Source organism: Photinus pyralis, unplaced genomic scaffold, assembly GCF_008802855.1.
Source record: "Photinus pyralis isolate 1611_PpyrPB1 unplaced genomic scaffold, Ppyr1.3 Ppyr1.4_LG10, whole genome shotgun sequence".
Taxonomy (NCBI): domain Eukaryota; kingdom Metazoa; phylum Arthropoda; class Insecta; order Coleoptera; family Lampyridae; genus Photinus; species Photinus pyralis.
In genome coordinates this window covers 11,234,213-11,345,770 of record NW_022170250.1, presented here as the reverse complement: position 1 = coordinate 11,345,770, position 111,558 = coordinate 11,234,213, and the positions used below count along the sequence as shown (strand labels likewise).

Sequence of the window (111,558 nt, the reverse complement as noted above, 5' to 3'; positions counted from 1 at the left end):
AAGAGAAACACCAGGTTCGCGTTGAGACTAATTGTGCCATGGGGGATCGTAGCACCGGGGTTTTTTGTGTACTGGGGGGTATTCCATATCCCCCAGGCCCCCCGGTTCTACGTTCTTCCCCAAATCATAAAGTCCACATAAAATATAAAACATAATTGTTGAAAAGGAACCATAAGAGAAACACCAGGTTCGCGTTGAGACTAATTGTGCCATGGGGGATCGTAGCACCGGGGTTTTTTTGTGTACTGGAGGGTATTCCATATCCCCCAGGCCCCCCGGTTCTACATTCTTCCCCAAATCATAAAGTCCACATAAAATATAAAACATAATTGTTGAAAAGGAACCATAAGAGAAACACCAGGTTCGCGTTGAGACTAATTGTGCCATGGGGGATCGTAGCACCGGGGTTTTTTGTGGACTGGGGGGTATTCCATACCCCCCAGACCCCCCGGTTCTACATTCCTCCCCAAATCATAAAGTCCACATACCATATAAAACATAATTGTTGAAAAGGAACCGTAAGAGAAACACCAGGTTCGCGTTGAGACTAATTGTACCATGGGGGATCGTAGCACCGGGGTTTGTTTGTCTATTGGGGGGGATTTCATATCCCCCAAACCCCCCGGTTCTACGTTCTTCTCCAAATCATAAAGTCCACATAAAATATAAAACATAATTGTTGAAAAGGAACCATAAGAGAAACACCAGGTTCGCGTTGAGACTAATTGTGCCATGGGGGATCGTAGCACCGGGGTTTTTTGTGTACTGGGGGGTATTCCATATCCCCCAGGCCCCCCGGTTCTACGTTCTTCCCCAAATCATAAAGTCCACATAAAATATAAAACATAATTGTTGAAAAGGAACCATAAGAGAAACACCAGGTTCGCGTTGAGACTAATTGTGCCATGGGGGATCGTAGCACCGGGGTTTTTTTGTGTACTGGAGGGTATTCCATATCCCCCAGGCCCCCCGGTTCTACATTCTTCCCCAAATCATAAAGTCCACATAAAATATAAAACATAATTGTTGAAAAGGAACCATAAGAGAAACACCAGGTTCGCGTTGAGACTAATTGTGCCATGGGGGATCGTAGCACCGGGGTTTTTTTGTGTACTGGAGGGTATTCCATATCCCCCAGGCCCCCCGGTTCTACATTCTTCCCCAAATCATAAAGTCCACATAAAATATAAAACATAATTGTTGAAAAGGAACCATAAGAGAAACACCAGGTTCGCGATGAGACTAATTGTGCCATGGGGGATCGTAGCACCGGGGTTTTTTTGTGTACTGGAGGGTATTCCATATCCCCCAGGCCCCCCGGTTCTACATTCTTCCCCAAATCATAAAGTCCACATAAAATATAAAACATAATTGTTGAAAAGGAACCATAAGAGAAACACCAGGTTCGCGTTGAGACTAATTGTGCCATGGGGGATCGTAGCACCGGGGTTTTTTGTGGACTGGGGGGTATTCCATACCCCCCAGACCCCCCGGTTCTACATTCCTCCCCAAATCATAAAGTCCACATACCATATAAAACATAATTGTTGAAAAGGAACCGTAAGAGAAACACCAGGTTCGCGTTGAGACTAATTGTACCATGGGGGATCGTAGCCCCGGGGTTTGTTTGTCTATTGGGGGGTATTTCATATCCCCCAAACCCCCCGGTTCTACGTTCTTCTCCAAATCATAAAGTCCACATAAAATATAAGACATAATTGTTGAAAAGGAACCATAAGAGAAACACCAGGTTCGCGTTGAGACTAATTGTGCCATGGGGGATCGTAGCACCGGGGTTTTTTTGTGTACTGGAGGGTATTCCATATCCCCCAGGCCCCCCGGTTCTACATTCTTCCCCAAATCATAAAGTCCACATAAAATATAAAACATAATTGTTGAAAAGGAACCATAAGAGAAACACCAGGTTCGCGTTGAGACTAATTGTGCCATGGGGGATCGTAGCACCGGGGTTTTTTGTGTACTGGGGGGTATTCCATATCCCCCAGCCCCCCCGGTTCTACGTTCTTCCCCAAATCATAAAGTCCACATAAAATATAAAACATAATTGTTGAAAAGGAACCATAAGAGAAACACCAGGTTCGCGTTGAGACTAATTGTGCCATGGGGGATCGTAGCACCGGGGTTTTTTTGTGTACTGGAGGGTATTCCATATCCCCCAGACCCCCCGGTTCTACATTCTTCCCCAAATCATAAAGTCCACATAAAATATAAAAATCCTTTCCGAAAAGGAAGCAGAAAATCGTCATGGGCACTTCATACGATAATCAGGACCTTTGAAAAATCTCCAGTTACCAGATTTGTCCGAGAAGGAGACATAAGGTCTACATGACCACTGCGATGTAGTTCCCAAAATGTTTACGGAACCCTTCTCAAGATCTTTGCAATTCTTTAATTCTTTAAAAGGTCGATAAACCTTTATGCAAGGTAACAGGAAACACTTTTAACCGTATTATAAAATGGCTCAAATTCTCTTCCACCCTCCATAGCGTTTGATAGGTTTTTCCTTAAAATGCACACAGAGGTCCCAACAGAGAAACGAAACCTTGATAGTCTTTCGAAAAAATCTTTGAAGACTCTTTAAAAGATGTTCAGGGTTCTTAGACGACTTCTTTCTTTAAAGGAAGAACAATATGATCTAAAATAATGTTAAAACTATCTTCAAGGTGAGTTTTTGGGGAGTAACTCTCAACATGTGTGTTCAAGGGTTTTCCGAAAGTCTTCAATAGGCCTTGAAAGGTCTTCTGAGTGTGAACAAGACAAATACAGCCTTAATAGAAGTGTCTACAGTTTTTTAATGATCTTCAAAAATAGAGAACTCTTTAAAATAGTTTTCAAAAGTGTTCTCAGGGAGAGTAACCTTAAACCTAGTCTGAATGTCTTCCCAAAAATGTCTTCAGCAAGTCTTGAAAAGGGCTTTTGTTGGCAGAACGTTATTAAGATGTTGGAATACTTCTGTGACGCTCTTAGGAGCATTTTGAAGAAATCTTCAAATCCTCTGTAGAAAATCTTCAGGGTCTTGCCTTCAGACATTTTTTTTGAAGCCTTTAATGGGCCCTAAAATATTACGTAGCGTAAACAGAACAACATGTAGCCTTATTCATGGAAGAACGTGAACGTTTGGAGGTTTCTGGCATTTTATAAAGGGTTGAGGAGTCCTTCAAATGCGCACTTCGGAACATCTCTAAAGCGTCTTCAGGAAAGCCTTGTTCAGAGTGTTTTCAAAAAGGCTCCATAAGGTAACAGTGATACCTCTTTGCCATCCTTCGGATTCTTTCCGAAGGGAATTTTGAAGGCACGCGAAAGCGAAAAGTTTATTTGCCAGGAAGCTAAGCGCAATTTTTGGAGACCGCACAAGAGCGTTTCTACGTTCCGATATCGTTCGCGGTTTTCGCGATTCGATTGTTACACAATACAAAAAGCTCGGCAATTTCCTCGCTTCGCATCGCTGCAGGCCAAAATCCATTCGCTTATCGACTAATTTTTTTTCCAATTTATAACGGGAAACTCCGACCGCAACCTGATTTACAGCGAATAGTTTTATTATGCACGACTCGTTTTTCAATGCAAGTCAATGCGAAGGCCGCTACGAACTTTGCTTTCCCGATTATAACTTCCTTCCATTATTGAATGAGAAACTGTAAGGCACGCGATAGGATTTTGTTTTGTTTATAGATTCTCGAAAACAATAACAAAACCTTCAAAAAAATGAACAAAGGGCACTCCTCATTTCCAAAAAAAAAGGGTAAGAATCTCCAAGCCCTTGTCAAGTTTTTGAAGAAGACTTGTCAGACATGAAACAATTTACACTGAACTCAGAACTACACACAGTCTCCAAATTCCAAATTTTCAAAGTGGTATATGCTCCTGGTCCAAAATCTCTTGTATCAGGGGAACATAAAACGAAAGATAAGGTCTTCGTAATCAATAGCTCACCCTTGCATCCTCTGAGATCCTGAAAAATTGATATCGTATTGATTTTATGCAACTGAAATGCAATCTATGCAAGATTGGGTTCTTGGTTTTCTGTGATCCTGATAACTTAATTATTGATGGGCGAATTTGTATCAATGTAACATGTCTTATTTACGTCTTTCCGCGATCCAGTGATACCTTTGCAACAATTTCCGGCCAAAAAAGGATACGTTAGCAGGTGCATTCATGTGATCCTGATACAACATAGCTCAAACGAGAACTGTCAGGTCTATTAAAATGTAACATGTTTGCACATTCTCCCTTTTCCTTAATACCGATAAGTACTATAATTTCGAAAAAAATGTTGTACCAGGAGAATATAATAAACCAGAATGTATATGTGAATAAATTCTTCTATATTGACACTTTATTGCCATTTTGCACTCCATTCCCCATAAGAATGCGATGCGGTTGAGTAAGCTTTATTTTAGCAGGAGTAGAAGCTTTATTATGGTAGGATTGTGAGTCCTATGTTCTCCTAGTACTTGACAGGCAGATAATTCTGACAAAAATGGAGAATGAAAGTGTTTCGCGCAAGTGTAACATTGGGGTTACCAATAGACTCACCTCATATTTTCCTGATACTTTGCATTATGTCAAATTAGAGTTAATTGTACGATTTAGATGCCGACGGGGAATAAAAAAAATATGGTGTTAGCACGGAGCGAGTTATAGTTACGGTAAGACTGTTGGTATCTTGGCCTCATCTTCTCCTGATACCTAGTAAACCAGTTTGTTATTTCAAGTGTTTAGGGCGCAGTAAATTGGAGCTGATTCTAGGATTTTGATGCACGTGAGGCTCGATAAGAATTATTTTAGCAAGTGAGCATTTAATGTAATAGGAGTGCAAAAAGTTGTATCTAACATATTGCGTGTTTCTGCGACATGTTCTCCTGATAACGATTCTGTCGCATATTACTGCAAATACTGCAAAGAACGTAGCACGGGGGGGGGGTATATGGAATTCCCCCCAGGAAAAGGAAGGTTTAAAACCATCCAGCAAAGATAGACCCCAGCCACAAGCCTCAAGACGGTTTTTTGGAGATGGTAATAAAACTCTCGCCTAGTGGGGGGTATTTTATAACTCCCTTCCCCCCAAGATCTAATGACGAACGTACCCCCGGGGAGTCTAGGGGGTATAACATACCACGCCATTATATTCTCCTGATACCATAACCCCCAGACCCCTCACTTTGGTATTGTTCAAAGTTAACTCCTTGATTACTGGAAAAAATACTGGGGGCTGAATGTTTCGAGGCAGAACGTATGAAATATATTATGACTTTACGTGAGAAATCTTGTATCCGGAGAATATAAGGTGCGAGGAGGTGATTGAAGGTTAGGTTAAAGTATTAGTGAGGTTAGGTTAGAATGCTAGTTAGGTTATGTGAAAAATCTTGTATCAGAAGCACATAATGTGCGAGGAGGTGATTGAAGTTTAGATTAAAGTATTTGTGGGGTTAGGTTAGGGGGCTAGTTAGGTTAGGTGAGAAATCTTGTATCAGGAAAATATTATGTGCGAGGAGGTGATTGAAAGTTATGTTAAATTATTAGTGAGGTTAGTTTAGAGTGTTAGTTCGGTTAGGTGAGAAATCTTATATCAAGAGAATATAATGTGCGAGGAGGTGATTGATGATTATGTTAAAGCATTAGTGAGGTTAGGTTAGGTGAAAAGTCTTGCATCAGGAGAATATAATGTGCAAGAAGATTGAAGGTTAGGTTAAAGTATTAGTGAGGTTAGGTTAGCGTGCTAATCAACCTAAGTAGCACTCTAACCTAACCTCACTAATACTTTGACTTAACCTTAAATCCCCTCGCACATTATATTCTCCCGATACAAGATTTCTCATCTAACCTAACTAGCACAATAACCTAACCTCACTAATACTTTAACCTAACCTTCAATCTCCTCGCACATTATATTCTCCTGATACAAGGTTTCTCGCCTAACCTAACTAGCACTCTAACCTAACCTCACATAACCTTCACTTTTGTGAAAGGATTATCAGATTCCCTTGGAAGCACTACAAAAATCGTACCACTCGTGGGTCTGGGGGGTATGGAATAACCCCCAGTAAAAGGAAGAGTTAAACCACGGTGAAGGTTTAAAACCACCTAAAAAAGGGAAGCTCCACAACCCTTTTCATATAGGCCTCAGTACTCTCACGGTGGTTTTTTGGAGATTGCAGTAAAACGGATACAGATACTTGAAAAGCGCTTAAGTGCAAATCTGTAAATTGTGGTAGTAATGATTTAGTTTCCTAGGATAACTCTGTCTTCCTCATGTTCTCCTGATACTGATGCATCTCGATAAGATTTAATATCTTTAAGAGTAACGACTTAGCTATGTTAGGTAGACTTGTATCATATGGCCCTGATATTTGTCAACCTGTTTGTGTTATCAGGACCGCAGGTAGATTTAACTATCTTGGTACAGTCATATTTCTTAAACCAGTCCTTTTTGCAACGTATTCTGAAGAGACTCTCCTCATATTCTCTCGATTCTTGGAGAGTTGATTGTATTAGGAGTGCAGATGTCTGTATAACGACCTAATTCCCTAGAATAATCCTTTTGCCAATTATTCTCCTGATACAGATGCTGCTAGATAATACCTACTTGATGTTTTTACGAGAAGGAACATTGTAGTTAGACTCATGACATATTCTCCTCATACTTGGGAAGTAATTAATTGTCTCATGACTACAGAAAGCTCATTTGGGCGGGAGGACATGGTAAAGTTCTGCGTTCTGCGCTCAGAAGCGAACCATGATTTGAGTTGTTTTGTGGTCAACTGCTGTATTAGGAGAACATAGTGTGTAATCAGTGATTTCCTGGTCTCTCCTTATCGCTACAGTGATTTTGGGATCAAGTTTACGATTAGGAGGACGTAACAGTTGTCCGTCAATAAGTTATATTCCACCTTTTTTTTGCCCTTTATGCGATCCCGGTACAATTTTTTTAGAAAATGGGTTAGATAAGGGTACGTGGGTGGTTAAGACTAATCTCATATTTTCCTGATACTGGGTTCATTGTATCAGGACTGCAAATAACTCGATTCCCAGATTTCCTTCGCACTGAACCCTTTCTTAGAACTAATGCTTTCTGGCCTATATTGTTCTGACACCGAGGCCAATCGATAAGAGGTACTTTTATCAGGAGTTACGGTTTAATTGTTTGGATTGTAGCTTTGAGTTGATTGTGCGATTCAAATTCCGATAACGCTTGATAAGAATTATTTTTATTGCGAGTAAAGCTTTAATTATTTTAGTTTCAAATTCTACTTGTTATTGCACAAACAATTAATTATATCAGGAGTCCAGAAAGATTTTTTCTGCTTATATTCTCCTAATACATTGCAAAAGACACTCGTTAAAGGACATTAAAAGACTGCTTGACACCTAAAACGTACTTGTTTTCATCTGCCGCACCTTTTGACAACTTTTCACAAATTCTGCCCTCCTAATACAAAATTTGCTACCAAGATTAATACCAATACCAGTATCTCAAGCGGAAATATGCCCTTTATCATTAAATAGTTTTTGGTTTTCTTTTGATGCACAATTTTCCATTAAAAATTGCCGTATCAGGATCGCAGTACCTCAAGTGAGTGTAGCCCTCGAAAATCTTTGGAGGACTGCACAGAACTACTGTAGAAGATTTCCTTTTATGTACTCCTGGTTGTTCTCCAATGCTTAATAATTTTAGGCTAACACTCTGAAGAGGAAGCTTTTCAAGTTAGCAGCACGTAACCGCGGCAGGAACATGCGGAAAGAGGTAAGTTACTGGTGAATGCTTAATTTCTTTCTGCTATATATGTTTCAGATCAACGCTTTTGGACTTCAATTGTTGCACTACGAATTGAAAGTGTCAGCGGCCGGATTTTTCACCATCGATTGGTCACTGCTCTATACCGTAATCGATTTGCACATTTCTTCGTGTGGATAATACAAGAGGATGTTGTAGATGGCATGTGCGGGGTGCACGTACCTTATCATCTTCATACAGTTTGATTTGGCAGCAGTCTAACCGAAAAAGTTCCAATGTTTCATTACCACCCTCATGCCAAAGCGCGTTGAACCGTAAGCGAAGTTAGGTTATCCACCTGTAATTTACTGCAGGGTGTTTTTATATATTGATCTGGCACTCTATTAATCTAGACCTAGGATTACTTTTGACGCGCAGGGAAATTGAGTACGAGTAAAAATTTAAATGTGACATAAAGATTGGCGACCTTCCTTCCAAATTAGAAACTATCACGGTGAATACGAACAAACGCGTAAAGTTTTAAACCCGCGAATTAAAATTCTGACCGTGCTGTTAGTGGCGCGGCTGTCACTCCACGCCAAACCCGCACTATGCTGCGTGCTCCGAGAAAATCCGGCTCGAAGGACCAAATGTTCAAACAATTTTTTTTATGAATTGGTACAAAGAGATGGAACGATGGAATAAATGAATAAGTAGGAGTAGATCGTTTACTTTCTTTAACACATTTCTACACTAAACCTAAAGGTTGATACAAGCTTTCCAACTATTGAACCTTGAGCAGCCTCCAATGTCTACTACTTAAATAAAGTAAGACTCCAACCCGTAGCTTCTTACGTATTTCACGATTCCGAGCACAATCAAGAATACGTTCAGCACCGATAGGTATATCAGGAGCACGAAGCATATGTAGTAGAAGTCGGCGGGTGGCCTGTAAATGCGCGACTCTTGCCTTTCCATAGGAACTGGGAAGGGAAACTCGCTCAATTGACGAATAAACCGCAATTACAGCCGCCTTCCTGTCGTATTTTTAATCGAACTGAGGTTTTGGCTCAACATAGAATTGTAAACGTTTCGTCGAAAGAGGGCGTTCTGGCATGGTTTACCTATTATGTTCAGGAGGCTGAAGATACTCACGGCATTCTAGACAGAATATCCAAAGTACTCAGGATCCTCGAGGATATATGAGCGGTTTCGAAAAAGTTTGTTCAAAATTTTGAAAATTCTGAATCTGGCAAATTCTTTGGAAGGATTTCAATATTTTTTGGAAACATGCGTACCAAGACATTCACAAAATGTGTTAGTGGCAGGTAAATGTGAAGTGTGGCGCCATCTATATAAATCCATCCTACTTTCGATCCAAACCCTGACTTACCGGACCAAAACACTTTATCTATTACAATGTGGTTTACTCTAATCAATCACTAATCAAGCATCTTACCTTCGACGATGTGTGCTTTTGGTTCGTGCGAAATAGAATTTGAAAAAAAAACGTATCGGCCCGGAGATCCTGTGAGTGGAAAGGTTTGTTGCACTTTCCCACTAGAGTGCATAGTTAGAGGTAAGTACATACGTACAGGATGTAGTACCTCAGACCTACTTTCAGATATAATAATAACATTCTCCGGAAGGGCAAAGGTGTGTTGGAGCGATGGAGACGGGCGAACGTACGCCAAGATTGAGCCACTCTTTAAAATGAAATCCAGCCTATTGCAATGTAAGGGTAGCCTCAAAAATTTGCCTAACGCCCATCGTTTCAGCTCAAACGAAATTCGGGCCGGGGCGTTACGTTTACCCCTTCACGTTGAACTTGCCCGAAAACTTACCATCTTCAGTGGAGGCGACGTGCGGAATGTCGCGGGGGAGGATAAAGTACAAGGCCCGAGTGAAGATCAACAGGAAGTGGAGCCTAGATTGCACTTGCGAGAAAATCTTTGAAGTGTACACATGCAATGACCTAAACGCAATGAGTAGTGCTGTAAGTAGATTCGTCCAACAACCCTGAGGATATTCTGAAACAATTTAAACCTCAATTGAACCCTTTGGTGGGTCGCAAGAAAAAGTCTTCTAGGGTTCCTGCAAATCAATTCCCTGAAAGATCCTTCAAAGCTCGTTACAATTTTTAAAAGTGAAATAAAACCCTCCACGAGGGTTCACAACCCCCCCCCCCCCGGCCCTAGGATCCTTACATAATTTTGTAATTCTGGGCTGCAAGGTAATTCCTTAGCACCAAAGCGCTAATTTTTTAGACCCTTCGAGGCCCGGTACAACCTTTCACGGTCAATTAAAACCCTCCAGGAAGGTTTACGGTTCCTTCACACCCCCAAGATTTTGTAATAGTTTTGTAAACCTATGCTGCAAGCTAATTTTTCAACACTAAAGCGATGCCGTAGACTGGGGTAAGTTTCAAGATTTTTCGAGGCCCGCTATAACCCTCCACGGTCATTTAAAACCCTCCAAAAAGGTTTGTGATTCCCTCACACCCCCCAGGATTTTAAATATATTTTGTATTCCTGGTCTGCAAGTTCATCTGTACCACTAAAGCAATTCAGTAGACTTCGAAAACCTTCAAAATCTTTCGAGGTCCGATACCACCCCTTACGATCAATTCAAACCTTCCAAGAAGGTTTATGATTCCTTCACACCCCCCAGGATTTTAAAAATATTTTGTATTCCTGGGCTGCAAGTTCATTCTGTAACACTAAAGCAATTCAGTATACTTGGAAAACCTTCAAAATTTTTCGAGGTCCGATACCACCCCTTACGGTCAATTCAAACCTTCCAAGAAGGTTTATGATTCCTTCACACCCCCCAGGATTTAAAGAATATTTTGTATTCCTGGGCTGCAACCTCATTCTGTAGCACTAAAGCAATTCAGTAGACTTGACAAACTTTCAAGATCTTTTGAGGATCGCTACCTAACTCGCTACAACCCCCCACGGTCAATTAAAACCCTCCAAGAAGGTTTATGATTCCTTCTCACCTCTTAGAATCTTTCAATGATTTTGTAATCCTGAGATGCAATCTCATTCTTCAACAGTAAAGCGATTCTGTACACTTCTCAAATTTGCAAAATTATTTTAGGCCCGCTACAACCCCTCAGGTTCCACTAAAACCCTCCAAGGAGGTTTATGATCCCTTCACACTCCCCAGGATTTTTTTAGGAATGTTGTATTCCTGGGCTGCAAGTTCATTCTGTAACACTAAAGCAATTCAGTAGACTTAGCAAATTTTCAAGATCTTTCGAGGCCCGCTACAACCCCTCACGGTCATTTAAAACCCTCTAAGAAGGTTTATGGTTCCTTTACACCCCCCAAGATTCTTAAAAGTTGTGTATTCCTAGGCTGCTAGCTCATTCTGTAACATTAAAGCAATTCAGTAGACTTGGCAAACTTTTAAGATCTTTCGAAGTCTTCTACAACCCCTCACGGTGATTTAAAACCCTCCAAGGAGGTTTATGATCCCTTCACACTCCCCAGGATTTTTTTAGGAATGTTGTATTCCTGGGCTGCAAGCTCATTCTGTAACACTAAAGCAATTCAGTAGACTTGACAAACTTTCAAGATCTTTCGAGGATCGCTACCTAACTCGCTACAACTCCCCACGGTCAATTAAAACCCTCCAAGAAGGTTTATGATTCCTTCTCACCTCTTAGAATCTTTCAATGATTTTGTAATCCTGAGGTGCAAGCTCATTCCTCAACAGTAAAGCGATTCTGTACACATCTCAAATTTGCAAAATTATTTTAGGCCCGCTACAACCCCTCAGGTTCAACTAAAACCCTCCAAGGAGGATTATGATCCCTTCACACTCCCCAGGATTTTTTTAGAGTGTTGTATTCCTGGGCTGCAAGTTCATTTTGTAACACTAAAGCAATTCAGTAGACTTAGCAAACTTTCAAGATCTTTCGAGGCCCGCTACAACCCCTCACGGTCATTTAAAACCCTCTAAGAAGGTTTATGGTTCCTTTACACCCCCCAAGATTCTTAAAAGTTGTGTATTCCTAGGCTGCTAGCTCATTCTGTAACATTAAAGCAATTCAGTAGACTTGGCAAACTTTTAAGATCTTTCGAAGTCTTCTACAACCCCTCACGGTGATTTAAAACCCTCCAAGGAGGTTTATGATCCCTTCACACTCCCCAGGATTTTTTTAGGAATGTTGTATTCCTGGGCTGCAAGCTCATTCTGTAACACTAAAGCAATTCAGTAGACTTGACAAACTTTCAAGATCTTTCGAGGATCGCTACCTAACTCGCTACAACCCCTCACGGTCAATTAAAACCCGCCAAAAAGGTTTATGATTCCTTCTCACCTCTTAGAATCTTTCAATGATTTTGTAATCCTGAGGTGCAAGCCCATTCCTCAACAGTAAAGCGATTCTGTACACATCTCAAATTTGCAAAATTATTTTAGGCCCGCTACAACCCCTCAGGTTCAACTAAAACCCTCCAAGGAGGTTTATGATCCCTTCACACTCCCCAGGATTTTTTTAGGAATGTTGTATTCCTGGGCTGCAAGTTCATTCTGTAACACTAAAGCAATTCAGTAGACTTGACAAACTTTCTAGATCTTTCGAAGATCGCTACCTAACTCGCTACAACCCCCCACGGTCAATTAAAACCCTCGAAGAAGGTTTATGATTCCTTCTCACCTCTTAGAATTTTTCAATGATTTTGTAATCCTGAGGTGCAAGCTCATTCCTCAACAGTAAAGCGATTCTGTACACATCTCAAATTTGCAAAATTATTTTAGGCCCGCTACAACCCCTCAGGTTCCACTAAAACCCTCCAAGGAGGTTTATGATCCCTTCACACTCCCCAGGATTTTTTAGGAATGTTGTATTCCTGGGCTGCAAGTTCATTTTGTAACACTAAAGCAATTCGGTAGACTTGACAAACTTTCAAGATCTTTCGAGGATCGCTACTTAACTCGCTACAACCCCCCACACTCAATTAAAACCCGCCAAGAAGGTTTATGATTCCTTCTCACCTCTTAGAATCTTTCAATGATTTTGTAATCCTAAGGTGCAAGCTCATTCTTCAACAGTAAAGCGATTCTGTACACTTCTCAAATTTGCAAAATTATTTTAGGACCGCTACAACCCCTCAGGTTCCACTTAAACCCTCCAAGGAGGTTTATGATCCCTTCACACTCCCCAGGATTTTTTAGGAATGTTGTATTCCTGGGCTGCAAGTTCATTCTGTAACACTAAAGCAATTCAGTAGACTTGACAAACTTTCAAGATCTTTCGAGGATCGCTACCTAACTCGCTACAACCCCCCACGGTCAATTAAAACCCTCCAAGAAGGTTTATGATCCCTTCACACTGCCCAGGATTTTTTAGGAATGTTGAATTCCTGAGCTGCAAGTTCATTCTGTAACACTAAAGCAATTCAGTAGACTTGACAAACTTTCAAGATCTTTCGAGGATCGCTACCTAACTCGCTACAACCCCCCACGCTTAATTAAAACCCTCCAAGAAGGTTTGTGATTCCTTCTCACCTCTTAGAATCTTTCAATGATTTTGTAATCCTGAGGTGCAAGCTCATTCTTCAACAGTAAAGCGATTCTGTACACTTCTCAAATTTGCAAAATTATTTTAGGACCGCTACAACCCCTCAGGTTCCACTTAAATCCTCCAAGGAGGTTTATGATCCCTTCACACTCCCCAGGATTTTTTAGGAATGTTGTATTCCTGGGCTGCAAGTTCATTTTGTAACACTAAAGCAATTCGGTAGACTTAGCAAACTTTCAAGATCTTTTGAGGTTCGCTACAACCCCTCACGGTCAATTAAAACCCTCCAAGGAGGTTTATGATTCCTCCACCCCCTCCAAGATTTTTCAATCATTTAGTAATGCTGAGTGGCACGCTAATTCCTTAACACTGAAGCGATTCAGCAAACTTGGCAAACTTTCAAGATCCTTCGAGGCCTGCTACAACCCCTCACGGCCAATTAAAACCCTCTAAGCGGGTTTATGATTCCTTCACACCCCCCACGATTTTTCAATAATTTGGTAATCCTAAGCCGGATTCACCAGATCAGTTATACAAAGCTCCAATCAAGAATTATCGATTAAATTGGGTAGGTGCTTCATCTTAACACAAGTTTACGCAAAGAAATTGGTTGGAACACAAATATACGCACGTATAGGTCAAGTACAAGCAAAACATAAAAAGGAAACGCTTACCCTGATTTAATAAGATGTTATCCAGAGCAGTGAGCTCAATTCCCGGATAAAATGGAGACTTCTTATTAGCAGTGTGGAAAAATACGTTCATAAGCGTTGGCACTCGCAGGTAAATGGTAAATTTAAGCCAAGGTTATCCCAAATTCGTATGTAAAACGTATCGGAACTGGTTGTTTACAAACGAGATTTTGAAACTCGAAATTAAAACCTGAATCCAAAATTAGAACTAAAACCCTAAAAAAAATCAAAGGTAACCATCTTCGGTGATAACCTTAAAATGTACATACCTCTTTAAGAGGACTAATTATAGATGAACGTGCAACAATCGTCGCTGGAAAATATCAATTTATATGGGTGGCGGCAATTAAAATCCCATACGTTTTGCTGTTCAATAAAAATCAAGTGCACTCGATCACAGTTCGCAGTCGAAAGAGGAAAATGAAAGTTAACCGTCGGGAATGACAAATCGCAACGCCGAAAAATTTCGCGCCAAAAGTTGCGTGAACAAATTCCAAGGTTACAGCTGTTACGAGGATCATTCAAAGAAAATATACCGGGAAAAATAATAATGCTTCTAATGGAGAAAATAAATTGTTACAGAACATTTCTTGCATCTTTGAAACTTTGGATATCTCTTAAAGTGCTCAAGCTTCGGAGATGACTTTCCGATGTTCTTTTTACAGTATCATTTTATTTTTCTTGAGGTACGCACATTTAAGAATAATTAAAGATCCATAGAGTGAAAAATGGCTCTTGGTTTTTTAGTCGTAGGCGTGAATAATAACACTTTTTTAGCCGAAGACCGAATCTCTTCAAACACATTCTCCAGATTTAACCCTACCTATCTTTTGTTTGTTTGAACCATCTTTTTTAAGAGAAAATATACCCCCCCCCCCTTTACAATTAAAAATTGTTAAAAGTTTTTTAAAAATTCTCTTGAAATACGCATGATGTTGAAGAATTTTCGTTTAAAAATGGATGTTCGAAATAACACTTGGTACCGGACCAAATTTTGTTGTACTTTGTTACCTCTTGGAATTTCTTATGATTCGGCTCTAAGGGCCAAAAACAAAGGCTACTCCCGACGACTGGCGTGGATAGCTCTTTGTTAGCCGAAGACCGAATCTCTTCTAAAACTTCCTCCCGATTAATCCCTACCTATCTTTTTTTAATTAATTAACGCTATTTCGTTAATTAAGTGCTCCAACTTTGTTTCGAATTTTGATACAACTAACGGTATTTCAGTCTCCCGTTGAACGCTCGATTGAGAAAATTCCGACTTCGCTCGGCGTCAGCGGACCGATTCAATTTACGGTCAGCCTATCGGACGACCGATGCGTGCCCAATCAGGTGGTTCGATTTGTAGCGAGGGTGAAAAACGATTCCTGCACGACGGTGAACGAGTTGCGCTTCAGGATCGTGCAGGGTTTCACCTTCCATGTCAAGTCGAAAAGGGAAGAGATTACAGTATCCGCTACGGACCTGTTCGCGGTGGTCAACAGTGTCGTGGAGCCTGGCGTGGAGAAATTCTGGAAGCTTCAACTCAAAATTCCCGCAAACATGTCTGTCGCCTCATTGCCCAATTGCAATGTGATCAAGGTATTCTGGGAGTTAAGGGTGAGTATACACTAGAAGGTTTTGGAACGACTGTTTCGTGCCGCATCCATTTTGTTTTTAGGGCGAAGTTCGTCTGTCTTTTCCACATAGGAATATGCGCATTGAGGTACCACTACGTCTTGGACCTGTTTCCCCACCTGAAAATCCTGAGCTGTATGGAAATTCGCACTGAAACCAGCACCATTCGTCATTTTCCACAACTTGCAACATGAAAATGGACGTCGCCTACCTCTCCATTCAACTCCATCCGTGAATCGGTTAAAGGAGTAACAGAATTAATTCAATCTCGTTGTTACGTTGATGGTATAGCAAAGACATTTCTATTCGGCTGTTGAAGCAGTTCTCTTGGCTTCCATCGTTCAAATTTAATGAAAAAAACCTTTATAATGTCCGTAGATTGAGAAAAGCATACGAAATACAGTAATTTTTAAATAAAGTACATGACTTTCTGGTGTATTTCTTCGAGAGCCCCGCGAACCTGCCAAGGCTGGGAAATTTTCTTGAAAGATCTGCAAGTGACAGATGGCTCTGGAAAAATGGAAAACACAGAACGACATAATATGAGACCTTCAGTTGGTTTGAAATGCTTGAACTGAAGAGGATTTATTACATTCTGGAATCTTGGGAGGCCTTGTTGGTGTATAAGTTCTGAGAAGGTTCCTGAAAACTATAAAAATTATCTAGTGGAACTCTTTCACTTACTAGAGCTCAAGAGTTCTGATTAAACACTCTGGAAAGACCCTATAGAGCTTTAAAAAGCGCTCTGGAAAGCTTTCGAATGCTCTATAAAACACTGAGAACGATTAGAGTCTTATAGGTACTTTGTTGAAATTCATTATGCCTTTTTAGATGAGTCTAAAAACCTCCAAAGAACCTAGAAAGCTAAAATGCACTTGACAGCAGAGGCGGATTTAGAGGGGGGCACTAAGGGCACGGGCCCAGGGCGGCAAATTTGGGGGGGGGGGCGGAAAATTGTTTTGATTAATCCAATAAATTGTTGAATAATCAAATAAAAATACTTATTACTTATAAGCATTTGTTCTGTAGTCGAATAACCAATAAACTCCCTTAGATTGCCATTTTATTTTTTAGCCATAGGAGTTATGAAGTTGTGGGCTATTTTTGTGGTAAGAATGATCTAGGGGCGGCAAAGTTTCCCAAAGCCCCTGGGCGGCAAAAGTATAAATCCGCCACTGCTTGACAGACTCCAGTGCCTAATATCACTCGAAGGAATCTTGGAGGGAAGAGTATAGGTAGTACAAAAGAGCATAGAACATGCTGGTTTCCGATGAAAAAAGCATACAAAAGGCTAGTCGATACTAGAAAGCACTAGCTAGTGGCGAAGAAGCATAAAAAAACTTTGGTAAAGGCTTAAAGTGCTCGTGATATTTGTGGAAAAGCTCCAAACAATTCAACAGGCTTAGAAGTGTACTTATGAGACTGTAAAAAACGCTTTTCAGAGTTTCTTACGCTTTTGGTGCTTTCCACAGCTAAACGAGTCTCGAAGGCGCTCAACAGGGCCGAAAGATCACTGTATAGTGCATAAAGGGCACCTAAAATCCCAGGAAGTTGTCACTAAGAGGCTCTAGGAATGGCCCAGAAAGCATAGAAAAAGCTGATTCGGGTTCAGAGTCTGGAAGATTCACCTTTCCTTACAATTTCGCTTTGGAAAGCACCCAAGAGTTAATCCAAGGTGTGCTTTTTTTTTAATTCTACTTAGGAAACTCTGCAAGGCGCTCTTAAGGCCTTTCAAAGCCTACTATACTGCTTTCCAAATCCTCTTTTGTCCCTTAGAGAGCTGTCGGAGGCTTTCAAGGCGGTCACAGATCCCTGGAAACTGTATGGAGAACATTTAAAACCACTGGAAGGAATCTAGGGGGTTTTAGGACGGCTTAGAAAACGATGGCATGAGCTCAAAATCCTCTAGAAAGGCTCAAAATGGCTTTCAAAGCCTTCGAAAGCGTTCTTGGTCCTTTAGAGGCTCTCAGTCGGGATTAGAAAGCTTGGAACGGCATAAAAGCTATGGGATAGACTGCAAGTGCTTACGAAATTTGTAAAACAGTTATGTAAAGCTCCAGTGCTTTAGAACTACATCTATAAGACCCTGGAAAGCGTCCAGAAGAGCTTCCAAAGTCTTGTAGTGACTGTGGGAAATATGTCAGATGCCTTTTGTGCCCTTTCAAAAGCTAGGAGCGCCTAGAAAGTGAGCAAACAGAGCTAAAAACGAATAGAATACGCCCAAAAGTCTGGAAAGGATCATAAGAGGCCCTGCAAGGCGCCTATAAGGCTTTTAAAGCCTACTACTGCTTTCCAAATTCACTTATGTCCCTTAGAGAGCTGTGGGGGGCTTTTAAGGCCCTGGAAACTGTATGGAGAGCATTTAAAACTACCGGAAATAATCTAGGAGGCCTTAGGATGGGTTAGAAAACGATGGTATGGGCTCAAAATGCTCTAGAAAGGCCTTAAAACATTTCTACTGTTGTTTCGAAAGCTTTTTTGGGCCTTTTGCGCCCTTTTAAAGTCTAGGCGGGCATAGAAAGCACTTGGTAGTGCTAAACGTCACTGAAAAATGAAGAGAGAGAGCCTAAAATGTTAGGACCAGCTATCCGAGGTTCTGAGAAGGAATTAGAAAGCATGGAACTGCATAAAAGCTATGGGATAGACTGAAAGTGCTCGCGAAAGTTGTAGAAAAGTTATGTAAAGCCCCACTGTTTTCGAACTACGTTTATAAGACCCTGGAAATCATCCAGAATGGCTTCTAAAGTCTTCTAGTGGCTTTGTGAAAGCTTTCGGATTCTTTTTGTGCCCTTACAAAAGCTAGGAGAGCCTAGAAAGTGAGCAAACAGAACTGAAAAACGAATAGAATACGCCTAAAAGTTTGGAAAGGATCTAAGAGGCCCTGCAAGGCGCCTATAAGGCTACTGCCTTCCAGATTCACTTATGTCCCTTAGAGAGCTGTCGGAGTCTTTTAAGGCGATTGCAGAACCCTGGAAACTGTATGGAGAACATTTAAAACCACTGGAAATAATCTAGGGGCTTGGTTAGAAAGCGACGGTGTGGGATCAAAATGCTCTAGAGATGCCTTAGAAAGTTTTCCTTTTTTAGAATACTGTCTTAAGGACCCTGGAAAGCACCCAAAATAGCTTTTATAGCCTTTTATTGTTGTTCCGAAAGCGGTCTTCGGCCTGTTGTGCCCTTTTAGAGACTAGGAGAGCGAGATAGTGCCACACGTCACTGAAAAATGAAGAGAGAGCGCTTAAAATGTTAGGATCGTTTCTAAAAGGCTCTGAGAAGGTATTAGAAAGCTTGAAACGCCATAAAAGCTATGGAATAGACTGAAAGCGCTCAAGTTGTAGAAAAGTTATAGCCGCACGGCTTTCGAACTACCCTGGAAAGCGCCCAGAAGAGCTTCTAAAGCCTTTGTGCCCTTTCAAAAACTAAGAGAGCCTAGAAAGTGCGAAATCAAAACTGAAAAGCGAATAGAATACGCCTAAAAGTCTGGAAAGGATCTAAGAGGTCCTGCAAGGCGCCCATAAGGCTTTTAAAGCCTACTACTGCTTTCCAGATTCACTTATGCCCCTTAGAGAGATGTCGGAGTCTTTTAAGGCGATTGCAGAACCCTGGCAACTGTATGGAGAAAATTTGAAACCACTGGAAATAATCTAGGAGGCTTTAGGATGGGTTAGAAAGCGATTATATAGGCTCAAAATGCTCTAGAAAGGCTTCAGAACATTTTTCTTTTTTAGAATGCTGCCTATAGGACCTTGGAAAGCACCCAAAATGACTTCCAAAGCCTTCTAGTGTTATTTCGAAAGCACTGCTTTCAAACCACCCTGGAATAAGTGTTCAGAAGAGCCCTTTCAAAAGCTAGGAGAGCCTAGAAAGTGGGTAAACGGAACTGAAAAACGAATAGAGACGCCTAAAAGCCTGGAAATGATCTAAGAGGCCCTGGGCGAGGATTAGAAAGTTCAAAAAGCCATAATAGCCATAAGTTGGATTGAGAGGGTGCAGAAAAGCTTTACGAAACTCCGCCGTTTCTGAATTTCGCTTATAAGACTTTGGAGAGCGTTGAAGGGGGCCTCCAAAGTCTTCCAGTGTTTACCAGAGGTTTTCTGCGTTTTTTCAAGGGTAGACGAGACTAAAAATCACTTGATTGTAGGTAGAGTCCTGAGTAGTAAGCGCTTAATATCCCTGGAAGAAGTCTGGCGGCTTAGGGAAGGTTGTAGAAAACTCGAAAGAATCCAAAAGTCCAGAAGTTCTGGTTTCCAGAATTTTTATGCGCTTTCGGAGACTTTCCGTGCCATTTGAAAATATGGATGAGCGCAGCAACCGCTTGATACCGCCTAGAGAATCCAGGAAAGCTCATAGAGAAGCCCCAACGCAGGAAGGGACTTTAGAACCGGAAAATGAATACAAAAACTGTAGAAAAACACATTTTTGGTGACAGTTTAGTAGCGAGGGGGGGGGGGCTTATGGAACACCCCCCAGGTGCTCGATGCTGGGGGGCGTTCCATACCCCCTAGACCCCCAGGTGTTACTTTCTACCTTCAACCTACCCTTTAAAAACCAGAATTCCCTACAAGGTATCTAAAGCATGCTCTAAAGCAACATTTTGGGGAACAGTTTAGTACCGAGGGGCCCGGGGGGAATGGAAGTCCCCTATGAAAGGAGGAACTTGATGATCCTGTCGAAACACAGACCCCCCTCCCCGGTATTACATTCTGTGTCCAAAAACATTCAGCCCATAGAATTTTCGTGTGTCAAATATCTTCCAGATATCATTCCTACAACATTTTCAAGAAAATTCTCTTAAAAGCAATTTGGGGGACAGGTTAGTACCTTTTTTTTTCCCCCCCCCCCCCCCCAAGAAAGGAGAGATTTGATGGTCCTCTTTCGAAACTTAATTGTCATGATAGTTTGCAAGAAGAGGAGGTAATCGAATCCTCCTGCGCGCTGATCCCCCCCTCCCCACCCCCGCCCCAAACGTTCAGACTATAACTGACTTTTTAGACGCGCCTTCAAACTTGTCTTTAGGACCCTCCTCTTTAGTAGCTCCTGGTTTCAAATCTAAGAAGATATACTGGGTGTTACTGTAAACCAGATACGCCAAATGACACCGGACGTCATTCCACTGAGTTCAGGAGTGGGGGATCGAGTTTCAATAACTCCGTTACTTTATTGTCATTATTATTTACATCATGATATGTACAACTGCAACGGAGCGAGTCTACACTAAGACTTATTTTAACGTATACTGGAACCTCTTACAAAGAGCAATGGTGTCATCCAAGAAATTGAATGTTGGTCTACCGGTAAACAACTAAATATACTCCGAGATGAAAATCTTCTTGAAATCGGGTACGCTGAAGCTGTAAGCGGCGGGTTTCGATTGCTTCTCCTCCAGGTCATTCTGGTTGTAGACGTCCTGTAGATATTTAATGTTCTGAGTGCACACCTTCGGTGTTGTTCGGCGAGTACCGCCATAACGTCCGTTGCGATCGTGCTCGCCGACCGTCATGAACGAGTTGGAGCGCTGAATCTTCTGGACCACGTTCTCCCCTTCGACGTACGCCTGAAAGCTCTCCAGTGACCTTTTGGAATTCGACCTCGTTATCCTGAGGTCAGCTCGGGCGTACGTTCTATAATTCGCCGGATCTCCTTTCGAGTAACCGTCCGACTCGCGACCCTTACCGAGCAGCATTCCGTCGACTGCCTTGCTCTGGTAGAAGTCGAAGTCGCAATTCGCCTCGGTGGTTATAGAGTAGCTGCTCTGGGAGGATTCGTCGTACTCGCCGCTCGCGTCGTTGACGGTCACGCTGTCGGTGAAGTACTCCTCGTCCGAGCTCACGCACTCCGACCGGCGGGAGTCCTGCCGCTTCTGGAAGGCTTCGGGATTCTGCCTGAATTTGTGCAGGTCGACCTGCAGATCGTTCAGGCAGTCTTGACTCTTCGTCATGCGTCCGGCGAGCTTGTTGCGCTTGACGAGCCTCGGTCGGTTAATGTCGGACTTGGAGAGTACCGGAGACCTGCTGTCCAGAACCGTGAGCTGGTAAAGACTGTCCTCGCTGACACTGATGCGCTTGCGCAGTTCGATGGTGCGCTGCTTGCTGAAGCTAACGTCTCGGCGCACATTCGGTTGAGTCACGAAGGCGGAGAGGGCCGCCTGGCAGGGCTGAGGGCCTCCTTGCATCTCGCACTTGTCGCACGAGGCTCGCGGTGGCTCTTGCATTACGGGTTGAATTCGGCGAGGCCGGACGTACTCCTGCCGCCGCAGATGGGACGAGTGCAAGTTGACGTTGAGCGAATTCGCTGGCATGGTCTTGATGCACCCTGCGAAACGGCGGTCAATGTACTCAACCCAACAAGGCGTAGGTACTTTACCGTTTCTGTCTTTGGTACGGCGATAGTTGTGGATGATCGGCAACCTACCATCGATGCTCGTATACAGCGAGCCATTGGTGATGGGAAACTTCGGCTCGGGTCGGATGCGCTCCGGAAAGGACTGCGCGATTTCCAGGCTTTGCGGTTGGCTACCGAAAGGGCGAAATTTACCGTCGAGGCCGACTGAAAGCGGGGAGTACGTCAATCGTTGTCGGAAACCGCCTCACTTACCACCTGGAGGTATTTTCTCACTGTGTTTGCATCTCTCGGCGCACTTGTAGACCTTCGAGACCCATTTGCAGAAGCGGGTGTCGACCAAACCCAAACCGACCGGTATGAGGACGTCTTGAAGTTGACCCATCCATAGAGTTACCCCGGACACCGGCCACGGGGAGATTATCCTTGGGAAGATGCAGATCAGCTGCAACAATTAATAACGTTAGATACTGCTTTGAGTTGTCTTCTAACCTAGAATATGTAAAAATTAAGATTTTAGAAGTTAGTCTTCCAGCCTACAACAGTTTTCTAGAAAGGAAAGCTTAAAGTTTCCGGAGCTTCCAGACTGCACAAGGAAGAGTGCACAAGGAAAATTCCCCTCGTGTTCTGCTTTTCTTAATTTCCTATTCAGTAGTTTAGATTTCCTAAGTTTCCAACAAAATTAAGGGCCATACCTTCCCTTTTTCCTTTGCAAGTACCCTTTTCGATCTTTCGTTCTCAAGATAATCTCATTTTAAAGGTTTTAAGTACAGTTTTTCGCCACGTATTCTTTTCCAGTATTTTTATATACCTTTGGGGGCATTTGAAAGCCCTTAAAAACAACCTTTCATAATTTTCTGCGTCTTTGGCAGACATTTTTAGGTCGTTTCCAGAGTTTGATGCGTATGGGCAGAGCCTATAAATAATGAGACGGGTCTGAAGAAGTATTGGGAAGTGTTTACAAAGGGAAGTACTTAAAAACCTCTGTAATATACCTAAAAAACCTTAGGAAAACCTGGCTTAGACTTCAGGCTATGGCAAGAAAAGACACTATAAAAACCTGAGAAGTGCCTGATTACCATCGAACTTATTTCTTAGGCTATTCAAAGCATTATACCGCTTTCCAAAGCATTTTCCATTGTTTTCCAAAGACCCAGTGGTAATTTCAGGAACTCTGAACTGGTTTCTTTCAGGATTTGCGTGAGTCTAAAAAGCACTCTAAACGCAATAGAAAACACAAGCTTGGAAAAACTTCGGAAACTTCTGAAAATCCAACACGATTAAGGGAAACGCGAGAGAGGTGTGGAGAGACACTGAAATACTGAAATTGGAAAGCCATAAGATGACCACAGGTGCTCGGACCAGCCTGACAATGAAATAAAAAGGCTTCCTAAGGGCCTGCTTTTGAACCTTCTAAAGTAAATCGACTTAAAGAGCGGTCTATAAAACCTCGTAGCATACTAGGGGGTTTTCTTCGGAAATACGCTAAGCTCCGAAGCTGGAATACCTCCCAATAAACAAGAATCTGATTACCCTTTCCATACAATCATGCAAGCCCCGAAGCTGGAATACCCCCCAATAAACAAGAATCTGATTACCCTTTCCATACAATCATGAAAGTATACGCACGAAAATGTCGTAGTATACTAGGAGGTATTCTATACCCCCCAAACCCCCAAATGGTAAGTTTTTTTCGGAAATACGCTCAGCCCCGAAGCTGGAATACCCCCCAATAAACATGAATCTGATTACCCTTTCCATACAATCATGAAAGCATACGCACGAAAAGGTCGTAGTATACTAGGAGGTATTCTATACCCCCCAAACCCCCAAATGGTAAGTTTTTTTCGGAAATACGCTCAGCCCCGAAGCTGGAATACCCCCCAATAAACATGAATCTGATTACCCTTTCCATACAATCATCAAGCCCCGAAGCTGGAATACCCCCCTATAAACAAGAATCTGATTACCCTTTCCATACAATCATGAAAGCATACGCACGAAAATGTCGTAGTATACTAGGGGGTATTCTATACCCCCCAAATCCCCAAATGGTAAGTTTTTTTCGGAAATACGCTAAGCCTCGAAGCTGGAATACCCCCCAATAAACAAGAATCTGATTACCCTTTCCATACAATCATGAAAGCATACGCACGAAAATGTCGTAGTATACTAGGGGGTATTCTATACCCCCCAAATCCCCAAATGGTAAGTTTTTTTCGGAAATACGCTCAGCCCCGAAGCTGGAATACCCCCCAATAAACAAGAATCTGATTACCCTTTCCATACAATCATGAAAGCATACGCACGAAAATGTCGTAGTATACTAGGGGGTATTCTATACCCCCCAAATCCCCAAAGGGTAAGTTTTTTTCGGAAATACGCTAAGCCTCGAAGCTGGAATACCCCCCAATAAACAAGAATCTGATTACCCTTTCCATACAATCATGAAAGCATATGCACGAAAAGCTCGTAGTATACTAGGGGATATTCTATACCCCCCAACCCCCAAATGGTAAGTTTTTTTCGGAAATACGCTAAGCCCCGAAGCTGGAATACCCCCCAGTAAACAAGAATCTGATTACCCTTTCCATACAATCATGAAAGCATACGCACTAAAATCTCGTAGTATACTAGGGGGTATTCTATACCCTCCAAACCCCCAAATGGTAAGTTTTTTTCGGAAATACGATAAGGCCCGAAGCTGGAATACCCCCCAGTAAACAAGAATCTGATTACCCTTTCCATACAATCATGAAAGTATACGCACGAAAATGTCGTAGTATACTAGGGGGTATTCTATACCGCCCAAACCCCCAAAGGTAAGTTTTTTTCGGAAATACGCTAAGCCCCGAAGCTGGAATACCCCCCAGTAAACTAAAATCTGATTACCCTTTCATACAATCATGAAAGCATACGCACGAAAATCTCGTAGTATACTAGGGGTATTCCATACCCCCCCGACCTCCCGGTGGTAAGCTTTTTCCGAAGTACGCTAAGCCCCGATGCTGGAATACCCCCCAATAAACAAGAATCTGATTACCCTTTCCATACAATCATGAAAGCATACTCACGAAAATGTCGTAGTATACTAGGGGGGGTATTCTATACCCCCCAAACCCCCAAATGGTAAGTTTTTTTCGGAAATACACTAAGCCCCGAAGCTGGAATACCCCCCAGTAAACAAGAATCTGATTACCCTTTCCATACAATCATGAAAGCATACGCACGAAAAGATCGTAGTATACTAGGGGGTATTCTATACCCCCCAAACCCCCAAATGGTAAGTTTTTTCCGTAAATACGCTAAGCCCCGAAGCTGGAATACCCCCCAATAAACAAGAATCTGATTACCCTTTCCATACAATCATGAAAGCATACGCACTAAAATCTCGTAGTATACTAGGGGGTATTCTATACCCTCCAAACCCCCAAATGGTAAGTTTTTTTCGGAAATACGCTAAGGCCCGAAGCTGGAATACCCCCCAGTAAACAATAATCTGATTATCCTTTCCATACAATCATGAAAGCATACGAACGAAAATCTCGTAGTATACTAGGGGGTATTCTATACCCCCCAAACCCCCAAATGGTAAGTTTTTTTCGGAAATACGCTAAGCCCCGAAGCTGGAATACCCCCCAATAAACAAGAATCTGATTACCCTTTCCATACAATCATGAAAGCATACGCACGAAAATCTCGTAGTATACTAGGGGGTATTCTATACCCCCAAACCCCCAAATGGTAAGTTTTTTTCGGAAATACGCTAAGCCCCGAAGCTGGAATACCCCCGAGTAAACAAGAATCTGATTATCCTTTCCATACAATCGTGAAAGAATACGCACGAAAATCTCGTATTGTACTAGGGGGTATTCCATACCCCACGGGGTAAGCTTTTTCCGAAGTACGCTAAGCCCCGAAGCTGGAATACCCCCAATAAACAAGAATCTGATTACCCTTTGCATACAATCATGAAAGCATACGAACGAAAATCTCGTAGTATACTAGGGGGTATTCTATACCCCCCAAACCCCCAAATGGTAAGTTTTTTTCGGAAATACGCTAAGCCCCGAAGCTGGAATACCCCCCAATAAACAAGAATCTGATTACCCTTTCCATACAATCATGAAAGCATACGCACGAAAATCTCGTAGTATACTAGGGGGTATTCTATACCCCCAAACCCCCAAATGGTAAGTTTTTTTCGGAAATACGCTAAGCCCCGAAGCTGGAATACCCCCCCAGTAAACTAAAATCTGATTACCCTTTCATACAATCATGAAAGCATACGCACGAAAATCTCGTAGTATACTAGGGGTATTCCATACCCCCCCGACCTCCCGGTGGTAAACTTTTTCCGAAGTACGCTAAGCCCCGAAGCTGGAATACCCCGAGTAAACAAGAATCTGATTATCCTTTTTACAAAGGCTATGACAGTGCTAGGGGTAATACCTATAAACAAAATTATCAACTTCACCTTTACTGAGAACATTGAGACCCCCCGGTGCTATGTGTTTCCACAACATATCTAGTGTTTAGCACTCTTACGGTAATTTGCGAGAAAACACCATCAAACTTACTCTACTCTTTACTGAGAACATTGCTGGGGGGTATTCCATACCCCCCAGGCCCCCCGGTGCTATGTATTTCCATAACATATCTAATGTTTAGCACTCTTACGATAATTTGCGAGAAAACGCCATCAAACTTACTCTACTCTTGTGGAAGAACTCAGTGCCGGGGGACCTGGGGATATGGAATACCCCCCAGCATACGCTCCCATCAATTGGCAGCACCTTTTAGTGTACTGTCGTATGTGCATGCGGTACGGTCGCCACAGTCACCTCTGCTTTGCTGGAGATCTTTGGTAAGTACTAAAGATTCCAAAATCTCTAAAACTTTCAAAGATTCCCAAGCCACCACGGATTCAGAGATCCTTCAGGGATTTCTGAGACGGCCGAGCCGTCGCCGTATTTAAATGCTCCAAAGTCTTTAAAGTGCCAAAAAATTCGTAAGCCTAGCTAAGGGATCGAAAGTCCCAAATAGTCTCCAGTTCTACAGATTCTGAGGTTTTCAGTTTCTACAGTTCACAAACGGCGACTGAGGTAATTGAGGAACATCTGCAGTCTTAGTCGACTCTAATCCACCAGGCTCATTTAGACGAGCCAATAGCTCTAGGTCGTTTGACAGTATCTCCAGAAAGACCCCTCGACTATAACCATACCAGCATGGAACGGCGATCGATCTACGACCTGTCCCATGGCAATGACCTGGTGATTGTTTCCGATTGCTTACCAGGCCGACGATAAACCTTTTAGCTAGCCTTCTAGTCTCCAAGAACGTCATTTACAATGATTTTCAGAGCGTTTTATGGCTTTTCCAGAATTAAGCTCTATAAAGGCATAGAAAGCTCAGATTAGGGGCTATACGGATTTGGAAGTGTTCCATAGTGCTCCAAAAAGCAAATGCTTCCTAGGAGATTCAATGGACCTTACTCTTAATTCTGTAAGGATTTTATAGAGCTTTCAAAACTCCTTTTCAGATGCTTCTGGAACCTTTCCAAAGGTAGACAGCCTTTGGGAATTGTTTAAAAGTCTTTGGAACGTGCTTAAAAAGGTCTTTAAAATCCAGTTTCGGTACAGGCTTCTTGAAAACTCTTGAATTCCAACAAAATGCGCTGAAGTGCCGCTATAAGACTATTTTGAGTGCCTCTCCAAGGGCTCCAAGGGTTTCCCAAAGCGTTTTAAACTTTTTCAGATCTGGGAAAATCCAGCATTGTATGCATGGACCTAGGAAGCTCCACAAATTGCCGAGAAAGATTCGGAAAAAGTTTGCCAGACGGCCGAAAAGGCATTAAGAGCTTAAAAGCCAGGACGTCTCTATAATTGCTAGTCATCAATAGGAATTAAAACTTCTTCTACGTGAAACTCTAAATTTAAGTTATAGCCTTCAAAAAAATAAGTTCAACGTTCGCTAATGAATGTTTTATCAATGATTGGTAGGTACCATGCCGTCACAATCGCGTATTGTTCTAGTCCCGAACAAAAGCTTGCTTAACTACATATCCAACGTTTCTATACGACTAATAATGTTGATTAACTGTCAATTTTGCAACAATGGCAACAATAATACTCCTCGTCGGTCGGCGCCAGTTTCTAATGCCCATCGCACGAGGAAACTTCCGCAATTTCATTGTCACGATAGGAAAAAAAAAATCGGATTTCATGTCATGCTCGAAACGTTGGGGGATCTCTATTGGAATAATTTAACGTAGCGGTAGGTTTATAGGTCAGGCGGAGCAATTGAAAAATTAGCGCAATGGATATTGTTTTAAGTAGCTAATTTGCTTTCATGACGGTTAATTGGGTGTCAAGTGCGAATTTGTGTACACCGTTTTCCTAAAAATAAACACCGTTTTATCACATTTGCGAGGTTGTAGAGGCTTTCAAAAGTGTCCATGATGATGTTACTATTTGATTCTGTAAGGGTCCACAAAGATCTTTTTTAAGAGCTTCCAAGCCTCCAAGGGTATATAAAAGATACTGAGAGAAAATAAAGGTACTTCATAAGGGAAAATAATCGGTCTGGACTGCACACAACAGATTATCATGAGACCGGAAGATCGAGAAAGGGTACTTACAAAGGAAAATGGAAGGTATGGACGAAGCACTTCTCTGATCCTCTGTCTGTCTATCTCAGCTAACCTCACAAAAATGAGCCTTCAGCTCCAAAATCAAAACTAATACTTCATTTTTCTCAAGATTCATACCAAAAAGGCACTTATCCGACCTTCCGTCTGTCCATCTGTCTACTATCTCAGCTAATCTCACAAAAATGAGCCTTCAACTCCAAAATCAAAACTAATACTTCATTTTTCTCAAGATTCACACCAAAAAGGCACTTATCCGACCTTCCGTCTGTCCATCTGTCTACTATCTCAGCTAATCTCACAAAAATGAGCCTTCAACTCCAAAATCAAAACTAATACTTCATTTTTCTCAAGATTCACACCAAAAAGGCACTTTTCCGACCCTCGGTCTGTCCATCTGTCTACTGTCTCAGCTAATCTCACAAAAATGAGCCTTCAGCTCCAAAATCAAAACAAATCCTTCATTTTTCTCAAGAGCAGCACACCAAAAAGGCACTTATCCGACCCTCCGTCTGTCCATCTGTCTACTATCTCAGCTAATCTCACAAAAATGAGCCTTCAGCTCCAATATCAAAACAAATCCTTCATTTTTCTCAAGAGCACCACACCAAAAAGGCACTTATCCAACCCTCCGTCTGTCCATCTGCCTACTATCGCAGCTAATCTCACAAAAATGGGCCTTCAGCTCCAATATCAAAACAAATCCTTCATTTTTCTCAGAAGTAGCACACCAAAAAGGCACTTATCCGACCCTCCGTCTGTCCATCTGTCTACTATCTCAGCTAATCTTACAAAAATGAGCTTTCAGCTCCAAAATCAAAACAAATCCTTCATTTTTCTCAAGAGCAGCACACCAAAAAGGCACTTATCCAACCCTCCGTCTGTCCATCTGTCTACTATCTCAGCTAATCTCACAAAAATGAGCCTTCAGCTCCAAAATCAAAACAAATCCTTCATTTTTCTCAAGAGTAGCACACCAAAAAGGCACTTATCCAACCCTCCGTCTGTCCATCTGTCTACTATCTCAGCTAATCTCACAACAATGAGCTTTCAGCTCCAAAATCAAAACGAATCCTTCATTTGCTCAAGAGTAGCACACCAAAAAGCACTTATCCGACCCTCCGTCTGTCCATCAGTCTACTGTCTCAGCTAATCTCACAAAAATGAGCCTCCAGCTTCAAATTCAAAACAAATCCTTAATTTTCCACACGAGTATCACAAGAAAGAGACATTTCCGTCCCTCCGTCTTCTCACTCTCTTAGCTAATCTCCATTTCTTCAAAGCGCTTTTACATTGGGCTCGATATACTTCTAGTCTTCAAACTGAAGAAAATCCTGGTTTGTACCGAACAAGCCTTCGGCTCGCTCCACAAGTACATTTTGGTGCCGTGATGTATATAAAGTGCTGCAACGGCCATATTAGTCAGTGCCAGGGACTTCTCCGATCTTTAAAGAATTATAAATTTCGATAATTCTTCAGACGATCACTAGCAAAATAAATAATAGAGCGTATATGAAAGTGCCTATCGTCAACAATATCCATTGTTCTTAGAAACCATGACAAACTTCCAATAGTTTCGTCCACGCAAGTATCGCGTAAATACATATAATTATTGTTAATTGCAGAAATTTCGGCTGAAACTATCATTTAAACTCTCTCTTCTACCTACCACTTTTCCGCTCGCCTGCTTATTACTTTCTGACCCGCGCCTGCTATTTTTCGATTTCTATACGTAAAAAAATCGAAATAATTGTTACACAACACTGCAAACCATCTGTTTCAAGTATAGCAATAAATAAATTAAGTTACAACACGAAATCACGTACTTGCAGGAAGAAAAACTGGCGCAATCGATATACTTAGCGCGTAATCGCTTCCTATTATTGACGCTTGCAATTAATAGAGAAAGTACCGAGATCGGAAAAATGGTTTTCATTGTTGCCCACCTCGCAGTGGCCTCGATCTAATCGACAACAAATTTTTCACCCGCAATTACTCGACCAATTAACAATGAAACAATTGCAATAACGGTACGTGTTTTATGCACTTATATACGCTCGCGATTATTTAGTGCAGGGCTTTTTTCTAACCCGAATGGCATTAAGCATCTATGATCGGTGAAAGGCTGCGCGTGAGATTATAAATTATTTATTGTTCGTACGAGATACGTGTCGTCATCCTAAATACCTTCCTCTTGAGTCGTTTTAATGACTTATAATTGGTATAATTATAAATAATCATAAATGCGCGCAATGTATATGGGCGAGGCGCGCTAACGTACAAGGAACTGAAGTGGGGTGTCTCAGATCGGCCCGGAAAAAATTTTTTCTTATAGAATGTGGCCTGTAGAATCCATAATTTCAAACAGTTCCAAGATTGGGCTACGAGTTCAAAAGTTACAGCCCTTTGAATTTTCTTTCGAAATTGGTTTCTAGTCCATAACTTTTGATTGAGAAGTCCGATTGAAAAAGTACGAATTGTTTTGGATTCTACGCACCAAAACTAATAAGAAAAAAGTGTTTTCCCGAGAAATTTTGGTGCAGTCGATTTTTGGGAAAAAAGGAAGGTTATACACTGCCTTTTTTGAGCCCCGAAAAAAAATTGTCTCAGATCGACCGGAAAAATTTTTTTCTTATAGAATGTGGCCTGTAGAATCCATAATTTCAAACAGTTCCGAGATTGGGCTACTAGTTCAAAAGTTACAGCCCTTTCAATTTTCTTTCGAAATTGGTTTCTAATCCATAACTTTTGATTGAGAAGTCCGATCGAAAAAGTACGAATTGTTTTGGATTCTACGCACCAAAATTAATAAGAAAAAGTGTTTTCTCGAGAAATTTTGGTGCAGTCGATTTTTGGTAAAAAAGGAAGGTTATACACTGCCTTTTTTTGAACCTCGAAGAAGAAATTGTCTCAGTTCGACCCGGAAAAAAATTTTCTTATAGAATGTGGCCTGTAGAATCCATAATTTCAAACAGTTCCAAGATTGGGCTACTAGTTCAAAAGTTACAGCCTTTTGAATTTCTTTTCGAAATTGGTTTCTAGTCTATAACTTTTGATTGAGNTCTCCCAAAATGTTTTTTTAGAGGCATGCTTTTCAATACCTTGAGGGAATGTCTACCATTATTCTTTTTCTGGGTGATATTCCATACACACAAGTTCTGAGAACTGAACGTTTTGGGGGTGAGTGTAATACCGGGGGGTCTGGGGGGTATGGAATACCCCCCGGCACACAGGAGGAATAGATGACCTTTTCCTGAGAATAGACTTGCTATAGTCTCTGATCATGACAGTTAAGTTTCGTAAGAGGACTATCAAATATGTTTTTTCTTGAGGGTATTCCATACCCCCCAGACCCCCCGGTATTAAACTGTCTCTCAAAATGTTTTTCAGAGCATGCTTTTCAATACCTTGTAGGGAATGTCTACCATTATACTTTTTCTGGGTGATATTCCATACACAAAAGTTCTGAGAACTGATCGTTTTGGAGGTGAGTGTAATACCGGGGGGTCTGGGGGGTATGGAATACCCCCCAGCACACAGGAGGAATAGATTACCTTTTCTTGAGAAGAGACTTGCTATAGTTTCTGATCTTGACAGTTAAGTTTCGTAAGAGGACTATCACATATCTTTTTTCCCGGGGGTATTCTATACCCCCCAGACCCCCTGATACTGAACCGTCTCCCAAAATGTTTTTTAGAGCATGCTTTTCAATACCTTGTAGGGAATGTCTACCATTATTCTTTTTCTGGGTGATATTCCATACACAAAAGTTCTGAGAACTGAACGTTTCGGTGGTGGTCTAATACCGGGGGCTCTGGGGGTATGGAATCCCCCCCAGCACACAGGAGGAATAGATTACCTTTTCCTGAGAAGAGACTTGCTATAGTCTCTGATCATGACAGTTAAGTTTCGTAAGAGGACTATCAAATATCTTTTTTCCTTGGGGTATTACATACCCCCCCAAACCCCCCGATACTGAACTGTCTCCCAAACTGTTTTTTAGAGCATGCTTTTCAATACCTTGTAGGGAATGTCTACCATTATTCTTTTTCTGGGTGATATTCCATACACAAAAGTTCTGAGAACTGAACGTTTTGGGGGTGAGTGTAATACCGGGGGGTCTGGGGGGTATGGAATACCCCCCAGCACACAGGAGGAATAGATTACCTTTTCCTGAGAAGAGTCTTGCTATAGTCTCTGCTCATGACAGTTAAGTTTCGTAAGAGGACTATCAAATATCTTTTTTCCTAGTGGTATTCCACACCCCCAGACCCCCGATAGCGTGGTGAACTGTCTCCCAAAAATGCTTTTAGAGCATTTACTTCAATACCTTGTGTGGGAATGTCACATTATTCTTTCTGGGTGATATTCCATACACAAAAGTTTCTAGAACTGAACTTTTGGTGTGAGTGAATACGGGGGGTCTGGGGTAGTGGAATACCCTCCACACACAGGAGAATAGATACCTTTTTCTGAGAAGAGATGCTATAGTTCTGATCTTGACCCAGTTAAGTTTCGTAAGAGACTATCACATATCTTTTTTCCCGGGGGTATTCTATACCCCCCAGACCCCCCTGATACTGAACCGTCTCCCCAAAATGTTTTAGAGCATGCTTTTCAATACCTTGTAGGGAATGTCTACCATTATTCTTTTTCTGGGTGATATTCCATACACACCAGTTCTGAGAACTGAACGTTTTGGGGGTGAGTGTAATACCGGGGGGTCTGGGGGGTATGGAATACCCCCCAGCACACAGGAGGAATAGATTACCTTTTCCTGAGAAGAGTCTTGCTATAGTCTCTGCTCATGACAGTTAAGTTTCGTAAGAGGACTATCAAATATCTTTTTTCCTAGTGGTATTCCACACCCCCCCCCAGACACCCCGATACTGAACTGTCTCCCAAAATGGTTTTTTAGAGCATACTTTTCAATACCTTGTAGGGAATGTCTACCATTATTCTTTTTCTGGGTGATATTCCATACACACCAGTTCTGAGAACTGAACGTTTTGGAGGCGAGTGTAATACCGGGGTATGACAATCCCCCCCAGACCCCCCGATACTGAACTGTCTCCCAAAATGTTTTTTAGAACATGCTTTTCAATACCTTGTAGGGAAAGTTTACCATTATTCTTTTTCTGGGCGATATTCCAATCACACAAGTTCTGAGAACTGAACGTTTTGGGGGCGAGTGTATTACCGGGGGGTCTAGGGGGTATGGAATACCCCAGCACACAGGAGGAATAGATTACTTTTTCCTGAGAAGAGACTTGCTATAGTCACTGATCTTGGCATTTAAGTTTCGTAAGAGGACCATCAAATATATTTTTTTCTGGGGGTGTTCCATACCCCAGACCCCCCGCTACTGAACTGTCTCCCAAAATGTTTTTAGAGCTTTTTAATACCTTGTAGGGAGTGTCTATCACTATTCCTTTTTTGGGAGATATTCCATACACTGAAGTGCTAAGAACTGAACGTTTTTGGGGAGAGTGTTACACCGTTGGGTCTGCGGACAGAAGGGAAATAGATTACCTTTTCCTGAGAAGTACCACTAGAGTTAAGTTTCGAAGGAGGTCCATCAAATCTCTCTTTTCCTGGGGGGTATTCCGTACCCCCAGACCCACCGGTTCTAAACTGTCCCTCAAAATGTTAAAAGAATTAAAGAGCTTTGCCTAGTGTACTGCTGGGGGGTAGTCGTTATCCCCAGATCGCGCGATGTTACATTCTCCCCCCAAAATGTCCAGCCCTTAAACTTTTCGTGCATGAAATATCGCCCAGAAAAAGAAAAATTGTTGACGAAGTAATCAAAAACAGATTTTTGAAAACGTTCAAGATTCTTCAAGAATTTTTGGAACATTCTTGCTTTTCATGGAATTGTTTCAACAATTTTTGGAGTATGCAAGATTCTTAGATGACTCTTCAAGGATAAAACAGAGGAAGTCCATGAATAAGTGCTCTAAAGAATTCTACGAAAACTTCTCCATGAAATTCTTTAGAGGGAAACCAGATTTTCTAGAAAATCTTCCAAAGATATTTCAAGCAAATCCTTAAGATTCTTTAATCAATGCACAACATGCAATATCCCCCGTGTTTAGGGAGCCACGGGTTTAAGATATCTCTGAAAGCATTGTCTTGTCTTGCTTCATACCTCGAAATTATAGTGCACCCCCTTTGAGCCCAACCTAATGTGTCAAAATGTTGGTGCAAATAGACAGTGAAGTAGCCAAGGGTAGGGGGTGGTCTGGGGTGTTTGTGAGGGACTGTTCGAGAGTCGCTTGCAGTCGCGTTACCTTTAAACTTGGCGATCTCGATCAATAGTTGGGACACCGCAAGGATCTCGATTAGGCCCCTTACTGTTTCACAATTTAATTTGTGAAACAATAAAATTATGCAAAATCGTAAGGAAGACACGTGCTCGATTTAGACGACCAATTAAGGTTAAAGCTGTAAACTTTCTCATCAAAACAATTGACGTGTCGTACGCTCGCATGTAATTATGAATGAAAGTACCGGTTAATGAAAAAATTACTTACAATTAGCGGAATGTGGTTGAATAAGTAGCAGACGGTTAGGATCGGATACATCGTATACAATCCGGTTCCACTTTCCTCTTCATCCTGTAAAGGCTTTTTCAGACACGGTCGTTTACTGTTTGTTGAACTCACGGTCATCGAAATGTTCGAAAGATCACTGTTCCACATCGGTTCGCGATTTTGCACTTGACTATCGTAACTAACGTCGAAATTGTGCGGAAGTCGCTGTATTGTGTACGTGTCGTAATAGTTCTTGGTCAAATTTTCGTTGACCGATGCGGTCAGGGAGAGGCTCAGCTCGCTTAGGTCGGACGTCGACTTTTTCAGATAGTCGAAGCCCTGGTGGCGCATTTTGAGGTGATTGAAGCAGATGAAGATGAAAGCGGTTAGTGAGACCATGGCGAGGAAGATGTGAAGCACGATGATGAAGATGTTAAATTTGACGTCGAGGTCGAACGGCATGAATTTGCACGCGACGTCGCTGACGCTGGGCTGAAGGTTGAAGCTGATGTTCTTCTTGTCCTCTTGGGCCAAGATGGAGGCGACGCCGACGCACGCGCACAGTGTCGTGAGGCAGAAAAGGTGATAAATGACGTGCGTCGCTGTCAGATACATCTGCAAGCTCTGCTGCTTCCTGTAAAGCCTTACGGTGAAAAGCGCAATGACTGCCAGGGTTGTCAGCGAGCTGGCCTGGAAGGTGTGGATCGAGTTGAAGATCCACACCACCGCCTTGCAGTAGTCCGCCGGAATGCTACTATTCTTCACGATTATCAAGGCGGTGTACGCCAAAATCGCGAGGTTCCTCAAAATGCTCTGCACCAAAACGGCCACGATGGCAATGTCGTACGAGCTCCACTTCTTCCGATTCTTGTGGAAGATCGCGACGGTCCATATCAGCAAGATCGTCACGATCGGCACGCCGATTATCGTCGCCAGCTGCTCGTTCGAGTACTGAAGCATCATAACCTGCAACAAGCGCATGGAATATTAACGGGTCCCGATTCAGATCCCTGCGGGTCACGGTTGCAAAAACAATAACACGTAATTCATCCAATTATTTTAAACCAGTTTGCGTTCGGCTTATGTTACTTTTACTTTTTTTTTATTAAAGAGAGAATTCACTTTCACAACCGCACGCCCCGTGAAAATATTGCCAAACGTGTATATGTAGAAAATTGTTGTTGTTGAAATTAAATCGAATCTTGTTGTATAATCCAACACTTGTGGTAATTAGAAAACTCGCTCGTCGTTCAAATTTTCATTTCTGTGATTATCATACAGTTGTTTTCGGCAGAAAAGACATTTTCACATGGAGATTGGAACCGGAAATTGAGGCCTGAACACCGAAACCCCCTAGCATGTAAGCCCATAGTACAGTGTATCTATTTTATTGCAATTTCAGAGCCCTCTGGTCGTATATTCCAAAGCTTCCCTAGACAACGTTTGCAGACTCCTCTAGAACCTACCCATCTAGGAGTTTCTGAAAAGCTCCTAAGGTTCAAGAACCTGTCTGAGACTACTTCTAGATCCCTTGGAAGGTTTTTGGATTCACTAGCTTTCAAAAGATTAAGATGGTAATCAGTTTATAGAGACTCGCCTTTTTAGGATCATTCCAGAGTGCTATATGCACTTTCCAGGGCTCTGTAACTAATTTCAAGAGTTGCCTAACCCGAGAAAGGACCCAGAAAGCATTGGAAAGGGTCTCAAAAAGCCTAACGAGCGAGAGTCTTGCGCACCACTAGACCCAGGAAAGATTTAAAAGCATTTAGAAAACTCCTGGGAACTCTTCTTGACTGTCGGTGATACCTATGGACCTTTTCAAATGAGAGACCACGCCCCCAGATCCCCCTGGCTACATTCTTCTCCAAAGCTTTTAGTGTCCTTAGCACTTACAGCACCTTCATTGTTGTTCACTGCTCTGATGAGCTCTGATGTTACTTATCAAGATCATCTTCTCTCCTTTTTCTGGTGTTTATGACACTAAATGCATTGGGGATGAGTATGGAATACACTACATGAAAAAACGGTCTATCTTTTCCTACAACTAGCATAAGATAGTCGTGTACGGGGGGGGGGGGGTCTATTCCAGATTCCAGATTCGATGGTAATTTATGTAAAATTGTCACGGCAGTCCTTGGGGCTGAATGTTTTGAATGAAAAAATAGTACTGGGGGATCTGGGGGTTATGGAATACCCTTTAATCTTTCCCTCTAGCGCACGAAAATGGAAAACTATCAATTCCATGCCCCTAGACCGCCCACTCCCCCCGGATTTGCTTACTTCCTCAAAATCTTTAGTGCTTACATCATAACTTTTAAAAATGGGCCATTGAACGTAACACCACAAGGCTGTGGGGTAGGAAATCCTCCTCAGGAAAAGAAGATTTGATGGTACGTTATGGAAAACTATCATATAGCCATACGATAGTTGAAAGAAATGGAATACCGTACCTTTTTTTCTTGTGGGGTATTCCATACTCCCCAGACCCCCCAGTTCTACATGTCTTCCAAATTGTTCCATACCCTCAGCACTTACCCTGTCTCCCGAATGCAACAGTACGAGTCTGCAGGGCATGAAATACTCGTCAGGAAAAGAAGATTCGATGGTCCCTTATGGAAAACTATCACTGAATCTTTTTTTTCATGGAAGGGGAGGGGGGTTCACGCCCTCCAGACCCCACGATTCTACAGTTCTTCCAAATGTTTAATTCCCTCAGCACTTCCACCATAATTTTGAACAAGGGGCTACCCCACAGTCCCCCACAATCTGCTTACTTCTTCAGAATGGTTCTAGAAGGTTCTCAAAAAGCTAAACGAGCAAGGAGTCTTATAGGCACTTCCTCTCAAAAACCCATAAAAGCCCTAAAACGCTCAACTTTTAAGGATTCTTGAGCAGTCTAGCCCTCGTAATGATTTTAAAGCATTTAGAAAACCCTTGGAGAATCTTATTGACTGTCGGCGATGCCTAAGGGTCTTCTCAAATGGGAGACCACACCCCAGATCCCCGGGACTACATTCTTCTCCAAAGCTTTTAGTGTCCTTAGCACTTACACATGGAAAACTATCACGAGAATCCTTATGGCTGAATGTTTTGAGAGTGGATATAGTCCAGGGGATCTGGGGGGTATTGAATACCCCCGCAATTTCTTTTAGCGTACGATAATCTTATGATAGTCGCAACAAAAGGAACAAGGAGGAGACCTTTTATAAATACTCATCAGGAAAAGGAGATTCGAAGGTCCTTAATGAAAAACTATCGCGGGAATCCTTAGGGGTGAACGTTTTGAAAGAGAAAGTAGCGCCGGGGGTCCCTCTAGCGCGCGAAAATCTTATGCCAGTGGCAAGAAAAGGAAGGCCGAATCTTCTTTTTTTCCTAGTGGGTATTCCGTACCTTCCAGACTCCCCGGTTCTATATTTCTTCCAAAATCCTTAATTCCCCCTCGCTAATCTTTTGGACAAGGAACAACGGAACGTAACAGTGGGTTCCTGTAGGGTATAAAATACTTGTCAGGAAAAGAAGATCTGGTTGTCCCGTTCTTCCATAACCCCCAATCCCCCCGGATCTGCTTACTTCCCCAAAATATTTTGAGCTTAAATCATAACTTTTGGGAAAGGACTATTGAACATAATACCACAAGCGTGTGGGGTAGGGAATACTCCTTGGGAAAAGAAGATCTGGTGGTCTTCTAGAGAAAACTTGAGTCCTTAGGGCTGAATGTAGCACTGAGGGATCTGAGGGCTATTGAATACCCCCAGCCATTCCACCTAGGGCACGAAAATCTTATGATAGGTGGTTGTTAGAAAAGGAACACCAAAATTTTTTTTCCTGGGGGCTACTCGATACCCCCCCCCCCCAAAGCTCCCCGGTTCGGCATTTCTTCCAAAACGTGTAATTCCCTCAACATTTGCACTAAGTTTTGGGCAAGGAACTACTGAACTAACAGTAGAAGCCTGAAGGGTACAAAAATACTTGTCAGGAGAAGAAAATTCAATGGTTCTGGTCTTCCATAGCCCCAGTCCCCCGGATCAGCTTGCTTCGCCAAAATGTTTAGTGCTTACATCATACTTTACAGGAGAGAGGCACTGGCCACAGGCCTGTGGGGTAGAAAATACCCTTTGGCAAAAGAATCAATGGGTCTTTTTTGAAAGACTATCACGAGTCATTAGGGTTAAATGTTTTAAGAAAGAACGTGGCACCGGGGGGTCTGGGGGGTATTCCCCAGCCTCTCCCTCTACCGTACGAGAATCTTTATGAAAGTTGTAAGCGAAGGAACACCAAAACCTTTTATTTCCTAGGGGTATTCCATACCCCCGGCAGTGGCGGATTAAGGGTGTATGAGGCCTGGGGCGATTTTCAGAGTGGGGCCCCACCTGCCCTACTTTTCTAACCCATGAATCACAACAAACGAATAGAAAAATGCTATGAATGTGAATAAGGTTTTATTGATACATAACAAATGATGAAATCTTAAAATTTATGTTTCCGCGCTTTTATTCTGCTGAATACCGACCCGACGCCGTCGCCGACCGCCGCTCGCCTCCCCACCGGCCACCCCGGCCAGCCAATACTAGGTCTTTTTTTTTCTCTCTTTGCAGTTGCAACGCATCGGGGGCCTACTCTAGTGACGGGGCTCGGGGCGGACCGCCCCTGCCGCCCCCCCCCTTAGTCCGCCACTGATTTCACCCCCAAGGCACGCCGCTAACGGTACTTTAGGTAGAATAACATCAGTACACACGGCGACACCGTATAGGCACACTTTCGTATTCATATTAGGGGCCTAAATGCCATAATTCCGCTTAAAAACGTATCTAAAATCGGGTCTGGCAACAAGGCGCATCGTTTTCAGCGGGGTCGAATTAATCTAGACCCCCCCCCCCCCTGTTGCCTGTTTGTAAAGCACAAAACGCCGTTAGACATGATTTAGAGAGCCTTTTTCAGAAATGTCTCCCTGACCAGTAATTTGTTGCCTACAGTCCCGAACTTATACTTAATTTATAAGTTCGTGGCTACAGTAGTGGTCCCAAAATTGCATCGATTAGAGAAAAAGAAAGTTTGATATTAAAATTTATAATTAAGAAGTTTATGTGGCATACGACTCTTCCAAATACCTATACCTATATGGAACATGTGCGTGAGAAAAAAATACCATACCTAGTTATATTTAAGAAGTTTGATATATTGGTCCAACTGGCCACTGGAATTTAAAAATTGACAAGTATAAGAATCGGACAAACAGTTATTTTGTAGACCTACGATAAATAAGGCTGTTTGCAAGATATCCGGCACGTTTCGACACCCAGGCTAATAGCCTACTTAACTTACCCACATTGAGAAAAAAAACTTAGAGAAACTTAGATTTAAACAAAAATCGTATAGGTATGTAAATAGAGTAGACCCGCAAGTAATTTTTTTCTAGAATAAATAAATACACAGAGTAAGACGTGCACACCGTTCTCGATGTGACCTAATCGGAGATAAAATGGCTGCTGCATCAATATTGATCCAACGCACCTGTCCGCCAGCACTTACCTGATAACTGCTCTCGGCTACCGTCCGCACTACATTCCACGGTTGTTTAATATCTTTAGAAGACGAAGTATTCAAATATGCGTAGGCGAAATCAAACACTACTTTTCCAATTCAATATTTATGAGCGACTTCGTTAGTAAAGTTTATTTAGTGACCAAAATGAGCGGCCGATTTACCGCGTAAATATTTCCAAATCGTGTATTCTATTCGACGAGCTTGTATAAAGCGAAAGTTTATCATTTCTAGTTTTACTCCTACGAGCATATAAAAATCCCCGATTTTGATACCTGATTGAGGAAAAATTGAAATTAAATACTTATAAGTAACTAGTAAGTAAATAAATATGCATGTAAAGTTTACTCTGTTGCTTGTACAGTTATACCAGCACATGCATAATGTTCCTATTCTGCCTCATATGGTTCAAAATATATTGAAAACCACAGTATACGTTCAGGAAACTACAACACAAATATTATTCTGTCATCAAACTCAAAAAACTGGGATTTATATGGCGTAACTGTGTAGATCTTTTGTGAATACACGTGCATTATACAAGTTATACATGTGTATGATACGCACTAAACTGAAATACTACTCACTAATTTGGTACCCCCACTACGCAAAAATAAAGAAAAATTGAAATTATTAAAATTTAAAGACACTGGTGTTTATCCGCAAAGAAGAATTTCCCAAGAAAGTTTGTTAACGGAGTTTGGCTTCCAGTCCTTAGAAGAAAGGAGATTTACGAGTACAATCAGCCTCGTCTTTCTGTTCAAGATTCTTCATCATCACATAGACTGTCCGAACCCTTCTATCACAACTATATTTCAACATTCCGAGTTATTCATCACGAAATCTTTTAACTTTTACGTATCCAACACCTAGAATAATCACCCAATACATACCATTTGCCGAAACTACAATTCTATTTCACACAGATGCGACATCTTTCATGGTCCTTTATCGTTTATTTCAAAACTTTCTAATCAGCAACATTAACCTTATTGTTACACTACCTACACTAACGTTATCATTTTATTTACAATTTAAACATTCACTTTCTTTGCAACAATGTGTCTATATTATTCAATATTTATAATTATCTTTTAAACTAGCTTTCTATAGAACATTTATTTAGGTTTTTTGTGAGCACGATGAACATGATCTTTCTTTGTCCTATTATTGGATTTTTTTTTCTGTTAGATAAATTAATACATTATTATTATATTATTATTATTACGAATCTCTAAACTTTCATAACAATCTAATTCATTTTTACTATTTACCTGCTTGACAAACATCGTCAACTATATGACTATTTTCAAGCATATGAGCGGAAGCGCTAGATTTATCCCAACGATTTTTTTTTTAAATGAGCCATTTTTAAGGATCTTTCTGTTTGCCCAATCAATATATACTTGATACAATCTTTACCACTTATTTTGTATATTCTCGATTTATCCTTCACACCTACGCTGTCCTTAGGATTGCCTAAAAGTTTTTGTATACTATCTACCATCTGAAGTTGTAACAATTTGTAAATTATTTTAAATAATAATAATCACAAAGAATGAAAGTCTTTGGTACAACCGAAAACCAAGAGGAGCACGGTTCAAAAAAAGGGCCCGATTCTACCAAACGGCCAAGGGACCGCGGCGAAATGGCCAAAAGCGAACGGCAAAAGGGCAGACGGTACTCCTCTTCTATTTAAAACATTTCCCTCTCTTGTTCTAATTTCGTTTTCATTTCCTTAATCTTTAGGTAAAATAAACAAAATTCTCTTATCTAGATGCGCACCTGCGACAATATCTGTTTACAATATTAATTAACTTTTAGCAATAAGCGCAACTCTCAAAATACTACACAAGAAGTCGTTGATCGTGTTCTTTACAGTTAAATGTTGCACATCCTCTTTCCTGTTCCACTCTATTGTATGTTATTGTCTATAAAACATCAAGTTAAGTAGCAACAAATTCTTCCACTACTGATGTAAGCTCCAGCCCAGAAGTAGCATATTTTTAATACCTACATTTTTAACCGTTAGCGCGTTGGCTTCACACGATTTCGGTAGAAATCTTTTTTATAACTCAGCCGGACCAAGCTTTGACAGTTTTAATTAATCTGGTTTTCAAATTATCAGATAAAATTAAATAGAGCGTAGACATAGGTTACAGTATTGCTATATGGAACTTCATGCTAACTTATAAAGCATTCCTGCCCTGTGTATTCTGAAACAAAATGAAATTCGGAAAAAAACCTCTATACATAAGGCGTCTTCAAATGAGCTACAAAGCATATGTTAATCGTACCTTAATCTCAGCAATTAATTGACGTTAACTGGACGCATAATTTCGCAAAGTACAAATTTTAATTAAGAATAATAAATCGCATAATTGCGTCAACCTCAACTTTAATTAAATCAAGTCCCTAAATTATGCCCCCAATACCTGCATGAATGCATTTATTTCGAGGCAATCAGACCACACGCAAGTTTCATAAAGGCTACGCGCAAATTATTATGTATGTAAGAAATTACTGCAGTACTGTGAGATTCGAACTTCCTTAACAATGTCAAACAATATTGCTCGTCTTTACTCACCGAGTTTCATTGACTTCTTACTAAGTAGCTACCAACCTTTTAATTAAATAATAGTAATATTATTTTTCTTCATTGTATCGCTACAGTTAACATTTATTTGAAATATCTTAACAAATAAGAAACCTCTTAGAAGAAACGTAATCGGTCATTCGTGCTTGGTGCCTCACAAATGACCACTCGTGCAAGGGTCTTTCTTTAAACGCCTCCTATGCTTATTCGCATAAACGTACGACTTAACAAAACCCCACAAGCAAAAGTCTACCTGAATCAGATCGCACGATCTTCGTGGTCAGTTCCCATTACCCCAACGTGAGATTGTCCTTCGACACGTAGCGTCGTCCTGCTGTAACATGTCCTTGGTGGCCATTTCATCTAATTCAGGCCAAAAGCAGGTGGTAATCATCGACCTATAGCGTTGACGGTGATGGCCTGGACAATATCGTTCTCAAAGAAATATGAGCCACTTTTATTTGTTGGTAGAGAGATGGTCATCGTCGTTGAAGATGATTTCTATGAAAATTAGTGTCTGTTCCCAACTGCCCCAGAGCCCATTCAGCGAACCCATTCGTTGTCTATGGATCAGATGAAATTTGTACGGGTGCAGGGCCAAACCACGACAAAAAATTTGCGAGAGGACGAGTTCTTGCGAGCAAAGCGAAATCGACTACCTCGGATTTTCCGGCACACTCTGACGGACAGCGGCGATGTTTTCGGCAGATTTTGCGTTTCATCGAGACGTACCGGTATCAGTTGATTTACTGAACCGATGGATTCAAATTTATCGGCCACACTGCGGAAAGACGATTATGGAGACCGTACAATGGGCGAAGTGAAGCGCGCGAAGGGTTGCCGGAAAAGAGCGTCCATTTTGATAAAACAATTTTATAATTTGCACGTAATTTGCACCTCTAAAAATCATTATGCGAGCCTCTCTGTAATTGAGCGAAAGGCTAGCTGAGGGCCCAGAACAAGAGGGACAATAAATAAATAAATAGACCTATCTCCGAGGACGATTCCGTTTCTTTATTTTTAAAATTGCAGATCCGGTTGGACTGCCGGTACAAAATTAGCGTCACAGACATTTTCGCTCTCTTTCAAAATGCCCCAGGCAGCCTAATTTACTCTTCATTCTTCCTATTTAAGCAAAAACCACTGTCTCTAACAAACCCTACGACACTTGAAATTCCTCTACGTGACCATGACTGTCAAAACACCTGCATCGATTATCTCGTACGTGACCTTGTTTGTCGAAAAACTAATTAATTCTTCTCCGATAACAACTTTTTATCAACATCTGACCAGATAAAACTTTAAACTCGCGTAACAATTTCGATTAAATGTTCCCTAAGTTACCCGTTTTAAATTTATCATACAAACTAAATACAACAAGTAGAATAAAATGAATTCCACACCAAATTTACAATAAGACACTAACATTAAAATGATAAATCGACAAATTTTTCCAGTTCTGTGTCTATATGAAATTTTGCTGACAGTCTGCTTGGGGTATTGAAATACTTTCGGAAATTATTCATTTCGAGTATTTAAAAATTGTTGTACAAGTATACATTTTAGACAGCGAACAAAGCTTAATTAGTTATGTTAGTTTTGTAAGTGTGGGTTAGGTTGAATTGACTCAACCCTTATTTAATTACTACTTGAATAAGATAAAGCCATCACATTAAAGAATCGAAATTCAACGTGACATTAAATGTTTGCATTTGTTACAGTCCTCAAGTTCGCCGAGAAGGGTAGCAGTTCCGGTCCTAGTGAAAGATGGTAAGCCATGTGCGGGTGGTTCCGGAAATCAAACATCAACCGCAACGTCCTCAGATGCTAGTCGCGCCCAACAATCCCCCGCAACCTGTCCGCCCCAACAGCAGTCGCAGTGTATGGCAAATGGAGGCTTAGCAATGGCTTATCGACAGCAAGGAAATTACCAGCAACAGTGCGGGACTTACTTACCTCTACAAGCGAGGGCATGGTAGTGAGATAGTGATAATTTGGACGATTTTCTAGAAAATTTTTATATTTAAATTTCTATAAACATTTGTGATTAAATCAAAGGGCACAAAACGCAATCGTTGAGAGAGAAGTTCGTGCAATTCGAAAAGAGCAAATTTCGACCGAATTTATAACAAATTAGGCAATGGTTCTTAAGATTAATGTTGATTTTCTTATTGTTAAAGTGAATAATGCAAAAGTGCAAGAGGAAACGGAAAAAGAGTCGATCTAGAAAGTGTTACCTAAAATTTTCATTGTAAAATTTTATTTGTCTCCTTATGAAATATTTTTCAAAATTCCCCACCCAATAATTGCTCTCTGCCGCTGATGCTTTTATTATGTACGCGTACTACTTGTGTAGATAAGTCAACCTGAATGCAGATGGTAGATCCCCCCCCCCCCCTCCCCCAGTGTAAATATTAGCAGTAGTTGTAAATTAGTATTATATTTAAAGATTTTCATAACTGTACAGTAGTCCTTGTAATTACGATAGCGATTACCTATGCACCCAGGTGTCATGTAAAACTGTGTTTCTAAAATTATCTACTCAATAAAATATTAAGAATTTATCTGATAAATACGTTTTGTTTTATTACAGGTTCAGTTGATACCACTGGAATGAAAAACTCAAAAAGTTTTGTTTCCATTGGTTGGCGTATCAGCTGTTTGTTAGTCATAATTGTTATCATACCGGTGTTGGGAATGACTGAAATTGACGACACGAAAGCATTTTGTGTGTTTATTGTTTATACTATTGCCTCCTTCCCTCCGTGGATCCCCGGTGCAACTTTCTCTACCAAAATCTTTACATCCCTCAACACTCTCCTGGCAGTTTTTGAGTAAGGCCATGGAATCTTCCTTTTTTGCACTTCTTTTCAGAACGCGCAACGCGATGCTCTCACGGTCCAACGCGTAGTCTCCCACGTCTTCGCAACACCCTGACACCTGGCGAACCTGGCTCAGCAGGATAGCCACGTAATTCTAGTTAATTTCGTCTTAAGTCGCGACTAAATTGTGAACAAATCTGCCCTATAATGAGCTATATTTTGTATCACCCAATTCTAACAAATTGATAAAATGTGAATTAAACCGCACTAGCGGATGTAACGGTTAGTTGCCAAATTTGACTGATTACCGTTAAATTTATCGAAATATGGTACCCCTTGTTACTTTTACTGATATAAAAAAATAGACTACATTGCATCCGTAATTATGAGTTATTTATATTCCTCCACACATCAAGATACTATACCCCTTTTCATAATTTGGGATCATGTAATATTCAAATAAATGCAAAAACTCTATGGACTCGGTTGCTTAAGAAAGATAAACATAGCGAAATCCTAATAATCTTATTTTACGACGCTTAATAAATTGGTGCAATTAATTGGGAAGAGGTTCTTAAACTAAACTCTAATATGATGAACAATCCAACTAATTCAAAATTAACCCGGCCGTACCGTTAGTTTACCGGCTGTCCCTACGACATTGATAAATGTCTAAATGACTCCTGTTATCACTGACAGATTGACATTAATCAAAAGTTCAATATAAAAATTGAATTATTTGACTCAGAAACTAAAGCACTCGCCACTCGGCCTCAAAGGCGCCTCGTACTTCAATATTTACTCGTCAGTAATGTGTCATTTTCCTGACTTCTATGTAAGTAACTATTACAGTAACTTATGCCGTGTCTTGTGCTGAGGTAGCATCCATCTCCATAGAAATCAGCTTGATTGGGGATTCCCCTAGGTCCAGGTTCATATTCGTGGTATATGAAGTTTACACGAAATGAATAGAAGTATGTAGATAAATTTTTCTTACGGTCCGGCCAGATTGAAAACATTCCCTTACTGGCTTTATTCTGCTTCAGCTTTCCTTAGGTCATGGTTTGTCTTTGTTGACAATGGATTAATTAGTATGTAGCAAATAACTTCGTTTCTTCCGCAATTATAATTTTAGCGAAAGACGTGTACTCTTAAAGCGATCGTTCCGCGTCTCTCCACACTTTTACACTAACTTCGCGCCCCCTTAACATTTCTCTTTTCTATACTGTCCGGTTTAAAAACCGAAACGCGTTTCAACCAACCAAAATCTATCATTCTTATGTAATTCGGTGCCGTGGTGCACGTTACGTTTTTTTTAGTTTTCCACGATACAGCAAATTTTAGAGAAACAGTGGTAAAAACCGAATGTCATTAGCATAGAAAAGTGTGTGTGGTAGAATTAGCATGGCCCACAAACTTGGGAGCAAACTTTGTTGAACTCTCACAGAGTTACTACAATCGAGTTTTCACCAGATAAACTTAATATTGTATACACATATTCCCCGAGTTACCTCTGAATTAAAAGTCTCAACGCTAATTTTTTGAAACGACAGTAGAAATCACCAGAGACCTCGTCGAATAATAATTGACCTTGTTTTATGGTGAAGGGGATTTTCCGATTGCGTAACTAAAGAGTGACCTTGGCAATGGACCATGGTGGTGGTCTAGGTACCGTAACTACGCCGTGACCTTAATTTAAGGTGTAATATCATAGCCTGGAAGTTCCCAGTGCCGTAACTAAGGCGTGACCTTGGTGAAGATATCAAAAGGTCACTTTTTCTTCGTAATCTTATTTAGCTTAATTCCAATTCACCATATCTTAATTTTTACCAATATCTGATGAATACTTCAGGAATGCCAAAAGGGTAACGCTACTTTTAAAAAATGATCAAAGTCCTCGTGTGAGATCGAAGGGACTTCAGCGCATTTTTGTGTGGCAGATCAGTGTTTTATTAGCCAATATTGACTTCACCATCAATAAGATCTTGCCGAAAGCTACCACGTTCACTTTGTCGGTACCATTTTCTCACTTACCGTGCACTCGCAATTCGCGTTTGAAGTTTTGACTCCACCATCAGTAAGATCTCGTCGGGGGTTACCATATTCCCTTTGTCGACACCCACTTCTGATCACCCGCAACAATTCGGATTTGAAGTTTCGACTGCACCATCAGTAAGATCTCGTCGGGGGTTACCACATTCCCTTTGTCGATACACAGTTCCGCGTCCCGTTCATTCGTAATTCACATTTTGGTAGATTTCGCTAAAATCCCGGCATAAAATCGTATTCAACTTTTGGGTACTTCACATAGCTCGACCTTCTATTAGTGACACGAGAAAGAGAGACCGCGATTCGCGCTGTAAGAAACTTTTGGGCGCCCAAAGTCGACTACCCCTCGAAGCGCGCCGCGCAAAAGGTGGTTTATTTCGCCCCTAGGAAAAAAAACAAAATTCCGCCACGCAGGAGTTGTGCGCGTTGACAAGATCTTCCCGACGACACCAATTTGAAAACAATCGGAGAAAAACTGTAGAAGAAGATAGATAAAAACTGAAAAATCTCCAGGTTAGTATAATACGCTCGGGGATGGCGTCCAGATGTCGTCGACTCCAAATCTTGTAGCCCCATCCCTAACGTTCTTAATTACACGGCCCCGATAGTTACATGTACACTCCTTGTCTTTTTACAAGCGTTTTTCTACGGGCGCGCATTTACTGCCAGCCAGCCAGCCAGCCAGCCAGCCAAAGTGAGATTAAAAGCTACTTTTTACAAAAAAATTTTTTGCAAAAATGCGCTAAAAATGATAAATTATGAACTTTTAAGAAATGATGAAAAATTAATAAAACTGGCAATACGCTAATGTTAAATCATGTGGAGAAAATTGAAAACTAACGAAAAATAGAATGGATTACTTTTACACCGTAATTGGGCACGTGGTTATTTTCAAGCGTATTCAAAAATAATAGGTTTAGGTAGATATTTGAAACGCGTTTCAAAATTTGTAAAAGTTTTCGAGTTTATTTATATAGGTCGATAATATCTTTTTATTATTTTATATTAATAATAATAATAATAATATTTATTATCCAAACAAGTAAATATATACTCAATAACAGGACAATATTCCAAAAAATTGCAAAATCAAAAGTACATGCCAGTAGTTTGGTAATTAATTTAAAAAAAACACTTCAAGATATTAATAAAGAAAATAAATTATAACTCTAATGATTGCAACAACCGACCCAAACCTTCATGAAAAACGTCTACTGGCGCGGATAAGTCATTAAATAATGAGCAGATTAAATGCACTGGAGATCTCTGAAGCACATTGGTTATTAATTTTAAGATACAGAAAGATTTTAATTGATCTTTTTTATCGTACTATAAAATTAAACTCGTTACAAGTTCTGAAACGATATTTCAAATATCTTCCTAAACTTAAAACCTATTGTTTTTCGAATACGTTTGGAAAAAACCGCGTTCCTAATTATGCTGTAATAGTTATTTGTACTATTTGTACTAGTTTTGAAAGTGATACTTTTTTTTCATTAATTTGCAGTGTGATTAATGAGGGCGAATCGCTAAAAATGTCTAAAACACGTTCCCAAAAAACGCATATGACATTTTCGATATTATTAAGCGCCAGAGCAAAGCGAGGTAACCTTCATAGAGGAGTCAATGGTGTTCGTCTGTCCGTCCGTGAACACGATAACTGCCAAACGCTTAGACCGATTTGGTTCAAACTTTGCACAGTTGACCTATATCATATAGGTCAACTGTACCACATGTAACAAGCCTATTGAAAATGGGTCAAATCCAATGACCCCGTAGTAGGGTCAAACCGAGGTTCTCTGTCGTTTTTTTAGATCCGCTTTAGGGGTTTTTTGTACATTCTTTGGGCGTTAGTTTACCTAGGCAAACTACCAACAACTAAAAAAATTCTAGACAGTAATCACCTTCTTTGACAACACAAAAATGAACAAAAATGAGCAAGACAAGATGGAATTGTATACAACTAGCTCCAGAGCTACACCGAGTTGCAAAGTGAGGTTGTATTCTTTCATGTGTCCTACAATGCTCTAAATCTTCTGGAAAAGTGGTCACTCTATCATATCACAATAATTCATTGAATTGACAGTAGTCGCTCTTCTATTTAATTAACCCCTAGCGCATGCCAAGAGGTTTGAAGTAAATCATTAGATTCATAAGCATTGTGCTGTTACAAAAGAATTTATCATTCGAGTTGTGCCTACGTAGAGGTAAGTAGGTATAGGTACGCGCAACAGAACGCTATCATCTGAAGTTGAATACGGGGGTGCTAGTGATACCCCGTCCGTCGAGCAATATGAAATTGAACGGAACCTCGAAAAATCTGAAAGCTAAAGTAGAATAATTTGCTGAAATATCAAGCAGCAATCTAAGTACGTGCTCGTTGATGGTCATAACCTACAAGCTGTCAAAACTTAGTACAGAAATTCAGGCTCCAGCAATTAATTCTCTAATTCCAGCTGACACCTCCAACAATAGAACGTTTAAAGTCCAGTACGATAGTCCAGGGTCGTGTAAACACACGCTTAAGACCTGTCATCGCCGTTGACATCTATTGTTAAACATCTCCCGTAAACACAATCGGCCAGCATCAATATGAATCGCTCTGTTGACTTAGTTCTTATAAGAGAAACGTGATTGAACACGATGGACAATTTCGACGCACCTCCAACTATTTTACAAGTCATCCTCCAATGTGGGTGGTTATTGTTGCATGTTAACACTGGGTGGTATTGATCAGAGTTATGAATTAAGTCTTCTGATTTAAATAGCTGGTGGCATAATTAGTTGTTGGTATTAAGGAATTTTGTAATTGTCGTTCGGGCCGTGCCATTCTTCTCTTTATTTTCATAATTAAGGCGTGAGTTGGTAATTTTTTTTCATTGCAGCACGAACGCGAAGTGAATACCTTTTTCTATTATCTAGCACTTAACGCGCGGATTATATTGGGTTCGTGCTAATGGGTGTAATAGCTATTACGAAATGTTTAAAACATGAATTCAAAATTAGCAACTTTCAGTTTTTTTTCTTAATTTGAATTTATTCTCTAATGCCATTTCAACTGTATAGATACTTCGTTTCCCTTCAGTTATTGAGCGAGCAATAGAGGACCGTTATCAGGATTCAGGAGTAGACTTCAACTCATGATATTTCCAATCAAGTAATACGATACGTAATAACGTAAGACTACTTTTCCACTCTTGTGTTTGAAGAAGGTATCGCTTTGCATACTAATTACAGTAGATAAAATGGTGCATAAAATATAATTCCATACTTCACGATACTACAACCACGCGTATGGAATTGTTCCTCCCAGAACCGAAGAGTATGTGCTTATTTTGTGCTGAATTATTATAACGTTCCATAATTTACCCGCGCAACGGAGATATAGATACAGCATTTAATCTGGAAGCCTACGCTTCAAATTCAACTTTGTATCGTGAATGGTACCTATATGGTGTTTTGGGCATTTAGTCCGAAAATGTTGCGTTAACGGAGTGTTATATTCGTAGCCACAGAGGTGTTTTTCGATAAATCGAAATGTAGGTCCTAAGACAAGGACAACTGTTCAGAAATGTCTAAAAAAATTGGCCCAAAACACACATTGTGTTTAAAAATAGAAATTTTCAAATGCAATAATAAGCTGCAAATTCAAAAGTCTGGAAGCCGACTTGTCTCATTTACAGACCTCTTTTATTGCAGACATCTTGAGAACCGAAGATCACATTAGGTTCAGCGGCATCTTGATTAGCGTCGAGTTGTTAGAGTAGATAGGCGGGAGAACATGCGCGAGTTACACCCTGACGATATATATTCAAAAGTGCCCAAGAGGTGACAGTATGGTACTGGCTATGTCCAGTTTGAATTGTATGCAATTCAGTTCTTTATAAATGGCCGAGATGGCAAAAAAGCACTGTAAATGTTGAATAGATTAGGCTCAACTTTTGGCAGTTTCAATTCGTATTATATCGCTGAAGCTATGTCCAGTTTGAATTTCATGCAAGTGGGTTCCTAACGGAAATTTCAAAAGGGCGTACTTTATTTTTTAGCCTACATTGCCAATTCACGAATTCCGATCTACAAATTTGATGAAAAAAGCCACCTGCAAAATTTCATCATAATCGGCCAATCCGTTATCTTTTAAATCGATTCTAAAATACACAGTGTGCATTAGACAAATGGAATAAATTCAACAAAAAATAAAACAAGTTGTAAATCAGCATACCTATGCATGAGCAAAGCGCATTTTTGGTAATACAGGTCAGTATTTTATTAGCGAAGTTTAAAATTATCGATCTCACGAGTAATTTTAAATGCGCTAAAAATATTGTAACGGAAACGCTCCAGACATGACGTCGCCTTTGGCGCTCTGGAATTTTCTAGACGCGCGATGGTGGGGATGTTTGCAGCGTGTCTGGTAATTGCGCGAATGTTCTGGACTTACATTGCTTGCGTGTATAAATGGTTGCGGACCGAACATCGCGGCAGTTTTTACTACCGAACGAGATCGAGCGCGGAAATATAAATTGCGAAGTGTGTGTGATATAAATAATCGATATAAATTGTACGGTTTTTATAGTGTTTTAGTTTTGTTTAATAAATATTGATATAAATCGAACCCGAATTTATAAATCACGTTACAATATGTTTAGTTGCGCATTTTTTCAACTTCATTTTTTCATGCATGGTGTTATGTAGTAGTGATCAATACCAACTTTATTCCTATTTTAAATACAACTATTTCGCAAATATGGTTTTCAAATGTTTTTGAAAAATTAATATTATAAAAACGACTTTCATGCGAAAGTGGTTGACAATTACCTATAATTTCGTACAAGTAAAATTACTCAACAGAGAAGCGCATAAAAGACAATTCTACAATAGATGTAAGACAGTCTACATAAAATATGTCTACAATATTTTGATTAATCGAAAGATTGAGTAATATACAGGGTGTACCTAAAATAAGAAAGTTGGTATTGGCCACTGTTACATGCCACACCCTATATGTATAAAGTTTTTATTGAAAAGATACATAACTAAAAATGTCAGTCGATTCGAATTTATTCCACTTCACTCAATCAATCAATCTTTATTAGACGCTAGCATCGTAAAACTTTTACAAATCTACAAATTTATAACCAAATAAAACTAAACTAACCCCCCTCTTTTCTTTGAAATCTACGCTATCCACTTCTCACCTCCTCTCCCCCTCAACCAGTGCCTCACTCCTACTCCTCTCTATGATTTCCACCTCTGTACAGTTCCATAGCATGTTTTATATACCTACTCTTCTTTCTCTCCGCATATTCTACATTTTATTTCTTCTTCTTGTTTCCTTTTCTCTTTCCCTCTCTCTTCATTTACGCATCTGAATCCTGATCTCTCCAGATCCCTTTTTGCGAGCTCATTTTGCTTTTTTTCTCCTACTCCTTTTCTCTTTTCGACCTCAACCCGTCCGTATCCATTTCTTTCGTAAAATTTTCTGCTTTAGTTCTTTCCACATTCCTTTTGCGTTTATCCACATTGACAAGCATTCTTTCACCAGTTTGCTTACTCTATCGCCACTTTCCTCGAATCTGACCGCCCTGCGCTCCGACATCATCCTTATCTATTCCTTTTTAGTTTCTTCCTCACCTATACAATTTGGTGTCCTTCGTTTAACCCTAATACCCATTTATAACATCTTTTTTGTACTTCTTCCAGTCCCTTCCATTCGTTCCTCCCCATTCGCCACCGCCCCATTTTTCATTAATTCTATTATCTGCGCATTTGCCCCTTGATTCTTTGCATTTGGTACCCTAAATATTTCATTTCTTTTGCCTCTGGTATTCTGTCTTCCCTCCATTACCATTATATCTCCCTTTTCCTTCCACCGCCCTTCCTAAATATCATAAACTTCAACTTTTCTACATTTAGCTCCATTTCTTTCCTATCCCAATACCTTTCCATTCTTCTCGTCATTTCCTTCATCCTTCTATTGCCATGATCTCTGCGTCCTCCGCCAGAATCTTTCTTCTTCCGATGACTATCCCTCCACATTTGCCCTGTATTAACACTTTTTGCATGTCTCTTAAGTAGAGATTAAATAGGTTGGGCTAAGTGGGCATTCCTGTCTTAGCCCTTTACATGTCCAAATCATTTCAGACTCCTTCCCTTCTATTCTTACCCTCAATCGTAGCTCTCCGTTAACTTCTTTCCTTTAACATTGCATCAATTTTCCCATGTCCGTACTGTTTCCCGTCCCACTCTGTCAAATGCTGTCTTTCAGTTCTTGAAATACACGCCCTTTTTCTCTAATTCTTTTTCTACCAATCTGTGTGATACATATACGTATGCAGTCGATCATTTCCCTCCCTTTTTTAAAGCCCATTTGTGTTTCACCCAACATATTCTTCTCTTCCATTGGTCTTTCTAGTCTTTGGTTCAGTATTACTGCATAGATTCTATACTACCCGTAGTCATTATAGTAATTCCCCTATAATTTCCTACACAATCTTTGTTCCCTAGTTGGAAGATCGGCACGATTACCCCTTCCTTCCATTCATCGAATAAACCCCTCATTTCCATCCGTACTAGATTTCTCATGCTTTCCTTAACCCTATTTGTAGCGAAACTCCAAGCTCTATACAGTAAAGCCCGATTCACACTATCGGTTACGTCACGGTCAGATCACAGTCCGGTCAGGTTACGGTCAGAACATGTTCATAAGGAATACACGGTACAATAATTGACCGTGACGTGACCGATAACGTGAACGATCACGATACCAAGAAATTAAGAAATATATCGTACTGAATCTCTTAGATATACAGGGTGGTCCACTGAAAACAGTCAATGCAAATTTTACCCATACTTAACGACAGTTTTGCCAGAAACGCTTGAACACGTCAATTTTAGTTTTGAGGGGGACACCTAAATTAAGTAATACTACTTACATAACTTTAACCCTGAGAAGGGAGTGAATTGCACCCCAAAAATGTTAAATGATTTTTTTAACTATTATTAAATGGGAAGGGGTAGTAAATGTTAGATAGGTCGAAAGGAATGTTCATTATGTTTTCAGAACTGTTTTTATTTTTCAAATCCGATAAGTAGTTCCAGAGAAAACGCGATTTAATGGAGTTGCAGCGCCGTTTTAAATGTTGATTAAGTCGGCGTTGAAGTTGAAATAATTGAGAGCTTGTGTCAGAAAAGAACATCTGACATAAGTGCAATGAGTGCACAAGCAATGAAGCGAATTTGTGAGTGTGTTAAATTAACTTGTTTAATGTTGTGGTAAATTCAAAAACAATGACGGTTTACACTATATCGCAAAAGCGGAAATTGTTTCGATTTTTTTTAAATGGCGATTCTGCCTTCAAAAATTCGCTTCCTTGCTTGTGCACTTATTGCACTTATGTCAGATGTTCTTTTCTGACACAAGCTCTCAATTATTTCAACTTCAACGCCTACTTAATAAACATTTAAAACGGCTCTGCAAATCCATTTAAATCGAGTTTTCTCTGGAACTACTGATCGGATTTGAAAAATAGAAACAGTTCTGAAAACATAATGAACATTCCTTTTGATCTATCGAACACTTATTACCCCCTTCCCATTTAAAATTTTTGGGGTTGCAATTCACCCCCTTCTCAGGGTTAAAGTTATGTAAGTAGTATTACTTAATTTAGATATCCCCTTCAAAACTAAAATTGACGTGTTCAAGCGTTTCTCGCAAAACTGTCGTTAAGTGGACAAAATTGGCATTGACTGTTTTCAGTGGGCCACCCTGTATAGAAAAATTTTGTATACAATCAATATTTACCGAGATCATGGGCACCCAGCTTGGGATCACAATTTAAGTACTAACTTTGACAATAAAATGACGCTTGCAAATGCCAAATTTTTCTTATAAATCCAATTATTTTTAAAACTAAGTTCTTCGTATATTAGCCATAAGTATAATAAAAAGTAGTACAATTACACGTAGAATTAAAAAATGCATTCAAATATACGGTGTTCCATTTAAAAAAATGTACCTTTTAGTGTCAAAATTTAAAATGTGGAGTGAAGGTATTAGTTATACCCTGTAAAACTGCATCAAAAGCTTAGCTGAAAATCGATTATACAGGGTGACAATTTGAAAACTTACCACCCCCCATGTCTTAGTAAATAAACGAGATATTTAAAGAAATCAAAATCCGTTTCGGTAATTCAGAGGGGGAATCACAATGACATAGTTGGCGACGCACCTCCTACAACCCCCTGCCCCCCACCCACCCAAACTTTTCAATCTTAAATAGTGACCGCCCATGTGTGATACGTCGTTGAAAAGCTCTGAAAAAATGCTTTCCAACCATATCAAATAGCATTACATTTAGGTTAGTAATTATCGTGAAAGATTTTGGAGATTGGTGAACGATAGAATTTTGGACCTATCAAAAAGAATTGAAAAATCCGAACGGACTCGAAGAACATGAAAATTTAAATAGGTAATATGAGCATTTACAATGATCAAGGTGTCCCAGAAATCCAAAAAAAGTGAAAATTTTAAAAATAAACTAAAGAAACCAAATAATTAGAAGAATGCAATGTACCTACAATCCGAAGAATTGAAATCGCATTATCTCTTGATTTACAAAGAATCTGTTTCCAAATTTAGGAGCGATTGGTTTTCGAGGAGTGAATTGGTATTTTCAGTGAAGGTTTTAAAAACGAAACGGTACACTCAGTACTCAATACACTCTACTACGAGTATCATATATTTCCTCAATAGAACTGATTTTAGTACGACTGCAGGACAAGGATTACTTTATTTCACAAAACCAAAAGTTTAGAGTCTAAAGTTGAAAAAAAACAAAAGGAGCCGACAAGCAGACAGAATGCTACAAAAAATAAAGGCGTTTGTGAATCTTTACTAGGTGTACTATTATACAGAAAAAAGTGAGAAAATTGCAGACTAAGAGGCCTAATCTAAAGGCAGAAAAAAAGTGGCCTGTCTAATATATGAATATGGAATGCTATAATCTTAAAACCCTTCCTAATTTATTCCACGAGGATGCGAAATAGACAATTTCCTTTAGCACCAACTGCACCACAACTGCGGAACTACCATTTTGAAAGAAGAAGTGACAAATCTGGTAAAATGAAAAGCGTAAACGAATAAAAACTAATGCAATGTGGACTTATGGGGCCTCGCAAAAAATGTAATTTCTAGACTGAAATGGTAGGTATATAAGAATTTCGCTCATTCCGTAGATCTATATGCAAATTTTAACGTAAGTAGGTCTTTTAAAATTGGTCAAATCCTACAACTCTGATCAAAGCTAAGGTATTGATTAGTTTATCTCGCGAAACCCACACTACTAAAGCGTGTGGGATGGATTTCTTCACAATTACAATTCGTCCTGACGTAATTTTCACGAAATGTGGAATTAAAAAACCGCTCGCCCCTACTTTCCGCAGTTGGAGCCCCTCGAGCAACGAACGAATAAATAAAAAGCTTCAAATGAAAACGGTCTTTGGAATTCTTGTAAATGAAAACGTTATTAGAAGTTCATCGGATCCACTTCTAATGCAAATATAGAAATCAGCAGACCCAGCATCTGCCGACAGGTGTAACTTTTTGATTGCTCGAATCGAAAAAAAAAGGTTAATTTATGAAGTGCACGTTCCGACTATAGTAGTCAGACGGTAGGAGTTTTTTTTTATATTGATTATTAACATAAATGAGATATTTAGAGTAAACGAGTTAGCTGTAATTAGCAGGATTGCAATAGGTAGGTTTGTAATTGCCCTATTTATGTAATTAGTTTGAAAGGAATGTTATTTTAAAGAAAACATGATCGAGTAATTGCAGCTTTTGATTTATATATCGGTACAGTAAACCCGTTCAACGTGAGATTAATTCCTTTCGCCCTGATGACAAGATTTTAAGAATGCAGTCAAATAACTGTACAACTAGATTATGCTTTTTCCTTGATTTTGTCCCGATACTGTGACAGTTCACTTTAATCCGTGGGGCACCGTGTCGATAATGGAGTAAATCACTAGTAAATATTGATTTGATTATAAAGCTTTAAAAAAGCTTAGCGCGCCATCTGTCGTAAACGTATACCCTTAACTGGAAGAGATCCTGTGGAAATTACGTGTACTGTCCGCTAGACGTAGATACATACATTGGTATGAATTCAAACGTTCCACCCCAAGAGCAGATTGTTCACCCTTGGCTTTACTAGAGATTTTTACCAAAAGTAAGCCGAGGCAGTTGTATTTGGGGTGTTTATTAATACTAATTTAGCAAAGAGTGATAAAATTACCGATAAACGCTCATTTAGGGATTACATAGAAACAACAACCAACCAGGTCGTATATTGAAACACTAGTTATCTCATGTACAATTAGTACACCCGTTTTAATAAAGCATTCAGTATAATTGCTAATTAAACACATAGAAAATTGAACCAAAGCCCTCGTTCATACGAAAACCATACGACGAAAAACAATTTTAATTCCAAGAAGATTCGAATTCACTAATTGTTTCTATTCTTCGACAATGTTTTTTCCGGCACTTGGAGATTTCATCGGGTTATAAACAATTTTAGAGAGCTTCAGCGCAATTTCGAAAAGTTGGTGAGAATTAATGTTTCAGAGAGTTTCAAAGCATTTCAGACAGTTTCAGAGATGGGATTTAGTGAGCTTGACAGGATTTCAAAAAGTTCTCAGGCGTATAGTTTTGGAAAAGATCAGAAGGTTTAGGTTAGTTACACAGAGATCTTGAAGAAATTTCAGGCGGTTTCATAAAGATCAAAGAATTTCGGAGAGTTTTTCGAAGTGTTAAGGGTTGCCGAAACGTTCAGGGCCTTAAAGCTTCGAAAAGTTTAAGCGGTGTTTCAGAGCGTTTTAAAGCTTTCAGAATTTTCAAATTTAAATTGGATAACCTGAAAATGTCAAAATTGGGGACTTCACAACGGCTCCTGCCATTTTTATTAGAACGAATAATTCACTTTATTCGTAAATTTACGAACAGATCGGTAGAAATTCTAGATTTATTTTCCGTAGGTATACAGCGCATCTTTTACTGCACCACAATTACAATAGTTATTTACCTAACAAGTTCGGTAAGTTAATTTTCCCGCATGAGCACTTTGTTTGCAGCACGACCGTAGGGAGNCCCGAAAAAAAATTGTCTCAGATCGGCCCGGAAAAAATTTTTTCTTATAGAATGTGGCCTGTAGAATCCATAATTTCAAACAGTTCCAAGATTGGGCTACTAGTTCAAAAGTTACAGCCCTTTGAATTTTTTTCGAAATTGGTTTCTAGTCTATAACTTTTGATTGAGAAGTCTGATCGAAAAAGTACGAATTGATTTGGATTCTACGCACCCAAATTAATAAGAAAAAGTGTTTTCCCGAGAAATTTTTGTGCAGTCGATTTTGGTAAAAAAGAAAGGTTATACACTGCCTTTTTTTGGAGCCCCGAAAAAAAAATTGTCTCAGATCGACCCTAAAAAAAATTTTTCTTATAGAATGTGGCCTGTGGAATCCATAATTTCAAACAGTTCCGAGATTGGGCTACTAGTTCAAAAGTTACAGCCCTTTGAATTTTTTTTCGAAATTGGTTTCTAGTCCATAACTTTTGATTGAGAAGTCTAATCGAAAAAGTACGAATTGTTTTGGATTCTACGCACCAAAATTAATAAGAAAAAGTGTTTTCCCGAGAAATTTTGGTGCAGTCGATTTTTGGTAAGAAAGGAAGGTTATACACTGCCTTTTTTTGAGCCCCGAAGAAAAAATTGTCTCAGATCGACCCGGAAAAAAATTTCTTATAGAATTGGCCCGTAGAATCCATAATTTCAAACAGTGCCAAGAGTGGGCCACGAGTGCAAAAGTTACAGCCCTTTGAATTGTCTTTCGAAATTGGTTTCCATTCCATAACTTTTGATTGAGAAGTCCGATCGAAAAAGTACGAATTGTTATGGATTCTACGCACCAAAATTAATGAGAAAAGTGCTTTCCCGAGAAATGTTGGTGCAGTCGATTTTTGGTAAAAAAGGAAGGTTAATTTTAAAGGAGCGTTTGTGACCATTTTCATTTCGAAATCATCTTTGTCAGCAAAACCCTGAAAAGATGTTTTTCAAAACAGTGTAGCACTTCAGCATTCAAACTTCACTCATGATAAACTCCAAAATTGAGGTTGAAGATTTTGGATTGAATATCTTGAAATTGGATCCAAGAGACCAATTTTGGAATCCAAGGTTTCAATTTCAAAGTTAAAATTTTTGACCCCATCGAGACGAAACGACGTAGGTACCGAGCAGGGTACCGAGTCTTCTGGAAGAGCATGACAGTTTCTTTAACGCTATTAATATTCGCAAGATAATTCTTAAATTTTAAGGGTCCATTTTTTAAAGACTAATAATAAGCTCTAAAGTGATCTAGAAAATTCTAGGAGACTTTGAGACCCTTAAAAAAACTCACGAAACCTCCTAAAGGCTCAGAGAGAAGGAGAGAATATGCAAGGGGAGGAAGACATTCAGGAAATGCTAGTGTGGTGGAGGGAAATAAAATGTCTGGACATTGTTGCAGCTGTTCGAATACAATTTTCCTATGGCGGGAAATACCCTAGAAAGTTCTGAAAATCGCTCTTCCTAGCTTCACAAGACTTTCTAGTCTCTTCCAAGGCAATGTTTGTAGGCAGCTCAAAAATCAATGTTGAGAAATAAAAATTTAAAGATCCTCAAGAATAACGGTCGCAGACTCGAAAACAAGAACACAAAGAATTGATCATTGAGTGTTAAAATAGCGTCAGAATACTAAGAAAAGAACACTACAGGTCCAACGACCTGACTGCGGTAGTAGTAACAAGAACCGAAGACTTACCAGTGCGAATTGAAGAGTAAAAAATTCAAAAGGGAAAAGAAGAATGAAGAATGGAGGCCCAAAAATAGAAACTAAAGACAAAAGTATGTCTTGGGTCGCTGTGTAGACGATCTCGTTTGTCGTGGAGGCTGCTGAAGTTTCTTTGTCTAGCAATTTTTTTGTTAAGTGCTCGGGGGGGTCTTATCATTTCTTCACCGGTGTGAAATACCAAATCTTCGCGAACACTTTTTTAATTACAATGTTAATTAAGGTCACGCCAAGATTAGCTTCACTTTTAATAAACGAAAACTAGATCCCCTGCGTGCCTCCGGAGCAATCTGACATTGAGAGAAAAATATAACGCTGGGAAAAACTCATTGTCCGATTTTTTGCCCACATTCCTCGCGTCACTTCACAATCCTTTTGCATTACAAATAACGTGAACGGAATGTAATTCTTTCCCAAACAATGTCAATTTGCAGTCGAATGAATTATTCATTTTCCAAGAGAGCAGCATTAAGGTTATACGGGGAAAAGTTTGAAAGAAAAATGCATTTTGCCTACTTTCTTTTTGTATTTTATGTATATCAGTGGGGAAGTCGTTCTTATTAGCAATTTCTAAACTGCACAAGGCGGATTTGCATAAATTTTTCATAAATTATTTATTTTTAGATCTGTATGGGAGATTAAATTATTCGTTTTAGGAAAACGCCGCATGTCCGCGGTCAGTGAACCGAAATTGCCCGCAATTTGTTTTTGTGGGCCTCGTTTTTTTATTGGCCGCATACGGAAGTAATCCGCGCTTGGGCATTGTTTTAAGAATGACAACTCGTTTCATTTGCTTCTCGGTGGAATCGCGATATGAGAAAGTAATTACACGGGTTATGGGCACCAATTCTTCCGTGTTTGGTACATTGGTACCTAAATTCTGTACAGAAAAACGACTTTTTCACAAAGCAACATGGGAGGCTCATTCTGTGGGAAGGATTTCTTCTTCTTTTAAAGAATGATTTGGAGAATCTCTTAAAAATAACCGAAGGGCTTGTCAAAGCATTTCTTGCAAGAGGGTTATTGAAAGAATTTCAATGAAGAATTTCACAAACAGGAGATAGGTTTTGTTTCGTTTCAAGAAGCCCCTTTTAAGAATTTTTTGACTTGACTTCTTCACTGTTTTGAATACGTGCTAAGGGTCGTCGCAGATTTCCGCAAAGAATCACTCTCTAGACGTGTTTTGGAAAACTTATAAAGGATCTCTTGATCCATTTTCTTAATTTTGAAGAATCTCCCTTCAATTATCTCTTAAAAAATCGGTCTTTTAAACAACCTCTTCAATAGCCTTTCGAAAATTTTTATTTAGGGAAATATCAAGATCTCTTGAAGTCCCTAACAAATTCCTTTCATGAAGCTGAATATTATGTTCTGAATGGTTTGTCCAAGGATCTCAGGAATAATATCTGTTGCTTTTGTTGGGTTTGCATGAGTCTTCCAGAAGCTTTTAAAGCACTTAAGGTTCGCTGATCTGTACAAAAGGCTAAGCCTTTAAGGACTACTATAGTTTTTTTAAGATCTTTCAAGAACCTTGAAGTCTACAATAGTCGTCCTTAAGGACCTCCATGGATCTGCAAAGGTTCTCAGGCGTTTTCTAAGGACGTTGAGAGAATTTAATTGGCTTATGGAATTTCCGCTTAAAAAGCTTCATAATATGGTCTTCTGGAAGTCTTTAGAGCCCTTGGGATTCTTCCCTTTACTTAAGAGTCAAGTCTTTGAGAGCATTCAGAAGAATCAGGAAGCCTTTGAATGTGTTATTTTATTAATCCTTGACGATGTTTAGAATTTGGACAGTAATAGCAGAACTTTTGAATTTAAAAGCGAAATTTGGATGTTGACAGCGACATTTTGACATCGTGGACTAGCGAAATGTGGGGATGAAGGCGAAAAAGTTGTAGGTCTTAGAGCTCTTCAGTTCAAAGCGGTTAAACCTTCATTTTGTGCCTCAAATTGTAATTGATTTGCGTCACGTGCAAAACTCATTTATAGCATAACAATTACCTAACCGAGTACATTGTTTTGAAAGTCTGACATTGTGTTTCTAAATAGGTGGTAGGTGCGCCGATAGCAATTTGTAAACGTCGACTTGGGTTTGTCAACCGCACGCCGTGGAAAAATAAAGGAACGCGAAGTGGTATTCGATCAAAAAAGTAAATCGTGAAATATCACTAGGCTAATAGCGCGTTTTGCCCTTTTTCAGATTGTAAAATAGAATGGTACCCTTTCGCAGTTAAGTGAAGGTTGCTGTACTTTGCGGTGGCGAATATGGATTTTTGATAAAAAAGGGAAAGCGAGCTCTCGTATCAAATTAACACTGACTTTCTAATTACAAAAGTCTGTACGTAAAATAAATCGGTGCGGTTTCGTGCGGCCTGAAGGTGTTAATTTCTCATACATCAGCCTTGAACTGCTCATATTTTCCCATCACGTTCGCTTCAATTAGCCGAGATTTTGTTCAGGACCGGACCACTTCCTTGAGTGCAGACATCGTAGGTCAGTCGTGAGAAGGTAATTGAGGTTGCACCTATTCCTCTCATCAGACAGGATCGGGAACCGAAGAGCAGTAAATCAAAGAACCAGTCGAAGAAGTTGACGAAACGGAGGATGATAAAGAAATTGAAAAAACCAGCAAAGCAGGGTGAGGCAGTGTGGGAAGGAAAGATCCAAAATATTGATGTAATTATGAAACTGATCAACTCCAGCAGAAGAAACTGACGAAACCAATGGATTTCGCAGGGTGTGAACAGAAGAAATAGAAGCAACCAAAGGGGACAAGGTGATCACCGAAAGTACGACGATAATAGAACAAACAAATAGGCTGGGATAGAAGAAGCCGTAAAAGATGATGGAAGTATTTTGGAAAAGGCAAACAGGTCGGAAAAAAATCACAGAAAACGAAAAGATCTAGACAGGCGTGGAAGTCAAATGTGCTTAAGAAGAAACCAAAGAGGCGAATCATACCGAAGAACCTGATAGAACCTCTACAACTACGACAAATTTGAAAAATCTGAAAAAAAGGGGGGGTCTAAATTTCGAAACATCTCTTTTCCTGGGGATATTTCATAACCCCCAGACGCTCCGGTACTAAACTGTCAAATGTTTAATAGTAAGGGCTAAACGTTTTGAGGGGAGAATGTAATACCTGGAGGTACGGGCACATAGGAGAAATTTTTTTGAGAAGTATTCCATACCGCCCCAGACCCCCCCGACGCTATCCTGTACCCCAAAATGTTTTTCGAGCGTGTTACCTTACAGGGAATGTCTACCATTATTCCTTTTATGGGAGATATTCCGTAAGGTTCTAAGAACTGAATGATTTGAGGCGAAGAGTATAATACCCCCCGCCCCCCACACTAACCTGTACCACAAAATGTTTTTTAGAGCATGCTTTTTATTACGTTGTTGGGAATGTCTACCGTTATTCTTTTTCTGGGTGATATTCCATAACAAAAGTTCTGAGAACTGAACGTTTTGGGGGTGAGTGTAATACCGGGGGGTCTGGGGGGTATGGAATACCCCCCAGCACACAGGAGGAATAGATTACCTTTTCCTGAGAATAGATTTGCTATAGTCTCTAATCATGACAGTTAAGTTTCGTAAGAGGACTATCAAATATCTTTTTTCCTGGGGGTATTACATACCCCCCCGAACCCCCCGATACTGAACTGTCTCCCAAAATGTTTTTTAGAGCATGCTTTTCAATACCTTGTAGGGAATGTCTACCATTATTCTTTTTCTGGGTGATATTCCATACACACAAGTTCTGAGAACTGAACGTTTTGGGGGTGAGTGTAATACCGGGGGGTCTGGGGGGGATGGAATACCCCCCGGCACACAGGAGGAATAGATGACCTTTTCCTGAGAATAGACTTGCTATAGTCTCTGATCATGACAGTTAAGTTTCGTAAGAGGACTATCAAATATGTTTTTTCTTGAGGGTATTCCATACCCCCCAGACCCCCCGGGATTAAACTGTCTCTCAAAATGTTTTTCAGAGCATGCTTTTCAATACCTTGTAGGGAATGTCTACCATTATACTTTTTCTGGGTGATATTCCATACACAAAAGTTCTGAGAACTGATCGTTTTGGAGGTGAGTGTAATACCGGGGGGTCTGGGGGGTATGGAATACCCCCCAGCACACAGGAGGAATAGATTACCTTTTCTTGAGAAGAGACTTGCTATAGTTTCTGATCTTGACAGTTAAGTTTCGTAAGAGGACTATCACATATCTTTTTTCCCGGGGGTATTCTATACCCCCCAGACCCCCTGATACTGAACCGTCTCCCAAAATGTTTTTTAGAGCATGCTTTTCAATACCTTGTAGGGAATGTCTACCATTATTCTTTTTCTGGGTGATATTCCATACACAAAAGTTCTGAGAACTGAACGTTTCGGTGGTGGTCTAATACCGGGGGCTCTGGGGGTATGGAATCCCCCCCAGCACACAGGAGGAATAGATTACCTTTTCCTGAGAAGAGACTTGCTATAGTCTCTGATCATGACAGTTAAGTTTCGTAAGAGGACTATCAAATATCTTTTTTCCTTGGGGTATTACATACCCCCCCAAACCCCCCGATACTGAACTGTCTCCCAAACTGTTTTTTAGAGCATGCTTTTCAATACCTTGTAGGGAATGTCTACCATTATTCTTTTTCTGGGTGATATTCCATACACAAAAGTTCTGAGAACTGAACGTTTTGGGGGTGAGTGTAATACCGGGGGGTCTGGGGGTATGGAATACCCCCCAGCACACAGGAGGAATAGATTACCTTTTCCTGAGAAGAGTCTTGCTATAGTCTCTAATCATGACAGTTAAGTTTCGTAAGAGGACTATCAAATATCTTTTTTCCTGGGGGTATTCACACCCCCCAGACCCCCCGATACTGAACTGTCTCCCAAAATGTTTTTTAGAACATGCTTTTCAATACCTTGTAGGGAATGTCTACCATTATTCTTTTTCTGGGTGATATTCCATACACACCAGTTCTGAGAACTGAACGTTTTGGGGGTGAGTGTAATACCGGGGGGTCTGGGGGGTATGGAATACCCCCCAGCACACAGGAGGAATAGATTACCTTTTCCTGAGAAGAGTCTTGCTATAGTCTCTGCTCATGACAGTTAAGTTTCGTAAGAGGACTATCAAATATCTTTTTTCCTAGTGGTATTCCACACCCCCCCCCAGACACCCCGATACTGAACTGTCTCCCAAAATGGTTTTTTAGAGCATACTTTTCAATACCTTGTAGGGAATGTCTACCATTATTCTTTTTCTGGGTGATATTCCATACACACCAGTTCTGAGAACTGAACGTTTTGGAGGCGAGTGTAATACCGGGGTATGACAATCCCCCCCAGACCCCCCGATACTGAACTGTCTCCCAAAATGTTTTTTAGAACATGCTTTTCAATACCTTGTAGGGAAAGTTTACCATTATTCTTTTTCTGGGCGATATTCCAATCACACAAGTTCTGAGAACTGAACGTTTTGGGGGCGAGTGTATTACCGGGGGGTCTAGGGGGTATGGAATACCCCCCAGCACACAGGAGGAATAGATTACTTTTTCCTGAGAAGAGACTTGCTATAGTCACTGATCTTGGCATTTAAGTTTCGTAAGAGGACCATCAAATATATTTTTTTCTGGGGGTGTTCCATACCCCAGACCCCCCGCTACTGAACTGTCTCCCAAAATGTTTTTAGAGCTTTTTAATACCTTGTAGGGAGTGTCTATCACTATTCCTTTTTTGGGAGATATTCCATACACTGAAGTGCTAAGAACTGAACGTTTTTGGGGAGAGTGTTACACCGTTGGGTCTGCGGACAGAAGGGAAATAGATTACCTTTTCCTGAGAAGTACCACTAGAGTTAAGTTTCGAAGGAGGTCCATCAAATCTCTCTTTTCCTGGGGGGTATTCCGTACCCCCAGACCCACCGGTTCTAAACTGTCCCTCAAAATGTTAAAAGAATTAAAGAGCTTTGCCTAGTGTACTGCTGGGGGGTAGTCGTTATCCCCAGATCGCGCGATGTTACATTCTCCCCCCAAAATGTCCAGCCCTTAAACTTTTCGTGCATGAAATATCGCCCAGAAAAAGAAAAATTGTTGACGAAGTAATCAAAAACAGATTTTTGAAAACGTTCAAGATTCTTCAAGAATTTTTGGAACATTCTTGCTTTTCATGGAATTGTTTCAACAATTTTTGGAGTATGCAAGATTCTTAGATGACTCTTCAAGGATAAAACAGAGGAAGTCCATGAATAAGTGCTCTAAAGAATTCTACGAAAACTTCTCCATGAAATTCTTTAGAGGGAAACCAGATTTTCTAGAAAATCTTCCAAAGATATTTCAAGCAAATCCTTAAGATTCTTTAATCAATGCACAACATGCAATATCCCCCGTGTTTAGGGAGCCACGGGTTTAAGATATCTCTGAAAGCATTGTCTTGTCTTGCTTCATACCTCGAAATTATAGTGCACCCCCTTTGAGCCCAACCTAATGTGTCAAAATGTTGGTGCAAATAGACAGTGAAGTAGCCAAGGGTAGGGGGTGGTCTGGGGTGTTTGTGAGGGACTGTTCGAGAGTCGCTTGCAGTCGCGTTACCTTTAAACTTGGCGATCTCGATCAATAGTTGGGACACCGCAAGGATCTCGATTAGGCCCCTTACTGTTTCACAATTTAATTTGTGAAACAATAAAATTATGCAAAATCGTAAGGAAGACACGTGCTCGATTTAGACGACCAATTAAGGTTAAAGCTGTAAACTTTCTCATCAAAACAATTGACGTGTCGTACGCTCGCATGTAATTATGAATGAAAGTACCGGTTAATGAAAAAATTACTTACAATTAGCGGAATGTGGTTGAATAAGTAGCAGACGGTTAGGATCGGATACATCGTATACAATCCGGTTCCACTTTCCTCTTCATCCTGTAAAGGCTTTTTCAGACACGGTCGTTTACTGTTTGTTGAACTCACGGTCATCGAAATGTTCGAAAGATCACTGTTCCACATCGGTTCGCGATTTTGCACTTGACTATCGTAACTAACGTCGAAATTGTGCGGAAGTCGCTGTATTGTGTACGTGTCGTAATAGTTCTTGGTCAAATTTTCGTTGACCGATGCGGTCAGGGAGAGGCTCAGCTCGCTTAGGTCGGACGTCGACTTTTTCAGATAGTCGAAGCCCTGGTGGCGCATTTTGAGGTGATTGAAGCAGATGAAGATGAAAGCGGTTAGTGAGACCATGGCGAGGAAGATGTGAAGCACGATGATGAAGATGTTAAATTTGACGTCGAGGTCGAACGGCATGAATTTGCACGCGACGTCGCTGACGCTGGGCTGAAGGTTGAAGCTGATGTTCTTCTTGTCCTCTTGGGCCAAGATGGAGGCGACGCCGACGCACGCGCACAGTGTCGTGAGGCAGAAAAGGTGATAAATGACGTGCGTCGCTGTCAGATACATCTGCAAGCTCTGCTGCTTCCTGTAAAGCCTTACGGTGAAAAGCGCAATGACTGCCAGGGTTGTCAGCGAGCTGGCCTGGAAGGTGTGGATCGAGTTGAAGATCCACACCACCGCCTTGCAGTAGTCCGCCGGAATGCTACTATTCTTCACGATTATCAAGGCGGTGTACGCCAAAATCGCGAGGTTCCTCAAAATGCTCTGCACCAAAACGGCCACGATGGCAATGTCGTACGAGCTCCACTTCTTCCGATTCTTGTGGAAGATCGCGACGGTCCATATCAGCAAGATCGTCACGATCGGCACGCCGATTATCGTCGCCAGCTGCTCGTTCGAGTACTGAAGCATCATAACCTGCAACAAGCGCATGGAATATTAACGGGTCCCGATTCAGATCCCTGCGGGTCACGGTTGCAAAAACAATAACACGTAATTCATCCAATTATTTTAAACCAGTTTGCGTTCGGCTTATGTTACTTTTACTTTTTTTTTATTAAAGAGAGAATTCACTTTCACAACCGCACGCCCCGTGAAAATATTGCCAAACGTGTATATGTAGAAAATTGTTGTTGTTGAAATTAAATCGAATCTTGTTGTATAATCCAACACTTGTGGTAATTAGAAAACTCGCTCGTCGTTCAAATTTTCATTTCTGTGATTATCATACAGTTGTTTTCGGCAGAAAAGACATTTTCACATGGAGATTGGAACCGGAAATTGAGGCCTGAACACCGAAACCCCCTAGCATGTAAGCCCATAGTACAGTGTATCTATTTTATTGCAATTTCAGAGCCCTCTGGTCGTATATTCCAAAGCTTCCCTAGACAACGTTTGCAGACTCCTCTAGAACCTACCCATCTAGGAGTTTCTGAAAAGCTCCTAAGGTTCAAGAACCTGTCTGAGACTACTTCTAGATCCCTTGGAAGGTTTTTGGATTCACTAGCTTTCAAAAGATTAAGATGGTAATCAGTTTATAGAGACTCGCCTTTTTAGGATCATTCCAGAGTGCTATATGCACTTTCCAGGGCTCTGTAACTAATTTCAAGAGTTGCCTAACCCGAGAAAGGACCCAGAAAGCATTGGAAAGGGTCTCAAAAAGCCTAACGAGCGAGAGTCTTGCGCACCACTAGACCCAGGAAAGATTTAAAAGCATTTAGAAAACTCCTGGGAACTCTTCTTGACTGTCGGTGATACCTATGGACCTTTTCAAATGAGAGACCACGCACCCAGATCCCCCTGGCTACATTCTTCTCCAAAGCTTTTAGTGTCCTTAGCACTTACAGCACCTTCATTGTTGTTCACTGCTCTGATGAGCTCTGATGTTACTTATCAAGATCATCTTCTCTCCTTCTTCTGGTGTTTATGACACTAAATGCATTGGGGATGAGTATGGAATACACTTCATGAAAAAACGGTCTATCTTTTCCTACAACTAGCATAAGATAGTCGTGTACGGGGGGGGGGGGGGGTCTATTCCAGATTCCAGATTCGATGGTAATTTATGTAAAATTGTCACGGCAGTCCTTGGGGCTGAATGTTTTGAATGAAAAAATAGTACTGGGGGATCTGGGGGTTATGGAATACCCTTTAATCTTTCCCTCTAGCGCACGAAAATGGAAAACTATCAATTCCATGCCCCTAGACCGCCCACTCCCCCCGGATTTGCTTACTTCCTCAAAATCTTTAGTGCTTACATCATAACTTTTAAAAATGGGCCATTGAACGTAACACCACAAGGCTGTGGGGTAGGAAATCCTCCTCAGGAAAAGAAGATTTGATGGTACGTTATGGAAAACTATCATATAGCCATACGATAGTTGAAAGAAATGGAATACCGTACCTTTTTTTCTTGTGGGGTATTCCATACTCCCCAGACCCCCCAGTTCTACATGTCTTCCAAATTGTTCCATACCCTCAGCACTTACCCTGTCTCCCGAATGCAACAGTACGAGTCTGCAGGGCATGAAATACTCGTCAGGAAAAGAAGATTCGATGGTCCCTTATGGAAAACTATCACTGAATCTTTTTTTTCATGGAAGGGGAGGGGGGTTCACGCCCTCCAGACCCCACGATTCTACAGTTCTTCCAAATGTTTAATTCCCTCAGCACTTCCACCATAATTTTGAACAAGGGGCTACCCCACAGTCCCCCACAATCTGCTTACTTCTTCAGAATGGTTCTAGAAGGTTCTCAAAAAGCTAAACGAGCAAGGAGTCTTATAGGCACTTCCTCTCAAAAACCCATAAAAGCCCTAAAACGCTCAACTTTTAAGGATTCTTGAGCAGTCTAGCCCTCGTAATGATTTTAAAGCATTTAGAAAACCCTTGGAGAATCTTATTGACTGTCGGCGATGCCTAAGGGTCTTCTCAAATGGGAGACCACACCCCAGATCCCCGGGACTACATTCTTCTCCAAAGCTTTTAGTGTCCTTAGCACTTACACATGGAAAACTATCACGAGAATCCTTATGGCTGAATGTTTTGAGAGTGGATATAGTCCAGGGGATCTGGGGGGTATTGAATACCCCCGCAATTTCTTTTAGCGTACGATAATCTTATGATAGTCGCAACAAAAGGAACAAGGAGGAGACCTTTTATAAATACTCATCAGGAAAAGGAGATTCGAAGGTCCTTAATGAAAAACTATCGCGGGAATCCTTAGGGGTGAACGTTTTGAAAGAGAAAGTAGCGCCGGGGGTCCCTCTAGCGCGCGAAAATCTTATGCCAGTGGCAAGAAAAGGAAGGCCGAATCTTCTTTTTTTCCTAGTGGGTATTCCGTACCTTCCAGACTCCCCGGTTCTATATTTCTTCCAAAATCCTTAATTCCCCCTCGCTAATCTTTTGGACAAGGAACAACGGAACGTAACAGTGGGTTCCTGTAGGGTATAAAATACTTGTCAGGAAAAGAAGATCTGGTTGTCCCGTTCTTCCATAACCCCCAATCCCCCCGGATCTGCTTACTTCCCCAAAATATTTTGAGCTTAAATCATAACTTTTGGGAAAGGACTATTGAACATAATACCACAAGCGTGTGGGGTAGGGAATACTCCTTGGGAAAAGAAGATCTGGTGGTCTTCTAGAGAAAACTTGAGTCCTTAGGGCTGAATGTAGCACTGAGGGATCTGAGGGCTATTGAATACCCCCAGCCATTCCACCTAGGGCACGAAAATCTTATGATAGGTGGTTGTTAGAAAAGGAACACCAAAATTTTTTTTCCTGGGGGCTACTCGATACCCCCCCCCCCCAAAGCTCCCCGGTTCGGCATTTCTTCCAAAACGTGTAATTCCCTCAACATTTGCACTAAGTTTTGGGCAAGGAACTACTGAACTAACAGTAGAAGCCTGAAGGGTACAAAAATACTTGTCAGGAGAAGAAAATTCAATGGTTCTGGTCTTCCATAGCCCCAGTCCCCCGGATCAGCTTGCTTCGCCAAAATGTTTAGTGCTTACATCATACTTTACAGGAGAGAGGCACTGGCCACAGGCCTGTGGGGTAGAAAATACCCTTTGGCAAAAGAATCAATGGGTCTTTTTTGAAAGACTATCACGAGTCATTAGGGTTAAATGTTTTAAGAAAGAACGTGGCACCGGGGGGTCTGGGGGGTATTCCCCAGCCTCTCCCTCTACCGTACGAGAATCTTTATGAAAGTTGTAAGCGAAGGAACACCAAAACCTTTTATTTCCTAGGGGTATTCCATACCCCCGGACCCCCCCGGTTCCACATTTCTTCCAAAAAGTTTGATTCCCGAAAATCAGTTCTACTTCCACTACAATTTTGTTTTTCACGCCCCCCCCCCTCTCCCACTGACCTCAGGGTTCCACCCCTCACCCGCGCTTACACCACAATTTTGGACAAGGGTAACAGTTGGAACCTGCATGGCATGAAATACTCGTTAGCAAAAGAAGATACGATGGTCCTATGACTATGAAGAGAGTCCTTAGGGTTGAAGGGGAAGGGGGCGTACGAAAATCTTGTGATAGTTGTAAGAAAACCCCCCGGTTCTACTTTTCTTCCTAAATGTTTAATCCTTTAGCATTTACAATGTAGCGCCGAGGAATCTGGGGGATTTGGAATACCCCCATCCATCCCAGCTAGCGTACGAGGTTTTTCACGCCCCCCCCCCTCTCCCACTGACCTCAGGGTTCCACCCCTCACCCGCGCTTACACCACAATTTTGGACAAGGGACTACCGAACGCAACAGTAGGAGCCTGCAGGTCATGACATACTCGTCACGAAAAGAAGATTTGATTGTCCTGGTATTCCATACCGCCCAATCCCCTCGAATCTGTTTACTTCCCCGGAAGCTTTAGTGCTTACATCATGTTTTTTTCGAAAAGGGCCAGTGAACGTAACACCATAAGTCTGTGGGGTAGGGAATACCCCTTAGGAGAGGAGGATTCGATGGAAAACTATCACGAAAGTCCTTAGGGCTGAATGTTTTGAAAGAGGATGTGGCCCAGGGGGTCTGGGGGTTATCGAATACCCCCAGACATTCCCTTTAGCGTGCGAAAACGATGGCTGTAACAAAAAGAACACCGAACCTTTTATTTCCTGGAAGGTATTCCATACCCCCCAGAACCCACGGTTCCGCCTTTCTTCCAAAAAGGTTAAATCCCTCGCCACTTACACCATGATTTTGTCCTTAATGAAAAACTGTCACGATTGTCCTTAGGGCTGAATACCTTAAAGAGAAAGTAGCACAGGAGGGGGGGGGGGTCTTGGAGATGTGGAATCTCCCCAGTCATTCCAATTTCAGCAAAAATTTCAGGTTTCAGCGACACAGAAACTTCTGGATATCTTCTAAGTACCTAAGCATTTTTGTTTGCTGTTCATTTTTCAGCAAAAATTTGAGAATACTACTCAACTGAGCTATGCCAGGTCGATTATTATTGCTCATTTTTCTTCAACAACATCTGAAGATCTGTTGAAGAGCAAAAAATTGCATTTTGGAAAGGGTCAAAATCCTAATTATGCGAGTGTCCGAAATTGAAACGGACAGATTGAGGCGACTTGATCCGGTAAATCACCAACGAACGTCCCAATTCGCAAAACGCCGCCCTGTTCCACTTTCAGGCCGCGCTTCGATCGACCGATAACGTTATGATTCAACGGTCGGCCAAACGTTACCAACTTAACCAGTTTAGCGATCTATAAATCCTGTACCCGACAATAGCGATCGCTTGCGGAACAACAATAATAATCATCAAGTCAGCCTTGAAATTCTTTGCCGTACCCAACGCTACGTACGTTAAGTTCGGCTTTTAGAATGGGTCGTTCATCCGGAACCTTGAGGCTTGAACGGGTTCCAACGAAATTTGTTTTTGAGATCTTCTCTTACGTATGGAACGATTAAGTATCGCCTTAGCGAATTAATTCACTAATAGATTGCAATTGTGGTAAACTGAGTACCTTCACTTGTATGAAAGTGTAATCGTAAGCTTTTCACTCTATTGTTGTCCCAAAAATGGCACCGACGGAATAATTTTTCAAAAGTCCATAGAACGTACTAATTTCGTCCAGAAATATTCCCTGTACATGTAGTACTTAAAGATGGGACGATTTCTTCTGAAATTCTCAGATTCCTAACAAAATCGGTTTTCGACACTTTTGAGGCAATGTGCTAAAGCTTGAGTAATAGGATGTGTTTTTCAAAAGCCCTACTAACGTCCACATATACCCCACATTCGGGTTCTAGACCGCCGTAGACGGTCTTAAAGTGGGATGATCATATTAATTTAGTGTTCTCCTACTTTTGAGACAACCAGCCAAAGCTTGACTAATAGAAAATTATTTTCAAATGTCCATCAAACGTACAGCTTTCGTCCACAAACACTTCATATTCGTGTCCTAGGCAGTAGATTTACTTAAAGTGGGAAAATCGTGTTTATTTCGTTTTTCGACATTTTTGAGACAACCAGCTAAAGCTTGATTAACAGAAAATTAGTTTCAAATGTCCACCGGACGTAAATCTTTCGTCCACAAACACTCCATATTCGTGTCCTGGGCAGTAGTTTTACTTAAAGTGGGAAAATCGTATTTAACACGAATATCCAACTTTCGTTTCCTAGACCGTAGATGTACTTAAAGTGGAAGGACCGTATTCATGTTGTTTTTCGACACTTGAGACAAACAGCTAAATATAACCAATCATAATTTTTCAAATGTCCAAAAGACAGCTATCTTCATCCATAAATTACTATCCTGGATCTTAGCTGTACTTAAGGCGCGTACGTTTCTTTTGGAAATTCCAATTCCTTACCGATTCCTTTTTTCGACACTTCTGAGACAAACAACAGCTAAAGTTTGGGATTGTGATAAATATGTTGGGGGAGAATATAGAACCGCATACCCCCAGGAAATGAAAGATTTGGTAATTCCTATAACTATCACAAAATTTTCGTGCGCTGGAGGGAATGGCTGGGGGAGGGGGTGTTCCATACGTCCACACCCCCCGGTGTTATATTCTCTTTCAAAACATGCATCCCTAAGGACTCCTATAATAGATTTTCATAAAGGATCATCGAATCTTCCATTCCAACCAACCCCACAGGCTCGTGGTAAATGAAAGATTCGGTATTCCCTTTCCTACAACTATCATAAGGTTTTCGTAAGTTGGAGGGAATGGCTGGGGGAGGGGGAATTCCATACCCCTAAACCCCCCGGTGTTACATTTTCTCTCAAAACATTCAGCCCTATGGACTCTCGTGATAGTTATCCATAAAGGACCATTAAATCTTCTTTTGCAAAGGTATTCCGAACCCCACGGGCTTGTGGTAAATATTTTGGGGACTAATGTAGAACCAAGGCGGTATTCCATACCTCCAGGAAATGGAAGATTCGATATTCCTTTTACCTACCCTGGTCATATGGGAATTGCGGGTCCGTTAATTTGCCCCCCCCCCCCACTAGAGATTTGCCATTATTAGTCGTATTGATTTTAAAAGAAATGAAGGACGAGTTGTATGCACCGGGGGGGGGGCAGGTGAACGGAATCCCCCATAAAGCATTTTGCTACCGGTATTTGTACCACTAGATACATCTGGTTATGAGCTCAATTGCGCCACTTGAATTATAGCTAGCGCCATTACGGTTAAGCCATAAAAAATTTTTAAAAAGTGGGGGGGGGGCGCTAACTTAACGTTTTCAAAAGTTACGTTTTTTAACATGTTTTTTCTACTAAATCGTACCTTTCATCATGCGCTAAAATGCGCCGTAAACAAAAATCTTGGCGCCATTATAGTGTTTCAGAAACACTATACAGGGTGTTTTTTTGGGATCTTTAGTTAAACGATTCTGGGAAAGTAAAATAGGTAGGTTTTTAAAAATTTGTATTTAGGAGTTACTCCGAAGGCCGAATCGATGTAAAATATTTTCAAAATGGACGCACTTCCGGAAATAACTTTTGAAAACGCTAAGTTAGACCCTCCACTTTTTAAAACATTTTTTATGGCTTACCGTAATGGCGCTAGCTTTAATTCAAGTGGCGCAATTGAGCGCATAACCAAATGTATCAGGTGACCTAGTTACAAGGGACAAAATACGTACTGGGGGGAGCTACGTTCACTTGCCCCCCCCCAAATGTTTTTTCGGATTTCTAAAAAACGATAATGGCGCAAGAGTTATTATCGGTGGCGCATATGAGCGCATAACGAGCGCATTCATTTCAAAATAATACGACTATGAAATCTCTCAGTGGGGGGGCCAAGTTAACGGACCCGGCTTTCCATACCTCCCAGACGACTCCGTGGTACATTTTCTCTCAAAACATTTTGCCCTAAGGAGCCTCGTGATAGTTTTCGATAAAGGACCATCGAATCTTTCTTTCCACAGAAGTATTACCAACCCCACAGACTTGTGGTGAATATTTCGGTGGACAATGTAGAACCCGGGGGTGTGGGGTGTATGGAATGCTCCCCAGGGAACTAAAGATTCGGCATTTCTTTTCCTACAACTATCATAAAGCTTTCGAGGGAGTAGCTGGGAGGTATTCCATACCTCCGGACCCCCCGGTGTTAAATTCTCTCTGAAACATTAAGCCCTAAAGGCTATCGCGATGGTTTTCCATAAAAGACCATCGAATCTTCCTTTCCAAAAACGTATTCCAAACCACTCAGGCTTGTGGTAAATATTTTTGGATTTTGGGGATACGGAAATGTAGAACCGAGGGGTCTGAGGGTATGGAATACCCCCTAGCAAGTGAAAGAGTTGGTATTCCTTTTCCTAGAACTACCATAGGATTTTCGTAAGCTGCAGGGAATGGCTGGGAGGTATTCCAAACCCCCCAGGCCCCCCAGTGTTAGATTCTCTCTCAAAACATTCAGCCCTAAGGACTCCCGTAATAGTTTTCTGTAAAGGACCATTCCATTACTTTCCAAAAAGCGTGTGATAAGTATTTCTTCCTTTCCAAAAAGGTATTCCCAACACTACAAGCTTGCGGTAAATATTCCGGATGAGAATTTAGAACCGGGGGTTCTAGGGGGTATGGAAAACCCCCCAGAAAATGAAAGATTCGGTATTCCTACATTTTTTTTGTTTTTTCCTGACTAGCTCCATTTGTATCAGTTACCTCCAAGAGTCGCGACTTTCAACAATCTTCTCCCTTGTACTTTCTGATTCCCCTTAACTTAACTGTACAGTCCATCGTCCCTTTTCTTTCTCATTTTGTTTTTCTTCTTTCATCTTCCCTTCTTCCCTGCGTGTCTCTCATCGAGTGATTTTTGCCCATTCCTCTGAATTGTTCATGAAGTACCATTTCTCTTATTATTGCTTTTGTTTTTTTGTATTATTTTCATATCTTTCAACGTTTTCACTTTTTCTTGTTTTCATTCATTCTCCCGTTTTCCTTCTTATGCTATTTTGCTCTAAGATTCTCTCTTTTTCTTTCTTTCTTTCACACTCTACACTGCGTTTTCTTCTCCTTCACTCCTACTCACAACTTGTTTCACCATTTACATTTCTTTTGCATTCCCCTGTCCCCTTCTTTTCTTAATCTGTCACACACCATCTTTTTGCGTCTTCCGCGTCTACGTACTTTACCCACAACCCTCCACCCACTATTTTTGAAGATTTTCTGAATTTATGAGACGTTGTCCTGGAAAGGCTTACATTCGGTGGTCATGTGGATGTTACCGGTAGATCCATAGAACGTACTAATCTTCCCACAGAGGTGGTTCATCGTCATGGTTTGAGCTTACTGTGAATTGATCTGCCCAAGTAGAGTATAGGTACGTGGAACGTACAGATTTAGTCCACAGATGTTCATGGTGCTTATCCCTGCACGTGCAACGTTCCTATCTAACGAGTACGATCGTCCACTGAACGTACAATTTTAGTCCACGTACCTACGTTTCTTGTACGTTTCGTGTAGTACACATGCACCTACTTAAGAAGAACAAAGTTAGAGGTACACAAGCGTACATGGAACGTACAAATTCAGTCCACAGAAGTACATTGTGCTTATCCTTGTGCACATAAGGTGAGATGAACATAAAAAAAGAGTAAAAATTGTAAATGCCATAATCGACTAATTTTCAGGAAGGTCAATTATGTAAAGGCAATTACGCGCGTTGACAACTATGTGCGAATCAATAGGAGCCCAAGGATTTTAAATAAATTACCCATTCGCTTCACAAATATGCACGAATTTACGACGGCGAATTACTGACACGAATTTGTGGCCGCTCACTTGTGACCAATTTCGAATTCCGTGCAAAAGCGTCGCTTTTATCCAAAAGCTGCTCTTCTTCTTCTTCGATCAATCCGGATACGGATCAAATTAGCGCGTGCGCTATAAAAATCAATTTCATGCTCAGTGCCGGATAGTGTAACGAAACGAGAAATGGGTTAACGAAGATTACTATACTTTGTTTTCTATATTTATTATTTGCGTTTCTTTAATGATGAGAGAATTCTACTTTTTTTCTCTGGTCCGCTCCTTTCACGCGCGTAATTTGGAAAGTGTGTTATATCACACTGGTTTTGTCGTAGGTGCCCAAATTTGACACACATTTTCGCGTAACCTTTGGGGTCACGAGACCAGTTTTCTAAATGCGTGGCACGCGTTTCGAGTTATAACCGTTTCAATTAAAACACTTCAGTTGCTTTACATAATTAGTAGACCTTTCACCAGAACGTTAGTCTGATATAATTTGTCCGAGTTAAGTGTGTAGGTTGTGGAAATCTTCTGAGGCGGAAAGAGTACCTATTTCGGTCAAAATTTGTACGTTCTGTGGACGTTTGAAGCAAAATGACCAAGATGTTAAATTTAGGGCCCCTTAAAGATCTTTTTGATCTTTCCTTAAAGTCTTCATAAAGTTCATTTGAAGTTGGCCTGGAATCCTCTTGAATTACTTGAGGTTCACTTGAAATTGTCTAAAGCTTACATTTCTTATTCTTCTCCAGAAGCTCTCTTGAGCCTTTCTTTATCACCTTTTAAACCCTTTCACGTGCTTTTGGAGTACTTTTAAGGTCTTCTTGAGGGTATATTCAGGAGAGTCTCCGTAGAAGAATATCTTGGAAAAACCCTCAAAGGAAGTCTGCAAGCATCCCTAAAGTTAATAGTAGATAGATGATAGTTTTTGAAAGGTACTTGATTTCTTCTGAGCTGGAGGTATGAAGCTGGGGGTATTTAATAAACGTTTTCTCTCGGTACGCCCTTACCTTTCTGACTTCGCGTTTACCTGCACAAAGACTTTTGTTTTGGATTTACCATACTTATCTTTGAAGTAGTTTCTCTTTCTCTCTTTGATGTCTGTGGTGGCTCCATTGAAACGTGTTTGCTTTTGAACAATACCAGGGATGTTACATGATTACGTAGCATTTTTTCTAATCACGTATATTTTTTTCAGGTTTTACGTTCACTCAATGCACTCAAAGTTCTATCCTTGTTTCTCTTAAGCTTTTCCTTTGGATTACTGATGATATTGCAATTTTTACTTGAACCCGCCCATTTTAATAAGATCGACAGTGACGAACGTACGCGATAGATGAGTTTCTACATTACCGACTTGGCAGAATCACCCGCCATTTGCCTACTGCAAGTGTATACCTGGAGATTCAGGATGCTGCTTGTAACTGCAAGTATAATGAAATCGCCTTTTGGAATCGCTCCGATAGTTTCGATCCCTACGCATGTTGTTTTTGTCGCTACCGAAGACCTGACGTTACCGATATCAAGACCCGCTTTTGTCTTCGTTACTTTCCGATTGCTATGCAGATTCATTCTGTTTTGAATTGATTAGAGCAATGGAAATTTAGATATTTGTGCATCGTAAAGTTTTTTTCTTGAATTTAACGTAAAGCTTATGCTTTTATACAGATCTAAGGATAACCCATGGTTGATTAAAATTTTGTTTCTGTTAGTGTATTCGTATTATTGATTCGTATTGAATATTAAATACAGATTTAATATACGATTGCATCCGTGTCAGACGTTAGCAATGCAATTTCGCAATATTTTATGTGCCGCGCGATTCTCTACCCCTTTTATTTGTTTGTTGAATTATTGTCTGTAACAGATTTGCAGAACGCGCCCATTTGAGCTCAGAAGGTTGCCATCCAAAGTTAAAAGTTAAATTGTTTTTATTTTCAACGACTTCTTGATTTAACGTTTGATGACATACTGGTTTTAGGATAGAACATGTCACCAGGGTGGTGTGAAGTGGGGGGTCTGATGATCCTACTCCAAAAGCAGCTGTTATGGTAGTTTTTAGGAAAAGGTAATTGATTTATTTTGAGCTGGAGGGTACGGAATTCTTCCCAGATTCATTCCTCCCTAAAATTGTTAGAATAACGAGCACGCGTCATCACATTTTCCTTTTCTTGGAGATATTTCAGACATGAGAGTTCTAAGGGGAGCCATAGCACCGGAGTGTCTAGAGGGTATAGAATACCTCCCAGAAAAATATTTGATGATACTATCCCAAGGGCAACTGTCATTGTAGTTTTTAGGAAAAGGTTGTGGATTCTTTCTGAGCTGGGGGGTATAGGATACCCCCCTCCCCCCCCCCCCAGAACAAGATTTAATGACACTATCCCAAAGCAACTGTCATGCTGTCATGGGAGAAAATAATACCGGGAGGTGTGGGAGATATATAACCCCCCCCGCACCCCCCCCCCCACCCACCCAGTTTTTCTCTTATCTTGGTATTCCATACCAATCAGACTTGTACAGTGTTTAGGGGGTTTAGAAACTTTAAAGACCTTGAAAACCATGGAGACTTAAAGCTCTAGTAGATTAGGACTTAAGGATTCCGAAGTTTCAGAGAGACCTCGTTGTCGCAAGAGCCTGGACCATCAACACCTCGGCCCTTTTTTGTGACTGTGACAATGTAAGACATTACTACTTTACACGTTTTCACCTGGATAACACAGGACCTAGAGATAGTGCCACCTAGGGGTACTAGGATTCTGAGGTTATGATCTCGTCTTTGAGACTGACCTTAAATTCTGTGACCTATCGGGACCAATTTCCTTCATAACATAACTAAACCTAGACCTCCAAAAATTTGAAATGTTGAGACTAATTAATATCCTGAAACCCTGGGACATGAAGACAGTGACACGCTGACACCCCAAAGACATTTCCAGACTTTAAAACTCAGGGTCCAGGGACCAAAATCCTGAATGTGTGATGCATTGGGTCACTAAACTTCACCATGGTATGGGAGACTCGGCCAACTGGGATTGTGAGATTCCGCGTGATCCAAAGCCTTAGCTTCCATCATAGTCTCATGATCACATGATCACTTCAAGGTTAGTTGTAGGGTTTCCAACTCCCGGACCTTCAGGGTCTTAGTGATCAGGTGTATGACGAGTTTTAGATAGCAGAATGTTACGGTCAGAACTTCTCAGGGTTTTTAGGATCCAAGCTTATAAAATCCCAAGATTTGGCAGCTAAAATAACCAGGTACTCTCCAGGTTTCGTGAATTTGAAACCTTAAGATCTCGAGAACCCAGCCTTGATACCTCAGAACTACAAAAGGTCTCACAGTTACAAAGCTTAAACGAATATAATTTCAAGGCCTCGACATTTAAGGTCTTTCAGCTTCGATCTGTCAGAGTCTATGTGCTTTGGAATCCAATGGTTTCGCAAATCTCAAAGGTCCAACGCTTCAAAACCTCATGGTCCCAACCTATCATGGCCAAAGGTTCCTAGGTTTTGGTTGCAAGGTCTCTGCGTCTCAAATGCTTGGCGTCTAACGGTCAGAGGGGTCTCAAGCCCTCAAAATAGCAGTCCCATAGTGAAGAGCGGAAATACCTTTCATAGTTTACAGTTCCGGAGAATCCCAAAACCTCATAATTCCAACGTCTCTCAGTCTCAGAGTCTAAAATAATCATATTGGAGTCTCAGCTTCCTAAAAGCTGTTACAGGAGCTAAAGGTAACTTTCTAGTCTGAGGACAAAAAGCTAAAGATCACAAATATCCAAATCTCCCGATGCCTCCAAATCTCACAGAGAAGATCCCAAAGACTCCTCAGGTTTCGAATCTCCAATGCTGAACGTTGGGAGGAATACTCCCACCCAAAGACTTGATGACATTATCCCAAAAGCAACTGTCTTGGTAGTTTTGGGGAAGGGGTGGTTGATTCCTCCCTTAACATTTTTAAGACAATCAGCATGCTTACGATAATTTTCTATGAGGGTGTCATCAATCTTTCCTTTTCTTCCAAACACGGCAGTGTAAGGGATGATGAACGTTTTGGGGGAGAATATAGCACCGGGGGATCTCGGGGAATACTACTCAGCAAAATATCTGATGGCACTATCCCATATCAACTGTCATGGTAGTTTTTGGGCAAAGGTCCATACCCCCCAGCATTTTGCCCTTTAGGTACCCCATTTTGGTGATCGATCTTTTGGCTCCCCTTGCAATTAACGCGAGCCTTGGTTACCCAAATTTGCAGAAAATTGAAAACCCAACCGGTAATTAGATGATTATAGAATTAATTAACGCTTTGTCTTGGCCCTACAGTGCAAAATTGCCGGAAGTACGCGTTTCGGTCACATTTTCAGACGCTAATTAAAAATTACCGCGGGTCAACCGTTGTAAGTGTCAGGTGTGACACTTGTAGCGGGTGAAATTGTCTTACCTTCAATTTAGTACTCCATATTGAAGGGTGGTAATCCAAAAAAAAGGTTGCCACAACAAACTTACATTTTTTCGAACTAGCGTCGATGAAAAACGCGCGCGCGTTCCGATTTCGAGCGTAAAACCAGCGCACTGCTCTCGGTAACGTTTGCGACTAACAAGTTTCACCTCGAACGATCAAATATAGGTCATTTAGCGCGTTTTCGCCTCGTCGGTAGAGGTAAATTGACGTGTACGAAGAGTAATTTAGCCAATTAAACAGAAATTATGAGTAAATTGTTCTCGCCGTTCGCCTTTTAGAGATGGAACCGCGCGTTATCGCCATTTCGGTCCGTTACCTTTTGCGTGCCAGAACCACCACCTCTTTGTCCTTCTACGGAAACGTGAAGATACACGACCTTCGTTCTGCACGGAATATTTAAGAGCTAATTACCGAAAAGTATCGGGAAATTCTAGCACGACCAGAACTCACAACCGGGTTACTCCCGCGCTTTTTTTTTAAATTCCCGCGAATAATCGTGATTCAAAACCTGCCATGCCCTCTATCGTCAGTTTGAAATTTCACTCTTTTCTCGAGTTACAGCGTACATTTCTATTTCGCACGTAAATACTTGCTGAATATGTCAATATGATGACGCTTCGCGCTATGGAATACCCCCCAGCACACGAAGAGTTTATTTATACGAATTGTGTCTCATGGCGATAATGATGATTGTGAAAGGGCCATTAGCAGGGGGTATTTTATACTCCCGTAACCCCTGGTGTTGTATTCTCCATCAAAACCGTCTGCCTCTCCACTCTTATGACAGTTTTCGGTAGCACCGGGGTGTCTAGGGTATAGAACCCTTCATTTATACACACGGTCTTATGGTGATAATGATGGTTTGTAGGGTACAGTACCCTAGTATGGTGTTGCACTATTCATCAAAAAGTTCTGAAGGAATGTTACTGGAATCATTACTAATATCTAATTAAATTAAAACCTTTCTGTCTTTAATTGTTTGTTTTACGTCTTTTTTAGATAGATTGAATTGTGGAAAACTAAATTTGAAGTTTGTACCAAAAAAAAATTCTTTTAAACCATGCGGAATGATACATAGCGACCGAGGACGTGATCGGGATTTTTTCCCCGTGGATATCCGAACACGACCGTGCACTATAAAACAAGGCCACTCCTTACTTATGGTAGCTAAGAAATCCCCTTCAAGGCATTGAGAAAATTCGAAGAAGCAGAGGAAACTGCAAGATCTCATAGAAAATCTTGTGAACCTGAAAACCCGGAAAAAGTTGAACGATTGGGATTTGGGAATTTGAAAACCAAAAAGTGCCAAGAAAGCTAAGAAACAAAAGAATCTAGAAACTCTGATAGATCTGACATATTGAGCAGTATAACCTTCCTTTTTTACCAAAAATCGACTACATCAAAATTTCTCGGGAAAACACTTTTTCTTATTAATTTGGGTGCGTAGAATCCGAATCAATTCGTACTTTTTCGTTCAGACTTCTCAATCAAAAGTTATAGACTAGAAACCAATTTCGAAAAAAAATTCAAAGGGCTGTAACTTTTGAACTAGTATCCCAATCTTGGAACTGTTTGAAATTATGGATTCTACAGGCCACATTCTATAAGAAAATTTTTTTCCGGGTCGATCTGAGACAATTTTTTTTCGGGGCCTCAAAAAAAGGCAGTGTATAACCTTCCTTTTTTACCAAAAATCGACTGCACCAAAATTTCTCGGAAAACACTTTTTCTTATTAATTTTGGTGCGTAGAATCCAAAACAATTCGTACTTTTTCGATTAGACTTCTCAATCAAAAGTTTTAGACTAGAAACCAATTTCGAAAAAAAATTCAAAGGGCTGTAACTTTTGAACTAGTAGCCCAATCTTGGAACTGTTTGACATTATGGATTCTACAGCCCACATTCTATAAGAAAATTTTTTTTCCGGGTCGATCTGAGAAAATTTTTTTTCGGGGCTCAAAAAAAGGCAGTGTATAACCTTCCTTTTTTACCAAAAATCGACTACACCAAAATTTCTCGGGAAAACCCTTTTTCTTATTAATTTTGGTGCGTAGAATCCAAAACAATTCGTACTTTTTCGATCAGACTTCTCAATCAAAAGTTATAGACCAGAAACCAATTTCGAAAAAAAATTCAAAGGGCTGTAACTTTTGAACTGTTTGAAATTATGGATTCTACAGGGAACATTCTATAAAAAAATTGTTTTTCCGGGTCGATCTGAGACAATTTTTTTTTCGGGTGCTCAAAAAAGGTAGTGTATATTGAGTTGTATGTCCCAGTGTATGTAAATATTTGATATGAATTTGAGACGTATAATTAACAAATCTCTGATAAAAGTGTAAGACCTGAGATAGCCTTAATCTTCACACGGATAAAATCAAGGTTTATTACAATGATTACGCCATAAAGCTAATATCTGAACATGATGGAAATGCAACTCTTTACGCCAGATGGGAAAATGAGGTTTACTAACGTTGAAGATGAGTACGAGAGGAATAAAGACTTGCACGTAGAAGACGTGAGATCTCTTCAGGGGTGGGTCGAGAAGCAGCAGCACCTTCCGCCCGTGTCCGGTAGGGGTACGATCGGAAATTTGTGACAATCTGGATTGATTTCTTGCAGATCTACAGTTTGCCATTTTCCTCCATAGCTGCCATTGGAGCATGGAGCAGGCGAAGACCACGATTGACAAGTTCCTGACCTACAGGGGCGCGTGGCCCGATTTCTTTGCGGAGCGAAACCCAAACGATCCAAAAGTCAGAGTCAACATGGATGTGGCGTAAGGTTTTCCAACTATGGTCAGTTATTATTGTGCTGTTGCAGACTGTGCTCTTTTTTACCAACTCGTACGGCGGAGAACTACAAAATTCTGTACGCCAGATTGATGGACACGAACGTCGATAAGTTTTCGTTGAGCGGTTTCCAAAAGGTCTTTGATATGTGCATGATGCTGGAGTTGATGCAGAAAGGCACATTTGATGGTTTTGTCTTAATCAGTGACTTAAGCAATGCAAGCATTGGGCACGCTTTGAAGGGCGACATCTTGGTTTCCAGAAGGATATTGTTGTACTTACAGGTCATTGTTAAGGTCTTTTTTTATCATTGCTCATTTTTTATGTGCAGGAGGCGTTACCTGTCAGATTAAAGGGTATCCATGTTATTACAACGTCCGCAATTAGAAATCTGATAGTGGCTCTCGTAAAGCCATTCTTAAACAAAGAAGTGGCACGTTTGGTAAGTGCATCCTCGCGACTCCGTACCTGATCACTGAATTTCAGCTGCATTTCCACGACTCCATCGAATCTTTGTGCAAGTTTGTACCACGAGAATTACTGCCCGCCGATCTCGGAGGAGAAGGGCCCACCACCAAGGAGCTGCACGGTGAGCGCGCCCCCTACCATCAACCGACTGAGTTTCTCAATTTTAGATGATATGCACGAGTCGTTCACTGAGTATGCGGATTTTTTCGTGGAACAGGAAAGTTTCGTTTCGAACGAAAGTCTGCGTGATCTGCGACCGCCCTATATGGATGAAGATGTGGGAATCGGTACGGGTGGATCGTTCAAGAAGCTCGACCTAGATTAGAATGTTGATTACGTTAGTCGCACAGCGATGGAATGAAAGACATAATTTCCCATTGTAATATTCCTAGTAAACATGTACACACTTCTAAATTTGTATGGCTGTGCCTTACCTCAGTAGCTTTGAAGAGTGTCCTAGTGAAAATCAACTTAAAACGTTTATTCGCCTAAGCTATCCGTTTCTGGATACCCCTGGGGGATGTTTCAGGGTTACGCAATTTACATATTCAGAAAGGGAACACAAGAATTAAAAAAAAACTAAGAAATTGGTCCTTCCCCCAGCTGTGCTCTGCACGGACCGATTATAGAATACTCGCTGTGTTACGGACGAGCCTGCAAACGAAGCGAGCCTGCTATTGGTCAGCGCCTCGTCCAATCAAACGTGGCGCGCAGTCGGGTGCAAAGCCGCACTCCAAGCACTGAAGGGAACCAACACCGGCCTTCCCGTCTTCTACGGGGTCCCACTCGAAGACCCTACCTTCTTCGATGACCGGGAGAAATATTTCGCCAAAAATGCCGTTGCCAGCGAAGCACAAAAGTTCTGTTACACAATACCACGCCTTTCCGCTTGCCGCCCTTCTGCTACTCACGGGCCAAGAGGGCGATCATTTCCCAGGAGGTCGAAACAATGCTGGCCGACCGCATTATTGAACCGAGCTCCAGCTACTCGTCTCCAATCGTCATTGTCCAAAAGAAGGCTCGCTTCTGCGTGCAGTACCGCAAGTTGAATGGCTGCATTCGAGACGAAAGCTCCACTCTAACACTTATCTACGAGATACTTAGAGAACTGGGGACAACGAAGGTGTTCTCCACGCTGGACGTCATCTGGATACTGACAGATCTCTCTCGCCCATGAGTATCGTGCGCACACAGCCTTTTCGACTCCCAACGGCGCCTGCTACCAGTTTCGGGTGATGCCGTTCGGACTAAAGAACACACCTTCCACCTTTGAGAAGGTAATTATTGAGGAGGTACTGCCTAGGATCCTAAGGAAATCTGACATGGTGTAATTCCTCGACGACATCGTGGTGTATTCGAACTCATGGGAGGAACACCTCGGCCACCTGCGGATAGTGATGGATCGGTTCCAGCAGGGGGTGACATCCATGACCTATCCATGACCTTCCCAACTTTTGGGCCGATAATTTACGTTACGCAAGGACAGTCAAGTGTTCCTCCGGCTGGATCGAACCAAGGACGATCGGAGTACACTTCCCGATGGGTCCTCCTTCTCCAAGAGTTTAGTTACGATCACATTACGCCTGACGCTACCACTCTCTACCATCAACCACGTCGAAATGGCCACACTCGTGGAACACGTCCGTGCTAACTAGAAGACCAATGTCGGCGTCGTTTAGTGGTCTTCTTGGGTGCTGAAGTTCTTCTGAAAATCGGGACCTCGAAAGAAGATCTAATGGATTATCCGAAAAGTAAGTTTTCAGCGAATCTTTACCATCAAAGTTTTCGAGAGGAGCACGAGGTATGCTCGAGGAACCTCAAGGAATTTTTTGGAACAGTTCTAAAGGAGGACCTTACGTTTTAAATTTGTTCACAGGGTTTCCAAAGCTATTAGCTTTCTTAGCTATTAGCTAGGGGTCGTGGGAAGCGAATTGAGGGGAAGAGAAGAGAAAAACATGGAGAGAGCAATGGAGAAATTGATAAAAGGAGAAAAGGAGGAAATAAGAAGAGCGGCACTAATGAGACAAAGGAGCAAAATAATTAAAACAAAAAAGAAGATGGAGGAAATTGGAGGATTAAGGGTAGAAATGAAGAGAAGGCAGAAGCAAGAGAAGGTAGAGGTAGAGAGAGGGTGAAAGGGGTGAAGATACAAACAACAGAAGAAAAGAGAAAAACGAAATAAAAATGGAGAAGAGCAATTATTCTGCAATGTGGCGGGGATAGCTGATAAAGATGCTCCATTCTGGGGAAAAGGGAAAAGCAGAGCGGGGTATATGAACGGGGGTAAAAAGAGATAAGGAAATGAGGCGAGGAAACGAAAGAGGAGGAACGAATACAGGTCAGATCAGTAGAAGTGGAGGGAAAGAAAATGAGAATGATAACGATACACAACGGAGAAAGAATGGAGGACTTACATAATAATTAAATAAAATAGAAAAAATGGTAGATGAAAGGGTGGCAGTGTTAATATCGGTGGAGAGGGGGGAGGGCAACCACAAGATAGAAAACCAAGATCGAGAAGTGTTACTGAAATTATTAGAAACGAGAGGTTGGAGATTTTTAAACGGAAATATAGAGGAAGATAATTGGAGCAATTCACATACATGGAAAGAAGAGGGAATAAGAAAAAGGCAGGGTTCCAAATATGTCCGAACCTCTTCCAAAGCTTTTTAGGTCCTCTTCAAAGAGAGGGCCAGCGTCGTTTAGTGGTGGTGCTGAAGTTCTTTTGAAAATCGGGACCTCGAAAGAAGATCTAATGGATTATCAGAAAATCTTGATAGCCGAATCTTTACCATCAAAGATTTTCGAGAGGAGCACGAGGTATGCTCGAGGAAACTCAAGGAATTTTTTGGAATAGTTCTCAAGGAGGACCTTACGTTGTAAAGTTGTTCACAGGCTGTCCAAAGCTATTAGCTTTATTCGCTATTACCTAGGAGGTGAAAAGACGGAAAGAGGTGCCCCTGCAGCTTTACGAATTAGGAAAACTGCAGGAAAACCTAATTCGGCATAGCCGGCAGAATGTTCGAAACTGATCTAGGGTAATTCCCATCTCTACCACAGATAAAAAATTCTTACCTCAGCCCAGGTTCGAACACCCGGCCTGTCGACTATGTATGGCAACGCTCTACCACTGAGATACATAGTCGGGATCTTGGCGATAGTTATCTGGAACCAGGGGAGGGTGACGCAACTTAGGCTAAACAGGGTCCTATCCTTTATTGAGAGGAACGGGCCTTTAGTGTGCCTAAGTACTGCCTGGTGGGGCTTCCCTTATGAATAGAATAGAATATTTATTTTCCATCAATTTCAACCCTTATGCACAGTTGACATTTTTTTGGCCCTTTAGAATCCCTTCCCTCTCATTTTGGCGCTTCCAATACCAAGACTAAGCATGTCACAACAGCCCTTTAGTCATTTTCCATTAACTTCACAACCCTTATGCGCCCTCAACAATTGTTAGTACATTTCCACAAACATTTAAAAAAATACGATATTGTGACCGCGTTTTCCGTGCGTCTGTTCGTCCGTCTGCCCTGCCGTCTGTCTGTTGGTCCTTCAAATTTAGTGAGCACTTTGTTTTATCGTAATGGGTTCCCTTAGGCAGAAATGACAACGGGAGCATGTTCAATTTGGGGTTTGCCGGGAAAAACCCTCTCACCGTGGTCGAAAGTGTGTCTGGAGAGTAAAAAGAGAAAAGAAGCAAAAGAGGAAGAGTAGTTCGAAATGTTTAGACGGAGCCAAGGAAAGCGGAAGCGAGAGACAGCAGTTAGAGAGCGGAATAGAAAGGGGAAGGGAGCGAATGGAGAGGAGGAGAAGAGAAAAACATGGAGAGAGCAATGGAGAAATTGATAAAAGGAGAAAAGGAGGAAATAAGAAGAGCGGCACTAATGAGACAAAGGAGCAAAATAGATAAAACGAAAAAGAAGATGGAGGAAATTGGAGGTTTAAGGGTAGAAATGAAGAGAAGGGAAGAGCAAGAGAAGGTAGAGGCGGAGAGAGGGTGAAAGGGGTAACGATTCAAACAACGGAAGAAAAGAGAAAAATACCTACCTTTGGACGTATTTTATTAACATTCAATCTACGCCTATCATCCCTTAAATAACGCGGTTGGAAAAGAATCTGAGAAGTAAATAGAGAAAAGAAGAAGAGGAAGAGTGGTTCGAAATGTTTAGAAGGAGCACACAGGAGCATAGGAAAGCGGAAGCGGTGAGATAGGAGTGAGAGAGCAGAATAGAAAGGGGAAGGGAGCGAATTGAGGGGAAGAGAAGAGGAAAACATGGAGAGGGCAATGGAGAAATTGATAAAAGGAAGAAATAAGAAGAGCGGCACTAATGAGACAAAGGAACAAAATAGATAAAGCGAAAAAGATGGAGGAAATTGGAGGGTTAAGGGTAAAAATGAGCCAGAGAAGGTGGAGGTGGAGAGAGGGTGAAAGGGGTAAAGATACAAACAACAGAGGAAAAGAGAAAAACGAAATAAAAATAGAGAAGGGCAATTATATTGGAGTGTAGCGGGGCTAGCTGATAAAGATGATTCTGGGAAAAGGGAAAAGCAGAAAGGGGTATATTAACAAGGGTAAACAGGGATAAGGAAATGAGGCGAGGAAACAAAAGAGGAGGAAGGAATACAGGTCAGATGAGTGGAAGGGAAAGAAAATGAGAATGATAACGATACACAACGGAGAAGGAATGCAGGACTTGCATAATAAATAAATAAAATAGAAAATATGGTAGATGAAAGGGAGGTGGTGCTAATATCGGAGGGGGGGGGATGTGTAGAGATGGGAAGAGAACCACAAGATGGAAAACCAAGAGCGAGAAGTGTTACTGAAATTATTAAAAACAAGAGGTTGGAGATTTTTAAACGGAAATATAGAGGAAGATGAGGAGGACAATTCACACACATGGAAGGAAGAGGGAATAAGAATAAGGCAGAGTTCCAAATATGTCGGAACCTCTTCCAAAGCTTCTTAGATCCTCTTCAAGGAGAAGGCCAGCGTCGTTTAGTGGTCTTTGACTTCTTGGGGGCTGAAGTTCTTCTGAAAATCGGGACCTCGAATGAAGAACTAATGGATTACCAGAAAATCTTGATAGGCGAATCTTTACCATCAAAGATTTTCGAGAGGAGCACGAGGTATGCTCGAGGAACCTCAAGGAATTTTTTGGAATAGTTTTCAAGGAGGACCTTACGTTGTAAAGTTGTTCACAGGGTTTCCAAAGCTATTACCTGGTTTTCGGAAAACAGCAAGCCAGTTTCTTCAAAACTAATTCAAACAGCGGTTCTTCTAAGAAGATCTTTCATTAAATCCCTTTGACGTCTATCGAAAAGCTTCTTGAAGATGTAACCCAAGATCTAGGAGCAAACCGCATGCATTTTTCTAAGAAAAGAAAAGACGTTTTTGGAAAATGCACGGAGTAAACGAAGGAGTCTTTACATGGCTTTATTCTTCATCTGCATCACGTGGTAATTTTAACTAATCTATATCCAGTTTCTTGAAAGATCCCCCTAAGCCGATCCCCAAATCTTTATCCATGTAGGATGGTCGACGGTCCCGTAAACTTTCATTCGAAACAAATGCTTCCTGTTCCACGAAGAAATCCGCATGTTCAGTGTACGACTTCTGCATGTTTTCTAAAACTGAGGTGATCTAATGTAGACGATGGTAAGTCGCGCTCACCGTGGAGCTCCTTGGTGGTGGGGCTTTTCCCTCCTAGATCAGCGGGAAGTAGCTCTTGTGGCACGAACTTGCACAACGCTTCGTAGGAGTCGTGGAAATGCAACTGAAATCGGTAGATCATAAGTTGCGCCGGACGAAGCTCTTACCAAACTCGAGAGCTCCTTCTTTATGAAAGGTTTTATGAGCGACATCATCAGGTTTGTAAGTCCTCCCATGGTTATGACGTGGAGTTTCTTGAATCTGACAGGTAACGCCTCCTGAATACAAGAAATTGCACATCATACACGTAACCTTTGGCTTTCACCTGCAGGTATAGCAAAATCCTCCTGCTCGCTGAGATATCGATCTTTAAAACGTGTGCGGCCGTAGCATCCTGCAAATCGCAAATGATCACAAAACCGTCGAAGGTACCCTTCTCCATGATCTCCAACGCTATGCACATATCGAACAATTTAACACTATCCCTGCAAGAAAACCTATCGACGTCCAAATCCATCAGCTTGAAGTAGAAAACTTTGTAATTCTCATGCGTGCGTTGCGGAAAAAAGGAGCACAGTCTGCAACATGCATTTAACATTAGAGCTAAACTGGACGGGAGCACATTACGTAACTTTCATGGCGTTTTTCACTGCCGGATCCTTTGGATTTCGATTCGCAAAGAAATCGGGCCACGCCCCTCTGTAGGTCAGGAATTTTTCAATTGCGACCTTGGCCTGTTCCATGCTCCAATAGGAGCTGTGGAGGAAAATGGCCAACTGTAAATCTAAAAGCGACCCTTGAAGATATGATCATCAACTTCGGTTCTTATCCCTACCGGACACTGGCGGAAGGTGCGATTGCTTCTGAACCCATCCCTGCAGTGATTTGAGGTCGTCCGCGTGCAAATCTTTATTCTTCTTGTACTCGTCTTCTAGGTCGCAGAACTTCATAGTTGAGTCGTAGTTTAAATCTTACTCAGATTCGTGTGATATTCTCAGCAGTGAACCTTGTACCATGGTTTTATAAACAAACCCAAGATAGTGTTTCGGAACATAATAGTCAACAACTTTGTTACGAAAGATTTATTTAAATACAGTGATACCGTGTCCATGAAATCAACGGGAATCCATTGAAGATTATGTTTCTCTAAAATTATGCAATATAACCTGTTTTTGTGTTTTCTTCAATCTTTCGAAATCTTTATGACTATTCCTGCATTTTTCCCGAATATTTCTTGGATCTTGGCTATCGTGACTCTTGAACCTAATTTAAATCGTTGTAAATTAACGCTTCTGAATCTTTTTGATCTTCAAGCCTTTGTAGCTTCAATTTTGGCCCCTTTAATACCAAGACAATAATCCCCATACAAGAATCTTGGGTTTACGGGGGACGCGTAGAAGGTCTGGGCCAGGCGGAGGACTCTCTTCATTATTAGAGGGACAGCCAGCTGAACCCTAGGACTTGCATTTAGACAAATCGAGCTCTAATGACCGATTTCTGGTTCAGCGATCTCGTAGAGCTCTAGGACTTCAGCTGAAGGATGTAAGAGGACGGAACAGGCTCTTGGTGCTCATTTGACTCGGAAGAGGCTCCACCTACCAGGAGGGTTATGTTGTACCTGCAGGTGAAAGCCAAAGGTAACGTGTAAGATGTGCATTTTCTTGTATATTGGAAACCCTGTGAACAACTTTAAAACGTAAGGTCCTCTTTGAGAACTATTCCAAAAAATTCTTTGAGGTTCCTCGAGCATACCTCGCGCTCCACTCCAAAACCTTTGATGGTAAAGATTCGCCTATCAAGATTTTCTGATAATCCATTAGATCTTCTTTCGAGGTCCCGATTTTCAGAAGAACTCCTGCACCCAAGAAGTCAAAGACCACTAAACGACGTTGGCATCCTCTTTGAAGAGGACCTAAAAAGCTTTGGAATAGGTTCGGACATATTTGAAACCCTGCCTTATTCTTATTCCCTCTTCTTTTCATGTATATGAATTGCCCTCCTTATCTTCCTCCATATTTCCGTTTAAAAATCTCCAAGCTTTCGTTTTTAATAATTTCAGTAACGCTTCTCGCTCTTGGTTTTCTATCTTGTGGCTCTCTTCCCATCTCTACTCATTTCCCTTTAATTCCCCCCCCCCCCCCGATATTAGCACCGTCTCTCTTACATCTACGATATTTTCTATTTTATTTATTTTTCCGAGTATAAAACTTCATTTAAACGAAATATTTAAAATTGTGTAACAAAGGAGAAAACAATAATTAACTACATATAACAAAAAAATTTCGTTGTGTATCGTTATCATTCTCATTTTATTTCCTTCCACTTCCACTGATCTAACCTGTATTCATTCCTCCTCTTTCGTTTCCTCGCCTCATTTCATTATCCCTTTTTACCCCTGTTAATATACCCCCTTCTGCTTTTCCCTTTTTCCAGAATTGAGCATCTTTATCAGCTATCCCCGCCACATTCCAGAATAATTGCCCTTCTCCATTTTTATTTCGTCCTTCTCTTTTCTTCTGTTTGTATCCCTTTCACACTCGCTCTTCTACCTTTTCTTCTCCTCTTCTACCCTTCTTTTTCGTTTTATTTATTTTGCTCCTTTGTCTCATTAGTGACGCTTTTCTTATTTCTTCTTTTTCTCCTTTTATCAATTTCTTCATTGCTCTCTCCATGTTTTCCTCTTTTCCTTCCCCCAATTCGGTCCCTTCCCCTTTCTATTCCGCTCTCTCACTCTTATCTCACCGCTTCCGCTTTTCTTTGCTCCTGTGACCTCCTTCTAAACATTTCGAGCCACTCTTCCTCTTTTGCCTCTCTTCTCTTTTCCGTCATTCTCCATCTCTAGTCATTTTCCATCAACTTCAACCCTTGCAGAATAGAAAGGGGAAGAGAGCGAATTGAGGAGAGAAGAGGAAAACAGGGAGAAATTGATGGAAGAAGAAGAGAAGGAAATAAGAAGAGCGGCTAATGAGACAAAGTAGCAGAATAGATGAAACGAAAGAGAATCTGATGGGGGAAAATGGAGGATTAAGGGCAGATATTAACAAAAGAGGTAACGAAAAAAAAGGACTTAGAGAAAGTATAAAAAAACTCAAAGGAGGAAATGAGATAAAGGAAAGAGAAAATATGGAAAAAAAGAGAGAGAACGGAGGAATGGCTAACAGACAACCTACAAGCAGAGGCGAATGGAAAATAGGCGAGAAAGGCAGTAATCGCGTAACTAAAAGAAAAGAGGAGGGAGGTTATGAGTTGAGATATGAAGAAAGAAGGGTACGAGAGATTAGAAAGCTTGCGGAAAGGAAAAGAGGAAAGGGCAAGAAAGTAAGATGGAGATACAGAAAACTAATGGTAGAAAATGAAGAGTACAGATGGAGTGCCAAAGACAAAGGATTAGTGAGAACAGAGAGAAAAAGAACGGGCGAGGAAAGGACGAGATTTGGAGGGGAAACTTAACATCAAAAGTAAATGGAGGTAAGGACACAAACACAAACCAAAAAAATGGAGAACGGCATCATGAAAATTATATTCCACAGCCACAGATTGGCTCAAGGAAAAGATCAAAAATCTAGTAAACAATAAGGTATGGAACGGAGGGGGTTTATCCCGAAGAGGGGAAGGAAGGGATAATTCTCCTGATCTTTAAAAGAAGACTAGAAGAGAAATGGAAGAGAAGAGGATATCGGAGGAAACACAAATGGGCTTCGGGAATAGAAATGGAGAGAGGAAGAGGTAAAATAAATTAAATATTGAGGATACCAAATGCAAACAAACAAATGCGCAAATAAGAAAATTAAAGATAAAAGGGGTGGTGGCAAAGAAACAAGTGGGGAATTGGAGGAGATCAAGAAAGTGCCTATTCGGTGCAATAGTGAGGGGACTGCTAATTTACGGAACGGAGATACGGGGGTGGATGAAATGGGAGGAACTGGAAGAAGTACAGAGAAGATATTTTAAATGAGCAATCATGGCAAGAGAGGTAGAACAGATGAAGGAAATGTGGGCAGGTCTTGGGTAAGAAAAAGAATGGGGTTAAATGTAGATTTGGGAAGGGGGTGGAAATAAATGGAAGATAGAATGGGAATGGATGAGGGAAATAATAAAATAGGTAAAAGAAATTAAATATTTAAGATACCAAATGCAAAGAGACAATGGGGCAAATGCGCTGACAGAAGAATTACGGAAAATGGGGGTTGTGGTGGTGAGATCCATGGGATCAAAACCTTCTCACAATTTCCTGGATCCTCACGAATCTTCCTGAAACTTTAAAACTTAATCGTAGTATCCTTGGATATTCCCGAATCTTCTTGAACCTCCCTGAACCTTACGGAATCGTTCAGACGCTTCCGGAACGTGTTTAAACATTCCAAAATCTGGGTGATTTTTTGAACCTTCCTAAATCTTCGTGAATTTTAGAACATCGATATGGGCAGAAGACGTGTCTCCAAATGTGTCTGCGGAGGAGGTTATCGTACATCGACTTCGAGGCGTTAAAAAGATATTGAGGAGTTCTCTGAGGTGCTTCTAGAGAATCTCTAAAATATATTGAGTATTAAAAATGCTTAGGGAAAAAGAGATATTTTCTGGAAGTAATTGTCGTAGGCGATGGTCTAAGGTTCAGAGACCAACTTCTTTATTTACCATCAACTTTGTTATCTATCGAAGAGAAATCATTTGTATTTCAAGCAATTAGTAATTGCTTATTTACATTGCCCAAATATATAAATAAGCACATCATTGTATAGATAACGTACGTTCTTCAATTTCGGATGCACAGCACCATGTTCCGTCAGATCTTCCACTTAATCCTCCTAGTCTACGTAAGTCTATTTAAAGTCATCATCTAAGACTAACTGCGTTTTCAGATGGTTTCGGCTGCGCCTCCTGATCTCCTCAAGAAGCTGCACGACTTCAACCAAAACTTTGCCGGTTCGCTCTTCCATAACACGAAGAGCACGACCGGAACAACTCCTCCGACGAGTACCCAAAGGTCCACGTCTAATATAAAGGACTTCCTCGCGCACTTGGGTAAACCTGCAGAGGCTGCTGACATCTCGATTTCGAACACCACGAGCGCACCTGAGAAGGTCACCACGGAGGAGTCCAACGAAGATGCGGCGAGTGCATCAAAAAGCTCCGAGGAGATCGACACCATCAGCAAGTTCTTCGTGAAAACCACCGAAGCAGTTCGTTTGGATCCGACAATGAACTGCATTACAGCTACCACGACCACCACCACGCCAAGGTATCACGACGAAGACTTTCGCATGAAGGATGTCAATTCAAAGCTGAAGGAACTCCTGGTGATTCTCAGGCAGATTTTCGGCGAGGACATTTCGAAAACCGGCGGTGACGTGGGGGACGCCTTCAAGAACCACATGGAGATTTTGAGTGCTAAAATCAAACGGTTGCACTCCCTTTCCCATGACATTGTAAAGATGCTGCTCCACCATTAACAATGGAGAGAACGTTCAAGTGTTTATTTAATAAAAGTGTCGTTCAGAACTTGTACGCCTTTGAAAAAATCCAGAATTCCTGAGATCCTCTAGTGGGGAATCGTTCAAGTTTAAATCCAACGGTAAGTATGAGAGACTCTCTTGGAAAGTCCCCCGGAAAACCTCTCAAAAGATTTGCTGAAGAATCCCTTGAAAAATTTCTTGAGGAGCACCTCGATTAATCTTTTGAGGAACTTGTGGAAGAATGACAAAAGCAAAACCTTAAGGAATTTCCTGAACAATCGGCAGAAGGGCATCTAAAAAATGTCTCAAATTTTCTTGAAGGTCATGGAAAAACCTCTAAATCTCTAGTCTCTTTAAAGTCTAAATAGCCTTTGAGCATTTGAAGAAGCATTCAGGAACCTTCACGACCAAAAGCACTACAAAACATTAAAAAAAAAACTTTGGAGACGTTGGAAAATGTTGAACCCCGAAATCTAAAGACTTATAGTTGTCTTCATTTCTATGCTCCTAGTATATCAAGATTCTCGCTCCTGATAGACTGAAAGCAAACCGCAGGAGCAAATATCGCAATATTTTCTAACGTGTAAGGTTCGTACAGGAGAGATCGCCTACTAACGTCTTTCTCTATTTAACCGTAAATTTTCTTCAGAGATAATTCCGAGGATAATATATCAGGATAACAAAACCGCATTATGTTCTCCTGGTCAACATAGTTTTTTACAAGCTATTATATCCGGATCACAAAAACAAATTCGAGCAGGTCCTCATGACTCAAAGTATCAGGAGCACATAAATGTTATTCTTTCCCATTGCCTATTTCGACTTAAATTTTAAGCTTTCATGTTCAGTTTCCAATATCTAGCGTTTTAGTTTGAGCATGCTCGACGACTGGCGGTTTTCCCCGGTTTCTTTATCTATGATTCAGTTTCAGTCTCCTGTTTCTGGTTTCTCGTGCTTTGTGACCCTTTTCGGTTTGGTTTTTTGGGTATATTTATAATAGATTTGAGTATCTGGAGGATATAAAGTTGTAGCGACTATTTTAAGATTCATGTCTATTCTCCCAATGATATTTACAATTTATCAGGAGAGTAGAGATAATTATTTTAAAAAAAAGGTTAATGCAAAGTATCTTGGCGTCATGTTTGAATAGTTGGAGAAATTTCTGCAAATATAATTAATTACTGTTAAAAAAATGGTTTAATAACAGGAGAGCATGAGGTTATGGAAAAGTCTGTACCTGAAAATTTCTCTGGTTTTTAATGTTTTTGAAAGCATGAATATTTATGCCAATTAATTTCTACCTCCTGTATATCTGCTGTCATGTCAATTAACTTTTATCACTTTGGACTTCTATTCTCCTGTTACAGTGCAGGGTTTATAGTGGTACCTTTTATATCAAGACTGAAAACTCGTGAAGGTTTTTATTTTCCAACTCTGACAAAGGTGACTATTTTTTTATGAAATTGTGGTATCAGGAGAGAATAACGGTTTCAAATCTTGAAATGTATCTCGAAACGTCTCTAGAAAAATAGAGTCTTTAATCAATCTCCAAAGAAGTCACTAAGAGGATTTTTCGTTGCACTTTCTGGAAAATATTATGAGTCATTCCTCGAAAAAAAGGAAGGCCCTTCTTAAGAAGTCTCATAAAGTATCCCTTACATATTCTCCTAACGAATTTTTCATATCATTTTTCAAAGAATTTTTTGAGAACTGCAAGAATCAAAAACCACTTCCAAAAAGAACTAAAATACTTTATTAACAATTAAGTACAACGCATCGTGAAGCTTAACCTAACTTTTCCTCGGTGTCCACTATCTGAAACAAGCAACATATAACTCCCCCAAAATCAATAGAAAGAAATACCTTGGTGAGAAAATTGGAGGTCCTTCTCATTCTTTCGAAAATTCTCATAAGGCGTCGAATCTGAGCTTCAACGGTCGCCTTAAGATCCTGCATCTTCCTCAAGCTGTCATCCCCGAACTTCTTCACGGCGTCCCCCATTTCAGTCGCCCTAACCCCAATCTTCTGCCAGACCGTGAGCTCGATGGGCTAAGGTAATGCGATCGTCAAGAAGGCGGCGGGTCACAACAGAAGGGCTTACCTTTGGCGTGGTCGTCGTAAATTTACTCGCGATTTTCTCGTGCAGGTCCTGTCGCGCATCGTGGATTCTGTCCAAGAGTCCGCCCTCGCGGAACGGCGACGACGTCGCGACGGAGACGTACTGAATGATCGAATTGAAAGCAAAGGTAAGGTTTTCGGTTTGACTTACCTGGACGGCAACCAGGAGAAGCGAAAAAGTAGCGACTCGGATCATTTTGCGGGGACCTCTTGAGACGACCTTCTGGTCTTGGCAGCGGTATTTAAACCACCTTAATAGCCGTATTTGTCTTTTTATCTCCGTTGCTGTAATTAGGCTTTGTAAATATCTAATTGATCACATATTTGCCAATAATTTCAGATTGCATTAATTGCGATACGAAGGTCAAGATAAACCTGCAATTATGACAGTACAAGCTCCAAGAAACTCATCAGTTATAAAATTTCTTATGGAAGCGATCAATAATTTATGCTCACCCTGTATTATGCTATGTAAGAGATTTTAAAACGAACTGTGCTAAATCTTACGGAATCAATTGTACCTTTAGGGTGATTTTGAAGGCTTCTGAGCCTTTCTGAGTCTACTTAAGCCTTCGTAAAAAACTGTGATCACCTTTCACATTTCTCGATCTTCAAAATGTTGAGGCTGCCCGTTCCCCTTTCTGTTAGGAACCCATCTGTAAACCACACAAGCCCCTCAGGTTTGAAGAACCGGCATCCACTATGTTCCCTATCCGGAAGGGGAGGATGACTGTATATTGTATAACCCTATGGTTTTAGTAAGACAGCCCGGATCACATCCATTCTTGCGAGGATGTGATCGGATCTGGGGATTTCCTCCCAGGTGCCCAAGGCTGCCTCGATCTTTCCTCTTGTCCCAATCGTTTAGCCGTATGGAAGCCCTCCGAGCCTCTGCCCTAGTCCCAGAAGTGCCTCCATGGTCCAAGTTGGCGTGGTTTTCATGGCTCGAGTGACTCCCAGATAGGCAAGTCCCTGAACCTTTCCTAGATACTTCCTGTAGGTTGCCCTAGGCATGACATGCCGCCATGCACCATATAGTATCATTGACCTTAATACTATACAAGTCGAAGGTTCAAGCCCCATGGACAACCAAAAGCCCTTGTACATGCTCATAGACGTGCAGCGGCCCTTTTGCTTATTTGCGCAATGTGCCCTTTCCAGGTCAGGCGAGAGTCTATGATGAGGTCTTTTCCCATCACCCACAAATGACGCCAGGAGGTGTTTCTGCTCCTAATACAAGAAGTATGTGTTAAAAAATCCTTCCAGAATTTGTCTGGCTACCAGGAGAACATGATGGTTGCAGTGGTCTTTTCCCAACACCCACAAACACCTTTCGAAGCCAGCTTTCGTTGTACAGATTTGCAAATGTTGTATCAGGAAAATATAATGTGCGAGGAGGGGTTTCTGCTCCTAATACACGAAGTATGTGTTAAAAAATCCTTGCAGAAATTGTGTGGCTAGTAGAACATGATGAATGTGGAGGTCCTTTTCCATCACCCACAAACACCTTTCAACGCCATATTTCGTTGTACAGATTTACAAATTTTATATCAGGAGAATATAATGTGCGAAGAGGTGTTTCTGCATCTAATACACGAAGTATCTTTTAGAAAATTCTTGTAAAATTTGTCTGGCTACCAAGAGAACATGATGGTTGTGGAGGTCTTTTCCCATCACCGACAAACACCTTTCAACGCCAGATTCGTTCTACATACTTACAAATTTTGTATCAGGAGTATATAATGTGCGAGGAGCTGTTTCTGCTTCTAATACATGAACTATCTGTTGGAAAATCTTTGCAGAATTTGTCTGGCTACCAGGAGAACATGGTGATTGTGAAGGTCGTTTCCCACAAACACCTTTCAACGCCAGATTTCGTTCTCAATACTTACAAATTTTGTATCAGGAGTATATAATGTGCGAGGAGGTGTTCCGGGTCCTAATACACGAATTATCTGTTAGAAAATCCTTGTAAAATTTGTCTGGCTACCAAGAGAACATGATGGTTGTGGAGTTTTTTTCCCATTACCCACAAACATCTTCCAACACCGGATTTCGTTGTAAAGATTTACAAATTTTATATCAGGAGAATATTATGTGCGAGGAGCTGTTTCTGCTTCTAATACATGAATATCTGTTGGAAAATCTTTGCAGAATTTGTCTGGCTACCAGGAGAACATGGTGATTGTGAAGGTCGTTTCCCACAAACATCTTTCAACGCCAGATTTCGTTCCCAATACTTACAAATTTTGTATCAGGAGTATATAATGTGCGAAGAGGTGTTCCTGTTCCTAATACACGAATTATCTGTTAGAAAATCCTTGTAAAATTTGTCTGACTACCAAGAGAACATGATGGTTGTAGAGTTTTTTTCTCATTACCCAAAAACATCTTCCAATACCAGATTTCGTTTTAAAGATTTACAAATTTTGTATCAGGAAAATATAATGTGCGAGGAGGTGTTTCTGCATCTAATACACGAAGTATCTTTAGAAAATTCTAGTAAAATTTGTCTGGCTACCAAGAGAACATGATGGTTGTGGAGGTCTTTTCTCATCACCGACAAACACCTTTCAACGCCAGATTTCGTTGTACAGATTTACAAATTTTATATCAGGAGAATATAATGTGCGAGGAGCTGTTGCTGCTTCTAATACATGAACTATCTGTTAGAAAATCTTTGCAGAATTTGTGTGGCTACCAATAGAACATGATGATTGTGGAGGTCGTTTCCCACTGCCCACAAACACCTTTCAACGCCAGATTTCGTTCTACGGACTTACAAATTTTGTATCAGGAGAATATAATGTGCGAGGAGGTGTTTCTGGTCCTTGTAAAATTTGCCTGACTACCAAGAGAACATGATGGTTGTGGAATTTTTTTCCCATTACCCACAAGCATCTTCCAACAGCAGATTTCGTTGTAAAGATTTACAAATTTTGTATCGGGAGAATATAATGTGCGAGGAGCTGTTTCTGCTTCTAATACATGAACTATCTGTTAGAAAATCTTTGCAAAATTTGTCTGGCTACCAGGGGAACATGATGATTGTGGAGGTCGTTTCCCACTGCCCCCAAACACCTTTCAACGCCAAATTTCGTTGTACAGATTTACAAATTTTGTATCAGGAGAATATAATGTGCGCGGAGCTGTTTCAGCTTCTAATACATGAACTATCTGTTGGAAAATCCTTGTAGAATTTGTCTGGTTACCAAGAAAACATAATGGTTGTGGAGATCGTTTCCCACTGCCCACAAACACCTTTCAACACCAAATTTCGTTGTACAGATTTACAAATTTTGTATCAGGAGAATATAATGTACGAGGAGGTGTTTCTGCTCCTAATACACGAAGTATGTGTTAGAAAATCCTTGCAACATTTGTCTGGCTAGCAGGAGAACATGATGGTTGTAGAAGTCCTTTCTCATCGCCCATAAACATCTTTCAACGTCATATTTACAAATTTTGTATCGGGAGAATATAATGTGCGAGGACGTGATTGAACGTTAAGTTGAAACGAGTGAGGTTAGGTTAGAGTGTTTGTTAGATTAGGTCAAAAATCTTGTATCAGGAGAATATAATGTGCGAGGAGGTGATTGAACGTTAGGTAAAAGTGAGTGAGGTTAGATTAGAGTGCTGGGCAGGTTAGGTCAGAAATCTTCTATCAGGAGAATATAACGTGGAGGAGGTGATTGAAGGTTAGGTAAAAGTGAGAGGTTAGGTTAGGGTGCTGGTTAGATTAGGTCAGAAATCCTGTATCAGGATGTGTGAATGTGCGAGGAGGTGATTGATGGTTAGGTTAAAGCGAGTGAGGATAGAATAGAGTGTTTGTGAGGTTAGGTCAGAAATCTTGTATCAGGAGAATATAATGTGCGAAGAGGTGGTTGAATGTCACTACTCAGCTCCTTGGTTGGTGGAGCGGGTAATAGGCAGAGCAGACCACCAAGTGCCTGTCCCGTTTTCTTCCAGCTGAAGTCTTAGAGCTATGAAATCCCTCAAACAGAAATGACTCGAATCGTCTATCAAGTCCTAGGGTTCAGTTGGCACCATGTAAACCCAAATTTCTATGGACGAAGGTTACCTGTCCATCACTGATGTTCTGAATTCACCCCTCCCCTAGTGATACCGACGATACGGACCCCCCTGGTCGGAGCCAAGAACCGCCACACGAGTCCAACGTTGGTCGACATCTTTTCTCGATTTCTGAGGGCGCCGGTAGTCCCGACGCCTTTTCAAGGTGGATAACAATGGATTGATTCCCCTCCGTCACAATAGCACTGGATCCCGCTGCTCCACTGGAGCTCTTTCTCATACCTGGCGCAGTCGGAACACTCGCTTTCGTCACGAAAATGACGCGAGAGACCCCCGCCTGTACCTGAAGGATGTGCCGCTGGAGTGCATAACCCGGCTCCTCCCTGCGGAAGAACGTCCTCCATAGACTCATCCTGAAACCAGGATTTTGCCTCTGCAGGCGCTTCAAGATGGTGGCGGAACCCTGCCAGCTGAGGAAAGGACTCCCCCTCCATCCCGTCAACAGCTGCATTCAATGCAGCCATAATGCACCTCTACTGAGGCTCAGTGATGTCCACCTCCGCATGTGTTACCGGTAAGATGGTCACTCTGAGTCCCGCCACATTGACTTGCCCAAGGGTTCGTGGTGCACCCGCAACTTTGGGGCTCCAGAACCTCTAGGTGACCCAGACACAGTCTCAGACTTTGACGCAGGGCACCCTTGACCCATCGCCTTCTGTGCGCCAGTCCTATTCCTCTTGCGAATAGGAGCTGGCCCACTACCAGGTCTTGAATACGGCCCGGCTTGTTGGTCCGCTCTGACCGGGAGCCCAGAAAGGGTTTGTTTGAATAACGGTCGATACAATTCCCACGAGTTGTGTGGAAATAATAAATATGGCTCATTTGAACCTTATCAATCTCTCAAGAGCCTCTTAAGCTCCCTTAAACCTTTTAATGAACATTTAAACGGTTCTGAACCTTCTAGAAATTTCCTGAACATTCTTCAATCGTGGCCATTGAGAACCTTGATGATTCGATTTTTGAACCTTTTTGAACTTTTTTGGTCACGTTCGGGTTTCAACCAGCTCCTGAACTTTTCTGAGCATTCAATTTGAATCCTCGAAAAAATTCATGGGGTTTTGTGTCGCTAGACCTTTGAGACAGAAAGCATTGGTTTTTTGAGGAATAGTGGAACTTTGAAATCTGGTTTTCGCTTCAGAATTTGGAAGACCCTTAAAAGTTCACTTTCATATGCTGAATATTGAGTCACATTTCGAACATTCAATGCCAATGCCAAAAGTTATCTAGGCGCTAATTTTTGATTCTGGAATATAGCCTTCACAATTAGACTATACCGCAATACAATGACCTGAAGTGTTATGCAAGAAAATGTTGGCAATTTTAGACGCTTTTATATCGAGCTTACGAAACTTTCCACGATAACGCTATCGAAGATTAAACCCCACAAGTATAAAAAGCCCAAGAACGCTGTTACTCTTGATCTTTCCGAAAAGACAGACACCCCAAGATGAAGTTCGCCTATTTTGTTGTCGCAGCCTTGGCCTTCCAAGTAAGTCAACTTGATCTATTCAAAGCTGCTCTCGAACAACAACCCCTTTAGGTTGCCTCCGCGAGGCCCAGATCCCAAGACGTTGACTTCGGTCAATTCATCGGGGACAACCTTCTTGATTCCGTCCTCCAGAAAGGAGAACTCGACAAATTTACCGGAAACATGGACACCATGCGCAAGGAAGTCTCCGAGACCGTTAAAAACTCGTTGCCCAGTATGGAAAACGTAAACAAGGCACTCGTGGACGCCTCCAAAAGCGTTGCCGATACCATCGAGCAGGGAACCAACAGCTTCAATGAATACGTAAGTACCCTCACTTTCCTCCCGAGACCCTCAATGTGGTTTTCAATTCAGTTTGACAAAAACAAACCGCTCATCGAGAAATTGGTCAAGGGAACATCCGCCAAAGTCGCGTCTCAAGTTGCCTACGTCAAGGGAGTAGTCGTAGATGCCGCCCATAAAGGGGAGGCGGTGCGCGCCGCCATTAAGGCCAACTGCAACGCATTGATGCAGGAAGTCGAAATGTTCGGGAAGTCAATGGAACCTCATTTCGCCGGTAAGTGCCTCTTAAAGTATCAGAGACAGCTAACTTATCTTCTCCTCCAGAGGCCAGGGACCACGCGTCGAAGTTGGCCGGCACCTTCTTCGGAGTGTTGAGGACCGCCGCTGAACGTTTCAGAAACGACATTACCAAGGTTCTCAAAGCACCGCCACAAACCCGTTAAGGGTAATCGAAGTTTCGCTGATAATTGTAACTAATCGCAATCCTAACCTTTTGGCACCTACTAACAAGCAGATTAACAAGTGCAAAGTGCGAGATTATTCAGTGTAAATAATTAAGTTTGTTCAAAACACATCTTGGACTAATTAAAGATATTGTCACCAGTCGAGTTTTTTTATCATAGTGACCTGAAAACACAATCACAATTACCAGTGAGCGCGGATGGGGACTGGTGGAGCGTGGCGTGAGGTCGAGCTGGCAAGACGAACTGGTTCAGCAGGCGGAGAGTTGATTGTTTCTTCTTGTTTTCCTACTTATGGGGGGAGGGGAGGGGGTGCTTTTTTTCTCTTGGAGGGAGGTGATTTTCCGTTACCAGAGACTTGTGGAATGTCGTTCACGTACATGTTGAAAAACGTTGGCGATAGGCATCCTCCTTGTGGCACTCCCAGGTTCGGTTCCAAAGGTAGCTGTGGAGAAGCCGGGTGGTGGTTGGCTGGGAGGTAGTGACGATGTAAATTGGCGCTGGTATGAAGAGTGCTGATTTCTACGGGTTGCTGGGGCGGGGCGGTTGTGCAGGTAGTGTTGTTGGTGGAGAGATCTGTCTTGGTGGTGGGGTCGGAATCCGGGTGAAGACTGCTGAAGATTGGTGAGCCGTGACGACGTGTTGGTTTTTACGAGTGTTGGGAGTCTTCCTTTTTTTCTTGACTGACTGCCATTCGGGGCCCTCGTCTTCGGAAGTAGAGGGGTTGGGGTTGGGCGATCTCTCTACGTAAGAAACGCTCAGGTGCTTCTGTCTCGGTGCGCCTGTGCTGCGAGGTAAGCTGGACATCCCCGATAGTTGGCGAGGTGGGCCCCGGAACAGCTTGCGCAAGCGGCCATTTCCTCTTGATGGCTTCTCCTGCAGTTCGACGCAGGTGGTTTTTGGCGCAACGAACGCATCGAGGTGCAAAGCCGGGGGGAGTAGCTAGAAAAGGTTTAGAAGGAGTCTAGGAAAGAGAACCTAGTCAGAAAAGCTTTAGAAAGCGCCTAAGAGAAAAGGGCGTGGCTTACAAGGCGCCTAAGAGAAGGAGGCGTGGCTAGAAAAAATTTGAAAGGCATCTAAGAAAAAGAGCGTGGTCAGAAAAGCTTTAAAGGCGTCCTAAGAGGAAAGGGCGCGCCTGGGAAAGCTTTTTAACGCGCCCAATGGGAAAGGGCGTGGTCAGACAAGCTTTAGAAGCGAGTTTAGAAGGCACCTAAGAGAAAAGGAAGTGGCCATAAAAATTTTACAAGGTGCCTAAAGTAAAGGGGTAGGCTATAAAACTTTATAGAAGGCGTCTAAGAAAAAGGGCGGGGCCAGAAACGCTTTAGAATGCACCTAACAGAAAAGGGCGTGGCCAGAAAAGTTTTACAATGCACCTAAGAGAAGGAGGAGTGGCTAGGAAAGCTTTAGAACGCGTCTAAGAGAACGTAGTCAGAAGAGCTTTAGAAAGCGCATAAGCAAGAAGGCGTGGCCGGTAAAGCTTTAGAAGGCGCCTAAGAAAAAGGGCGTGGCTGGGAAAGCTTTTGAACGCGCCTAAGGGGAGATGGCGTGGCCAGAAAAGCTTTAGAAGACGCCTAAAAGAAGGGTGTTTACAAGGCGCCTATGATAAGAGGGCGTGGCAAGAAAAGCTTTATAGAGGGGGTCTAAGAAAGAGGGCGTGGTCAGAAAAGCTTTAGAAGGCACCTAAGAAAAAAGACCGTGGCTGGAAAAGCTTTCGAACGCGCCTAAGGTGAGAGGGCGTGACAAGAAAATCTTTAGAAGCCGCCTAAGAGAAAAGGGCGTGGCCAGAAATGTTTTACAGAGCACTTAAGAGAAGGGGGCGTGGCTAGAAAATCTTTGGGATGCGTATAAAAAAGAGGGCGTGGTCAGAAAAGCTTTAGAAGGCGCCTAAGAGAATAGGACGTGGCTGGGAAAGCTTTTGAACGCGCCTAAGGGGAGAGGGCGTAGCTAGAAAAGCTTTAAAAGGCGCCTAAGAGAACAGGGCGTGGCCAGAAAAGTTTTACAATGCACCTAAGAGAAGTGAGAGTGGCTAGGAAAGCTTTAGGAAGCGTCTAAGAAAAAGAACATAGTCAAAAAAGCTATAAAAAGCGCATAAGACAAGAAGTCGTGGGCGGTAAAGCTTTCGAAGGCGTTTAAGAGAAGAGGGCGTAGCTGTGAAAGCTTTTGAACGCACCTCAGGGGAGCAGGCGTGGTCAGAAAAGCTTTAAGAAAGCGCCTAAGAGAAAAAGGCGTGGCCAGAAAAGTTTTACAAGGCACTTAAGAGAAGGGGGCGTGGCTAGAAAAGGTTTAGAAGGAGTCTAAGAAAGAGAACCTAGTCAGAAAAGCTTTAAAAAGCGCATAAGGCAAAAAGACATGGCAGGTAAAGCTTTAGAAAGCGCCTAAGAGAAAAGGGCGTGGCTTACAAGGCACCTAAGAGAAGGGGACGTGGCTAGAAAAAATTTAGAAGGCATCTAAGAAAAAGGGCGTGGTCAGAAAAGCTTTAGAAGGCGCCTAGGAGGAAAGGGCGCACTTGGGAAAGCTTTTGAACGCGCCTAATGGGAGAGGGCGTGGTCAGACAAGCTTGAGAATGCACCTAAGCGAAAAGGGCGTGGCCAGAAAAATTTTACAAGGTGCCTAAAGGAAAGGGGCGTGGCTATAAAACTTTATAGGAGGTGTCTAAGAAAGAGGGCGGGGTCAGAAACGCTTTAGAATGCGCCTAAAAGAAGGAGGAGTGGTTAGGAAAGCTTTATAAAGCGTCTAAGAAAGAGAACGTAGTCAGAAAAGCTTTAGAAAGCGCATAAGGCAAGATGGCGTGGCCGATAAAGCTTTAGAAGGCGCCTAAGAAAAAAGGGCGTGGCTGGGAAAGCTTTTGAACGCGCCTAAGGGGAGATGGCGTGGCCAGAAAAGCTTTAGAAGGCGCCTAAAAGAAACAGGTGTAGCCAGAAAATTTTTACAAGGCGCCTGTGATAAGGGGGCGTGGCAAGAAAAGCTTTAGACGACGTCTAAGAAAGAGGGCTTGGTCAGAAAAGCTTTAGAAGGCGCCTAAGGAAAAATGCCGTGACTGGAAAAGCTTTTGAACGCGCCTAAGGGGAGAGGGTGTGGCCAGAAAAGCTTTAGAAACCGCCTGAGAAAAGGGCGTGGCCAAAAAAGTTTTACAAGGCACTTAAGAGAAGGGGGCGTGGCTAGAAAATGTTTGGGAGGCGTCTATGAAAGAGGGCGTGGTCATAAAAGCTTTAGAAGGCGCCTAAGGAAAAAGGGCGCGGCACCTAAGGAAGCGTCTAAGAAAAAGAACATAGTCAGAAAAGCTAAAAGCGCATAAGGCAAGAAGACGTGGCCGGTAAAGCTTTCGAAGGCGCTTAAGAGAAGAGGGCGTAGCTGTGAAAGCTTTTGAACGCGCCTCAGGGGAGAGGGCGTGGTCAGAAAAGCTTTAGGAAAGCGCCTAAAAGAAAAAAGCGTGGCCATTAAAGTTTTACAAGGCGCCTAAGAGAAGGGGGCGTGGCTAGAAAAGGTTTAGAAGGAGTCTAAGAAAGAGAACCTAGTCAGAAAAGCTTTAGAAAGCGCATAAGTCAAAATGATATGGCAGGTAAAGCTTTAGAAAGCGCCTAAGAGAAAAGGGCGTGGCTTACAAGGCGCCTAAGAGAAGGAGGCGTGGCTAGAAGAAATTTGAAAGGCATCTAAGAACAAGAGCGTGGTCAGAAAAGCTTTAAAGGCGTCCTAAGAGGAAAGGGCGCGCCTGGGAAAGCTTTTGAACGCGCCCAATGGGAGAGGGCGTGGTCAGACAAGCTTTAGAAGGCACCTAAGAGAAAAGGGAGTGGCCATAAAAATTTTACAAGGTGCCTAAAGTAAAGGGGTGTGGCTATAAAACTTTATAGAAGGCGTCTAAGAAAAGGGGCGGGGTCAGAAACGCTTTAGAATGCGCCTAACAGAAAAGGGCGTGGTCAGAAAAGTTTTACAATGCACCTAAGAGAAGGAGGAGTGGCTAGGAAAGCTTTAGAACGCGTCTAAGAGAACGTAGTCAGAAGAGCTTTAGAAAGCGCATAAGCAAGAAGGCGTGACCAGAAAAGTTTTACAAGGCACCTATGAAAAAGGGGCGTGGCCAGAAAAGCTTTGGAAGGCGTCTAAGGAAGAGGGCGTGGTCAGAAAAGCTTTAGAAGGCGCCTAAGAGAAAAGGGAGTGGCCAGAAAAGTTTTACAATGCACCTAAGAGAAGGGAGTACCTAGGAAAGCTTTAGAAAGCGTCTAAGAATAAGAACGTAGTCAGAGAAGCTTTAGAAAGCGCATAAGGCAAGAAGGCGTGGCTGGAAAAACTTTAGAAGGCGCTTAAGAGAAGATGGCGTGGCCAGAAAAGTTTTACAAGGCGCCTATGAAAAAGGGGCGTGGTCAGAGAAGCTTTGGAAGGCGTCTAAGGAAGAGGGCGTGGCCAGAAAAGTTTTACAAGGCGCCTATGAAAAAGGGGCGTGGCCAAAAAAGCTTTAGAAGGCGTCTAAAGAAGAGGGCGTGACCAGAAAAGCTTTACAAGGCGCTAACAAGATTAGAGAGTAGCCGGAAAGACTTTTTAAGGTTCCTAAGAGAAGACTGTCCCAAGTAATAGCAATCAGGCGCTCCTCAAATGGTTTACTGAAGCCGCAGCGTACTCGCCCATTACCTTTTTTTAAAGGCTCTCACAGAAATATTTCAATTTCAACGCCTTACTTCGTCTAAAATTTTCACGAATCTTGTATCAGGAGAATATAAAGCGCGAGGAGGTGATTGAAGGTTAAGTTTAAATATTAGTGAGGTTAGGATTAGAGTGGTAGTTAGGTTAGGTGAAAAATCTTGCATCAGGAGAATATAATGTGCGAGGAGGTGAACGAAAGTCAGGTTAATGCATTAGTGAGTTTAGGATTAGAGTGGTAGTTAGGTTAGGTGAGAAATCTTGTATCAGGAGAATATAATGTGCGAGGAGGTGATTGAAGGTTAGGTTAATGCATTAGTGAGGTTAGGTTAGTGTGCTAGTTAGGTTAGGTAAGAAATCTTGTATCAGGAGAATATAATGTGCGAGGTGATTGAAGGTTAGGTTAATGCATTAGTGAGATTAGGTTGGAGTGCTAGTTAGGTTAGGTAAGAAATATTGTATCAGGAGAATATAATGTGAGAGGAGGTGATTGAAGGTTAGGTTAATGCATTAGTGAGGTTAGGTTAGAGTGCTAGTTAGGTTAGGTGAGAAATCTTGTATCCGGAGAAAATAATGTGCGAGGAGGTGATTGAAGATTAGGTTAATGCATTAGTGAGGTTAGGTTGGAGTGCTAGTTAGGTTAGGTAAGAAATCTTGTATCAGGAGGATATAATGTGCGAGGAGGTGAACGAAAGTCAGGTTAATGCATTAGTGAGTTTAGGATTAGAGTGGTAGTTAGGTTAGGTGAGAAATCTTGAATCAGGAGAATATAATGTGCGAGGAGGTGATTGAAGGTTAGGTTAATGCATTAGTGAGGTTAGGTTAGAGTGCTAGTTAGGTTAGGTAAGAAATATTGTATCAGGAGAATATAATGTGAGAGGAGGTGATTGAAGGTTAGGTTAATGCATTAGTGAGGTTAGGTTGGAGTGCTAGTTAGGTTAGGTAAGAAATCTTGTATCAGGAGAATATAATGTGCGAGGAGGTGAACGAAGGTTAGGTTAATGCATTAGTGAGGTTAGGTTGGAGTGCTAGTTAGGTTAGGTAAGAAATATTGTATCAGGAGAATATAATGTGAGAGGAGGTGATTGAAGGTTAGGTTAATGCATTAGTGAGGTTAGGTTAGAGTGCTAGTTAGGTTAGGTGAGAAATCTTGTATCCGGAGAAAATAATGTGCGAGGAGGTGATTGAAGATTAGGTTAATGCATTAGTGAGGTTAGGTTGGAGTGCTAGTTAGGTTAGGTAAGAAATCTTGTATCAGGAGGATATAATGTGCGAGGAGGTGAACGAAAGTCAGGTTAATGCATTAGTGAGTTTAGGATTAGAGTGGTAGTTAGGTTAGGTGAGAAATCTTGAATCAGGAGAATATAATGTGCGAGGAGGTGATTGAAGGGTAGGTTAATGCATTAGTGAGGTTAGGTTGGAGTGCTAGTTAGGTTAGGTAAGAAATCTTGTATCAGGAGAATATAATGTGCGAGGAGGTGAACGAAGGTTAGGTTAATGCATTAGTGAGGTTAGGATTAGAGTGGTAGTTAGGTTAGGTGACCAATCTTGTATCAGG

The 111,558-nt window shown here is 41.3% G+C and overlaps 9 protein-coding genes across 12 annotated transcripts; 5 read left to right on the top strand and 4 right to left on the bottom strand.

Moving 5' to 3' along the window:
* The first annotated feature begins 6,155 nt into the window (after nucleotides 1–6,155).
* LOC116162516 (arrestin domain-containing protein 2-like) lies at nucleotides 6,156–16,011 on the top strand. 2 transcript variants are annotated; one of them, XM_031476149.1, is made up of 7 exons: nucleotides 6,156–7,768; nucleotides 7,817–7,906; nucleotides 7,958–9,317; nucleotides 9,363–9,473; nucleotides 9,517–9,734; nucleotides 15,191–15,562; nucleotides 15,624–16,011. In XM_031476149.1, exons 3-7 carry the CDS (start codon nucleotides 9,206–9,208, stop codon nucleotides 15,732–15,734), a joined length of 924 nt encoding a protein of 307 aa, XP_031332009.1. In that variant the 5' UTR covers nucleotides 6,156–7,768; nucleotides 7,817–7,906; nucleotides 7,958–9,205; the 3' UTR covers nucleotides 15,735–16,011. The 2 variants fall into 2 exon arrangements, with proteins under 2 accessions (XP_031332009.1, XP_031332008.1); XM_031476148.1 differs by having other exon boundaries at nucleotides 7,817–9,317.
* A 4,704-nt stretch (nucleotides 16,012–20,715) lies between these two features.
* Nucleotides 20,716–36,067, bottom strand: LOC116161586. 3 transcript variants are annotated; one of them, XM_031474980.1, is made up of 5 exons: nucleotides 35,234–36,067; nucleotides 35,102–35,185; nucleotides 22,175–22,364; nucleotides 21,944–22,126; nucleotides 20,716–21,892 (listed from the first exon to the last, which is right to left on the bottom strand). In XM_031474980.1, exons 1-5 carry the CDS (start codon nucleotides 36,062–36,064, stop codon nucleotides 20,883–20,885), a joined length of 2,298 nt encoding a protein of 765 aa, XP_031330840.1. In that variant the 5' UTR covers nucleotides 36,065–36,067; the 3' UTR covers nucleotides 20,716–20,882. The 3 variants fall into 3 exon arrangements, with proteins under 3 accessions (XP_031330840.1, XP_031330838.1, XP_031330839.1); XM_031474978.1 differs by having other exon boundaries at nucleotides 35,102–36,067; XM_031474979.1 differs by having other exon boundaries at nucleotides 22,178–22,364; nucleotides 35,102–36,067.
* A 7,928-nt stretch (nucleotides 36,068–43,995) lies between these two features.
* On the top strand, nucleotides 43,996–45,811 carry LOC116162350 (homeobox protein Nkx-2.8-like). The gene is made up of 2 exons (XM_031475966.1): nucleotides 43,996–44,124; nucleotides 44,960–45,811. The coding sequence occupies exons 1-2, from the start codon at nucleotides 43,996–43,998 to the stop codon at nucleotides 45,215–45,217; spliced, it is 387 nt and encodes a 128-aa protein (XP_031331826.1). The 3' UTR covers nucleotides 45,218–45,811.
* A 91-nt stretch (nucleotides 45,812–45,902) lies between these two features.
* LOC116162349 lies at nucleotides 45,903–82,841 on the bottom strand. The gene is made up of 4 exons (XM_031475965.1): nucleotides 82,540–82,841; nucleotides 67,970–68,803; nucleotides 67,838–67,921; nucleotides 45,903–46,214 (listed from the first exon to the last, which is right to left on the bottom strand). Exons 2-4 carry the CDS (start codon nucleotides 68,798–68,800, stop codon nucleotides 45,903–45,905), a joined length of 1,227 nt encoding a protein of 408 aa, XP_031331825.1. The 5' UTR covers nucleotides 68,801–68,803; nucleotides 82,540–82,841.
* A 2,141-nt stretch (nucleotides 82,842–84,982) lies between these two features.
* Nucleotides 84,983–86,162, top strand: LOC116162348 (alpha-tocopherol transfer protein-like). The gene is made up of 6 exons (XM_031475964.1): nucleotides 84,983–85,133; nucleotides 85,183–85,339; nucleotides 85,384–85,636; nucleotides 85,684–85,794; nucleotides 85,839–85,941; nucleotides 85,988–86,162. The coding sequence occupies exons 1-6, from the start codon at nucleotides 84,983–84,985 to the stop codon at nucleotides 86,143–86,145; spliced, it is 933 nt and encodes a 310-aa protein (XP_031331824.1). The 3' UTR covers nucleotides 86,146–86,162.
* A 3,732-nt stretch (nucleotides 86,163–89,894) lies between these two features.
* LOC116162535 (retinaldehyde-binding protein 1-like) lies at nucleotides 89,895–92,464 on the bottom strand. Its single transcript, XM_031476169.1, has 8 exons — nucleotides 92,312–92,464; nucleotides 92,104–92,260; nucleotides 91,802–92,054; nucleotides 91,644–91,754; nucleotides 91,498–91,600; nucleotides 91,255–91,451; nucleotides 91,047–91,197; nucleotides 89,895–90,858 (listed from the first exon to the last, which is right to left on the bottom strand). Exons 1-6 carry the CDS (start codon nucleotides 92,424–92,426, stop codon nucleotides 91,294–91,296), a joined length of 897 nt encoding a protein of 298 aa, XP_031332029.1. The 5' UTR covers nucleotides 92,427–92,464; the 3' UTR covers nucleotides 89,895–90,858; nucleotides 91,047–91,197; nucleotides 91,255–91,293.
* Nucleotides 92,465–96,250: 3,786 nt separating this feature from the next.
* LOC116161575 lies at nucleotides 96,251–96,926 on the top strand. Its single transcript, XM_031474963.1, has 2 exons — nucleotides 96,251–96,290; nucleotides 96,336–96,926. The coding sequence occupies exons 1-2, from the start codon at nucleotides 96,252–96,254 to the stop codon at nucleotides 96,924–96,926; spliced, it is 630 nt and encodes a 209-aa protein (XP_031330823.1). The 5' UTR covers nucleotide 96,251.
* Nucleotides 96,927–98,702: 1,776 nt separating this feature from the next.
* LOC116161203 lies at nucleotides 98,703–99,323 on the bottom strand. The gene is made up of 4 exons (XM_031474468.1): nucleotides 99,199–99,323; nucleotides 99,031–99,150; nucleotides 98,793–98,978; nucleotides 98,703–98,744 (listed from the first exon to the last, which is right to left on the bottom strand). Exons 1-4 carry the CDS (start codon nucleotides 99,241–99,243, stop codon nucleotides 98,715–98,717), a joined length of 381 nt encoding a protein of 126 aa, XP_031330328.1. The 5' UTR covers nucleotides 99,244–99,323; the 3' UTR covers nucleotides 98,703–98,714.
* A 5,185-nt stretch (nucleotides 99,324–104,508) lies between these two features.
* On the top strand, nucleotides 104,509–105,513 carry LOC116161895. Its single transcript, XM_031475378.1, has 4 exons — nucleotides 104,509–104,628; nucleotides 104,680–104,931; nucleotides 104,983–105,184; nucleotides 105,235–105,513. Exons 1-4 carry the CDS (start codon nucleotides 104,587–104,589, stop codon nucleotides 105,351–105,353), a joined length of 615 nt encoding a protein of 204 aa, XP_031331238.1. The 5' UTR covers nucleotides 104,509–104,586; the 3' UTR covers nucleotides 105,354–105,513.
* The last annotated feature ends 6,045 nt before the right edge of the window (nucleotides 105,514–111,558 follow it).

Excerpts from the sequence above, each read along its gene's own strand:
- LOC116161586 (XM_031474978.1), bottom strand. The coding sequence starts at position 36,064 with ATGATGCTTCAGTACTCGAACGAGCAGCTGGCGACGATAATCGGCGTG. Across the intron at positions 22,127-22,174 it reads TGAGAAAATACCTCCAGGTG|TCGGCCTCGACGGTAAATTT; the intron begins GTAAGTGAGGCG and ends CCCCGCTTTCAG. Across the intron at positions 21,893-21,943 it reads CCGTACCAAAGACAGAAACG|GGTGCATCAAGACCATGCCA; the intron begins GTAAAGTACCTA and ends GCCGTTTCGCAG.
- LOC116161203 (XM_031474468.1), bottom strand. The coding sequence starts at position 99,243 with ATGATCCGAGTCGCTACTTTTTCGCTTCTCCTGGTTGCCGTCCAG. Across the intron at positions 99,151-99,198 it reads TTCTCCTGGTTGCCGTCCAG|TACGTCTCCGTCGCGACGTC; the intron begins GTAAGTCAAACC and ends TCGATCATTCAG. Across the intron at positions 98,745-98,792 it reads CCTCCAATTTTCTCACCAAG|ATAGTGGACACCGAGGAAAA; the intron begins GTATTTCTTTCT and ends TGCTTGTTTCAG.
- LOC116162535 (XM_031476169.1), bottom strand. The coding sequence starts at position 92,426 with ATGAAGTTCTGCGACCTAGAAGACGAGTACAAGAAGAATAAAGATTTG. Across the intron at positions 92,261-92,311 it reads GCACCTTCCGCCAGTGTCCG|ATTTACAGTTGGCCATTTTC; the intron begins GTAGGGATAAGA and ends GGTCGCTTTTAG. Across the intron at positions 91,452-91,497 it reads CACCACCAAGGAGCTCCACG|AAAACATGCAGAAGTCGTAC; the intron begins GTGAGCGCGACT and ends CCTCAGTTTTAG.
- LOC116162350 (XM_031475966.1), top strand. The coding sequence starts at position 43,996 with ATGGATTCAAATTTATCGGCCACACTGCGGAAAGACGATTATGGAGAC. Across the intron at positions 44,125-44,959 it reads AACAATTTTATAATTTGCAC|TCCTCAAGTTCGCCGAGAAG; the intron begins GTAATTTGCACC and ends CATTTGTTACAG.
- LOC116161895 (XM_031475378.1), top strand. The coding sequence starts at position 104,587 with ATGAAGTTCGCCTATTTTGTTGTCGCAGCCTTGGCCTTCCAA. Across the intron at positions 104,932-104,982 it reads CCAACAGCTTCAATGAATAC|TTTGACAAAAACAAACCGCT; the intron begins GTAAGTACCCTC and ends TTTTCAATTCAG. Across the intron at positions 105,185-105,234 it reads AATGGAACCTCATTTCGCCG|AGGCCAGGGACCACGCGTCG; the intron begins GTAAGTGCCTCT and ends CTTCTCCTCCAG.
- LOC116162349 (XM_031475965.1), bottom strand. The coding sequence starts at position 68,800 with ATGATGCTTCAGTACTCGAACGAGCAGCTGGCGACGATAATCGGCGTG. Across the intron at positions 67,922-67,969 it reads TTTCGAACATTTCGATGACC|GATGAAGAGGAAAGTGGAAC; the intron begins GTGAGTTCAACA and ends AAGCCTTTACAG. Across the intron at positions 46,215-67,837 it reads TCAACCACATTCCGCTAATT|AATTACGTGGCTATCCTGCT; the intron begins GTAAGTAATTTT and ends GAAATTAACTAG.
- LOC116162348 (XM_031475964.1), top strand. The coding sequence starts at position 84,983 with ATGATGGAAATGCAACTCTTTACGCCAGATGGGAAAATGAGGTTTACT. Across the intron at positions 85,795-85,838 it reads ACAAAGAAGTGGCACGTTTG|CTGCATTTCCACGACTCCAT; the intron begins GTAAGTGCATCC and ends ACTGAATTTCAG. Across the intron at positions 85,942-85,987 it reads CACCACCAAGGAGCTGCACG|ATGATATGCACGAGTCGTTC; the intron begins GTGAGCGCGCCC and ends TCTCAATTTTAG.
- LOC116161575 (XM_031474963.1), top strand. The coding sequence starts at position 96,252 with ATGTTCCGTCAGATCTTCCACTTAATCCTCCTAGTCTAC. Across the intron at positions 96,291-96,335 it reads ACTTAATCCTCCTAGTCTAC|ATGGTTTCGGCTGCGCCTCC; the intron begins GTAAGTCTATTT and ends CTGCGTTTTCAG.
- LOC116162516 (XM_031476149.1), top strand. The coding sequence starts at position 9,206 with ATGTGTGCTTTTGGTTCGTGCGAAATAGAATTTGAAAAAAAAACGTAT. Across the intron at positions 9,735-15,190 it reads TAAACGCAATGAGTAGTGCT|TCTCCCGTTGAACGCTCGAT; the intron begins GTAAGTAGATTC and ends ACGGTATTTCAG. Across the intron at positions 15,563-15,623 it reads AGGTATTCTGGGAGTTAAGG|GGCGAAGTTCGTCTGTCTTT; the intron begins GTGAGTATACAC and ends TTTTGTTTTTAG.